The following is a 144,179-nucleotide window of genomic DNA, read 5'->3' as shown; positions in this document are numbered from 1 at the left end:
TACAGTCGATTGTATGGGGCATCCAATAAACAGATTACAATAGGATTTGGTCTACAGAAATCTGGAGCGGATCAGAAATTTGAAACTGAGCTGAAACAAACCTGATTTAAGCTCCATGCAACTTTTTTAAAAAATGATACCTCTTTCCCCCCCTTCCCCCCCTCTTCGCCATCAGATCAGAAGATAGACTCAAATCCATTGTGGATTTTGTATGAGCAGGAAGAACTTTATTTTAATATGGCATGAATGATATGCAATGAAACCAAATAAACGAAAAACCAAGTGATGTAGTGGAATCAGCAAGACACAATCAGACAATTCTCTTCTCCCAAGGACTATACTATTTGGTTAATCAACAGAATGAGCTGAGTGTCATCAGCATATTGATGACAGGTCAGCCCAAAGCTCCGTACCAACATGATGAAGAGCTTTGTTAAAACAAGGAGAGAAAAATCAGGAATATCATGCCCCTATTCTGGAGGAGATTTGGGGAAATTCCCAATAATTTATTCCTGTTCCCCATTGCAACTTACATCTAATACTATTTGGTTAACTTGGGGTGGTTTTTTTTTTTTAGTGTTTAAAAGACTATTTGGTAGTTCTGTGCTGCCCCATTTTACAAACTCAGGGCTAGAGCAACACACCTTTTTGTTTACAACAAGGAAAGAGAAGCAGCCCCGTTCCTGTGTTCTGTATTGCCTTTCAATTTTGTGATTATTCAGAGTAATTCTCTTGACATTTTTTTTTTGGCGGGAGGAGGGAAAGTTGTGTGCTGCTCCTCTTTTGCACTGCCGCGCAACAACACAAACGTTTAACAGCTGCCTTTCTGGATTGGCCCAACAGAATGTTGTATCCAGCAACAGCAGCTAGCCAAATGCCTGCAGATTCTCACAAGCTGGACAGGAACACGGCAGCTCCTGTTTCTTTCCTGCCAGTGCCCAGTTTTGCAAGGATACTTGCTCTAAACATAGATGTTCCATTTAATGATCAACAATCTACCCTCCATGAATCTATCAAATATTTTGCTTGAAGAAGAAGAAGAGTTTCGATTTATATCCCACCTTTCTGTCCTGTAAGCAGACTCCAGGTAGCTTGCAAGCTCCTTACCCTTCCTCTCCCCACAACAGACACCTTGTGAGGTAGGTGGGGCTGAGAGAGTTTCAAAGAACTGTGACTAGCCCAAGGTCACCCAGCAGGCTTCATGTGTAGGAGCGGAGAACACATCTTGTTCACCAGATAAATCTCTGCCACTCAGGTGGAGTGGGGAATCAAACCTGCTTCTCCAGATTAGAATCCACCGGCAGCAGCAGTGGCATAGTGGTTAAGAGCAGGTGGATTCTAATTTGGAGAACTGGTTTTGATTCCCCACTCCGCCACTTGAGCTGTGGAGGCTTATCTGGGGAACTAGATTAGCCTATGCACTCCAACACATGCCAGCTGGGTGACCTTGGGCGAGTTACAGCTCTTCAGAGCTCTCTCAGCCCCACCCACCTCACAGGGTGTTTGTTGTGAGGGGGGAAGGGAAAGGAGATTGTAAGCCCCTTTGAGTCTCCTTACAGGAGAGAAAGGTGGGATATAAATTCAGAACTCCTCCCCCTCCTCCTCTTCTTCTTCTTCGCCATTACACCACGTTGACTTCTACAATAGCCAGTATCTTAATTATACGCTTCTGTAAAGCTGTGTGTCTGTATGCTTTGCAGGGAAGTAGGCAGTGGTGGGATTCAACGAATTTAACAACTGGTTGTATACAAGCACAATTTTAACAACCAGTTCTGTCAAAGTGGTGCAAACCCGCTGAATCCCACTACTGCAGGGGTCTGCAACCTGCGGCTCTCCAGATGTTCATGGACTACAATTCCCATCAGCCAACTGGCCATGGTGGCAAGGGCTGGGGAATTGTAGTCCATGAACATCTGGAGAGCCACAGGTTGCAGACCCCTGCACTACTGGAAGCAGGGAGGCCAGCCTCCAGATGGCACCTGGGGATCTCCTGGAATTACAGTTCACCTGCAGACTACAAAGATCAGTTCCCTGGAGAAAATGAATGCTTTGGAAGGTGGAATCTGTGACATTATACTCTGCTAAGGTCCCTGCCCTTCCAGGATTCATCCCCTGGATCTGGCAACTCCACCCCCACTGTCCCCCGCCCAGAGGTGGGATCCAGCAGGTTCTTACAGGTTCCTGAGAGTAGGTTACTAATTATTTGTGGTTATTGTGCTGGGAGAGGGGGGTTACCACTGGCGATTTTGCCATGTGATTTTTTGCCTGAGTTATCGCCCTCTCAGCAGTAAAGCGTGCAGAACTCTGAAGCAGTCTAGCTTGGGAAGTGCACCGGGCATGTGGCGTGGGCAGCCTGCTCCCTTAGCGCGGCATCTCGATTTCCAACCCAAGCGACCGGGTGCAGCGGCCGCGTCCTGATACAGCCAGCCCCCCGCCTTCCCAGGAATGCCCCGCCCCCGGAATGCCCAGCCACACCCCAGGAATGCCCCGCCCAGCCCCATTGGCGCTACGCCACAGTTTGAATCCCACCACCATGGGAACCAGTTACTAAAATTTTTGGATCCCATCACTGCCCCCGCCAGTGACCAGTCCCTACAGGGAAGAGATGCACTGAATGTTCACAAACACACACAGTAGGTCTAGATTCCGCCAAAGACAGCTGATCAAATGCTCAAGCCCCATCACACAAGCACAGAATGTACCACCTGCATAGCTGGCAAATTTATTTTCAACACATAAATATCCTCTTTTAGTAGTTCCAGCAAAGCTCAAAGCCCAGCATGGCTTAGACGCACGGGGCACTTTATGTACAGCCAAAGTTTACAAGTCAAATATTTTACAATGTGCTTTTAGTATACTTTAAAAAAAAATTACCCACAGGCAGTGTTGCGTAATGCCAGCCCGGAGTCAGCACAAAACAGCCCCCGTTGGGCTTTGGATCGTTCGCAGAGAGGTGCACTTTCCTGACTTCATCGGACGAATTCATGAAAGTAGAAAGTTACAAATTATCTCGCGGGTGATTCTAAGGACTTCCCTATTCAGCTAAAATAACTCACTTGCTTAACCTGCTGCTCGCTGGACCCTTCAAAGTCGGTGCTGGCCGAATGTGCATATGCTGAACCGGCTTTTTAATGCTAAAATGGCCAAATTCTATATTTAGGTTGGAAGGCAAGGAACAACCAGTTTCAATTGCGGATGTGGGGTGGGGCATTCTGGATACACCGGCCAAACGCCAGTGCTGCCTGTTGAATTCGCTTTTGACTGCATTTCTCCTACCAAGTAGCCTGACATAGAAGCCAACCTCCTCCCACCAAAAAGGGACTGTCAGCAAGGAGATACTTAACCCTTCCCCTAACTTTCTCCTGACTTAGCATTCCCTGGAATTACACTTCATTTCCAGACTCGAAGTCAGTCCCCCTGGAGGAAAGAAGAAGAAGAAGAAGAAGAAGAAGAAGAAGAAGAAGAAGAAGAAGAAGAAGAAGAAGAAGAAGTAGTAGCTCGGGATGTAGTCAGCTGCCAGTGCCCTGCAGCTGTCGGAAGGACCTAGGGGATGAACCACCTCCATGACTGGCATACAGAGACAGTCGCATTCCTAGCTGGGCATCTGCCCTTATGAGCTCATGCAAAACCCCACCATAATCCCCCCCCCCCCCCCCCTGAGCTCGTGCTCTGCTTCAAACGCAGCTCTCGCGAGTGGCAGCTCTATAAATGGCTGCCCTGCCAGCGTTCCCTGGGCAGGGCTGGAACAGGTGCAGCTTCTGACTCAGGACTCTTGCATAATCAGAGAAACTGAGCAGGAAAGCTGGGAGGAGGCCCCGGAGGGCCATGGGCCCGGGCAGGAAGGAGCCAAACACAGCCTGCCCTCGGAAACACTCAGCGGGCAGAGGCAGGCAAGGTGGAGGAACCCCTGCCTCTGCTAACGAAAACAGAGGGGCCCCCTGCGCGATCGCTGCCCTCCCCCAGCTGGTCCTGACACTGCATGGCTTACCCGGCCTAGCTGTCTGCTGGCTGTTTGATCTGCTTCTTCCAGGCTGGGCAGGATTCCCAGAACAGGCTCCCTGTCCTTGGGTCAAGGGGTCACAAGTAGGTGCTCAGGGCCTCACAATGGGGCAGTTCTGCTCCAGGGCTGGTCCTCAAAGTTCTTCGTCTGCTCCTCCTCTGAACAGCCCTGACAGGCATTCTGAATGACGTCAGGACCAGTTTGAACAACAGGCCAGCTAATGAGCTATTGTCGTGGGCTAATTCTAGCTTGAATGGCAGATTTTACAGGGGTGCCAACCAAATGGGGGAAAAACATTTTGCCCATGAGTCACCCATTTCTGTGGCCCAAACACCCCTTTGGAGAGCAGCTGCACAAGCCTAGTGCCAGCACGCCTCCCCATGGCTCTCTGACTGCAAGCCAGGGCAGAGGTCAGCCTTGGATTTGCATCATGTTTATAAAGGCAGTCACAATGACAAAAAACAACACCCATGACAAAACACAAGACACTTTGTTGTGGATCCTGGGGCTTGGAGAAGGAGCTGCCAGCTTCATTGAAGGGAACCTCGCATAGATTCACTGGTTCCTGCTGATGTGAAACAAGTCAGCAGGTTAAAATCCTCACCAAAAACTTGGGTGAACTCCACCCACTTGGCTCCCACACCAGTTCCTGCCTGTTTCTAAGTGATGATGATGAAAAGAGCATTTTACTTATTTTCCAATCTAAATAGATAAAAAAACAGCAACATACATCAATAAAGCCGGGCAGCAGCTGAATTTGTCCCTTCAAAACACTGGAGCCTCATGTGGAAACTATGTAAATCTTTACAGAGGCCATCTCATCATTATCTCCTGCTCAGTAAAAGGCAGAGAACTGGCCTGGAGGTCTTATGCTGCCACACCCAACAGAAAACAAAGAAAGGGAATAAGGGGTGAATTCTCAGGTATGGTGTAATTTGCCCTCCAAGAAGGAATCTGGTAGCTCAGGGTTATGGACATGCCCGACTGCTGCTAACATGGATCTCCCCCCCCCCCCATCAAGCCCAGGGTTGGAGAAGGTGCGGCTCTCCCTCTTGGAAAAAAAGAACAAGGGCAAGATTGGGGGAGGGGGGCTGGACGGACCTCGATGCTGTGGCCAGAGCCTCGAACCAGGCCAGTAGGGGGAGCATGATGGGAGCCCCCCTTGCTGCTTCCCCTGCCGTCTAAGTGGGTCTGGTTCTTCAGAGCCTACTTTAGCCAGACAGCCCGAAGGGAAGCCAGGGAAGTTCTTCAGGGTGAAGTTTAGCTGCACAGTTGCAGAGGCACTCTGCATATGCTCACAGGCCTCTCCAGTCTTGTCCTCAAGGAGCACCCACCCCATTTTTTTGGAAAAGGCTTGTGTGGCTGAGTTGCAGTCTCTACAAACGGCTCTTCTTCCTGGGTCTCATTTGCACCTTGACTTTTAAATATCACTGGTTAGAGATGGAAGAAAACAGTTGGCTTTTACACACTGTTCTTCTCATCTTATGGAGCTTCAAAGTGGTTTATCATCATCCTTTCCTTCTCTCTCAAAACCTTGTGAGATAAGTGAGGCTGAGAGAGTTCTTGAGAGAACCAACTGGTCCAAGGTCACCCAGCCAGCTTCATGTGGAGGAGTGGGAAATGAACCCAGTTCCCAGATTAGAGTCTCCTGCTTTTAATCATTATACCACACCTCGGGAAACAGACTAATTATGCTTTTAATAAGGGACTGAGCTAAAAAAACTCCATATAATTATGCACCATGATGCAGAGGGAGGGTGCAGCCTCGCTTCACCCAGTTCAGAAGAGGACGCTATGTCCCAGCTCACCCCTGCAAGCAGTACAGAATTGTTTTTTAACCCAGAATACGGGGAGGGGGGATGTTCCCACCTAAAAGACCACGGTGCAAATGGAAGCTCCACCTCAAACATGCCAGGGTCTCTAGGAACCCCTCTCCCTCCTCCTGGCCCTTCTTACCAAAATAAGCAAGGCTCCAAAGATGTATCCAAAGGGAATGGTGTCTGCATGCATGTGTGTGCTTAATTCATACCAGCACCTCCCACCTTGAACTAACACTAATTTATAATTCACTGAAATAATACAAAATATAGTACAGTGTGGGAGAGAGCCAGAGGGCGTAGTAGTTGAGAGCAGATGGATCTCTAATGTGGGATAACCAGGTTTGATTTCCCACTCCTTCACCTGAGTAGCAGAGGCTTCATTCAGAACTAGATGTGTTTCCCGTGACTCCTACATTCTGCTGGTGACCAAGGTCACAGTTCTGGCTGAACTCTCCCAGGGCCCACCTACTGGCCAAGGTGTCTGTTGTAGGAAGGAAAGGGAATTTATAAGTTACACCTGAGTCTCCTTACAGGAGAGAAAAAAGTGGGTATAAATCCAAACACTTCTCTTCTACATCTGCATAACTGACAGCAATCTGTGGCCCATATTTTCAAATATCTAAATTAATGGATTAGGGTCACACTATCATGCTAAACAGATTTTTTCTGCAAAATTGGGGATCCCTAGGTTGTCAGAAAATTTGAAATGTTAAAAAAAAAACCTTTTCCCTCCAAATGTAAAACACAGTTGACCATATAAGTGAAGAACCGCAGTGGCTGCACAGAAGACCACTCTGGGTCTGGCCGATCACAGCAGATGCCAGGAGAGGCTCCAGATCTGGCAGGTGACAGCAAAGGTGCCAGGAGCCACTACAGGTTTGACGGGCTCATGTGTATGGTGGGTCTGAGCCACGCCAGGCTCAGCGTGGATAAGAAATGATCCTCCACAACCTTGTTAGCCGTGACTTGTAAAAAAATAATCAAAGCAAAATTACAAATATAACAGTTTAGGGGTGCTGGAGTTTATCAAAAGCAGTCCTAAATGGAACCACTCAACAGCCTCCCAAAGGCTGACCGTGATGCAGCCAGAGACTCCTCTTGGGGAAAGGACTCCATAACCGTGAGGTCACCACTCAAAAAGTCATTTCTTCACAAACCAATTGGAAGAAGAAGAAGAAGAAGAAGAAGAAGAAGAAGAAGAAGAAGAAGAAGAAGAAGAAGAAGAAGAAGAAGAAGAAGAAGAAGAAGAAGAAGAAGAAGAAGAAGAAGAAGAAGAAGAAGAAGAAGAAGAAGAAGAAGAAGAAGAAGAAGAAGGAGAAGGAGAAGAAGAAGAAGAAGAAGAAGAAGAAGAAGAAGAAGAAGAAGAAGAAGAAGAAGAAGAAGAAGAAGAAGAAGAAGAAGAAGAAGAAGAAGAAGAAGAAGAAGAAGAAGAAGAAGAAGCAGCAGCAGCAGGAGGAGGAGCAGCAGCAGCAGCAGCAGGAGGAGGAGGAGGAGAAGGAGGAGGAGGAGGAGGAGGAGAAGGAGAAGGAGGAGGTTAATTTATATCCCCCCCCTCTCCTGCAGGAGACTCCAAAGGCTTACAATCTCCTTTGTCCTTCCCCCCCCCCCTCACAACAAACACCCCAGAGGTAGGTGGGGCTGAGAGAGCTCCGAGAAGCTGTGACTAGCCTAAGGTCACTGGAGGCAGAGTGTACAGGCTAATCTGAATTCCCAGATAAGCTCCTTCCACAGCTAAAGTGGCAGAGCAGGGAATCAAACCCAGTTCCTCCAGATTAGATACATAAGCTCTAAACTCCTACCACTGCTGTCCAATTAAAATGAGCACTTTGGTGGATAGGACCAACAAAAGGACCTTGATCTTAATTCCCAAGCAGGAATTCTATAATTTACAAGATTTGGGTAAAATACTGCGAACCGACACCACAAGGCATTCAAACAACAACAACAATGAGGACAACCAGTGGCATACCTATAAACAGCCCCAAGGTCAATTCTCCCCCACCGCGGACCAAACAATGATTTTTTCCACCAGGTCATTTCAAAGTCACCAATACATTATAGAACATGCCCCAACCTCACAAATCTGAACATCATTGTGCAATGGACCATACACACAGCAGAAATATTGTTTTGGAAACATTTTCAAGTCGCTTTCAAAGTTCTGTTTTACAGAAAACATTTTATGGTGTTGTATCCAGTCCCATCAATTGGGGGAAACAGCATCACTTTCAATGTTATTTAAACTGGGGACCCCAGATTCTCCCTTTAAGGTGGATTTAAAAGGATAATCTGAGCTCCCTAGTTTAAACAAGTGATGCTGGAATCCACCCCCAAGCATCATTTTCAATGGTATTTAAATTAGGGAGCCCAGATTCTCCTTTTAAATCCACCTTAAAGGGAGAATCTGGGGTCCCCAGTTTAAACAACATTGAATGTGATGCTATTTTAGGGTGGATTCTCCCCCACCCTGAAACAGCATCACTTTCAGTGTTTAAACTGGGGACCTAAGATTCTCCCTTTAAACCCATGTCGAAGGGGGTGAATTTAATAACAACAACAACAACAACAACAACAACAGCCTTTATTAAGCATGGAGGGAATAAAAGAAAGAAAGAAAACAAGCACTGGCAGGAAGGGGGTGGATTTAAAAGGAGAATCTGGGGAATAGGTGTTTCCGCTGTCAGGGTGCAATTATTAAGATAGCAGCACTAAAATTTCAGAGTATCTTCATGAGACTTATTGATGATAATATCTAGGGAGTTTGGTGAAGTTTGGTTCAGGAGGTCCAAAGGTATGGACCCGCAAATGTGTAGTCCCTATCTCCTATTAGCTCCCACTAAAACAATGGGGATGGGGCACTTCTTAGGAGTCCGATAACTTTGGACTCCTGAACCAAACCTCACCAAACCTAAGTGATATCATCAGAGAGTCTCCCAAAAAATCCCAAATCTTGGTGCTGCTAGCCTAAAAACTGCACCCCCTGCAGACCAAAAACAGGAAAAACACTGAAAAAACAAAAAAATTCCACAAACGAACCTGCATTTTTTGCGCCTGCCACAAGGGGGTGCCCTGAGCAACTGCCCCCTTTGCCCAATGAGAGGAACGCCTCAACAGAATCAAAGAGCAACGTGAGCCAGAAATTACTAAGGCAGGGTATACAATGCAGAAAATAAAGTTGCAAAAAGTAGAAGACTATGCAGTAAGTGTAAGGTGGCACCAAATGGAACAGTGATACACAACACACAGATACTGTGCCAATGAAGATGTACAAAAGACTTGCTCCTGCTACACACCTTCTACATTTGGGAGAAGAGCCTCCTAGGCAACCTGGGAAACAAACCACCCGCTTCCACCTTTTCTCCTCCCACCCACCCCCCCCATTCTCAAGCCCACCAACAGTCTGGGAGCCTCTGATGCCCCCCCCCTCCAAAGCATACCTGATAGCGGAGCCAGGAGAGAACTTGCCCTGACCTCATGCGTGTCTTGAACCAAAACGATTGGTAATTTATTTCTGGTCTTGTATTTGTTTAGGTAGGAACTCGATTTGTTGTAGGTAGAAATAGGATTTGGAAGTTTCCCTGTATTTGTGCTTAGCGTATGGAACCTCCTTGGCTCCAGGGCAGAGAGCCATCTCTGCCCCACCCGGATCTTATATCCCATTCACGTGTAAAGTCCTCCTGATGCACACGGACAAAGGGAAACCTCAGCCGAAGCGCCTTGCCCCTGCTTAATCTCGTCCAGCAGGCAGATAAGGGGACTCACGTCATCGCCTCTTGGCTTCCCTGACCCCGGACACCTGGAGAAAACCTTTGTGTGTCCCCCGTCAGTGGACACGCTTTCATCGCTTCGCCTCTGCTCTTGGCGCTTGAAACTTGAGAAGAGGATGCCTATCGGACACTGATTGGTTCCTGCATGTTGCAAATGAATGATTGGTTGTTTTGAATGGTGGTGGGCTGTCTTTGGTTCTCCCGGGCTCCCGACGGGAGAAAGTGTACTTAAGGGATTGTAAGGCTGCTAGGCAGCACAGTGTTTGTGCGGAAGGGAGGTGCTGACACTTAGGTCAGCATCTCAATAAATCTCTTTTATTTATCCGAGCCTTGTCGGGTCTTGCTTGGGTTCCTGGGCGCTGCCGAGAGCGGGATACCTCTGGGACGGAAAGTGTTATCCTGAGCAGCGCGGTAACAATGTTACCAGTGTGCCAGAAACCAGAGACCAATGACAACGGACATGAGTTCTATTCTGCAGCTACCCACATGGAACTCCCCTTAAAGTGAATTCCATCACAACTGAGCAGTTGGGTGTTTCTAACCACAGTCTTCTGTATGAGAAGTTGATTGGACAGTCTGCTTTTTCTTTTCCTGCAGGGCGGAGGAAGAATGCTGACACAATATCTTTATTGCAGGACTTCTCATAAGCAGGGGAATGACCAGGAATGCTGACATGAAACTGACTGAACAAATTCACCCCCTTGGGCCATTTCATTTCCTGGAGTGAGAAAAAAAAACACCCTGGCTTACGTACCTGTAACTTGGCCCTGCTAGAGTCCAGTAAAGGAGGAGCCAAGCAGATCTGTGGGTCTAGCAGTGCAAGGATGGGTAATTGAAGTTTAATAGAGGACACCCAACCCAGGACAGGGTACATGACCCCAAGGCTAAGCATGTGTGATATTAGTCACCATATAGAGGCATACAACAGAAATCTAGAGCAGGGAAGAAGCCCATGGTATTCCTCACCATGTAGAGGAATACAACAGAAATCTAGAGCAGGGAAGAAGCCCATGGTATTCCTCACCATGTAGAGGAATACAACAGAAATTTAGAGCAGGGAAGAAGCCCATGGTATTCCTCACCATGTAGAGGAATACAACAGAAATCTAGAGCAGGGAGAAGCCCCATCTCTTGAATTAGCTAAACGTTTTGCAGCACACTAGATAGGGTTTAACAAAATAATGAAGCTGATAAAGGTGTCAGGAATATACATCCAGTGGTGGGATTCAGCAGGTTCGCACCACTTCAGCAGAACCGGTTGTTAAAATGGTGCTTCTAAACAACCAGTTGATAAATTATTTGAATCCCACCACCGGAACCGGTTGTTAAATTAATTGAACCCCAACACCGTTTACAGGCATCATTTATACAGAACGGGAAGCCCAGAAAGTTATTTCAAGGTATTAACCAGGAAGTTGGCTACCATTCCCAGTATCTTAGGATCCTGATTGTTCAGAAGATAATTCAGTTTAGAGTTTGGAGAGAACGGGGGTGCCAGAGTTGGGGCCTTCAGGAAGGAGCTAGGTCTTACTTCTGTGAATCTAGAGCAAGCGAATAAAATACCCTGTTTCCCCGAAAATAAGACATCCCCTGAAAATAAGACGTAGTAGAGGTTTTGCTGAAGTGCTAAATATAAAGCATCCCCCGAAAGTAAGACGTAGCAAAGTTTCTGTTTGGAAGCATGCCCATCGAACAGAACACCAGAGCATGCAGCTGTGGAGCGGAAAAATAAGACATCCCCTGAAAATAAGACATAGCGCATCTTGGGGAGCAAAAATTAATATAAGACACTGTCTTATTTTCGGGGAAACACGGTATGCTCTAAGGACTCTTCAGAGGTTGGGCAGTGTGCACAAACATGCGTCTGGTGTAGAGATACCCTAAATCTCTCTGACGATAGAGCAAGAAGAAATGTGTTGGTTCTTGCTCTAGTGATCACCCATCTCAACTTAGGGTCAAAAATACATTTAAATAACAGGCTATCCTCATTTCCCGGGTATGATGTTGAAGTCATAAAGCAACGTAAAGTAACGTAGTGATGAAGGTTTTCCTGACCGGACTCAACTGGTTGTTGTGGGCTTTCCGGGCTGTGTGGCCATGGTCTAGTAGATCTTGTTCCTAACATTTCGCTTGCATCTGTGGCTGGCATCGTCAGAGGTGTATCACACTTCTCTCTGTGATACTTCTCTGAAGATGCCAGCCACAGATGCAGGCAAAACGTTAGGAACAAGATCTTCCAGACCACAGCCACACAGCCCGGAAAACCCACCACAACCAATTTCATAAAGCATTCAACAGCCCTATACTTATCAATCATTTGAACACCGGTCTCAATCAATCATTCCCCACCCCCTTCACAATCTTCAGGTGCACAAAAAGAGCTGTCAGATCACACCAAAGATGGAGAAGCGGAACGGAGACAGACGGGTTTGGGATATCAAACCTCCCATCCCATTGTTTTCCCCACCTGAAAATGCCTCCCCGAATACTCCCACTCCACCTTCCCAAACCTGCTACTGATCACTCCAGTGAGAAAAGTAAGGTTTATCAGACAAGGAAGGATATGAACATGACCAATTTCAGCTTAATTCAGAACTCTCTATACCAGTGATGGCGAACCTTTTCGAGACCGAGTGCCCAAATTGCAACTCAAAACCCACTTATTTATTGCAAAATACCAACACAGCAATTTAATCTGAATACTGAGGTTTTCGTTTAGAAGAAACAGTTGGCTCTGAGGCGTGCGTTACTCGGGAGTAAGCTTGGTGGTAGTTGGTGGCTTTGCTTTGAAGCAACCGTGCAACGCTTCCAACGGGTGAATCACAACCCTAGGAGGGTTTACTCAGAAGCAAGCCCCATTGCCAGCAACCGAGCTTACTTCTTCGCATGAAAATCAGTGGGGTTTAACAGCACTTTACAGGTTTACCTACACTGCTTCCCCAAAACTAGGTCTTAGGTTTAATGGTAATAATCGAGCCCAGCGGCCCAGGCCAGCCTAGATGTGTGTGTGGGGGGGGGGACTCTGTTTGCACGTGCCCACAGAGAAGGCTCTGAGTGCCACCTCTGGCACCTGTGCCATAGGTTTGCCACCACTGCTCTATACCCCCCAGCTCAAGAACTCATCTTTCAAAATGTAAAATAAACACAAATCTAGGGGGCTTTTAGCTGCATGTAGAATTTAAAAGACATTTCCTCATCACTGGGTAATTTAAACTACAAGCTTACTCTCCCGAATAGGGTTACCCAGCTCTATTTCTGCTGTTGCAATTGATTCCTGGATGCCAAGAACAGTTTCCCTGGGGAAAAATAGCTTTTTTGGAAGGGTAGACTTTATGAAGAAGAGTTGGATTTATATCCCCCCTTTCTCTCCTGTAGGAGACTCAAAGGGGCTTACAATCTCCTTGCCCTTCCCCCCTCACAACAAACACCCGGTGAGGTAGATGGGGCCGAGAGAGCTCCGAAGAACTGTGAGTAGCCCAAGGTCACCCAGCTGGCGTGTGTTGGGGTGCACAGGATAATCTGAATTCCCCAGATAAGCCTCTGCAGCTCAGAGCGGGGAATCCAACCCGGTTCCTCCAGATTAGAGCGCACCTGCTCTGAACCACTATGCCACTGCTGCATTATGCCCTGTTAGGGTCCCTCCCCTCCCCAGGATTCACCCGAAATCTTCAGGTATTTCACAACCCATAATTGGTTGTGGGGGAGCTTGGAGGGACTTCCTGCATCTTTACTTTCAGAACAGGATTGCCTGTTTCTCCCTGGCCATCATCAGCAGAGGATGGGCGAAGGGCTGTCAGATCCATATTAGATATTTGGGGGTGGGGCTTGAGGAGGAGCATCCTAAAGCATCCATTTTCTCCAGGGAAACTAATCTCTTTAGTTTGGAAATAAGCCGTAGTTCCAGGAGATGCCCCGGTCCCGTCTGGAGGCTGGCATCCCTATTTCAGGAATTCACATTTTTTCAGATGCTCCAGGCACAAAGTGAGAACATATATACAGTGCCTGTAAGTTACTACTAATAGTGAGATACTACACATAAGGAAGTCATAAGAACATAAGAACAAGCCAGCTGGATCAGACCAGAGTCCATCTAGTCCAGCTCTCTGCTACTCACAGTGGCCCACCAGCAGTGGCGTATCTGCCTAGGGACAAGGGGTACCCCTTGTCCCCGGGCACCACTCTTCTGGTCACATGGGGGGCGCAAAATCAGCCCACCATGTGACCAGGAAGTCCTACTGTCTCCTCATTTTCGCGTGCCTCAACCCCATCTGAGGCATGCAAAAACGACGAGACAGCAGGACTTCCTGCTGCCTCCAAGCGCCCTCAACCGTGCTCTGGACTACCCCCTCCCTTCCTTCCCCCTTGCCGGCTGGGCTCCCACCCCTTCCTTCTCCCCAAGCCCCACCCCTCAGCCTCAGTGCTTATAAAAGAATGTCTCCGAGGCCGGGACTGCAGTCTCTTCTGGCCTGCCCGGAGGGCTGGAAGCCTAGCCGGCAGGGGGAGTCTGGGAGGGAGGTGGGCACCCTAGACCTTGCCCATGTCCATGGTGACATGGATGAGGTCGAGGGCAGTGGGGGGCGGAGCCGGGGTGGGGTGGGGCAGAGCCTGGGGGGCATCCTGGAGACAATTTGTCTCTGGGCGCCATTTACCCCAGGTACCCCTCTGCCCACCAGGTGCCTTTGGGAGCTCACATGCAGGAGGTGAAAGCAATGGCCTTCTGCTGCTGTTGCTCCTGAGCACCTGGTCTGCTAAGGCATTTGCAATCAGAGATCAAGGAGGATCAAGATTGGTAGCCATAGATCGACGTCTCCTCCATAAATCTGTCCAAGCCCCTTTTAAAGCTATCCAGGTTAGTGGCCATCACCTCCTGTGGCAGCATATTCCAAACACCAATCACACGTTGCGTGAAGGTTTCCTTTTATTAGTCCTAATTCTTCCCCCCAGCATTTTCAATGGATGCCCCTGGTTCTAGTATTGTGAGAAAGAGAGAAAAATTTCTCTCTGTCAACATTTTCTACCCCATGCATAATTGTCAATTCCAGGTTGGGAAATTTCTGGAGATTTGGGGGTGGAACTTGAGGAGGGTGGGATTTTGGAGAGAAGGGATCTCAATAGGGTCATAAGAACCCACCCTCCAAATCAGTCATTTTATCCAGAGCAGGGGTCTGCAACCCGCGGCTCTCCAGATGCTCATGGACTACAATTCCCATCAGCCCCTGCCAGCATGGCCAATTGAACAACTGGAGAGCCACAGGTTGCAGACCCCTCATTCAGAGGAACTGATCAACAATAGTCTGAAAAACAGTTGTAATCCCTGAAAATGTCCAGGCCCTGCCTGGAAGCTGGCAACCCTACTGACATTTAATCTAAACAAATCCAGCTGTGATCAATCAGATTGATTCTGAAAGAAGCAGACCCCGGACTGAAGACAGCTTGATTTCATTTGGACAAGGAAATGTATAGTAGGGTTACAAGAGATATAGCCCGGGGGGAGGGGGGTGTTTGGGGAGGGGAGAGACCTCAGTGAGGTATAATGCCATAGAGTCCACCTCCTACAGTAGCCATTTTCTCCAGAGAAACTGATCTCTTTCACTGGTTGTGGTGGGTTTTCCGGGCTGTGTGGCCGTGGTCTGGTGGATCTTGTTCCTAACGTTTCGCCTGCATCTGTGGCTGGCATCTTCAGAGGTGTATCACAGAGTCTGCTACACACTGTATCCTGTGAGTGGACTGTTACACACTGGACACAGTGTGTAACAGACTTCCCTCTGTGATACACCTCTGTGGTGTATCACAGCCACAGATGCAGGCGAAACGTTAGGAACAATATCCACCAGACCACGGCCACACAGCCCAGAAAACCCACCACAACCAGTTGAATCCGGTCGTGAAAGCCTTCGACAGTACACTGATCTTTTTTACTTTGAATCCAACAGGAATTCTGGGAGATCTTCAGCTACCGCCTGGCGACGGGCAAACCTGGCCCATTATGCACCATTTTTGCTGAGTCAGTTCATACCCGAGAAGTCCTGCCAGCGAATGTGCTGCAGTTTAAACACAGATTTGGAAAGTCTCCCTCCGTTTTCCCTCAGGCTCTAAGAAACCTCATTCACCCGGCCACTGCCAGCAGCTGATCGGCTGGAGAAACAACTTGTTGTTGCTGATCTGTGGGGAGTGGGAAGGATCCAGCAGGAGGCGGCTGAGGGAAAGAAACAAGCTGTCCCCTGAAACTTGATCAACCGTCTCCGTGCACTGCACACCCTTATATAGCTTAAGACTCTGGTGGTCAGTTGTGATGGCTGCATCTCGATTGGCTCCCAGGATAGTTGACCAGGGATTCTTTCCCCCCCTCAGTTTTGCTGTTCCTGAGCAGATTTGGAAGAAGATGATGAAAGAGTAGCTGGTTGAGACGTGATTCTTGGGTAATGGCTGCTGGAACATACACAGAACTTGTTTTGAGTCTGCATGCTCTGGGACATCGGCCACTTGTTTCCAGAATCTGGGACACAGAGTACTATGCTGGATACAACGGGAGCAGCTCCACACATTTCACTGTTCGCGTGTGTAACTGTGGCAGAACAGACACAATCCACAAAACGCACAAAACGGAAATCATCAAGAGAACATCCACAACAAGAGATAGTGCCCCCTCCCATTTTGCTATCAGGGGTCCCTTAACATCAATGGGACCACTGTTCTTCCCTCTCTGGGAGGGTTTTAAATTTCAATTCAGATATTTGCTGGATGCTGTTTTATTGTACTAACTGTTGTCTTAATGCAGTGATGGCGAACCAAGTGCCCAAACTGCAACCCCAAACCTGCTTATTTATTGCAAAGTGCCAACGTGGCAATTTAACCTGAATACTGAGGTTTTAGTATAGAAAAAACGGTTGGCTCCAAGGCGCGCATTACTCGAGAGTAAGCTTGGTAATAGTCAGTGGCTTTGCTTTGAAGCAACTGTGCAACGCTTCAAACAGGTGAATCATGACCCTAGGAGGGTTTACTCAGAAGCAAACCCCAGCAACCAAGCTTACTTCCAGGTAAAGGATCACGCTTTCGTTCTTCCCATGAAAATCCGTGGAGTTTAACAGCGCTTAACAGGGTTACCTACACTGCTTCCTCAAAACTAGGTCTTAGGTTTAATGCTAATAATCTCCCTGAAATAATTACACTATTAGCACATGACGAACTCTGTGCACGCGTGCCCACAGAGAGGGCTCTGAGTGCCACTTCTGGCACCCGTGCCATAGGTTCGCCACCACTGTCTTAATGGATTTTTAGCTTATAGCAAATGGAGCTGTGTATTATTATCTGTAAGTTATTTATTTGAATTAGCCATTTGCTTCACCTGTTTTGGGTTGGGTTTGATTATTTTTGTGGGGAAGTTTGTGTTGTACACTGCCCTGAGCCCTTTTGGGATAGGGCAGTATCTAAACCTAATAAACAAACAAACAAACAAACAAACAAACAAACAAACAATAGTTCTAAAGACTATGAGTGGAAGGATGCATTGTATTGTATGACTGCTCTATTGCCTTGTTCGTTTTGTGTATCATTTAGTTGTTTGTTTCATTTATAACTAGACTTTCTCCTCAACAGGGACCCAAAGCAGGTTTCATCAATCTCTGTTTTTATCCTCACAACCTTGCGAGGGGGGTCAGGCTGAGAATGAATGGCTCCCCCAGGTCATCCAGTGAGTGGGGAGTCAAACCTGGGTTTTCCACCTAGTCCGACACCCGAATCAATAATGCCGGGTCCTATATAATGTTTCAACGCACTGTTTTTAATCTTGTAATCCCCCTTAGCCTTTCAGCGAAAAGCACACAATAAATGAAGAAGAAGAAGAAGAAGAAGAAGAAGAAGAAGAAGAAGAAGAAGAAGAAGAAGAAGAAGAAGAAGAAGAAGAAGAAGAAGAAGAAGAAGAAGAAGAAGAAGAAGAAGAAGAAGAAGAAGAAGAAGAAGAGTTCCTCAATTGTAAGGAGTCTCAGAGCAGCTTACAAACTCCTTCCCTTCTTCGCCCCACAGCAGACACCTTGTGAAGCAGGTGGGACTGAGAGTTCTGAGAGAACTGTGACTGGCCCAAGGTCACCTGGCAGGCTTCAGGTGGAGAAGCGGGAAAACAAACCTGGTTCACTAAACTGAACCAGGTGGAGGTGTGGGGAATCAGACCTGATTCTCTGGATAAGAGTCCACTGCTCTTAGCCCCTACACTACAACCTCCCCGTTCCCAAACTGGAAATGACCTCAGTGTTTAAAGATCTGGGTAAAGGAGAGAAGCATCAGGGAGGGGTCACTGTTTCCCCACTCACCCATTCCTTCTTGGTGCTGCAGTTAGACTTCTCCTCTACTACTTTCCCCTCTTTCTTGGTGACTGAATGCATTTTCATGCCTCCCTCCTTCCCAAAAGATCAGGGTAGCATACACAGGTCTCTCTCTCTCTCTTTCCCATGTTACCCTCACAATGAAATGGTTTCAGTGCCAAACCAGATCTTGTGTCTGCTGATAGTCGGGTCAGGGTTCCTCACCTTTGTGGCTAGATGTGATGCTGCGGAGCTAATGCTCCCAAACTCTCCAGGGCTGGATTTGGCTTGGGAGCATGGCACAGAAGAAAGAGGAGCTTCACACCTCCCCCTGACCCCAGTGGTGGGATCCAAAAATTTTAATAACAGGTTCCGATGGTGGTGGGATTCAAACAGTGGCGCCGCCGCACACACGCACCTCCAGTCCCTATTGGGCAGGGAGGTTGCCTTAGTAACCCCTTCTCGGCACTCAGAAAAAAATTAGTAACCACTTCTAGAGAAGTGGTGAGAACTGATTGGATCCCACCTCTGCCTGACCCCAAAAACAGTCGTTTTGGCCCAGGAAAGTAATGTGGGGAAGAAAAGCGAAATTTCCTCCCCGCCACGAGCTGAATCAGAGTTTGGCCACATTAGCTCCCCAGCTTTGTGTCTGTCCGTAAAATGGGCCAGGGAATGCCAACCCATGACAAATGTAACATCTAGTATGGTCCTCAGATAGGCCCCTTCCGCACATGCAGAATAATGCACTTTCAATGCACTTTGAAGCTGGATTTTGCTGTGCAGAATTTCAAAATCCACTTTCAAACAGTTGTGAAACAGGATTGAATGTGAATTATTCTGCATGTGCCGAAGGGGCCATAGTGTAGGGGGAAAGAGGGAGACTTCATAGGTCGTTTCCCCACTGACCATGACCTCCCTTTGCTGCGCGCTCCTCTCAGCGCGCGTCATTTCTGGCGCGCTCCCAGGCTTCCCCACGACCTTGCGCTCTGTGCGGGATCATCAAAAGGCACCGTTTTGAGGAGCGCCGAGAATGACGCGCGCTGAGGGGGTGCGAGGGCAGCAGCGTCGGGGCGGCTGCATTGTCGCCGCCCCTGTAGTGGGGAGTGCCGGGGGACCCCGCGCTACTTGGCGATAGTAGCACGCAGCAGATGGTAAGTGGGAAAACGACCCTAGTCAACTTCATAGCCGAGTGTGGATTTGAACCCAATCTGACAGTTTGACCCCACTGGCCTACCTAAGCATGGAACCCCTGCTGTCAGATTTAAGCCCCTTCCGCACCTGCAGAATAATACACTTTCAATCCACTTTCGCAATTGTTTGCAAGTGGATTTTGCTATTCTGCACAGTAAAATCCAGCTGCAAAGTGCATTGAAAGCGGATTGAAAGTGCATTATTCTGCATGTGTGGAAGGGGCCTGAGTCTGACTCTGAAATGGCAGGGAGGGTAGAAGAAGGTAACTGGGAGGAAAAACTTCCTTGGGGGAGACAGAAGGGCGAGAACCTTGTTTGCTCCTTATTGTTCGCCTTGAATGTGGCCATTGTACTGAGGAAGGTAGGAGTGGAAGACAAACTATCAAATTGCAGTCTGGCTTTTTGCCTGCCTTTGTTTTTGGGCAGGCAGTTGCCAAATATGAGCATTGCGCAAGCAGAAAAACAAACATTTCCAAAATAATAAATCTTGTTCCTCTGCCCCTCGTTCCCTTCGCCCATTTGTTATTTCTTTTAGACATCCCACTAAACTTTAGGGCTGTGTCTGCGTACCTCTAATGAAACCTAAAAAGCAGACCTGGAGGCGTAGACCTTAAGACAGTCAACAATGCAAGTTCATCCCAGGACAGCCCTAATTTAAAACATTTGTGGCCTTAACACAAAGGTCGAGGAATTAGATACTGGGAATAAGGGCCATCTTTCTGGTTCCAGTTGGTGGAGTAGTACATGCAGATACCCACAATGGACTGGGATTTGACAGTGTCAATCATTATTTAGGAGTGGGGGGGGGAATCTTTTCAAAGAAGAAAAGTAGGGAATGGGGAATGCACTCTTGCATCTCTCCCTGCAGCATGGCAAATCCCCTTTAAGTGGCTTGATGGTATCTTCTGGGACAGCCACTGCCAATAATGATTTTGAAAGATTGCTTCTTTGATTCGGTAAGAAGAGGCTTCATGTGAGTTCCACTGTAGCTTAGAACTGAAACAAACACAGCTCTTCCAAAAAGAAAATGAAATCTTAAGGTGCACTGGAGGAAGAGATGGGATGCTCGAGCAACCAGTATGGGAAGAAAATAGGAGAATATTTCAAAATTGTGCTTCTTAAAGATGCTTCATAGAAATGGAAATGACAGAGGTGAACTGCTGCCAGCAATCCAAGGGCAAACCATGCACAGATTTGTTACTGCAACAACACAATTGCGTCCCCGTGTATATTTATTATTACTGTGAGATCTCACAAGTGCCACTTCCTAATAATAATAATAATAAGTTTGGATTTATATCCCCCCTTTCCTGCAGGAGACTCAAAGGGGCTTACAATCCCCTTGCCCTTCCCCCCTCACAACAAACACCCTGTGAGGTGGGTGGGGCTGAGAGAGCTCCGAGAAGCTGTGACTAGCCCAAGGTCACCCAGCTGGCGTGTGTAGGAGTGTACAGGCTAATCTGAATTCCCCAGATAAGCCTCCACAGCTCAGGCGGCAGAGCTGGGAATCAAACCCGGTTCCTCCAGATTAGATACATGAGCTCTTAACCTCCTACGCCACTGCTGCTCCTAATGGACTAGCAACAGCTGGGTACGCACAGCAGAAACTTTATGGATTATTAATGTACACATTACTGATTGGGGTGTTTTATACCTTCAGTTATGCCATGTTACACTGTCTCTTTAGCCCTTTTTACATGCTGTGCTTACCCGGAAGCTGTTAGCTCCGCAGTGGGGTTTCCCTGCATTTCTCAGTGGACATGCGAGGAAATGCCTGCTGATTCCTCTGAGCCAAGCCACCATTTTGCCTGCTTCCGGGCTTTGAGAGGTAGTTTGCCACATTTTTAAATAGTTGTTTTAACCATCTCTTGTTCCCACGATAGGCCTAAGTGTCAAAATGAAAAATAAAGAAGCCCTATCAATCCTCTGTAAATGCTGGTCAAGGAGCGGGTGGAATTGCTCCCGTGTGGGCAGGGGAAAGCAGGGAGGAGCAGAAAACCGGAAGGAAGCCAAACACACCCTGGTCTGCTTGGCTTTTCCCTGCGCAGCAGGGAAAAAAGTCACACGTCACCACTTTTCCAAACTGTGGGGATTGTCTACAGCGTGGTGAGTTCAGAAGGGGGAAAACATGTGCGCAACCAAAAATCTGACCTGAAGGAAATTTAGATTCACTGCGGTGAAGACAACAAGGGCAGAAATTGTCTTTGTTGATCCTTTGCTCTGAATGTTGACCCAGAGGGGTTCATGATTCTATCTGCCAGAGAGATGACATATTTTTGTAATGTTTATTCAAGATTTTGATCAGAAAATTCACATTTTTTTCTTTATTGGATACTCCACGGCGCTAGCATAATTGCTGATAAATGTGTAGAACCTTCTGATGACAGGCATCTGTATCAGAAACAGCAACAACTGTATGGTCAGCACAGAAAAGAGTTTTCTATCCCTCTTGCAAGAAACCTTCTTTTCCTTCCAACTGCAATAGCAATTGGATCTACACCAAACTGGAAAAGAAGTGATGGACAGCTACGTTTTGAGGAGTTGTCCCAGTCACAGAACCCCTTGATTGACATGGAGTTCAAAATGAATTGTAAGGATGGCAGATAGAAAACTGATAACTGGGAATGAACAGTAGAAGGAAAGCTGTCAACGGACAGTGCTGGAGATAGAAAAGTGAGCTGCAAGCTATCTGTAGAAAATTCTCCTCTGGAATGAGAGGAACACCCTCTGGTTTAGGTTCAGGAATGACCCATAACCAGCTATAAAGGGAAATAGCTCTAGTGCTGAAAGGGTGATCCCCAAGCATTTAACACAGTGGTTCTCAACCTTCCTAATGCCGCGATCCTTTAATACAGTTCCTCATGTTGTGGTGACCCCCAACCCTAACATGTATCCATTTTGCAGATGGAGAACACTGATGCAGAGTCTTAGGCGACCCCTGCGAAAGGGTCATTCGACCCCCAGAGGGGTCCCAACCTCCAGGTTGAGAACCACTGATTTAACAGGAAATAGATCTAGTGAAAAGAGTGATCGTAAGACAGTTTAAAGAAGAAAACTGGTAAGTCTGTGGATAACCTTGATCAACAACTCATTAGAACCTAGCTGTGCTCCCCATGACTCTTCATTAGGACATTAACAATTCCTGACTCTCTCCCAATTTTTTTGGCTGGCAAAAAAGCAAAGGCTCTCATTGTCAGTTTGTAACTGTCAGCTTCGCTGAGGAAACTGGCTGAACTTTCTATTATTTATTTAATTTCTAGTCACGTCCCACTGGGCACGATCCAAACAGACTTAAGCACATTTTGGCTCCGTTCAGTCTCAACAGGAGAGATTTCACACAGGCTTAACACTCTCCAGTTTGACCCAACATAGAGTCTTAAAAATCCTCAACCGTGGTGAGATCATGCCTAGCATCATGAAGGCAACTTCATGTCATTTTGGACCCATACGCAAGTGGGATTATCTGGGGAGAATTCCTTCCGTCAGTCCCTTCAGGCCGCGTGAGAGAATAATTATCTTTTTATGTCCCCTTCGCACTCTCCCTTGCTCTCCTTCTGGTCTTGTACCTTGTCTTGTTCATTCTGTCATCCCACCAGAACCAAAAGGATCTTTAATCAAAACTCCCATTGTAGCCCAAAAGGGCATTTTTGCGTTAATTGCACAACGAACAGACAGCCGCTCAAACAAACTGTTCTACTGTTGGCTTGTGTGCTCCTTCCCAAAACAAAATCATGGGAAAAACAGCAACAGGCAAAATAACTTCATGTCATTGTGAGGAGGAGAAGAAAACCTACAACAGCTATAAAAACAAACATTGTATGTTGAGTTTCCTCTTCATTGTGCTTGCCACAAGCATGGGGTTCAAAGCCAGTAACTGCTGAGGTAAACAATTCTAATAGCCTCCATGGGAGCTTCATAAGGTTTCTAAAAGGGGCATTGTTTCACCTTCCAAATACAAGAGCTTGGCCATATGACCTTCTGAAAAAAAAGAAGAAGAAGAAGAAGAAGAAGAAGAAGAAGAAGAAGAAGAAGAAGAAGAAGAAGAAGAAGAAGAAGAAGAAGAAGAAGAAGAAGAAGAAGAAGAAGAAGAAGAAGAAGAAGAAGAAGAAGAAGAAGAAGAAGAAGAAGAAGAAGAAGAAGAAGGGCTGAAGTAGTTGTCTAGTTCTTCTCTTTCCGCTTCTGGATAGATTTAGATCTTGAATCTCCAGTTCAGAGTCCCAGCTGTCAATGCCCATGTCAGAGAGCCTATCCAGAGGTGGGATCCAACCAGTTCTCACCACTTCTCTAGAAATGGTTACTAATTTTTTCTGAGTGCCGAGAAGGGGTTACTAAAGCAACCTCCCTGCCCAATAGGGACTGGAGGTGCGTGTGTGCGGCGGCGCCACTGTTTGAATCCCACCACCATCGGAACCTGTTATGAAAATTTTTGGATCCCACCACTGAGCCTATGTGTACTAAGAGAGTTGGTGTGGTATAGTGGAATAAGAACAGGGAGATCTAGACTTCAGTCTCCATTGAGCCATGAAGTAAACTGGGAGATTATAAGGCATTCCTCTTAGCCCAAGCTACCTCATGAAGTTGTTGTGAGGGTCACAATAGATAACCCCCTCACCCCAGGGCATCTTGGAGTCAGAGAAACACTATCTGATAGTTACATCACATTTTGAGTGAACCTTTCTCCGGGTACCTGACCAGATGATACAATGCTGGGAAAATGTTACAAGTGCTCCCAGCATTTCAACAAAGTCTCTTCCAAGGTATAAAGGGAGCCGATGTATAGGAAAATGGATTTAAACCTTTCCACTTTCCTCAGGATAAAGAACCCCTGGGAGTCTCCAATTTCCCCTATTGGGAAAATGCATGGGTGCTGATATCACATCTACTTACATATCTGCAACAGGGCAAAGAGGGACTCGCTGGAGTTGTTTTAGATAAGGAAAACAGTGTAGGATTTGGAAGGCTTCCTTCCCATCATAGTCCCAGTGTAAATTGGGACCTTGGATGTCTTCTTTTTTAAAAAAAAATTATCACAGAAAGCTCCTGACATGGAACTTAAGGTCAAAATCCAACACTCTTCATTTTGCCTCAGGGACAGAATCCTTTGACATCGGAAATATCCATTTGTAAGACAAATGAAATCTTACATCTGTTCTCCTTGGAGAAGTGGGGGTGGGGGGAGAGAAAATGTGCAGTTCATTAAGCAAAACTCCTGCAGCAGTGGCGTAGGAGGTTAAGAGCTCGTGTATCTAATCTGGAGGAACCGGGTTTGATTCCCAGCTCTGCCGCCTGAGCTGTGGAGGCTTATCTGGGGAATTCAGATTAGCCCGTGCACTCCCACACACACCAGCTGGGTGACCTTGGGCTAGTCACAGCTTCTCGGAGCTCTCTCAGCCCCACCTACCTCACAGGGTGTTTGTTGTGAGGGGGGAAGGGCAAGGAGATTGTAAGCCCCTTTGAGTCTCCTGCAGGAGAGAAAAGGGGATATAAACCTAACCACTTCTTCTTCCTTCTCTTTCTCTTCTCTTCTCTTCTCTTCCTCTTCTTTCTTTCTTCTTAGACTGGCTGTTGTGGGTTTTCTGGCCAGCGTGGTCGAGTTCTGGTAGTTCTTGCTCCTAATGTTTTGCCTGCAACTATGGCTGGCATCTATGGCAGGTGAAACCCGAGGAGAAAAACTACCAGAACTTAGCTACACAGCTCTGAAAAACCCAGAACAGCCAATCGATTCCAGCCAATCGATTCCATGAAAGCCTTTGACAATACAGTACTGGAAAAACGCAGAGCGTTTTGTTGCCGCTGTTCTTTTGGCTGATCAATCCTAAGATGCGTTGTCATGTTTGAAATAGGCCTTGTTTTCTGTTCCTTGCCTCCTGCTGTGGGGAGGGGGGGGTGGGCAGAAGAGTTCAGTGTGTGTAGGAATCCGTCCTCCTCCGAGCACATGAATACTGCTGAACAAACACAGAAATCAGAGATGATTACACCCCGCTGGAAAACTGGTGCGCTTCTGTCTGGCTTACATAAGCAGCTGGCCCTGTTCAAGATCTCTAGCCAAACCTCTCGGCCGCGTGACAAGATGGAATAATTGCACCCTGTACACGGAGAGTGCCTCCTTCCCTGGTTTTGCCCTCCAGACAATGCAGTCAATACCTCTTCAGAAGTACAGGTTCTCGCTTGTCTTTCTCTTCCCGTCTATTTGCACTATCCACATCTATTTTATTTCTACTGCAAATTTCCATCGTCAGTGCATCAGCCAATTATGCAGGGACTTCAGGGAGGTACCTGCTAAAATCCAGAACATTCCAGCCATGTGTCACACTGAATCAACGTTATGTTTTCAGGCAACTGTCTCAGGCCTGTATTGGGTCGTGCCTGTGATGTCACCGACAAGGCACAATTGTGCACAACCACTTCAGGTGAGCCCTTGCCTGCTTTTCTATGAATACAAAACACCGTTCTTTAAAAAGAAGAAATGCTCTAAAGTTGCCTTTTCCCAACAGGAGAAAAAGAACCTCCCATGACGAGAGGCATTTACCAGGAAAGTCGGGCTGATGCCCCAGAGGGTAGGGTTGCAATCTGAGCGCTGGTACCCAATGAGAGCTTTTAGAGGGTGGGGATATGGTAATTGTTGTTGCTCCAACTCTGTGACATCACTTCCAGCACAAACCCTTAGAAACTCCATGGAGTTTTGGAGGAATCATGCAGCATCACCCAACCCGATGACATCATTTTCGGGTGCACACTAGGGGCCACTCCCCACTTACCTCTTCTGATTGCAACCCCGCAGCGACCCCACGTAGAAAAGCCTCCGTGGCTTTTGACCACGGAGACATTTGTTTCCCACACTGTTCAGGCTCCCTGGCTTAGGCAAGAGGGGCGCCGAGGGAGAAGCACTCCCCCAGACCTGCTCTTGCAGCCACGCGCACACGCCCCCAGCCCGGCCCTCGCCCGCCCGCCCGCTTGCCCTCTTGCTCGCGCGCCCACCACGGCCCCCACCGACCTGCCAAGCTGTTGTAGCAGTCGGCCTCTGCTCATCGTTGAGTCCGGCGTCGCTGTCAACGTCGCAGCGCTCCTCCTGGGCCAGCAGCAGCAGCAGCCCCTTCAGCTCCAGCAGCGCCCAGTGGTACTTGCGGGGGTTTTGAAAATGCTGCTCTTTCTTGAGGACCTAATTTGCCGCACGGCAAGGAGGTGGGAGAGCGGCAAATTCCGGGCAGCTGTGCAGTGGGCGCTGGTGGCGTGGGGAACGTCCAGGATCCCCGTGTCTTTTAAAGAGGTGACCCCGCGGCTTATGGTGAGTGGAGAGTGGCCCTAGAAGTGACATCAAGGCATTGGAGCAACACTGATTTCCCCTTGCCCTCCCTCCCAATCCTACCAAGTGGCATTGCCAGGGAGGGGATCTTCCACTGGAGCAGGAGACCTGGCAAACTGAACTGGGACACATAAACAAGCAAACCCCCCACCCCATCCGAATAGCTTCATCAGGAGTCACTTGCCTCAGGCATTTCAGCTGTGATTGTGGTCAATCGTTAGGTCTCAGACCTTTAGCCAATAAACAGACTCTGGATTCTTGATCCGTAGTGTTCATTGAAAGGCAACGAAGTACCAACAAAGTTCTGCCAGACCTTTATCCCCAGAGAGCCCCCCCCCTCCTGTTTTCCCAAAGAATGTGTGGAGAGTTTTCCCTTGGGAGTAACCTGCCAGGGTCAGCCTACTTATCTACAAATGTGTGAAGCCATAAAGATCAAAAGAAAGGAGAAAGGAAAGTTCCATGGCATATATCAGGCTGGCTACATATATCTCGTAACAATTACACTGAAATGAAAGTGCATCTCCATCACCCAGGTGCCATCTCTGTCAATATAAATTGTTACAAAACCATTCAGCTAGGAATGCCCCTCAATCACCAGCCACAGTTCCTGACATCAATGCGCCAGCTATCTCCATCATTGCTGAGCAGTTTTGAAAATGCTGCTCTTTCTTGGGTTTGCTGTGGCCCCTGGCTTGCAGCACTATGCAGCCTATTCAGCTTGGTTTGCTCCCAGGCTGTTTGAATGTCCCGGTCTGCACCGGCGGAGGAAGATGACGGTGACGGCACGGCTGAGAGGCAAATGTCCATTTTCCTGCCTTCCAGCTCCAGAGTATAACACACGGTTTCACCTTCCCTCCAACACAGAAGCCCTATTCTCTCCTCCTTGGCAAGGCAGCTGCTATCTAATACGGCAAGCAAAGACCGTGACTATCTTCGCCTCTTCTTTCCAGTCCCCGTTTCACTGTGGGAAAGGCAGTTAAAGTATAAACTTTCCCCCTTTTGTCCAACGCAAGCTCCTCTGAGCCAAATTCTGAACAGAGCAACCTCTCATAATGCCCGTCTCTCGTGGCAGATTGACGCAACCTCCCGCGCGCAGGTACTGCCTGCTATAATGGCTGTTTATGTAACAGCCGCAGAAGAGTTGCTGAAACAGAGAAACGGGCTCACAGAAAAATCGTAGAAAAAAAATAAGAGGTAATAATGAGGGCACTGTGGTGACAAATTAGACTACAAAAAACAGGGACTTGAGCAGCTAGTACATAGTTGCTGGTGTGATAGGTCAGCAGTGGCGTAGTGGTTAAGAGCAGGTGCACTCTAATCTGGAGGTACCGGGTTTGATTCTCCACTCTGTCGCTTGAGCTGTGGAGGGAATTCAGCTTAGCCTGGGCACTCCCACACATACCAGCTGGGTGATCTTGGGTTAGTCACAGTTCTTCAGAGCTCTCTCAGCCCCTCCCACCTCACATGGTATTTTGCGGGGGGGGAGGGGGGGGAAAGAGATTGTTAGCCCCTTTGAATCTCCTTACAGGAGAGAAAGGGGGGATATAAATCCAAACTACTACTACTACTACTACTACTACTACTACTACTACTACTACTACTCTTCTTCTGCCGATGCCTAACAAGTCCACCAATCTCAATCACTCCATCACACTGGCACTTCAATACGGAGCACAGACTGCCATGTTTCATCTGATGCGGCACCACAGCATCAATTCCCAGGATGAAATAACTCTCTAGATCTTTTCCAAGGATGGTAAATATTTTGCTAACACTTGCAATGAAAAGAAGCTGTGATGTTCCATGTATACTTCGTAGATTATACTGCTATCTCATGTACATTCTGAAAACTCAGGGGACTGCTGCCAGTCTGCCTCTCAAACAAATCTGTCAAGAAGCCCATAATATCCTCAGCACATAATTTTCCTCAGATTATTTCATGCAAAACGTGTGATCCAGCCAATGAAAGAAAGACTTACTGTTAGGTGATGCCAACCATATTATAAAGTTCAACTATCCATAAAATAATGGTCGGCTTGCTCATTGTCTGGGGAATATTTTGGCCACCTCTGCCTTAGAATTATGGTTTTCCTTATTGGAGACTAGGCAACAACCATCTCTCTCTCTCTCCCTCTCTATCTCTCTATCTCTCCATCCATCCATCTCTCCATCATCTCTCCATTCATCTCTCCATCATCTCTCCATTCATCTCTCCATTCATCTCTCCCTCCATCTCTCCCTCCATCTCTCCATCTCTCCCTCCCTCCCTCCCTCCCTCCCTCCATCTATCCATCTATCCATCTATCCATCTATCCATCTATCTAGCTAGCTAGCTAGCTAGCTATTGGGGATTTATTGGGGACTAGGCAACAACCATATATATATATATCCTTGCCCCTCGCCTGTTTTGGAGCATTTTGAAGCATTTGAGCAGTTTGTTCAGTTTTGGCAGGGCTAATTTTCAAAGGAGGGAGTGTAGAAGCTGTAGAGAATTACAATACCCTGCTATGAAGCACTGAAGCAGCGATTCCACGACCAACTCAAAATAAAAGGCAAAAATCACAAAATGGCAGTCAGGAATTGGGTTTTTTGTGGTGGTGGGAGGTGAGTGTGGACATAAATCGTTGTAAAAGGGGGGACTGAAACATTTTAGAAACATTTTCGGGGATTTGTGCAGAAAGCCACGGAATCAGAAATGATTGCATATTGCAAATTATTATTCTTTGTGTTTTTTTATTATGCTAGTCGTTGACTGGGACGATAAATACTGATACTAATACTGACCTGCTAACCGTATCCCTGAAACCTATTCTCTTCACAATGAAACCTTCCATGCATTTCCTATATATGCAAACCCCATGGCAAAACTCACATTCCACATTCAGTTCATCTCCCCAAGTTCATCAGCTTGGAATTTACAGCGCAAGAACTTCATGCACTGTAACAATATATATATATGGTTTTGCATAAAATTGGAATGGCTTAATGCTATGAACACCCAGTGAATTAGCTTGTACTTCTTCTGAATGTTAATCGCTGAGTTCGATTCTCACAAACAGGCAGCTGGTATGTTACTTTTCATCTGATGAATATGCCGCAGGGATTCTTGTGCCTTACAAAATAATTGATTCCCATAATCTGTACCTCCTCCAGATGAAATGAATCCAGTGTCTCCTAAATAACAAGAAGAGACACTTCGATTCTGCGACAATCTACCCATAAGAGTTTAGGAATAGAAAGACCAAATTTAAAGAAAGCAAGGGAAGAGAAATTACCAGCGCTTTGTGTATGTTACAAACCCAAAAAGGCAGAGAAAAAGCACAAAATATGGTTCCAGACACAGTTCAACTCTGTGAGATATGTAGTTTTCATTAGGAGGGAAAAAATAATGCAGGAAGTAGCTGACAAGAAACACTGAAATATGAAGATTTGCTTCTTAATATATATGAGCAATGCCTGCAGAAATCTTAGAACAGTCTGTCTTGGGCAAACTAGTGGTAAGACAAGAAGCCCACATCCCCTTCTGTACCAAAACTACATTGGGTAGAAGGCAGGGGATCACAAAGTGTTTTTTGTTCCTTTGCACATGCTCGGGAGCTCCACTGCCCACCCTCATTTTGCACGCGAGTGCTGGTCACATGTTAAACATGACCTGGGTTGGGTTTCCCGCAACCCATCATACATTTAATGACTTGTCTGATGACAGCTGTGTAAGATTTCCGAGTATGATTTCCAATGGATGATAAAAGTTCACAATTGTTGCAGGTGAGGCTTCGGTTCTCAGCATACCTTCTTGGCCTTCCCAGTGACTAGCAAGAATGCCCAGCCTGGTGTAATGGTTATAGCAGGGGTCTCTAGACACCTTTTGAATGTTTACAGTGTTGTGGGTGCTGCCACAAAATGCCTGCTGCAGGAGGCAGACCCTGCCACAAAATAGCTACTGCAGCACACTCAGTCAGTGAAGATCCTTGTACATTATTGTGGCGGCAGCTTCTGCCAAAGCAACTTTTTAAAAAAATCTGGACAGCCAATCAAATCTCCAATGGCCAATCAAAACCTTCCTGGCAAAAGCTCCACCTGGTCCCGCCTACTTTCTGAAAGCATTTTGCAGGCACTAGGAAAAGTATTATCAAAGGCTTTCACGGCCGGATTCAACTGGTTCCGGGCTGTGTGGCCGTGGTCTGGTGGATTTTGTTCCTAACGTTTTGCCTGCACCTGTGGCTGGCATCTTCAGAGGTGTATCACAGAGAAAAGTCTGTTTCTCACTGTGTCCAAGTGAGAAGGGAAAGTTTAGTGTGGTATATTGTCCATGTCCCAGGGTGGGGAACCAATCATTGACTGTTTGGGTGGAACTTGCTATGCAAAGATGTGGTTGAGTGCACTGTATTGTGGGTGGGGTTATCAGTCCATTTTTTAAGTACTGGGAGCCAGGCCCTGCTAATCTTCAAAGTCTCTTCTTTCTTATTGAAGTTGTCCTGGTGTTTGTGAATTTCAATGGCCTCCCTGTGCAGTCTGATACACCTGTGATACACAGGTGATACTGTGATACACCTCTGAAGATGCCAGTCACAGATGCAGGTGAAACGTTAGGAACAGAATCCACCAGACCACAGCCACACAGCCTGGAAAACCCTCCAGAATCACTAGGAAAAGTGTCTGCAGAAACCAGCAGTGGGGACTCATGGGATAGTTGGATCTGAGAAACCCAGATTCACATCTCCCCTATACCATAAAGCTCCCTAGGTCAGCATCCTAGTCTTGTGATCAGTCTTGTGAACCCAGTCTTGTGATCAGTGAAGCTGGCTCTAAGGTTTTTGCAAACTGAAAATTTGGCTTAGTAAATTATCATAGGCTCATTCCGCACATGCAAAATAATGCACTTTCAAACTGCTTTTAGTGCTCTTTGAAGCTGTGCAGAATGGCAAAATCCACTTGCAAACAGTTGTGAAAGTGGTTTTAAAACGCATTATTTTGCGTGTGCGGAAGGGGCCATAGGGAGTAGGCTGGGAACCTCAGCTATAGTAACCTTGGGACAGTCATTCTCACTTAGCCTAACCCACCTGACAGAGCTGTAAGGATAGCACGCAGAAGAGAAAACCACATACCCTCTCCCCAAGTTCCTTAAGGAATAGCACGATAAAGGCCTGATGGATAAATAGAACAAATCCTGACAAACAGGAGAAACTGCAGAATAAACTAGGAGAAATAAGAAACCAAATAAACTTCAAAGCAGCGACTCATGCAGAGACATAACAGAGAGCTTTCTCTGCGAGTGGGTCACTATGTCCTTGAACCAGAAACAGATGAACGAGTTGATTATACACAATGATAAAAACGCAGCAGCAGAAGGCAGATTGGAAAGAGACAACTTCAGAGCAGTATATCATACTTGCGGTGACAGAGTTTACGGTTCTAAACCATTCCCTCACATTTTATCATTCTAAAGAACTTGCTCAAAGATCATTCGCCCTCAATTTGTTTTAGAGCAAAGTTTAAAGACTGCGGTACAAGATGTTTTAGCTGCCGTTCATGCTAAAATTTACTTAAGCTGTTCCTTGTTCTGCTTATCTGTGGATTCAGAAACCTCTCAATACAGAGATGCGCCAGACAGTCTCCTCTTCTGCTAAACACACGAATTAAATTAATTTCCTCAAGGCATGTTAGCAGCAACTCTCTCACAGCAGAAAGTGACCGGCAAATTAGAGATTCGTAAGCATTTCTGATCCTTCCCCTCCCCCTTTGCAGTTTATCATCTTGTTGGTATACTGGATAGGAGCTGGTAGAAGACAGATTCTGCCTCATAGCAGAGTTTACATAAGCAAAGACTTTAGTGTTCTGCAATTTTCTAAATAGTCCTGACTCACACAAACTAGCCAGAACTATAAAGCTAAGCAGAGTCTGACACAGTTAATACTTAGACGGGCGATTTCCAAAGAAGACTAAGGCTGTTTTGCAGAAGAAGGCAAGGGGAAACTTCCTCTGCTCATCTTTTGCCTTGAAAACTTCATAGCCGTGGGGTCAACATGAGCCACTTGCGACTTAATAACACGCAACTTAATAACCTGATGGATAAATAGAACAAATCATGGCAAACAGGAAAAATTGCGGAATAAATTAGGAGAAATAAGAAACCAAATAAACTTCAAGGGAGTGATTCATGCAGAGACATAAGAACTAGCCTGCTGGATCAGACCAGAGTCCATCTAGTCCAGCACTCTGCTACTCGCAGTGGCCCACCAGGTGCCTTTGGGAGCTCACGTGCAGGATGTGAAAGCAATGGCCTTCTGCTGCTGCTGCTTCTGAGCACCTGGTCTGCTAAGGCATTTGCAATCTCAGATCAAGGAGGATCAAGATTGGTAGCCGTAGATCGACTTCTCCTCCATAAATCTGCCCAAGCCCTTTTTAAAGCTATCCAGGCTAGTGGCCATCACCACCTCCTGTGGCAGCATATTCCAAACACCAAGCACACGTTGCGTGAAGAAGTGTTTCCTTTTATTAGTCCTCATTCTTCCCCCCAGCATTTTCAATGAATGCCCCCTGGTTCTACTATTGTGAGAAAGAGATAAAAATTTCTCTCTGTCAACATTTTCTACCCCATGCATAATTTTGTAGACTTCAATCATAGACATAACAGAGAGCTTTCTCAGAGGGCGGGTCACTATGCCCTTGAATCAGAAACAGCTGTACTGTACAATTCTAGAAACTCTGACAGAAAATGCTTTCGAACCAATTAGTAAGGCTATATGGTTTGCGTGCGTCAGCCGGAAATGGTATTTTGTGACCGGAAATGGTATTTTGCGATGAAAATCCCTGCCTGTGGGGAAACAGTATTTACATTGGGTGGTGGAAGAAAGTGGATATGTAACCCCCATGCCCAGAATGGGTTGAACCAGTAAGGGGGTGGAGACTCAGAGCAGCAGAAAGGCTGCAGAGCTTTTTGGAGAAGACAAGGCTACCAGACTCGGACCTTGATTTCTATAAGCCCTTAACACCTTGTTAAGGGTTTCTTTTTGTGGTTGTAATGGGTGAGAGTTCTCCTGGAAACCTTCATCATGTTGCATCCTGTTCACCAAGCCCTTGGAGTCTTCAGGAGCCAACCCACTTGCAAAGAAGAATTGGACTTGGCAGTATCAGTAGACTGTAACTAGAAGGACTTGAAATTGCAACCTGAACAGGACCTTGAATTGTAAATGTTAAATGTTGATGTTTAATGTTAATTGTAAAGAGAAGTAAACTGTTTTGTTTAAATTTGGTTCTTTGCAACTCCTTCCAAGTACTGCCCCACAGAACCCACAAGCTGAGGTTACAGATACATGTCCACTAAAGCACTTTCTCTCTCTCTCTCCTTAAATCAAAGGTCCCATCAGATCCTAACTCCGGCTCAAACCGGTTGCTGGCGAGAGGAGCGTGGCATGCTTACCGCACGGGCCTCCTTCCAAAACAGCGATAGCGAGATCAAAGCTGACTTGCTGTAATCGTGACCTCTGCCCTGTGCAGATTAAGCGGCCAACCTTACTGCCGGTTTCTCTGAAATGCTGACATCGCAGAATACCATGCCAGGTTGCAAGAAAACCACCTGCTGGTTCAGGGCCCGGCCGGCTGCTCCGTATTAAAGGCCAAAGGGCCAGTTTTCATCATCTTTTGCAGCTCATTAGACCTGGAGAAGGAACAAGAAGAGTCATGGGGTAGCCCTCGGCCCAGTTGGAGCCGTGGACTTCGCTGGACTCGGAGCAGTGTGATTTTGCTTAGTGTTGCACTGTCAAATGTATTACTTAGCACAGAAGACTTGTGCTATGGTAAAGTAAAGGTAAAGTTTCCCCTTCAGTCATGTTCGACCCTGAGGTACCACTGCAAGCAGTAATTTTACAGGCAAGCCTCTTTGTGGGGTAGTTTGCCATTGCTTTTCCCGGCTATTCTTTACCCCCTAGCTATGAGCTAGGTACTCATTTGCTGACCAAGAAATGGAGGGATGGCTGAGTTGACCATGAGCCAGCTGCCAGGATATCTGACCCACAGGGGGCTCGAACTCCTGCCCGTGTGAGTGGCAGTGCAAGCACTTAACCACTACGTCACGCAGCTCCCATGGACCATTCCTTAAACAATCTGTGTACCATCTCCCAACTTTTATGATAATTATGAGGGGTGGGGGCAGTGGTAGGATTCGAATAATTTAACAACCGGTTCCGGTGGTGGGAATTCAAATAATTTAACAACTGATTGTTTACAAGCACCATTTTAACAACCGGTTCTGCCGAAGTGGTGCGAACCTGCTGAATCCCACCACTGGGTGGGGGGATGACACACAGCACACTTCAATGGGATTCAAAACTAGTTCTCCCTCACTTTAGTCTGGCCCTCTAAGCTCCACACCACCTAGGGCAATTCCGCACACGAGTAAAATGGGTTCCACCCAGTTCCCTGAGAAGGGTACTGACCTAGGTCGAAACCATTGTTGTTCCCCACTGCAACCAGCTTGATCCCAGCTTGGAGGGCGGAATCATCCTGTGCCTCTTCGCCGCTCCGTTCCGATTGGCTACTGTTCTACGGCCATGTTCCGTCTATCCCTCACACATTATTAAAAAAAACTGCCACAGGAATGGAGGGACGAAGGTGGCGTTTTTTGATTGGCCAGATGTGCATGCCTGAAACACTCAGCTGCGATTGGCTGAATGGGGGACTCCTGGCACCAGAGATTCTGCACTTTACTGGAATCGAGCTGAGTTCGAGCGTGGTTCCCTGAAAAAGTACTAGTTCCCAACTGGAGTCGGAAATTTGACCGTTACATGGGGCGAAGCTGGTACAAAATCACGTCGATCCCAGTGGTTGTGTGGAGCACTTAGGTCGAACGCAGCTTGAACTTAGGTCGATAACCCAAGTGCGGAATCGACCCTAGTGTGGCATAGTGGTTAAGAGCAGGTGGACTCTGATCTGGAGAACGAGGTTTGATTCCCCTCTCCTCCACATGAGCAGTGGACTCTTATCTGATGAACTGGATTTGTCTCCCCACTCCTGCACATGAAGTCCACTGGATGACCTTGGGCTAGTCACAGTTCTCTCAGAACTCTCTCAGCTCCACCTACCTCACAAGATGTCTGTTGAGGGGAGAGGAAGGGAAGGAGTTTGTAAGCTGCTTTGAGATATAAATCCAAACTCCTCTTCCTCTTCCTCTCTTAGGTGCACAAAAGCAACTGCTTTATAATGACAGGCATTTCTTAATGCTGAAACACTACTGTTAATAGTAGCCAGGTCTGTAGACAGTGGCAGAGGTCTGGTGGGGAGTCATGCGCCCAATATTTCTGTATAATTACTTCCAGCACTTTAAAGGCTGCCTGTCTTGCGAGAGAGATCATAACAAAGTTCCTCAGTCTTGTTGAGCCTGTGGAAACTTCCGGAATTTTGAGGAAGAGTATTAGGGAGGGGACCACACAAAATGGCTGCCCAGATTGCTGGGGGCGAGAATCACAAAATGGTTGCCACAGGGGCAGAGCAAATCACAAAACATTGGGAGGTTCCAAACCTAGTATCTTCTCACAGCAAAAACAGCTGCTTCTGAATGGGGTGCTCCTCAAAGACAAAACAGCGGGCCCTTCAGAAACACTTCTTGAACTGAAGAGGACATTTGGGAACCAGTTTTTTGCTTTGGGGAAGAGCCACTGTTTAGTTTCTGTTCCCAAAGAAAGGCCTTGCCTCAGGCAGAAGTTACAAATCCCATATGGAAGTCTGTGTCTATTTACAAGCCAAGGCCCTACACCTCTGAAGTTCCAGCACTAGGCTGCAGTAAGCATTTTACTAGCCTGACAGCTGGTACCGTGTTTCTCTGAAAATAAGACAGTGTCTTATATTAGTTTTTGCTCCCAAAGATGTGCTATGTCTTGTTTTCAGGGGATGTCTTATTTTTCCACTCCGCAACTGCATGCTCTGGTGTTCTGGTCAACGGGCATGCTTCCAAACAGAAACTTTGCTATGTCTTACTTTCGGGGGATGTTTTATATTTAGCACTTCAGCAAAACCTCGACTACGTCTCATTCTCAGGGGATGTCTTATTTTCAGAGAAACAGGGTAGGAAACGGATTTGAAGCTGTTCCCCCACCCTTCCATTTATGGTCCTTTAGATTTTATCCCCAAGGCTTCAGAAACAAGTGAGTGGATTTTATCCCCAGGACTTCAGAAGCAAGTGTGAAACACAACAACAGGCGCCACGCTCAGAATCACCGGATTACAGTTCCTTTGGTCTCTGTTTCTTGCATTCTGGAAGAAGCTGCTCCCTGCAACCTAGACTTAGTCCCACAAACTGAGATTATCATGTATTGCTGTTGTCAGCTGCTGTAAAAAGATTGAACGTCACCGAGCGCTGCATGCAAGTGATTTGCCTAGGAGAAGGTGTGCCTTGCTGGGTGGAGCAGGAGTCGGAAGATAAGAACCAACCACCACCCGCACTGCTTCCACGGAAACCTTTGTGTTCTCTCATCAACAGCTGTCAGCGAAGAATCGCTGAGTCGACCTAGGCTGACACTTTCCCCTGATTTTATTAGCTCAGCAGTGTAGCCTGATAAGTGACACAACAGAACTATTAAAGAGGCAGGCATTTGAGAATGGAAGCGTCGGCCCACTTGCCATCAGATAAGGATTCCAGGTACAAAGAGTCCTTACGGAGTTGCCCTCCGGGGCAACACAGCCAGGCAGGCCGTTTGCCAAGCCAAACCTTTCAGTCGCTGCATTGGAAGTTGCCAGCGCTTATGCTCGTTGGCCAAATCTAATTGGTTTAATTGGTTCTATTGATTTAGGCTGGATTGTTGTGTTTTAAAGCTTTGGATTGTTTTAAATTTTATGCTGTAACCCACCCTGAGCCCTGCTTTAGGGAGAGGGCGGGATATAAAATAAATAAATAAATCTCTTTCTTACCAGCTGTCAGGCTAGTAATCACGTGATTTCAGGAACTAAATACTGCTTGTTCCCCATGTTTTGCACAGGCAGCTGTTTTTGCATCATTTTGTTCCCCGGTGTGCCGAGAATGGGTGCAGAGCTACAAAAGTTTTTATTTCGAACTAGAAATAAAGCGTTTTGGGGTAAAAACAATGCAGAACTCCATGGAGGAACCGTTTTATTTCCTGCCTCAAAATGTTTTAGATCACAGGTGTCAAACTCGTGGCCCTCCAGATGTAGTCCATAACATCTGGAGGGCCATGAGTTTGACACCTATGTTTTAGATGAATTGTACGGAAAAGCACAGTATAGTGTGGTTAGAGTGCTAGACTAGGGGGCAGCAGACGTAGGTTTGAATCCATGCTCAGCCAGAAAAATATTTGGATGATTCTGCCTCAGTTATGCTCAGAGCTAAACCTACTACATATGACCATTGTGAAGATAAAATAAAGGATGGCAGAATCACATGCAGGATAACACTGGAGAAAGATTAATTCAGCTTCCAGAAACAGCTCCCCTTTGGCTATATGTATTTGGAAAACAACTTTCTAGCCCAGGGGTAGGGAACCTTTAACACTCAAAGAGCCATTTGGACCCATTTTCCACGGGAAAAGAAACACTTGGAGCCGCAAATAATTTTTGACATTTAAAATAAAGATAACACTGTATATATTGGGTTTTTTTAACCTTTTACTCCACTCATTCTGAGAAGCGTATGGATGCGTCCACCCTGCTGCCTGCAGGGCGGGCAAGGATGGGGCCAGCAGCTCTGCCTTGCCGGCCACCGGGAAAGTGCCCGCCCCGCTCAAATGGGGCGGGTGAGAGGGGAAGCCCGCGAGTCGCGGCTGACCCAGCTGGCTTTCGCCAGCGGGCAGTTGAAGTTGATCGCTCCTGCCCTGCTGCCTGCAGGGTGGAGGCAAGAATGAGGCCGCTACGGCTCGGCTCGTGGGAGCCACAGTGCAAGAGGCAGAAGCAGCCGGCATGACAGCACTCGAGCCTGCAGTTCCTACCCCCCTGAATCTAGCCCTTAGCAAATCTAAGTTTGAAAGTTCACAGATAACACCTGGTAAAATCTCAAGCATGTAATTTCAAATTATTCAAGGAAGAGTTGTAACCCATGCATACCTTCTTCTCTAGGAATGGAAACATGCAATAACAACAGCCAGAACACATTATGTAAAACAAATTTTAAAGATTTTACACTGAGATCTGCTTTTGGGGGCAGATTGTTTCCTGGGCAGATTCTTGCAATAGGGAAAAGCCCTTGCCTTTTTAGGCACGTGGAACCCAAGGAATGGCATTTGGGGCCTCTGGATTTGTTCTGGCACAGGAAAACAGCACTCCTCCAAAATACAATACTGCAGATCACGCATGCTGCTGTGGATTTTATTCTGCCACTTTTCAGATAAAACACCCTGAGAAAGGATCAGAGAGAGAGAGAGAGAGAGAGCTGAGATCCAGGAAGACTAAATTGCTCCTGACGGTAAGCAGAATAAACAGCACCCAAGTGGGACTGACTATCAGAGCAAATTGCAGAACAGTCCCCAAAGGAAAAGGATGTAATATATGGGGGAGATCTGGTGCAGAAGCCCCAAAGATATTAACATTTATTTCAATGACACTTGGGGGTCCTGTTTGTTTTTAGTGGTGGCAGGAGAGATAACCCGGTGATTGTATCATCGTATCTATTACACGCTCTGGAAAAGATTAACTGGTAGCATTTCCATCTATGTTCAAGATTTCTGTGCAGTTTGATTGCATAAGTGAGGAGCACTGGAAAGGAAACAGCAGGCAAAATGGGACTGCTTAAGCTGTGCTGTATGCCCCCAAATAACAGGGGAAAAGGACCACACACACACACCAGAATTTCCAGTCATCCTGCACAAAATTATTTTTGAAACCTGAAATTATGAAGCAATGCGAAAGATAACTCCCGACTCCCTCTGCATCTCAAACATGACATTCACTCATACATACGTGCAAAAGCCATGCTCGTTCATGCCATGGACTCGCCATGACATTTCCTTTCTATTTTTCCTTCTCACCAGAGCTACAACAGCGCCATCTGCTGTTCACGAGCTGACAGAGGAGAAAGGATCTTTTCCTGTTTTGACAGCAGTTCCAAGCTTTCTTGACAAGTATATCAAGGTGTCAACAATACAACAAAAAATGCTCGGGAGAAAGCTTAGTTGACCTTTCACATTGCCCAAATCAGTGGAATATCGAGGATGGGTTTTGCGGGGTCATCTTCTTTTGGATGCAATAAAGGACAAGTCCATGTAGGTGGGGGAAACAGATAGCATTTTACATAAATCACTGCAGACATGATTTTTCTACCTCCAAGCTCAGGTGGGATCCAGCAGGTTCTCACAGGTTCCCGAGAGTAGGTTACTAATTATTTGTGTGTGCCGAGAGGGGGTTACTAATTGGTGATTTTGCCACGTGATTTTTGCCTTAGTTACGCCCCTCCTCTCAGCAGTAGCGTGCAGAACTTGAAGCAGTCTAGCAGGAGGTGCACCAGCGTGTGTGGCAGCCTGCGCCTGTGTGCATTCATTTCCCGCCCAAGGACCGGTGCAGTGGCTGTGTCCTTGCTACAGCCCCGCCCAGGAATGCCCCACCCAGGAATGCCCGGCCACGCCCCCCATCATGCCCCGCCCAGCCCCATTGGCGCTACGCCACAGTTTGAATCCCACCACCGTGGGAACCTGTTACTAAAATTTTTGGATCCCCCCCACTGCCTCCAAGGCTCCAAAACAGACGGGTTGCTTCTTTCATGTTCAATCCAGAGCATCTGTGGCTTTTAGCAATTGCATAGAAGCAGAAGGTGAGATTAATCCAGTTTATCAAAGCAACCTTTTAAACAGTGGCCAAAGGGTCACCTTCCCACCCTCCCTGCCTTTGTGCATTGAAGATGCATCTCCCATTGAATCTAACAACCTTAGTTAAACGTCTGTATTATCCAGTTTTTATCTTTGGCAGGCGGTAGTCAGGGTTGAGATCTAGGCTCTGGTTTCCCAGCCACGCTATCTGCATTGTTTCCAGGATACAAGATGTAATACAGGGCAAGCTTTTTGTGATGCTTCCTTTGATGTTAAAGAGACTACTTACATGGTTGGGTGTGTTTTTTCCACATGGCCACAGCCTTGTATAGTTCTTCTGTTGCTGCTAACGTAGCACAGCAGCAAATGGAAATTCCATAGATAACATTTCCCCAGTCCCTTGGCAGTAACCATATGCCACCTTTTGCCACCCCCAGGGATTTTCCAGTCGTTTTTTTAAAAACAATATCAGTTGTAACAATCTGTGTATCAGATTCTTTGGACCCCCTGCTTTAATTTGTAAAAAAAAAAAGTCATCCTTTCATTGCAGAGATGCATCTTTCCCCTTACGTCTCGACAAGGAAAATTGCTGGAACCTTTTTTTTTTTTCAAAAATGAAAGACGGAATGCAGAGAATCTGATAGATTCTTATGATATTTAACTGCCAACTTTAAAACAGTGCCCCCTGATGTTGGGGGATGGAAATGACTACCGTAAGGACAGGAGAAATGGCAGCTTTATGGGCAAGACTGGGAAAATCCCAATATTCCCATCCACATGGCAAGCATCCAGGCATCATATTGTAACCTTTCGTGGACTAGTGGTCCTCCAGGTATGCCAGATCTTTGAAGTACCTCATGAAGATATGCAGAAGGGAAATCCTCAAAGCCAGGGCATTTAAACAGCCAGCTCACATGATCCTGGGCTGCCCCATGTCCGAGCGTGCAGAAGGCTCACCAAAGCAGAGTGGGCTTCTCCAGACTATACTGCCTCATCAGACATTCCCTTGGAAAGACTTATATTCTGACAATGGAGGCTGGAAAAAATTATTAGCTCAGTTGGTGGACATATGATCCAGGGCCCACGGAAGCACATGAGCCTGACGTTGTGACCATAAAATCTTCTGCAGTCCTACAACAGTGGTGTGGACAGGTGATCTGTTACAATTCAGGGGTGTCAAACTCACAGCCTTCCAGATGTTCATGAACTACAATTCCCATCATTGTAGGAATTGATGGGGTAGGGCGGTTTATCAAATCGAATAAATAATAATAATAATAAAGTAATAATAATAATAATAATAATAACAACAACAACAAGAAGAAGAAGAAGAACAACAACAACAACAACAACAACAACAGACGGACTACAAGCAGAGGCATAATACTGTTGCTCAGATGATTCACTGGAACTTGTGCCACAACTACCATCTGCCTGTGACAAAGAACTGGTGGAATCACAAACCTGAAAAGGTCACTGAAAATGAACCCGTAAAACTACTCTGGGACTTCCGAATTCAGACTGACAAAGTTTTGGAACACAATACTCCTGACCTCACGATTGTGGAAAAAAAGAAAGTGTGGATAGTTGATGTTGCAATTCCTGGTGACAGAAGGATTGATGAGAAGCAACTGGAAAAACTTACACGATACGAGGATTTAAGGATTGAACTACAAAGACTCTGGTACAAACCAGTAAAGGTGGTCCCAGTGGTGATCGGCACACTGGGTGCAGTGCCTCAAGACCTTGGACGGCACTTAAAAACAATCGGCGCTGACAAAATCACCATATGTCAGCTGCAAAAGGCCACCCTACTCGGCTCTGCACGCATTATTCGTCGATACATCACACAGTCCTAGATGCTTGGGAAGTGTCCGACGTGTGATGTAATACAAAATCCAGCATATTGATCTTGTTTGCTGTGTATAACTGTTTTGTATCAATATAATAATAATCATCATCATCATCATCATCATCATCATCATCATCATCATCATCAGTCCCTCCCATCATGAGCATTGGCTATACTGGCAAGGGCTGATGGGAATTGTAGTTCATGAACATCTGGAGGGCCGTGAGTTTGACACCTGGGTGTTACATGAACCCAAGGTGGATTCTAGGAGAGAGGCTGTGGCTCAGTGTAAAAACCTCTGCATTACCTGCAGGTCACAGGTACAATCCCCAGTAGGGCTGCCAGCCTCCATCTCCCACTATTACTATAACTACACTTTGGAGATCTTTTCTGTAGATCCAGAGAACTACGCATTTGGTGGCGGGCACATCCCTGAACGATATGTGAACATCCTAGCCTGCTACAACCTAAAAAAACCCACCAAACCCAAGAAGGTAGATACCTTGACTGGTGCACGGCAGGACCGGAAATGCATCGGGGCAAGAAATCTTGTTCCGGTGAGCTTCCTCTTTGCGGCTTGCCGAGAGAGGAGGAGCATCGGGGCAAGATTTCTTGTCCCAATGCACTTCCTCTTGCCCTGCGTGTGCTTCTCGCTTTCTGCAGGGAAAACAAGAGCACTTCTGGCACGATTTTTTGTGCCAGATTGGGGCAACAGTGGGGAACAGCCTGCAGTGGGTAATCGGTTCTTGACAAAGGGTAATTTAGCAGCACAAGTGTCCAAAGGGACACAGCTTGGGACAAGGCCCTCAAGGAAATAAGGGGAGAGAAGGTAGTTCCATCCTCAGTCGCCACGGTGACCAGGGCAAGAATCTTCTTTTCGTTTTCTTTTGCTCCTTCTCAGCCAGAGACCAGAGGAGACATAGGTCGATTCCGCACTTGCGTTATCGACCTAAGTTCGAGCTGCGTTCGACCTCAGTGCTCCGCACAACCACTCGGATCGACGTAGTTTTGTACTAGCTTTGCCCCGTGTAATGGTCAAATTTCCAACTCCAGTTGGGAACTACTACTTTTTCAGGGAACCACGCTCGAACTCAGCTCGATTCCAGAAAAGTGCAGAATCTCTGGTGCCAGGAGTCCCCCATTCAGCCAATCATAGCTGAGTGTTTCGGGCATGCGTACAGCTGGCCAATCAAAAAACGCCACCTTTGTCCCTCCATTCCTGTGGCAGTTTTTTTAATAATGTGTGTGGGGATAGACGGAACATGGCTGTAGAACAGTAGCCAATAGGAACAGAGTGGCGAAGAGGCACAGGATGATTCCGCCCTCCGAGCTGGGATCAAGCTGGTTGCAGTGGGGAACAACAATGGCTTCGACCTAGGTCAGTACCCTTCTCAGGGAACTGGGTCGAACCTATTTTACTCATGTGCGGAATCGCCCAGTCTCTTGAATCTGAATTACACCCTCAATCCCACATTCTGCATTTGTGTGGTCAAATCCAGTCAGGACAGCACTTGACAAGTTTAATGAAGAAAGAGTATATAACCCATAAATACCCACCACACAAATGAAAATCACACATTTATTAATATCCATGGGAAAAAATTGAAAAATAAAATCACATTCAGATCATGGAACTGATAATGCTCAAATTAATATATTTAACAGAGTCCAAAAATGATATTACTGTGTGTGCGTATCATACTTTTCATTCATTCAAACGGTGGAATTCTACTTTTCGGGTTTTACAGTTAGCCACTTTGTGATTTGCACGGAAAACTATTTCAATAATTTTAAAAAATATCACGGGTCCTCTGGAGATCCTGTGAAAAATTACAGTTGATAAAACCTCAAGCGCTAATTTCTATATCCAAGTTGTACTTTCTCCAATAATCAAACATCCTATTTAGTTCTGTCTCTTTCTCCTATGTCTCTTTCTGGAACCCAACAGTCCTACAAAACACTCCTGTGAAGCTGTGGTTGCACACTTTGTGGTCTTACTGAGGAATAACAGCAGCCTCTTCTCATCTCTCTCCCCCCCCCCCCCACTAATTCTCAATGTGGTAAGCAAGGTGGAGGGGAAATTATCCACACTTAAGTCTGTACCTAATTTTCTTCCCCACCAAACTAAATATTAACTGACAGACTTCAGGCTTCTTGCAAGATCTAGGCCAGTGGTGGCGAACCTATAGCACACGTGCCAGAGGTGGCACTCAGAGCCCTCTTTGTGCGCACGTGTGCCGTTGCCCCAGTTTGGGCACCCGGCATTGGCACGGTGCCAAGGGGATGAGGGGTGTATGACGCACCGGGCGCACGGCCCTGTAGGGGCGTGACAAGGGCATTCTTGGGGCATGGGGGAGATGTTTTGGGGCATTCTGGGGGCGTTCCAGGGCAGGGTGGGAGTAGATGGGGGCGTGGCAGGGGCATAGGGCGCACGTGTGCCCTGAGCACAGTTTACTCTCGCTCCGCCCCAGCACGCGCTCTCTAAAAGGTTCGCCATCACTGATCTAGGCTTTGTACTTTCATTTCCATGAAAAAAGGAACTAAACCAAATGCCTTTGGCTCTTCATCCTTTGTACAGCATTGTGTTATCTTCTTTTGGATGCACATGCAACCCCAATGCAATTAGGTTGGCACCTCCAACCCGGTATTTCCATAGCTGGAAATCAAAAGGTTTCCTTGCTCAGATAATGCCTGACTTAAGTATCCAGAGCGTGGTAAAAGACAGCAGAAAACGTCTCCGTGGGCTAGCAATAGCTTCTGCCAACACCAATACGTACCCTTTAAGCTGACTGATGATGAGTATACCTCTAAGCCTACTGCTGTACCTAAGATAAGCTGTAAACGAGGGAACCTCCCATTCAAATCTTGCCAGGCCAACAACTGCCAAGATGGCTGCGGGCATACCATCTCAGCAGAAAAACCTAGTCCCCTACAGGGTCGTTGTGAAGATTACTGTGACATAAAAGCGATGCGGCCAATTGTCTCTCACTCTTCAATCTATCCTTCCCGGACAATGCAACAGAGAGATCCATGGCAGACCAACTTGATTTTCTTGGATCATTCATCTGCTCTGGATCTTTTCCACCTTGATTTCAGGCTGGTCTATGGGATGGAGATAGTCCTGGTGCCTTTAGCTGATGATCTTTGAACGCAAAGATTGTGCCTCTGTTCTATTCCTACTGGATCTGTCTGCAGTCTTTCAAATCATGCCATGCCATGCCACCTCGTGGAGATGTTTGGCATCAGATAATAATGATTGGGGATGTGCTTTGCACGGATTTAAATAATTCCTCACAGACTGAACTAAAAAAGGTTGCCACTGGAGATGTATCCTCATTGTGGGATTCTTTGCCTTTCTTGGGTTCAGTTCAAGGTATCGGCTGCCACATGGGCTTGGAACTGCAGAATTGTCTCTCTTCCTAATATCTGTCATACGAGCTTGGTTTGTCTGAGCAAAGCCTTCTGAAACTACCTCCTGTAAATGGGCAAGATAGCTGTCTACACGGGTGCATTCTCTGTGGTGACCCCAACTAGTGGGATGGCCTGCCAGAGGTCATTCTGCAAACCACGTACAACAGAATTGTTCAGGGGGGATATTTCTATTTCTAGAAAGGTAATGCGGCTAGATTATAACCAAACGATTCAGGTGGGGGCTTTAATGAAGGGAACATGGCTGTAGACCAGGGGTCTTCAAACTATGGCCCTCCAGATGTTCATGGTCTACAATTCCCATCAACCCCTGCCAGCATGGCCAAGTGGTAGGGCTCATGGGAATTGTAGTCTATGAACATCTGGAGGGCCATAGTTTGAAGACCCCTGCTGTAGACTATTCTACTACATACAGCATGTGCTGCTCTGGCATGGATGGCTGAGGCCACGCTAATCTTGAAAACTAAGCAAGATCAGCCCTAGTTATTTGGATTGGAGACCACCAAGGAAGGCCAGGGTCACTATGCAGAGGCAGCCAATGGCAAACCACACCTGAACATCTCTGGCCTTGAAAACCCTATAGGGGGAGGGGGGCAAAAGTCAGCTGCGACTTGATGTCACTTTTCACCACCTGCCCTGACCTGGACAGCCCAGGCTATGCTCTGTCTCAGATGAAGATGTTAGTAAAGTCAGTGGAGCCGCAGCAGTTGCCATTGTCAAATCCATTATTTTGTGCATTATTGAACATGGTGCTTTGATACGAGAGCATTTAAAGTTCATGGAATGACTTTCAGATGGATGGGGAGAGGCAGGATGAGGCAGGCACTAGGACCCAAGTGGAGGATTCTACAGCAAAAGAAGGTCCGGCATGCTCGGTTCTGTGACAGGAGTATAAACTCCACTTAGCATCTTTTTAGGAGACAGAGTACAACTTGATCTCATCTGTTCCTGGAAGTTAAGCAGGGTTGACTCAGATTAGCGTTTGGATGGGAGACTACCAAGAAAGTCCTGGGTTGCTGCGCAGAAGCAGGCAATGAAAAACTACCTCCAAATGTCTCTTGCCTTGAAAAATCTCATAAAGGGCTGCAATAAATCATTTGCGACGGCACTTTCCACTGTCTTAGTATGTGTCCCATATTCACTGTATTACCTTGCTCTCATGGCTGTTTTTTCTTACGAAACATTTTTATTTGTTTCAGATTTCTGTAGTCTTGTTTTTTGCCATCAAGTCACAGCGGACTTGTGGTAACCCCCACGAGGTCTTCATGGCCGAGAGATGTTCAGAGGTGGCTTGCCATTGCCTGCCTCTGCACACTGACCCTGGTATTCCTTGGTGATCTCCCATGCAGGTACCAGCCAGGGCCGACCTTTCTTAACTTCTGAGATCTGGGCTAGCCTGGGCTCTGTAGCAGCAGTGGTGTAGTGGTTAAGAGCAGGTGCATTCTAATCTGGAGAAACTGGGTTTGCTTCCCCGCTCTGCTACTTGAGCTGTGGAGGCTTATCTGGGGAATTCAGATTAGCCTGTGCACGCCTGGGCTAGTTACAGCTTTTCGGAGCTCTCTCAGCCCCACCCACCTCACAGGGTGTTTGTTGTGAGGGGGGAAGGGCAAGGAGATTGTAAGTCGCTTTGAGTCTCCTACAAGAGAGAAAAGGGGGATATAAATCCAAACTCTTCTCTTCTTCTTCTACCCAGCATATTGCTTAATATAGGTCTCATTCTATTGACTGCCCTGACTTCCACCATGTAATCTGCCTCGTCTCAGTGAGAAAAGCGGACTAGTAAGTAAACAAATGAACTCAAAACTATTTGAGCAAACTTAAGTGTTATTAATCAAGTAACATTTCTGCCAACAGATGTCATTCTGCTCAGTTGCAATTTTTTAAAACTTAGTCGAAAATCTGCTTTCTGCACCAATTCGGGAGGGGGGGGGACCTGCTCTGAAAGATAACCGAGGACCCCGTCCACCCGGGTGCCACCCTTCCGTTGAACAGTAACACCTGATAAAATGCACTGAACATGCAATCCCGATCTCAAGCTCTTGCAAAGACTTCAGAAATCGCAACCAGTCAATTGTAAACCGTTCTCATTTTATTTATAGAAAATGGAATGCCTCATAAAAGAAATGCATTTTCTTTTAAATGGGGTGGGGGGAGGGCGAGTTGCAAGGACAGCACGTACAGGAACACGTTACAAAAAAATCCTGAATGGGTTCACATTCTGCGCTACAAAGTAGAACAATGAAGGTTAACTTAAGAGTCACAGTCAGTGAGACACTGAGCAGTAGTGTTGTAGTCTCTGTTGCCGTTGTACAGTTAATAAACAAAAACAAAAGCAGATAAAACATTCAATAGCGGCGACTGAACCGGGGATTGGGCCGGCTGCCTCTGTCCTGCCCCGAGAAACCTTCATCTTCCGCCTCTCCGCCATGCGATGCTTGGCCCTGCGTGCCGCTCGGCACAAAGCTTCCCCGCCTAAGAAAAGGGGACAAAGTTAAGGCTTTGGGACCAACCTTTCGGTTTGCGATGACACAAACTTGCAGCGGTTTCTGAATCTCGTGGGGGAGGGTCATTGGTGTAAGTTCTGATAGCCCCAAAAGCAACCCACCAGAAATACTGTATGCGAACTAAAGGCTTCTAGAACGGGGTTGGTGACTGGTCTGAGCAACTAAGAGGATGTATTGTCGAAGGCTTTCATGGTCGGATTCAACTGGTTCTGGTGGGTTTTCCGGGCTGTGTGGCAGTGGTCTGGCTATGTGGCCGTGGTCTGGTGGATCTTGTTCCTAATGTTTCGCCTGCATCTGTGGCTGGCATCTTCAGAGGTATATCACAGAGGGAACTGTATAACAGTGTGTTACAGACTTCCCTCTGTGATACACCTCTGAAGATGCAAGCCTCAGATGCAGGCGAAAACGTTACAAACAAGATCCACCAGACCACACAGGCCGGAAAACCCACCAGAACCAACTAAGAGGATGTTTTTCATTCACTTGCTTAACTGGAGTCAGGTCTGACAGAGTTCTGAATGTCTAGGGCTGCCTCTGACAGCTAAGCCTCTGTCACTGCAAAAGGGCCAGCAAGCTGTGAAGTTGCACCAGCCTCCTCCAGATACATTTTATTTTTATTTTACTGGAGTTGCATCCCGTTTTTCCCTGTCCAAAGATGGGTACACCTGGCAAAAAAATATCAAGAGAACCACGGCTGCTTGGCCTTGTTGGAGTATCAAATTACTTGGTTTCCCTTCCCACAGCAAAGCCCAATAAGGAAAATAGTTCTAGCAGGCAAACTAGCACTGAAGCCTTACAGCAGGTTGGCATAACAAGTGTACCCTTCATATTAACAAGAAGAGGCTCAGAAAGCGTAGAAGGCTTTTACAAAGTGTAGAAGGCTTTTACAAAGAGAGAGGCTTTTACAAAGAGAGAGGAGCTACTAATCTATCCAGGGGAAGAAGGGGAAAGGCCAACAGGGTTCCGAATTCTGGGGCCACGTGCAAAGCTCCTTACCCAGACATGCCACCTCGCCACACCGAATGGCCACGTCTCCCTCTGCTTCCACCTGGAAGGAACACAAGCACACTAAGGAAACATCCACACTAAAAATGTCAAGATCTTGGAAACTCATTCAATGGCCCAATTTCCCTGTCCCATGGCAGCCAGTGTGGTACAGTGGTTAAGAGCAGGTGGATTCTAATCTGGAGAACCGGGTTTGATTCCCCACTCCTCCACCTAAGTGGCGGAGGCTTATCTGGTGAACCAGATGTGTTTCCGCACTCCTGGGTGATCTTGGGCTAGTCACAGTTCTTCGGAACTCTCTCAGCCCCATCAACCTCACAAGGTGTCTGTTGTGGAGAGAGGAAGGGAAAGGAGCTTGTAAACCTCCTTGAGTCTCCTTATAGGAGAGAAAGGTGGGGTATAAATCCAAACTCTTCTTCTTCTATGTCTGCAACAACTCTTTGTCAAAGATCTACAGGTCCTTTGAGCAACTGGATACCTCATGGTCAAATAGACTGCTGAATTCGAACTAAAGCGTGATATTCAATTGTTCTCACAGTCACTCAGCACTCCTTCTTTGGTGCTGCTGGCCTGCTGGCCCTTTGGTTTCCCTGCTTATTATTTCTTTGGAAATTTTCTAAGAACATAAGAACTAGCCTGCTGGATCAGACCAGAGTCCATCTAGTCCAGCACTCTGCTACTCGCAGTGGCCCACCAGATGCCTTTGGGAGCTCACCTGCAGGAAGTGAAAGCAATGGCCTTCTGCTGCTGCTGCTCCCGAGCACCTGGTCTGCTAAGGCATTTGCAATCTCAGATCAAGGCGGATCAAGATTGGTGGCCATAAATCGACTTCTCTTCCATAAATCTGTCCAAGCCCTTTTTAAAGCTATCCAGGTTACAAAGACAACCTCTCCTCTGCCCTAAAAAGCCCACCACATAAAATGTCATAAAAGTGATTTAAACCCACTAATCCAACACAGCAGAGTGCAGAATTACAAAAGACGCTTGAAATGGGTGTTAAAACATTTCTCAGGCTAAAAACAGACAATGAAATGATGGTACAAGATCAGCCCCTTAGCTAAAAGCTGGGATAAAAAGAAATATATTGGGCTGGTGGCTATTAAAAAAGGGGCAAAGCTTATGAAGAAGATCCTAGCCAGTAAGCTAGACTATATTAAAGGATCTGGTACTTCAGATAGGACATCTTAGCTTGCTCCTCTTCCTAGGCCCTATGTGAAGGTCTGCTCCCTGCTAAACTGGCAGCTTTCCCTTCTCAAATAGAAGATGGACTGAAACAATCTTCCTTATTCTGTATTGGAATGTTTGTGAATGTTCTTTGCTGCTGTAATCGGCTTAGCCAGTCAGTGTCAGAAGTTCCACAATTGTAAGCGCAATGCAGTTACAAAATTGTCCTCAACTAACAGCATTTAACTGCTCACCCCCCTGGTACAATTTCTGCTCCTGGTATGGTGAGTGAATTTATTGATGTGAACTACTTGGGAGAGCCCTTCTGTCTCCAAAGCAGGATAAAAGCTAATCAAGATTGTTTAAGTTTTCTTAGGCCAGGGGTCCCCAACATTCTGCCTATGGGCACCATGACACCTACTGTTTTCTTTTCTAGTGCCTGCCGCGTTTTTAGGAAATGGGTGGGGCCAAGTGGGGCTTTTTGCACAGCACGACTTCTGACTGGCTGTGCAGATTTTTTAAAAATGTTGCTTTGGTAGCAGTTGCAGCACAAGGATCTGCAGTGTGTGACTGAAGTTAAGCTGTGGCAATGATTTTGCGGCTGGCTCCACTTCCTGCCGCAGCTATTTTGTGGCAGCCATTTTGTTGCTGCGGCCACCACGGCGTGTCAGAATTCCAAACGTGCCCACGAGTTCACAAAGTTTGGGGCGTCTTAGGCACTTTTAAGTGCTGAATGGGGGAAAAAGTCACCTTGCCACCGCTCGTTATCCCGGCCCATTGCTCCACCATGGGTGTTGCTCTGCCAGGAGCGATCTTGGTGGCCATCAAATTTTCGGCTGTGATTTCCCCAGCTGCGGCTGTCTCTGAAAAGAAGAGCAAGTTTGATTGGCAAGTCCTTGATTTACCTGCAGAGAGAAAACCTAGCCCCCACTCCCCTGAACTCACAGAGGAACTGGCTGAGGTGAAGTTTTTGTTACATGCCTCGCCCTGGTCTATCTTTTGCAAGCTCAACATACGCACCATGGCTTTCTCACAGTGTCAACTCAAGCAGCTACCTAATGATGCTTGCTGCTCTACCAAGCTGACTGTCTCCACTGGCCTCTTGGACTAGGGAGATCTGGGCTCCAGTCCCCACTTCCGCCATGAACCAAAATGGGAGACTAGGTGAATTGCTGTTTCTCTGCAGAACCCACCTAAAAGGACTGTTTTGAGAGCAAAATGGGAACAGAAAAACTACAAATACTGCCCCGGACTTCCTAGAAGGGAGGCAGGATAAAACTATCAGAGAAAGATAAATACACCTACTAAGGAAGGAGTACTTTAATCTTCTGCCTCCTAATTTATAACCAAAATAGTTGAATTTGGCAGAATACATATTCAACCCCCAGGGAACAAGTGGTATTTATTCAAAAAAAGAGAGATAACTTGGTTTTGATATTTAAAGCTACGCTATGGACATAGCTAAGCTTCAAAAACATTGTTTAGAGACATCTAAATGTGCAGTATTGTGTGGGTAAAGAAGCTCAGGTAACACTGGTTAGCTGCTGCGAAAGAGCAACCATACAGATCAGTTATATTCATACAGCAATTTACAATACCTCCCATTCTCCCACTGATCATTAGGATTCTTCCCAATAAAACTGCAAATTTACAATGCAGAACTCCCACCTGAGATTAGACAAATGTCACAGGGAGTTTCCAACTTATTAGTAAATACAATTGAATCACAAGTGCAGGCAGATGTCAGGTGGTTAGAACTAAAACAGTTACATAAGATATTAACTTTCCCAGACTAAAGCAGCATCTGTTTATTGGTCATATGGGTCAAAGATTGTATGTGCTTAACCTCCCTTTGTTTCCAAACATTCTGCAATCTACTGATTGCAGAGTCAAATATCGGGATTTGTTATAAAGTGCCACAGAAAATGGTCACTTGCTTAGACGGCTGCTTTATATTTTTTAATTTTTTCCGGGTTTGCCAGACCAGTCTCTCCTAAAAGATTTTTGAGTCTGATCCTGGGGTCAAAAGCCAGACAAAAACATAGGGAACAAACCCCACATTCCTTATGAACTCCATAGAGACATCTAGATGGATGCTGCTGGAAAATACTCTGAGGGGTGGATTCAACCCAGAAGGACTAATACAGATCCCTGGCCTGATCCCAGAAGACAATTTTTCACGTCTTTATGCAATATCTTAATGACTGTTCTGCAGTTTTGGTTGCTGCAGCCCTCTGGAGAGGGGAACGTCCCTGGAAAGGAAAAGACCAACAGTGTTCCAGCATTGGCACTGGCCTCTATTGCTGTCAGTGCTCTGCTGAGGGTGCTGCTAACCCCCAATAGTATAAACAGCCTGGGACCCTCAGACCACAAGAGAGGAGGGCTCGAAACTCCTCTCTGAAGCCAAATGATAGACAGCTGCTAATGACCAATAGTGAGAGTCTTCCTGAAATGGCGAAAAAACATTTATTTGGCTTTCAGCAGACCAGAACAATGCAATGAGAGGAACAGCTTTTAAGACTGGCCGAGATTTGTGTTTGTGAAATCTTACTGCCTGCCCATATCTTTTGGGGCAGGGATCTGCAACCTGTGGCTCTCCAGATGTTCATGGACTACAATTCCCATCAGCCCCTGCCAACATGGCCAATTGGCCATGCTGGCAGGGGCTGATGGGAATTGTTGTCCATGAACATCTGGAGAGCCGCAGGTTGCAGACCTCTGTTTTGGGGCAAAGCAAGTTACAGATCACAGAGGGAATCAAAATCAAGCATTGCTTCAGGCTGTGTGCCACCACTCACCGAGACTGTGGGGGTATGCCCCGCCCGTCACTCATACGCCGGTCGGAGCCATAGCTCCATCCATCCCGTGAGTGTCGATCTGGTCCCCCATGGCGGTCATCTGTGTAGTGCTGGAGGAGTGAAGAGGACAGAGGATCAGCATCATCTCAGTTCCAGCTTTCCCTGTGATGAGGGAGCTGCCATAGAAAACTGTACCCTTCTTGGGATCCCACAACTGCAGGGAGACGCCAGGGGAGACAGCGAGGAACTGGGATTGTGCTAAAAGACCCTGGGGCCCTTCTTCCACTTATCAGTTACTTATTTTATTCAGCAGGCAGGGCCTGAAGTACACATGCCAGAGCTGAATAGTTTTAAAGCAGAAACCATGCTATAGCTCAGTGGTGTCCAACCCTGGCCCTCAAGATATTCATGGACTACAATTCCCATCAGTCCCTACCAGAATGGTCTGGAACATGCATAATTTTGGTCTGGAACATGTATACATTCTCTACAAGCTGCAGACATTCAAGATATATGGTGAAAATCCACGTTCTTTTTATGGACTTTGGTGATTTAACAGGACTTAAATGTTCTTAAAAAAGATTTTTGGGGAAATGAAATTTGTACCTGTTTAGAAAATTGGCAGTACAGTACCGGAATTCGTATATATGTTAATGTTTGTATGTCTAAGACACCTTATTGCACGTTAACAGAGCAACTGGACCCTTCTTCTCTGTGTATATCAGAGGTGTCCAACTCTGGTTCTTCAGATGTTCATGGACTACAATTCACATCAGTCCCTGCTGGCATGGCTAATTGGTGTATATGTTTGTGTTTTAAGTCAGTCGGCATGGTGTGAACAGTAGATCTCGCGATACAATAATCACATTGGCCAAGGTACACTGTAAGTGGTGGTGTAAGTCAAACAAAAAACTAAAGTCCTTATTTTTGTGTTTCCTCTACCCAAGGTGGAAGGTATTACTGTACTCCTCAATACAATACAGAATTGCCAAGGAATGCCACGGGGAGTGAAAGCAAACCTGAGGCACCCCAATGACTTTGACTGGTAGGGGGGTGGGGGAGATCTGAGTTCAGTTCTGTTGTAACAAAAGCATGGAGAGACACATCCAGGTGCATCATGCACAGTTCTTTTGGAGAACTAAATTTGCATCAACAGTTATCAGTGCCTATGATTTCCTCCTCCTTAAATCAAAACACTGCAAGGGAAGTTCATGCTAATTGCCTTTAAATTATGAAACAAACTAACAAAACAGTTGAATTTGTCTGACCAGGCCAGATTGTGAGTGGGGGCGGGGGGGGGGGGGGGGTGCCTCAGTGGGCTCACTGAGGGCTCACTAAGCCCTCTCAAGGGACTGGATTTGGCCACCAAGCCGCAAGTTTGACACCCCTGGTCTAAAACAAACACTGCTTACCTGCCCATCTCGCTCTCCCATTATTCCTCGTGACCCTTCTCTTCTGGAGGGGGAAAAAAAGTAGAGTCAGTCACTAACACAAAGTTGAATTTTCAACTCTGTTTTTGTTTTGTTTCCTTGGACAGATTGGGTCAGAAAGAGATTCAGAGGGCACAAACATTTGCTATTGCAGCCTTTGCTGGAGAATGAAATACAGAACCCTGCCCCATCTCTGTCTCCTGTCTAGTCTGCGGAATTCACTGCTACAAGGTGCTCCACATCGATCAATCCAGAGCCCAAAGATAGCTGCTAGCAATCAGAGATAGATTTTTCCCTTCCCCAACACAGCTAGCAATGCATGACATTAAGCAGATTTTCATGTGCAGTCCAGCCTAGAAATTCATTTATTTTTAGATCCATCCCAAAAATCATTGCAAGACATTTTCCTGGTTAACAAGATAATTCACTTCAGAATAAAATCTATATATAATTTTTTTCTAACGTAAGCAGAATAAAATCTATACCCTTCCAACTAGAATGCTCCCAAACAGAATGGACATTACGCTCCCCACCCGTTTCTTCTGCAAGGGGCAAGGCTGACAAGGGGCCTCTCTCTTAACAAGACATACAACCATTCGCTCACTGGCTAACCTCTCTAGGGAATGGTCTTGGTACCGTCCACGATCCCTATGGTCAAAATCATGGAACCGGTCCTGGCGGTTAAAATCCGATCGGTGGCGGTCATCCATTGCCATCCTCTTTGACTCTGGCCAGTACGGGTCGTCACGCCTGTAAGAAAACAGAAGTTAATAAAACTGACAGAAGATTTCTCCCTTTTTTTGCTCTCGCCATATAATCCAAGAGGACTCAGAAAGCGAAACTGGCAAGAAAGGGAAAAAACAAACATACTGCAAACTAACAAAACAAAGGGTAGACAGCACAGCTGCATATAATGGCCCCCATCAGTCTATTGCAGTTTGTTGAATGTTCTGTATCTCAGCACCAAGCATCCACTTGTTCTTAATTCCTTTGCTCCATGATTTAATCAATGGAACAACTTGATTATTTACTATTTTTTTTGGGGGGGGGGAACTGGTAATCTGAGTTTTCCGCCCCCCCTTTCTCCTATATATGCCTCTGACCCCAGCGACCCCACCCCTGCCTGGGCCGACTCATGGCTGCCTGTCAGGCATGGGGGCCATTCTCAGGCCTACTGGGGACGCTCACTGCCGAGTCGTTTGCCGCAGTCGCAGGCCTCCTGCCCTCCCTGTCAGGCCTGAGGACGGCCCCCATGCCTGACAAGGAGGCCAGGGCAACTGGGCTCTTGCGGCTTGGGGAGGGAAGGAGGCCTCTGCTTGCCTGGTGAGTGGTTGCCCTGGCCTCCTTGTCAGAACCAAGGACAGCCCCCACACCTGACAGGGAGGCCAGGAGGCCTTCGGCCGCAGCAGGCACCCTGACACAAAGGGAGCCGCTGCGCGCCGCACTGCAAGAGAGGCCGGGCACAAGAACCCAAACGGCACCCTCCCATGTGACTAGATGGTGTGCGTCTGGGAACATGTGACACCACATGTCCCCATGCGCGGTATGCCCCTGCCTGGGTCAGAGGACTAAAGCCTGAATAATATACTAAGATAAGCTACTTAGCTTTATTATTTTCTTTCCTGCTTTGGACTGTTTATTTATTGGTATACTTTGGCACATTTCTTTTAACTAATCTTATTAATCATATACTCCCGTAGCGTTAACTGGGTTTTGGGGCTTTAGCCGAAACTCAGTATTGGCCTATTCTGTCTATTGTTCATGGCACTTAACTTGCAAGTGCAGGGCTGATTTTGATTGACACCAGCAAGGGCTGGAGCCCTGGTCCCCCAGCGGTTAGCTTAGAGGGGCTGCTGGGGCTTGCTACTCTGGGCAGTGAGGATTCACTTCCTAGTCTTGTGTTTTTGCTCTCAATCTTCCCCCCAAAGCCTTTCTGTGGGACAAGGGGGCTTTGACATGAAAAGCCAAAATACTACCAGATTTTTGTTCCAAGTGCGATGGCCAACACGTAGCTCAAGTCCACAGCCTTGATGCTATCAGTTCATTCTCACACTACTTTCCCATCCCGCTTAGCACACAGTGGCCCCAAGCAGAAGAGCTTCTTCCATTGGCAGAGGCTCCACGGTTACCTGAGCAAAGTGGTAAGATACAACCACCTATGCACTAAGCACATGTGAACAGCATAGAAAGTGCATGCACATACACACACGCAAGTCCTACAAGCTGGGGAATTTCCAAGCACGTGAGGCCAGCATACCTCCCGTCCATGTCATATGGCCTCCTCAGTGCCACACGCCTCTCTTGCTCATAGCGCAGCTGGTCATGCTGCCGCCGCAGCTCCTCCCTCTCCCGCTGGATGCGCTCCTGTTCCCGCCGCCGCTCATGTTCGATGTGCATGCGCTCCCGCTCTAGGCGCTCCCGCTCTAGGCGCTCCCGCTCCAGGCGGGTCCTTTCGATTTCCAGCCTCTCCCGGGCGATCTCGAGCCTCTCCCGCTCTTCTTGTTCCCAGATGGCCTGCATGCGCTGCTTGTCTCGACGTTCCCGGGTACTGCTCCGGTTACTGCTTAAGAAGGCAGACAGAACGCATCAGCTCTCTTGTACACGAGAGGAGCAGCTCTTTCACAGACCTTTATTTGCTCCATATTCCACTTACAAAAGACCAAGCAGTTTAGTTCAAAATCCTTGTCAGAAAACTAGACACAAAACTTCCATTCATTTATTGAACTATTCATACCTTGGCTTTCCCCAGTGACTAGGGTGGCTTTACCTTAAATATTCATGTTGTGTCCCAAATTGTTTGAAAAAGATACCAAATGAGATTCCGCACCAGGGGTTCCAGAAGAAAGCAGAAACCAGGTTATGCAAAAGAAAACCTTGTTTGTATTGGCTCACAGAATTCATTTCTATTCCACCCTTCCTCCAAGAAGCTCTACCCTTGTTTTATCCTTCCGTTCTTTCTTCAGCAATGATTACAGGGAAAGCATACACGGACATCATTTTAATTAGCCCAGGCACGGCTTCCAGCTTTCAAAAAACAGAACTTACCACAAAATTCCATTCCATGCAGCAAGTAGAACAAGCAGCAAAGGATTAATTCCTCCCCTGGCTGACAGATGGCCAACAAATGTGTTGTTTCATCTGAAGGCTATAGACTTCTTAGTTTCAGGATGTGGATTCAAGTTGAGAAAATCAACAAAAAAGATTCTATATTAAAAAAGTAACATTTGGCCTCTTACGTGGACGAACAAAAAGCCAAACACAGAGTGGATTCTTCAACCATCCTTGACCAAAGGAAGGGGGGGGGGGGGGGAGAAGGGAACTGATCCAGCCAAATGATACATTCCCCAAAGTTTCAACCCAGCACCTGCCCGCTCTCCTGCCTACTAAACAGAAGGGAATCTCGAGAGTCCCGACTTCCTTTTCTCGTTCAGCCAGCAGGAGAGCCAGCCACCAAGGGATGTCCAGGAGCAGCAGACATATTCCCAGGTGAGTCACAACACTGTGGCAGGATCGTCCTATAAAAAGGAAGAACAGATGCAAGAGAATCAAATGCTGGTTAAAAAGGAAGGTATGGCCCAAGCAGCAACCCTAAACGTCTCCCAGCAGTCATCAACAAGGCTAAGGGGTATGTGTGTTTAATTTAAACAGGATACTGGCGTAGGTTAGCCAGCTCTCGTTGGATTTTGGAAGGTAAGCAGGGTTGGCCCTGGTTAGTTCGCAGATGGGAGACCACCAAGGAAGTTCAGAGTCATTATGGAAAGGCAGGCAATTTAAAAACCCCTCTCTCTGAGGGGTCGCCATAAGTCAGCTGCGACTTGATGTACCTTTCCACCATCTCCACACCTCTGGCAGGTAAGGCACAGCTCTCGGCCACTTTGTGTGCAATGCTAGCAAAATGCTTTCTTGGGTGGGTCATGATCTCTGACATTACACATTACCACCACCACCACCTCTGGCAGGTAAGACACGGCTCTCAGCCACTGTGTGTGAAATGCATTCTTGTGGGGGGGGTCATGATCTCTGACATTACACAGAGTGGCAAAAAGCTCATCTGGGATTGCAGATCGAAAGGTTTTTTTGGCCAGTCAGCAAGAACTTAGGCTTAATAACCTGCAACAAAGTAGGCCACGATCTTTGCCCATAGTGATGGCCCTTTGGTGTAATTTACCAGTTATCTATCTGCTGGGAACTGACCTGGGCACTCTCCCGCCCCGCCATCCTAGACCGTGAAACACAAACTATCAAAGCAACTCAGTTCCAGAGATCTCCTCAGACCTATGCTGAGGCACAGTATATTTCTTAGCATTTGTAACCTGTTTAGCTGGTAAAGACTCCTGGCTCTGACAGAAGATTAAAATTCACTTTGAAGACAAATAATGGATCCGCTGCACAGAAGCGTCTCGCCACGAAGCGCGCACTCCTCTTAACAACTGCCCCCTCTCCTGCCTGACAAGTTGGAATCACCAAAACCACCACCATCTAGATAAGCTCTCTAATCAGGGTGATGAGAGCCAGTATGGTGTAGTGGTTAAGAGCAGGCAGACTCTGATCTGGAGAACCGGGTTTGATTCCACACCCCTCCACATGATCAGTGAACTCTTATCTGGCGAACTGGATTTGTTTCCCTGCTCCTCCACATGAAGCCTGCTAGGTGACCTTGGGCCAGTCCCAGTTCTTTCAGAACTCTCTCAGCCTCACCTACCTCACGAGGGGTCTGCTGTGAGACAGAAAGGGAAAAGGAATTTGTAAGACACGTTGAGACTCCTTGTAGTTGAGAAAAATGGGGCATGAATCCAAACTCTTCTTGGTTCTCAGAGGCTTGAAGAGGAATGCTGTAAATGTCCTTGATGCCAAGGATAGGCCCCAGCTTGAGAATATACAACTAGAGGATGGACTAAGGAGGCAGGCTCCCCTCAGGAACAGTGTAATGCATGAGTGGACAGATAAGGAACACCTCCTGACTCCACCTCAGGACATTCTAGGGGTGAGGTTTGCCTCTTCTGGATGACCAGTCCAGGTTCTCCTGGAGATAATCCAAAGTATCTGCTCCAGAAGCTGATGTGGGGAAGATCTTCTTGCACTGAAACATTTTTGAAACCTTCCTCTGTATCTTGCACATCTTCTTGGTGGAAGACAAAAAAAACCCCAAGAAACCCTGGATCACATGTTAACATGGCAAAGCTACTCAATTTCCATGTGAGCAACTGATACCACACAGAATATGGGTGACCACTTCCCCTAAAAGGTGCTGTAGGCTGAGGATCTTGAAGCCCATCTGGCCTGAGAACAAAGGCTTCCATGAGCAGAATGGAATCGTTATCATTACTTCTGTTCAGTGGTGGGATTCAGATAATTTAACAATTGGTTCCAGTGGTGGAATTTAAATAATTTAACAAGCGGTTGTTTACAAGAGGCATTTTAACAACCCGGTTCTGCAGACGTGGTGCGAACCTGCTGAATCCCACCACTGCTTCTGTGGTCAAGATGTTCACTTTCCACACCTCCCTTGCTAGAGGTGAAAAAAGACTTCAAGAAAACCCTGCATGGCATACTGTCCTCCAACAACTAATGAAGATAGCTACAAACGGGTTAATGATTTGGGTGTTCTGGAAGTAAGCAAATATCTGGAAAGCTGCTGGAGGAAGAATCCATTTCTGCTGGTTGGGCATCTTTCAATTAACTGGTGCAAACTCTGGGTGCATTCTACTGAGACACAACTTTCCTCTTCAAAGCTGCCACAATCAGTGGTACTATGTTTCAAATGAAATGGCCTTTGATGGAGATATCTGTCTGGCCACTCAACCAACAACTATTGCCCATACATAGTCAATCTGGGCAATAGGTGAGGAGAGATCAGTTCTTAAGGGGGACAAATGACCTTCTTACTCCTATATAATACACAAGTGGTGTTTCCCTAGCCAAGTGACCAAAGCCCAGCCACAAATGGAGGAATGGCAGCTCAGGCCTGGACGATGCATCAGAGTTATATGTTGCTTGCCGTGATTCCTAGACAAGACTCCTGCAGTTGCATTTTAGACCAATCCTCTTTTGTAGTTCTTGTAATACAGAGAACTTTGTTCGTTACTTGATAATGGAGCCCTTGAACAAAGTAGAAAGAAATCTTGCTTTAACTAACCACGAACTCTGGATGCTCTAAAATAACAGTGGCATCTCAGGGACTTCAGACTTGCAGGGGTGACCAGATCAGTGGTAGCTATGTAGTCAGTGGCATGAAATGCACTGCCAGAGCCACCCTCGTTGCTGCAGATTCTGAGAGAAGAAGAGAGGCAGAATGGGTGATCCTTACACAGACACCGTCTTACGTTGCACGTGAGTTTCAGAGATCGGCGAAACTGGGACAAGCAGGTTGTACAAAAGCACACTTTGGTTAGATCAGATCCTGCAAAGTCTCTTAACTGAAATGACTTTGCCCTCTTTTCCAGATTAAAAAACCCCTGGAATTTCTTCCTCTGGATATCAGGTTCCTCAACTGCTTTCCACTCTAGTCTTGCTTGGAACTGTAAAACATGCTGGGAACATGTTGGAGAATCCTTCTAGCGCTGGAACTTGTACCATGACTCCTGTGCCTAGCGCACCATTGATGATGCCTGCTGAAGCTAGGTCAGATGTGAGACATGCAACAAGCTGTAGTTTCAGAGCGTGGCCTCAGTAAATCGCTGCCAGCCACCAAGGCGAAGGAAGCTCAGTACGTGGGGAACAGTAGAAGACTCCCTTGGACCAGGGATGAGCAGATGGCTGGATCATGGTGGGTGCAGATTTTCCTGCCATTGACCTTCTCCCCTGGATTTGTCCAATGAGGATTTGACTTCATAGTGAAGGCCAGACCACGAAGGGATCAAGAGGCATGAAAAAGAGATAGGAAACGCTCTTTCTTTGGTCTTCGGTATGACCAGGGGAAGAGATTCACCAAAGAATTTGCCCCTGCAGAAGGAGTTGACGAACAGGCCTTGAGCTAACAGTGGTGCTGTAGATATCAATTCATTCAGGCTGCAACATCAGAGGTCAAGCCCCGATGAGAGCTTCAAGCAGCCTATGGAGGTGCTTGCCACAAAGCCTGCCACTTTAGTCAACATGCTGAGCCCTTTCCCAAGATACCTGACAAGTAGGGGAACTTTGGTCGCCCCCAACTTAGATGAACGTGTAGCTGCCAAGATATCGTCAGAAGGAATCCTGTGAATTTTCTCACGGGACTGCTGAGTGCTCTGGGCCTAACTTGGATCCCATCTGTCTTGTGGAAAAGACACACGGTTCTGTTTGAGACGCCCTGAAGATGTGTCGGAAGCCCCTAGGGAAAGTATTTCGACAGGATAGTTACGGGAGCGTCTTCTTGAAATAATTCTCCCTCTCTGGCTGCACATCTTCGGGCATGTTTCAAGCGCTTCTCAATCTTGGCTTCTTTCTCCGACAGGCCTGGAGGGGAGAGGGAGAGCAAGACTAGGGATGCAGAAGGGATTCACAAGGGATTGTTAATCCTGTTCCAGTGGAGGTGGCGTGCTGTAATGCTGTGTGGGAAAACCATGGGGTGAAATGTGAGAAACGAACGGAAGCATTCCCCCGTCGAAATTCAGCTATGGGTTGCTGCACTCCAGTACCCACACGCCCAGACATGCACAAGCTGGAATTTCACAGAAGAACACCCAGGAGAGAAGAGTAGAAGAGTAGCAGACCCAGCAGCAGGAACTTCCACACACACTGGTGCTCTTCCTTGCTGCAGTAGCGTTGCTGCCACTCCTTTTCCAGGTCTAGGGTTGATCAGATGTCGGGAAGCAGCTTCAGTAGGGAGCTGCAAGGGACGAGGGCAGTTTCAGTTCCTTTCCTGCTGCCCAGTGGGAGGTGGAAGCAACAGCCAAGATCAGCAAACCGCTGGCAGGGATGTCTCTGCTTCCTGCAGCGGGAAAATCCCTTTCCTTGGTCTGCAGAGGTGATGAAGAGGCCATGGAAGGAAATGTTAGTTGTGCTCCCAGTCTCAGCATGGAAGAAGAGACTCTGCTTTTCCTCCCTGCAGTGGGATATAAAGTTTGTTAGTCCTGCCTCCTGCTGGGAGGAGGTAAGCCTTTGCTGCCACCTTCCTGGGAAAACCAGAAGAGCACTTACTGGCTCCAGCAGGTGGGGGAGAACATCTGGCACAGAGTACAACTGTGGGCAGAAGTGCACTCTAAAGAATGCCACGGCCACCAGCAGCAGCCCAGACATTTTTAAAACACAACGTGAACTCCTGCAGATAAAAACGAGGCGACATGCATTCATATCCCATCTCACAGGTTTAAACTCTACCAACTGGGCTTCTCGCTGACAAAATGCCATCTGAAGCTACTGGGGAAAAAAACAAACAAACAAAATCTTCACATAGATCAGCGGTTTTCAACCTGTGGGTCGGTACCCCTTTGGGGGTCGAATGACCCTTTCGCAGGGGTCGCCTAAAATGGATAAATGTTAGGGTTGGGGGGCACCACAACATGAGGAGCTGTATTAAAGGGTCGTGGCATTAGGAAGGTTGAGAACCACTGCCTAAGACTCTCTGCATCAGTGTTCTCCATCTGTAAAATGGATAAATGTTAGGGTTGGGGGTCACCACAACATGAGGAACCGTATTAAAGGGTAGCGGCATTAGGAAGGTTGAGAACCACTGCCTAAGACTCTCTGCATCAGTGTTCTCCATCTGTAAAATGGATAAATGTTAGGGTTGGGGGTCACCACAACATGAAGAACTGTATTAAAGGGTCGCGCCATTAGGAAGGTTGAGAACCACTGCCACAGATGTACACCTCCCACCCCTCATTTGTGTATGTCTTCTTGCACAAAAATGTATACCCAATCTATGTGTGTACACACACCAAGAGAAAATACAAGGGATTTTCTCCTGAGGGGAAAAATTGAGACAGATGTTATCAGGACGCAGCTGCCTCTGCCTTTTCCCTGTCCAAGGGGCCCTGGAGGACAACTGAGTGAGAGCAGGCAAGGCCTTCAAGAAAGCAGGATGGGCAAAGCTGAAGGAAGAAAGCAGCACCTGAGCACAGAGAGTGGACAAAAAAAATTGATGGAAACAACCAGCTACTATTGCAAACTATTTTGGGGTAGGCAGCTTACCGGTGGTCTGTTTCTTTCTGCCGTCTTGGCTCCTTGGTCTTGTCAAAGGGTGCGGCCCCTTGCCTCTCTCTGCTCTTTTCCCTGCTCTCTGATTTACGATCCTGGCTCTTGATGCTCTAATATTCAAAGTCATAAAAACTCATTACAGAAGCCTGTTTTCAAGGGACTCTTATACATGCAAATCCAGCCAAACACAACTACCCCACAAACTGAACTGCTGCAGGAGGCCTGCCCGCCGACCCATTTCAGAAAAGAAACAACTTATTGTGTTGAATAGGAAAAGCTTATTCTATAGAGTAGGAAAAGCTCAGCTTAAATTCATGAGCTCTGGTGAAGCTGTTTATGAAAGGAAGGATGGACTTTCATTTGGAGATGTGAACTTTACAAACCTCTTGGGAAATACTGTTTAACATTAAGAAAGCCCTGCCCAACATTAAGAAAACCTACCTGGTCTAGCTTAAGGTAATAGGCCCTAAGCAGCACGCATGCATGCACAACCTAGGGTCACTTGGAAATCCTCTCAATTGTGTACTGTGCCATTCTTTTTGACTACAGGTATAACAGGCCTGGTGAGAGCCGGCACAGGCCTCCAAACAAAGACTCCCACACAACAAACAGAATATGTTTGACTTGAACAAACAGTCTGTTACTTTGCTCTGGCACCCTGAATACCACCCTGGGTCCCCCAGAATGTTGAATCCCAATCCTTCTCTCAGTAGTCCCATTGCCTTCTCACAATGACAAACTGATGCTGGCGCTCAGATCTGTACTGCATTGTCCAGAGCAGTTTCCACAAGGCACCCTAAAGCATCCTTTGTGGTTAATCTGCTTCTCGTTTACAGGAAAGCACTTAAACCAAGACCAGCCAAGTAAACCGCAACCATGATCACCCCATGAAGTATCTTTTTTGTGATTTAAAAAGTTAAGGCAACAATGCATTACAACCTCACTATATGTTTGGTATATTTTTATTCCAGTTTTCAACCAAAAACAGACTTACGAAACAGCTCAGAGAAATAAAAATTCCACATGAATATGAACATTAGACAAATTCCTGGAATGGTGGAGGGGGTGTTTGTTGTGAGGGGGAAGGGCAAGGAGATTGTAAGCCCCTGAATCAGGCTTTCTGTGCTGTGAAAGTTGGCTCGCAACAACTGCAGTTTTAAAGGAACACACAGGAAGTGAACAGAAAAAAAGTCTGAGTCCAGTGGCACATTTAAGAACAACGTTTTATTCTTGGTATTAATGAAAGCTTATATCAAGAACAAAACTTTATTGGTCTTAAAGTCGCTACTGGACTTCTGCTGCTTCGGACCAATGTGATATCCACCTAGATCTAGGAAATGAAAAAAACAGCACAAGAAAACATTATTTAACTTACCCTGTCTTTTGACGTAGTTGTCGTCTTTACGCTAATAACTGGTTCACCCTTGGACTTATCCATTATCACAGTCCTTTCTGTTGCTTTGCTTCCTACACAAAAGCAAGGGAGTTGAAAAAGCAAACATTTAACACATAACTTGTCTCAACGCAGCCTCTTGTCTCTCCACAAGCATGAACTCAATATTCTTTGGAATAGGCATTAAATGTTCAGTGCCTGGAATTTAATAGCCTTGATTGCAAAGAAAGAAGGATGAATTGCTCAGTGAAGCATTATGCCCGTTATGTTATAGTATTTCCGACATTGGGGCAAGTCTGAATTATCTTTTTCCCACTTCCCTTCTAGGTTCCACCTACTTTCTATTTGCACAGTACAGGACAACAGTTTGCAAGAGGCTGGGCACACCTCCCAGAGCCTGCACAGCCAGACTGTGAAGCTTCCAGCCTCTCTCAATCACGCTCGTTTGTGACAATAAAGAAGGGTGAGCTGCCGGCTACTGAACTGAAAGGCAGATGAGAAACAGCATCCTATCCGAAAAGGTTCCTGAAAAGGAGAACCAGAAAGGAAAACCCAAACCCCCTACCATTTCCACAGGGATGCATCTTCTTTTCCACAATACAAAGGAACACAAGACAGCAACTGCTTTAGTTACCATGCAGACCCTTCGGCCTTACCTGCTTTCACTCCCTCTGCCTTAATTTCTCCCTTCCCCAGCGTTCCAAGAAAGCATCCACCTCAGAAATGGCCAAGCCTTATACCCGGAGATATTTACAAGCAGCCACCCAAACACAATGGCTGCTTGTAAACACCAAAAAGCAGCCATGCAGGCCATAAACAGCTTACCAACAAGAAAGTGTAAAGTACATTATAGGATCTATCCGAGCCAAAGGCCACCTTGGAACCACTCTAAACTGGTTGCATGTAATGCCCAACTTACATGGGCTTGATTGACACATTGCTGCAAGATAAGCACAGCTCTGAAAATCTAAAGCACTAAGCCTGCAAAGCAGACCAGCGTTATAAAGAGTGGGGGGAGGAGAAACAGCTGAACAGTAGAACACGTATATTTAGACTCAGACACTGCAACTTAAAAGGATGCCACATAGCTGGCTGGGAATGATTTCTCCCCCCTTAAGACCTCGGAGAGCTGCTGCTTGTTAGAATGGTTTGTACTGGGCAATGTCTAGCAGAAAGACGTTCTCTCCATAATGAAAATGCAGAAGCGGCAAGCAGCTTCCAACACTAAGGGAGCTTGTTTGGCAGAGCCAAGAGATGCCCAGACTACATCCTTGGCCTGCAGAATAATTCCACAGAGAGCTGCCAGAGCCCCCTCCCCACCCTGCTCTGCAGCTGCCATCCACTTGCGCTTCTCCTCAGTGGCACAGTCAAACAGATTACCTGATTTGGCGGTCTTAGATTGGTCCGCAGACCCAGATCTCGCTTCCTCTTTCCCCTTCTCATCCTTTTCTTCAGCTTTTTTGGCATCTTCTTTCTGGTCTGCTTTCTCACTCTTTTTGGCGCTGGGAGACCTGCAACGTTAATGAGTTCAGAACGGAGGGAGGGAAAGCAGGGCAAAGCTTTATCTGTACTGTTGACCTGCTCCTGTTTTTTAAAAGCAGTGCAAGACCTCCTCAATTTGGATTTGTTTCGATATCAGGGTAAAGGAAGAAACAGCATGTTTTTTAATTTTATGCCAAACAGTTTTCCACTGGTCCAAAATGCTGCATAAACTACTTCCAGAAGTTCAGGAAAGATGTGGCACGTGTCTGAAATACTGCTGGGCCTCTTTTCCTCTAGGCAGATACAGAATTTAGGGGGAGAAAAGAAAAGGCAGCTTCAAGATGGTTACCTGTCACTGCCTGATGCGTCACTCTTCACCTCACTTTCCTTTTTCTCCAAAGGCTTCTTGGCGGCGGGTTCATTTTTTGCCTGAAATGCATTACTATTGTTAGAAACCCCTGAAGCAAAATGTTAGGAATGCCTGCATTTGGGGGTGTGGAGGGGAGAGAGGGGGAATAGCTGGTTTAAAGAAAATGGCAGGCAAAAAAAGAACCACCACTTACTCTTTCAACAGATATTATTTTCCCATGTAATTCTGTTTTGTGGCAATGGGCAATGCATTTTGTGGCTTCTTCGGCCGTGGACATGGTCACAAAACCATAACACCGAGCGCCTGGACTGCGAGCGTTGGTGACCACTTTGGCGCCCACCACCTAGAGAAAAGGAATCATGTGCATTAAATATAGAACGGAAGAAAGAATGCTCTACTAGGGCAGACCACCAAACGCTTCCTAAGGGCCAAATTCCTCTGGGCACTTAACAAGTGGGCATAATGGAGACGGCTATCTCACAGCCTGCCCCCTCAAATGCTTGGTAGTGCCTCTGCATATAAGGGCCTATACAGCAGCCGCAGTTACAACAGTTACAAATCCTGCTTATTTGACTTTCTTTCTTTGAAGGTACTGAAGCCAGCGGCCACCAATACAATCCTGTTGCAGCAATGAATTCCGCAAGTTTCAGTTTTACCGCAAAAATCACCCATACTACTAACCGTTTGCTTGTGCAGCATGCAGCATGACCATAGGAAGGACCCTCAAGTCCCTACTTTGAATTAGGGGAAGCAGGAACTGTTATATCTGGATCTAACCTTCATCTGAATCTAATCCTAACAGTTTGTATAATATTGACAAGCAAAAAAAGTAATTTCGTAGCCAAGAAAGGGGAGAAAGAGGAACATGCAATGCCCATCTTTATTTAAGTAATATAGACCTGTGAGGCCTCTTGTGCCTTTTCTGTTGATATTTTCCTGATTTTGCAGCAACTGGAAAGCATTCTCAGAGAAGCATCCTGGATTCTTACATAGTGAAAGGGAAAAGGTAATTACAAAGCATATAGCCTGAATACAGGTCGATATGCCTATTCTGTGGCGTGGTAACACAACTTGTGACTACTGCTGAAACAGCTCAGTTCTCAGTAGCAATTTTAAAAAAGGTTTCTGTACCATTTTTCCAAGACGTCAATTTCTACACCATTAATTTATACCACCTGTGGTTTACAATGGCAACCCGTAAGCATCATGCAAAGTTAAACTACTTCATGAACACATCTAAAATCCTTTATAATGTTTATTTATTTATTTATTTGCTTGTTTGTTTGTTCCACTTATATACCGCCCTCCCCCGAGGGGCTCAGGGCGGTTTACAACATTAATACAAACAAGTGGAAAGATAAAACAATACTAAAAATTAAACTATTAAAATGCAGCGCTCAAATTTCTTAACCATTTAAAAACAGATGGCGTATGACCATGAAAAACTCCACTGAGAGGGGAACAGCGGGCTTTAGCTGTTAACAGGCAGATGAATCTGACTACGTTGTGACAAGGTCACGCTCAGTGCTGAAGAAGCTAGCTCTGTTCACACACACAAACACCAACATCAGTTTCCAATAAACCAGAGGACCTCCAGACATCCATCAAAACCTAATCTGAAAGGGAGGAGTTTTCCACCACCTCCAATTCTTCCACAGCACGTTAGCCCTCTTCACAATATCTGGAAACAAAGTCCAGAGTCCAGAGGATGAATGCAGCTGCAAAGAAAGTCTTATTTCTGGCTCTTGCTGACTTCACCAGTCTGGGATTGAACGAAGCGAAATACACTGCCAGTTGTCACAACCTTAATTGACACCACGGCACGTAGAAAGAGCAGCAGTCCAAGGCCAACTGAAGCAAGCTGGTAGCTAGAACAGTTGACTGAACATACTCAGTCGATTTTCAAAGTGGGCAGATGAGGCTAAACCAACCAGTACTGCAGTGCCACCTGGAGCTTCAAGAGCAGCCCCACGTAAAATGTGTCACCGGGCCAAAGGCATGGGCTTGTAAGGATTCAGCCATAAGGCCAACAAGGCTTACTTTTCCATATTTGCTGAAGAGATTCTTTAAGTCAGTTGCTCGGGTGGTGGATGAAAGGCCGCTCACCCAGAAGTTCCGGCCAGAAGTGGCAGCACTGCGACCTAGTGGGAAACAAAAAGCAGATGAATCTGACTACGTTGTGACAAGGTCACGCTCAGTGCTGAAGAAGCTAGCTGGAAGGGAAAGTGCCCTAGACAGTTCACCCTAGCTATTTATGTTTCAGCTAATGTTTGATATCTGATTACTGGAGAGGTCATAGCTGAGAACCTGCTCTGCCTGCAGAAGCTCTGCAGCAAGACTGGAAAAGACTGCTCCTGTAGTAAGACTGGAAAATATTCTCCTATTGCAGAGACCCCACAGAGCTAGACGTTGCAAGGCTACATGGACATGTGCTCTAAGGCACACGTTCACATCGATTATTGGGTCTTATCCAGAGCTATGCAGTTCCAAAGCTCTACAAATCCCAGCCAGATTGCATTCAGAGACTTGCTGGATATGCTCCTTCTTGTGATACTGCCAACTGAGCCAATTGACTCCTGGATTGACTCTCCAGTCCATTGCTTAGTTCTGTTTACTTCATTTATACCCAACATTTCTCCTAAATGGGGACCCAAAAGTACGCAGCTTACGTCTTTCTCCTCTTGCAACAATTCTGTAAGATAGTTTAGGCTGGTCCAAGTTTCCACAGCCGAGTGGGAATTTAAGCCAGAGTCTCCAGGTCGTAATCCAACACTCTAACCACACTACCGCCCAGCGGACAGTACAGCAATGCGAGTATTATGCACCACACAACAGCAGCTATGACATACCCCAGTGTTTGTGATGACAGTTTCCTTTGAAAACTGGCCATAGGTTACATTCTGGATACAGGATGGTCTTTCAGAGTGAGAAGACGCATCCGTTGACTGATTAAAATATACAGCCTCGAAAGAGAGTTGACACAAGGATAAATCCTGGTCACGGGGGGAGGTTGTTTGGCCTCTGAACTACAAGCACAACTAAGCATTCCAGGACTGCAGATCATGCCTATAATCCACAAAAACACAAGGGGCCATAGCCTATCATTCTGCTCAGCTAACAACTTCACCTTCCTCCAGTCCAACAGTCTGAAAAAAAGGTGGTTTTGCCCCCTTCCGCACACACAAAATAATGCGTTTTCAAACCACTTTCACAACTGTTTGCAAGTGGATTTTGCCATTCCGCACAGCTTCAAAGAGCACTGAAAACAGTTTGAAAGTGCATTATTCTGCATGTGCGGAATGAACCATTGTTAGCTGACTGGAGTGGTAGAATAAATTCCAAGGATTCTGGCTGGGGCAAAGAAGTTGGTTCAACGATTTTTATCCCACAGCTCTCAGTCAAAATGAAACAAACCAGAAAAACGCTCAAGGCAGCTTTCAGTCCGTAAAAAGAAAACACACGACGAAACAGCCACTAAAAACAGTCACAAACGTGAACATCTTTTAAAAATATACATGCCTTTCTCTTCCTTTGAAGCCAGTTTTGCATCTTTGCTCTCCTCCGAACTAAGAACAGAAAAAAGGGAACGCCAATAAGGAAAGGGAAGAAGGCAGCTGATAAGTATATAAAATTGCAAGAATTCAATACCTACCCGAATTTAAATGTTGAAAAAGCAAAAAAAAACAAAAAACACCCCAACAACAATAAAATCATCTTTTGGAGATATCCAACAAGCAAAGAAAGGCAACGTTACAGGAAACTTGCAGACAATTAAAGATAAGGATCTACGAAAAAACAACCTCTGATGGTTGCAGAAAAGAAATCAAACTGTTTGGTTTAAAATATGCACAAGGGGAAAAATTGTTTTTTTTTTCATTTTTAGAATAAGGCTACAATTTCAACAGCCTTGCAGGCCAATTGGAAGTAAACATTGGCCTCACTCTCGGAGACCAAAGAGTTTTTTTTTTTTAAGGGGGAGAAAAAAAGACAGCATCTGGTCTAAAACGGAGAAAAAACAAACCTCGTGTTCTGATCACCACCCTCTGGGGCAGAGGCCTCTCTAGTGGCAGAGGAGGAGTCTTCCTCACACTGAGATTTCTCTTCCGTCTTCGCGGCCTCTTGGCCGGCCGCACTTGCCTCACTACTGGCTTCCAGACTTTGGGCTGCTGTTTTGCTACTCTCATCTCCTCCTCCTCCTCCTCCTCCACCACCACCACTCCTGCTCTCTACCGCTACACAGTCCGAGTCCGGATGGGCTTCCTCTCCTGTCTGCTCGCTCGTCTCCCCTGCTGCTACCACTAAGTGCTTTGCCTCCGCCTCCTCCTGCTTCCTGCCCGCAGACTGGGCTGAGGGGCTCTCCGTATCTAAAAGGTCCTCTTCCGACAGAGTGGCGCCGGCGGCAAGCGCGTCTTCCTCTTCCTCGGCTGCCTTTTTGCCCGCCAACAGGTTTTCCGCTTCTTGTGCCTGCTCCGCTTCGGAAGTGTCTTCTTTAAGGGGCTCAGATTTACAAGTGTCACCCAAAATGTCGAGCATTTTCTCATTTTCTATGGATTTAACAGGAATAGAATGGCACAAGGTTTAATCACCAGGGAAATACAGCAAAGACAAGTGCGGAACAGGCATGGCAGCCAGTCTAATGCTACACAGAGATCGGAATACCTTTGCGTACATCACATTCAAAAGCCTATGCTAACTTAACGTGGCTTATCAAAGACCAAAAGAAATGGAGAACATGACCCTACAAGTTTAATGAAAAACTTTCACGCTCATTCTTGACAAGTCTTCCAGAGGTTCGTCTTTTCTAGTTCTTCCCAAATTTAGCTTCCCAAGTTCCAGGAGGCTTAAACGGAAGGATTCAATGAACTCAAAATTCCATTTCAAACTCTGAATTTCTTTCTCTCTTTTAAAAGCAGCGCACTCCGACATGATAACTCAAACATCTTCTGCCGATGGGTGAACATGTGAAAGTCGAAGAAAGTAAATAGTATCTTTATGGAATTTCCATTTGAAACCTCTTGTCTTCCTTCTTCTGTTATATCCCGTTACTGACTTAAAACTTGCCATCGCCCTAAGATAACTTTTAAACACTATTCTACTGGTTCACAAATCAAGGAATCGTATACCACAGTCTGGTCTACAAGTATAAATCTGTTGCTTTCAAGCTCTGACATTACATTTCTAGTGCATCTGTGAAGCTAAGCTCAGGTGTTGCTATAAATGCTTCAAGTCTAAAAAAATAATTCTTAAATGATAGGAATTATTTGACAGGGATGGGATTGGGTTCCAAACCTTTTATGGACCTCTGCAATGATCTGGATAGTCTACTGTACAGTAAAACAAAAGGTTTAAAGTCTGTACCTTTGCCACACATTTTTAAAACCAGAAGAACTACTGGAAAGGCAACATATGTAACAGTACCTGGCTCTGTATGTTGATGATCCAAATCCTGCAGTAAAAATGGAAAGGAAAAAAAACCTTAAATAGCGCAAGAGGAAGTGTCACATTTACTGACCTCAAACGTTGACTTTTAATGAAACAAGCAAATTCAGTCCCCCCGCCAGCTATGAGAACTATAAAATTGCTTTTGAACCTTAGATGCCAAAATCATAAACATACAATGTTTCTTTATGCCAATCAGACTGCAGTCCAACCTTGCTCAAAAATTTCCACTCTCACTGGCAAGAGCTTTCTAGACTCCCAGATCTTTCTAGCACATTTCATTTATTACATTTGCAATCCTGTCCTTTCCCAGAATTAAATGCTTTTTACTAGGGATGCCAAGGACTGAAGCAGGGATCTTCCAAGTGCCAAGAATGCGCTCTACCACCACTGGGCTAAGGACCTTTCCAATCAAACATTTCAAAGCAAGTTTAGGATTTCTCCAGTCCTCTGCAGTTTACTGGAAGGGTTATCATCACCTATAGGAAAATGCAATTAACCCTTATGAAGATGAAAACATGCCTGAAAGCATGCATGCACTACCTGGTAGAATCTCTGCATAGGGCAACCAAAATGGTAAAGGGTCTGGAGTCCATGCCCTATAAAGAGAGGCTTAGGGAGCTGGGGATGTTTAGTCTGGAGAAGCATAGGCTAAGGGGTGACATGACAACCATGTTTAAATATTTGAAGGGATGTCATGTCGAAGAGGGAGCAAGCTTGTTTTCTGCTGCCTCAGAGACTAGGACACGGAGTAATGGATTCAAGGTGAAGGAAAAGAGATTCCACCTAAACATTAGGAAGAACTTCCTGACCGTCAGGGCTGTTTGACAGTGGAATTCACTGCCTCGGAGAGTGGTGGAGTCTCCTTCTTTGGAGGTTTTTAAACAAAGGCTGGATCAGCATACGTCGGGAGTGATCTGATTGTGTGTTCCTGCATTGCAGGGGGTTGGACTTGATGGCCCTTGTGGTCTCTTCCAACTCCATGATTCTAGGATTCTAGTTGTTTGGCAGCAGGGTTTCAGTATCCTTTGCACCTTTTTTGCCCCTCACCCTATAGCTTGCCTATGAAGACTAAATTATGACAGAGACGGAAAATGCTAACTGCATGAGGAAGCTTTACTTTGTACAAAACTGAGAGAGGATTGCTTTATGATATAGTGAAAATGTTCTTGGTTGTGACCAATCTGATTACAGATACATAGGCTGCGATCACTGGACAGGGTATTTCACAACAGTCAATAAGGCAGGCTGCTTTACAAAATTATACAACTGCTGTTCATCCCTTTATAACCAAATCTCCACACACACAAATACACACAGAGCAAATGACGTTTCCAGAGCGGCCACAATTTTTGGATGAGATGGATAATTTTAGTGGTGTGCAGATAATTAAGAGCTTTCAGGATGCCATGACTTGCACCGAACACTGGAGGTCTGGTAGCTTCAGGCCAAATTCAGACTCCTAGGGTTCTGCTGTCCCCAAAACAGCCCCTCGCTCCAAACAAGCACAACCAGTTTCAGATGCTTTCCTCAAAGCTGAGACACAATATTTAAGCTACTCTTCTCCTGCAGCGCGAACAAGGAAAACTTTGGCCCAGCACTCCCTTTCGAATTATGCTGCCTGTGGGTAAATGGGAGTGAGCAACTGATATGACCACAGGAAGACAAACTTTACCCTGGGGAAGAAGAAGAAGAAGAAGAGTTTGGATTTATATCCCCCCTTTCTCTCCTGCAGGAGACTCAAAAGGGCTTACAATCTCCTTGCCCTTCCCCCCTCACAACAAACACCCTGTGAGGTAGGTGGGGCTGAGAGAGCTCCGAGAAGCTGTGACTAGCCCAAGGTCACCCAGCTGGCGTGTGTGGGAGTGTACAGGCTAATCTGAATTTCCCAGATAAGCCTCTACAGCTCAGGCGGCAGAGCGGAGAATCAAACCCGGTTCCTCCAGATTAGATACACGAGCTCTTAACCTCCTACGCCACTGCTGGAGAAGGGGGAATTAAGTTCTTGGACTGTGTGGGACCATGTTAAAATAGGGCTTCTGTTGAAAATAAAGTGATGAATGGGAGGTATGAGAAGATGCCTGGGATCCATGGGGGTGCACCTGGCTATTACCTTCACTGCAGCTAAATCAGAGGAAGAGGTATCCAGCATGTTATCAAGTTCCTCGCCATTCTCCTGAATGAACACATACAAAACACACATTCCTTAATTTTACTCAGGAGAAGACAAAGAGGAAATCTCCATGCATAAATTTACACACGTTAACTACACAACAAGATTTGGTGCAAATAATATTCAAATATTATTTGAATATACATTGTTATTATTTGAATATACATTGTTTGAATATACATTGTTATTATTTGAATATACATTGTTTACTGTAATTTATCAGCCTGAGGTGTGCAATGCGTTTTTGATACTTCCCTAAATTTACACACATGCCAGCACAGGACTATAAATGCAAAAAAGTGATACAAGCCAGTTGGCTCTTGCATCAATCACCTGTCTTTACACACAGAAAATGGAGTGTTGCTAGCCAGCTATCCCAAAATCATGGCACAGAATGCTTATGAATATTTCAACTGCTTAAATTTAAAGGGTCAGCAACAGCATGTTGATACTCATGGACTGGAGAGCGTGTGCACTGTATTGTCAAGTTTTCAGTCAGAACCAACTGGCTGTTTTGAGTTTTCCGGGTTGTGTGGCTATGCTCTGGTCGTTTTAGCTCCTAACCCAAGCAGCTAAACAACCAGACCATGGCCACACAGCCCAGAAAACTAACAACAGTCAATGTGGGCACTGCTGACAGCTGGGAAAGAGGAGAGTAAAGATACAGACAGCATCCATTGGGTTGGGAAACTTTGAAGAGCACAGCAATCGAGGTGTAGTGTGCCAAAGGATAGGAGGATCCAAATTTCTCATAATGATCTCAACCAATTAACCAGCTGGGTGGGTTCTGGCACATCATTTAAAAATGTATAGAAGGACACCATCAGTTACAGACCTCATTATCCACCAGCTGATTAGGAAGTTCCTTCAGTTCTGCATCAGTATTGTCTTTCTCATCAGAGTCAAGAACGTTCTCAGAAATGTAATCATCCTTGCAGTCAACAGCACTGGAATTATCTGTTTCAGCTTCATCTAACACACTGATGTCCATCATGTCAATATCCTGAAAGTTATCTGAACTTGCTTCAGTATCCTCCTGTGAAGGTAAAAGGTGGGCACAGAACGGGAAACTATTAGCAGCATGTCCCAAACACGCCTGCTAAGTAACACAATTCCCCTACCATTCATACCTGCCCATCTCTTGAGTTCTCCTCCATTCCGTTATCTTCACCATCTTCTTCTTCTGGTTTACGACCTAAAAAGCAACACAGAGGCTCAAGACTAAGGGGATCGCTACACTGCTGGCTTCAAATTTTAGATACCAGTTAAAAAATACACAACAGCAATGCTGGTCTGAAGAACTACTCTGACCTTCTGAAGCCACCACCAAACAAGCCATCACCCAGTAAGGAGTGCGCCTTCCATCTTTACTTTTATGGAAAATAAAGAAAAAAATGCTTTTAAAAAGTGGTGATAAATATTCCACTCAAAATTACAGGGTTTTTTCTGGGGGGGACTGTGTGCACTAATACACACACAGGTGGTCACAGCCAACTTATGGCAACCCCTCAGGCGTTTTCAAGGCAAGAGAGGTTCAAAGGTGGTTTGCCATTGCCTGGATTTGCATAACAACCTGGGACTTCTTTGGTGGTCTCCCATCCATGTACTAACCAGAGCTGACCCTGCTCATCTTCCACAATCTGATGAGATCAGGCTAGCCTGGGCCATCCAGGTCAGGGCTATGGACGTGACTGCTTCATCTAAAGACAATTCACCCAACCGTCTTCTCAGAGTCTAGGCCTATGGTTGCTCTAGACACCATCTGGGAACTCTACCTATGCTTTCTTGTATTCCAATGCAGAAAAGCGGAATGCAAATGAAGAAAACCAAAAACAAACCTATAAGTGCAGATATGTAAGGTTATACATTTGGGATGCATAACAATGAAGCCCTTACTTACTTATCATCAGTTGGCAACCAGAGTGGTTTAGTGGTTAGTATGTCAAATCAAGATCTGGGAGACAAGAAACTTGCTCAGTGACCTTGGGGCATCTGGGTGACAAGAAACTTGCTCAGTGATCTTGGGGCATCTGGGTGACAAGAAACTTGCTCAGTGACCTTGGGGCATCTGGGTGACTAGAAACTTGCTCAGTGACCTTGGGGCAGGCACACACCCACACAGTCGAAGCTTCCACACAAGATTATTGTGAGGTTTAAATGGGGAAGGTGGAGCCATTCCACATTCTTTGAAAGAACAGCAAGAAAAGGTGTCCTTATTGGAAAGAAAATATTGCCACACTGTTCATGACAGGGTCAGTTCATGTGGCCAAATCAGTGCCTGGAGAACCTAGTGGCACAGGAGAATATAAAAGCTGTTCAACCCTAATATAAAGTGTAAAATCTGAGCTAAAAACCCTTCAGTCATGAAACAGATATGGCTACACCATTAGAGAGGTTCGCAAATTATTGTATTCAGTTATTTATTCTTAACTTTATTATATCTCCATCCAGCCCATCCCTGGCTGTAGCCAGGCTCAGGATGGCTTTCAACTACATAAAACCCTATCAGAAATAAATATTAAAACCTATTATAATCTATAAATTACAACTCATGATGGCAAAATATCTCCTCAAATCAGTTTGTAAAATCCAATTTAAAAGATAGGCTGGGGTGGGGGTGGGGAGAAGTATGGACAAAAAGAGGACACCATTTAAACAACCAAAAGACATCTAACGATATGCGAATCATAGAATCATAGAGTTGGAAGAGATTACAAGGGCCATCAAGTCCAACCCCCTGCAATGCAGGAACACACGATCAAAGCAGTGTGGAAGTGATCGAGAGGCCAGCAGAAAGATGTTACAGGATAAGTAATGTTGTAAACCAACTTGGAAGGTTTTACACTTAAGCCCCTTCTGCACATGAAGAATAATGCACTTTCAATCCACTTTCATGAATGTTTGCAAGAGGATTTTGCTATTCTGCACAGTAAAATCCAGCTGCAAAGTGCATTGACAGTGCATCATTTTGCATGTGTAGAGACGAACACAGCACATTGATATTTTCTTGACCAAAAACCTCAACCCTGACTGCACTTCAAAACTATTGCATAATCTGTAAACAGCCTGAAATACGCCTCTAGACCTATATTATGGGACTGCTCTTGAAAGAACTGTTGCACACAACAATAACAAACTCCATTAGATGGCAAAACAGATGTGCTCTTTCTCTGTACCTTTTACAGTTCTTTTGGGAGTTCTCTTGCTAGTAATCTCTGCAGCGACTGGAAGTTCATCAGGATTTCCCCCTTCTTCTTCAATGGCCTGTTAGGAAAAAAACTTGTGAGTATTTCTGCAAAAATATCAGCATGTACATTATATAAAATCCCTATAAAGAGTGAAATCAAGGTCTTCTCTGTTCAGATATATCAGAGGATGAAAGACATATAAAAGTGTGGTATGATGCCTACCCTTAAAATATTCCAATAAACAAACAGCTAAAAAATATTGTTGGATTTTTTTAAAAGGAAAAGCAGCTGAACTAAAGCCAAGGCAATCTAAAATGAAATCACGGACGCATGGAGAAAAGTTTAGTGAAACACACAGGAGTAGCTGTTTAACAGGATCTGCAGTTGTTGCCTTGAGAGATTCACACTGAGGAACTTTAAGGAGTACAGCTGTAATAAAAATCCCAACCCTCTCCTCTGCTTCTTCACAAAGAATGTTTTTAAAAGTAAAAACTGGTCATCCCCCACCCCCACAACTATGCTTCAATATTAAGATTAATCCTTGTATTCTACGACACGAATGAAGTACCTTTACCCTGCCTATGCAAACATTAAAAAGGCAGATACACCTCTTGCAAACAAAGTCTGCTTCTGAATAGTCAGTGCTGAAGACTGAAGGTCATAAGATGCTAACAGGAAGACTAGATAGCTCAGAGTTGGGGTCACTGGCCGGCAGACAAGGGAAAAATGAAGTGTCTGAGGAGGAAGGTTATGAAATGTCAAGGAAAACTGGTTAAAACTCTGTAAAGCTATTTGGGGGTTAGTTGGCTTTGCCTACAAACATATTAAGATCATATCACAGTCAGTCACACGATTGCTCTATTCAGCCCAGTGCTAGGTATGACCACTTGTTGCTCTCAAAGATAGGCAACAAGACCTTCCCTGGCTTTGCTATCAGAACTTCAATCAGTTAAGAGAATATGCCATAACCCAGCGTGATACCTGTTCAACTCTCACCTCAGCTATGAATTATTGGGTAGCCTTACATATGCCTCTAACTGAATCCCACAATTGCTCAGGCAATACAAGATATTTCCAGCTGCCATAGAAATTTACTGTAAGAATAAGTAAGATGACATCCAAACCCTGCTTTACACAATATATTTAATATATATAATAGCAACGGGTAGCCCCAATGTGCAAACCTAAAAATATGTTTTCTGAAAACCTAAATTTGCAGAAAAATGTGAAAAAAAATTAAAAGGAGAAGGCAATTAAAAATAAAGTAAAAACATGTACAGAAGCAGCAGGAAAAAAATAACATTTTGGCGGCACTGGGGATCACTGTAGCAACCTACAATGATACAACATGTTGCATCATGACTTGGCTGGGATAGCTAACACATAAAATGTTTTTTTAAGGGTTTGGCATTTGATAAGGGTGAACATATTGATGTGAGGGAAGGAAGCAACAGCAAATTTTGGGGGAACGGGAACAGGATTTCCTTTCTCACTGATCAGTCACTTTGGGGAAAGACAAAACGCACCAGCCAAAGATAACAATCTTGCTGAGAGAGAAGATTGGTAATGGCAGATGACCTTCCTCGAAATACAGCTTGATCTATGCACACAATTCCTGATCTACTTCTGTGTTACATAGCAGTCCCACAGAGAAGTGATTGGGGATTTTTAACCAAGTCATGCTGTACAGAAACAAGGAAACCTAACAGTGACCAACCAAGATGTGTCCTAGAATTATCTGCAACACACAGGGTATTTTAATACACCTGATAAGGTTTCCAAGGCAGACACAATAAGATTCAGGATGCAAGTCTAAAAGGCACTACTTCGACTGGGTATAAACAAGTGATGCTCATAAACAGTATCACGTAAAACCTTACCCTGATTTCAAAACTGCTGTGAAATCTTTCTATCCTTCTGTAGTAAAGGCAAAACTCCCTTTTCAAAGAGATATGCCTGGCCAGTCTTCCAAAACTTTTTAACCATAAGAACAGAACCAAGAGTTTTATTTCTGCATATCATGGCCCACCCCCAAGCATAATACAGGATTAAGAACGTGGTTCAATTTCTTTCAAATACTGAGATACTTATCAGCTCAGCTAACAGAGAGCCCAACATTTCTGCACCTTTAAAATGTCCCTTTGTATTGTGTTTATTTTGGTGATCTTTATCAGACCTCAAGAAACTTACCTGTGAAGGGTCCTTCTCCTCTGAGCATAAGGAGGACATTTTGTGGGTGGTTCCCATCATCCCATTGGGGAGGCAAGAAATGAACTTTTTTCCCCTTCCTGTGGGGCAGGACCGCCCCCTTTGCTCCAGTTTGGAGACTCCGAGAAGCAGTAGCATAAAACAATGAAGACTTACCCAAAACATAACTTAAACTTGAGGTTAACGTGATCCCATAACAACTAGGGACCAAGAAGAGGAACAAGGAATAACATTAACAAATATGGATAACCTCCAAGGGTATGAGCTGTTAGTCATGGATTGAAGAACAACAGCAAGGGAGAGAAGATAAAATGGGAGGCCAAGATGTCCTCATTACGCTCAAAGGAGAAGGACCCTTCATGGGTAAGTATCAATGGTTGTTCTCCCCTGAGATAGAGGACATCTTGTGGGGCCTCCCAGAGCAGTGTTCCATTAGTTGGGTGGGTCATTGTCATAGGAAGATAGAACATGCAACAGAATTTTGTGCCCAAAGGTTGGGTCAGAGGAACTAAAGAGGTTGATTTTATAGTGTTTGATAAAGGTTGAAACAGAGGACTATGTAGCAGTCTTACCGATCTCCTCTACAGATACGTTTTTGGAAAGGGCAGCGTTAGCTGCTGCTCCTCAGATGGAGTGGCCCATGATGCCCATCAAGGGTTTCAGCTTCATGGCCCTGTACGCCTCTATGATGCAATACTTGAGGCAGCGGCTGATTAGCGCTGCTAGAGACTGCTTTCCCCATTGGAGGGTGATTCTGAGATGAATAGGGACTCAGACTTTTGGAATGGCTGAGTCCTGATGAGGTACGCCTTCAAGAACCTTCTGATATCCAGGTTGTGCAATAGCACTTCTTTGGGATGCTTTGGGTCGAGTAGAAATGTTGGGAGGTACAGCTCCTGTTCCCAGCAGAGTCTGGTGTTCACCTTGGGTCTAAAGGTGGGATAGGGCCTGAGGACCACCTTGTCTTTGTGGAAAATGCAGAAGTCCAGATGTACTGAAAGGGCTGCGAGTTCCAAGACGCAGTGTGCCGAACTGATGGTCACTAGGAACACTGTCTTTATAGTCAGAGCATGCTGATGGGGATGTGAACAATGGGCTCAAAAGATGGCTTCATTAGTGGGTTGAGGACCATGTTGAAGCTCCAGGTTGAGAAGTCATGAACCTGAGACTTGTCAATGGCTCTGGCCTCTTTGAGGAACCTAATGATGTATGGGTGCCTGTTGGTTTGCCAGTGACCCAGCTGCGGTAGGACGGTTGATAGGCTGCGACCTAACACTTTAAGGTGTAGAAGTGGAGGCCAGAGTCCAGGTTGTCCTGAAGAAAGTTTAGACGGGGGGCCATCCCCAGGTTTAGGGAGTTGACCTTTTCTCGTTTGGTCCAGCGGAAGAAAGCCTTCCACATGGTGTCATAAACACGGTTAGCTGACTGTCTCCTAGAGGAGAGCATGGTGTGGGTGGCACTGACGGAGAGACCAGCTGATGGGAGAGATAGCCTCTCAATCTCCAGACAGTTAGCTTCCATTTGGTGGGGTCTGGATGGATCCTGGGGGCTCCAGAGTTGGCAGAATAGATAGCAGTAGAAGTATTGAGAACCAGGGTCTTTGTGGCCAGTTGGGAGCACCATTATGACCTCCACCCATGAAAGGAAACCTTCCTCAGGAACTTGGGAAGGATCGGGAATGGCAGAAATGCATACAGAAGCACCTCTGGCCATGCAGCGGTCAAGGCGTCCATGGCCTCCGCTTCCTTGTGGAGAAGAATCTTGGGATCTTGGTTTTGTTTTGGGTAGTGAAGAGGTCCACCTCTAGGATGCCCCGGGGCTGGGTGATCCAGGCAAACAGCTCTGACTTCAAGCTCCATTCTCTCTCCGAGATCTATTGGCAGCTGAGCCAATCTGCAAGGAGGTTGACTGTCTCCTGGATGTGTTCTGCGAGGAGAGTCTGCTCCACCAGCCTTAGGATATTTGATGCTTCCTGGGGGAGGGCCAAGGAGCATGACCCTCCTTGGTGGTTGAGGTATGCTGTGTCGGCAATATTGTCCGCCCAGATCAGGACGTGCTTTCCCTTCAGGGGCGGTTGGAAGGTGGAGATGGCAAGGAAGGCTGCTCTCAGTTTCAGGTGGTTGTTTGGTAGAGAGGACTGCTTGAGAAACCATAGGCCCTGGCCTGGATAGTTTTCCAGTAAGGTTCTCCAGCCCCGTAAGGCTGGCGTCCATGAAGACGTGCTCCTGGGGGTCCAGTAGGCCTTCCCTGTCGTAGGTTTGAGAGTTTGGTCCACTATAACAGGCTATACTTGACCTGTCTGGAAAGACTGATGGTGAGGTGGCGCTTTTGGCAGATGTCGTCCTGAAATGGTGCCAACAGCTTCTGTAAGGTTCTGGTGTGAAACCTCCCCCACTGCAGGGTGTCCAAAGTGGCGTTCAGAAGGCCCATGAGGAGGGGTAGGGAACCTGCGGCTCTCCAGATGTTCAGGAACTACAATTCCCATCAGCCTCTGTCAGCATGGCCAATTGGCCATGCTGGGAGGGGCTGATGGGAATTGTAGTTCCTGAACATCTGGAGAGCCGCAGGTTCCCTACCCCTGCCCATGAGGAAGGAAATGGCCACGAGGGAGGTTGATCTGCCACAGATGGTCTGGAGGACTAACTCTCTAAACTTGACGGTCTTCTTGGGAGGGACAAAGAACCTGCTGGCTGAGGTGTCAATGATGAAACTCAGGTACTCCAGTCCCTGAGTGGGAACGAGAGAGCTCTTGTCTGGCCCTGCAGGCAAGTAGAACCTTGAATGTGTTGCTCTCACCTGGGATGCAGAGGGGGGATCAAATGAGAATGTTGTCCAAATAAAGATGAAGTGCCACGCCGGACCAGCGAAGGAGGGCCACCCCGTTCACTAGTAACTTGAAAACACGAGGAGCCAAGGAGAGGTTGAACAGTAGTGAACTGATATCGATACAGAACTGTAAGAACCTTCTGTGTCCCTGGAAGACAGGGATGTGGAAGTATGCCTCTGTGAGGTTTATAGAGGTCAGGAACTCCCGTGGCTGGAGAGATTCTGCTATGGAGTGAAGGGTTTCCAATGGGAGGTCTAGGATGCCCCTCCAATCCCCGTTGCATTTGGGCAGTGAAAAATATTGAATAGACACCTTCTCAGAACTTAACTGCCTGAATCCTGAGGAGGTGGCATGAGGGAGGAACCATCATGCCACCATGGTAGTGTACCTAGTGTTGGGGTCCACGGCTTAGAAGTCCCCCCCGACATGGTCCTGAATATGTAAAGCTGCCATGCATTTGGATAGGAGGTAGGAATAATCTCCCATTTTGAAGAACCGGGTCTCCTCCTCTTTGGGGGGCTTGTCCTCATTGCCAGACCCCACCCCCTCTCCTCTGAGAAGAGTTCTCCCTCTTCCCTGATGTCATATTCGCCCTTGGAATCTGAGGAGGGCACTCTCTGAGGGCTGGTGCAACTGCACTTTGGGGTAGCCTTGGTGGGCCAGATGGCATTCCATCCCTCCCCCCCAAGGAGTTGTGTGTGGCTGGATCCTCAGGCACTAATGGGCTCATGGTCCTGAAGGGAAGCTAAAAGGTGGGGCTCAGCTTCTAACCCTGGCAAGCTCTGAGCAAAAACAGAATTCACCTGTCTTTGAGGGCCTCCTTAACAAAGGCATAGACGTCTAGGGGCAAGGAGAGGAAACCAGAAGCGGGTACATTACCCAATTGCGTCAGGATTAATTGATTCCTCCGTGGAAGCACTGGAACCCTCTGGTGCATTGCCGGAGCCCTTGAGAGTGGCTGGGAGCACCAGCAGAAGCCCCCTTCTGGCACAGCTTTATTTTCATGCGCTTTTGAGCCTTTACGGTACACCACATTACCTTTAAGTTTATTGCTGGGACAGCCTTCATTGACGTGTCTGCAACCTTCTGAGAAGCTCCCCTTGTTCTCAGAGAGGTCAGAGTCTTGCCACATTTTAAGAGGCAAGGGGGGGAGGGCGAGGGGGGAAACTGAGGAGAGGCTCTGAGGAGAGGAAGCGGCAAAGGTCAAAGAAGAGGGGCCAGAAATCCTGGGAAGGGCCAGACTGGAGCAACTTAAGAGCGAGGAGAAAAGGAGGCAGAAGATAAATGCGCAAAAGAGAGAGAGGATAGGCAGGGTGGAACAGATAATTCAAAGTGTGCTACTCCACTTGGAGGCAAGAATCAAACTGGAGCAAAGGGGGCAGTTCTGCCCTACAGAAAGCGGGTAAATTCATTTCCTGCCCCCCCCCCCCGGAACCACCCACAAGATGCTCAGGGGAGAACCTACTGAATTCCAGTGGGTGGCTATAATGCTTCATGAGGACAAAGGATGAATGCAGCCTGGTCCAACAAATATTAAATGGTGCTGATTTTTCCTTTCTACCTAAATGTCAAGATCCATAAAAGGATCAAGATCCACATGTCAAGATCCACATTCTCTCCTGAAGATTTCTGAGAAGAGGTGGACAAAAAAGAAACCGGAAGAGTTTCTACCTTCATTCATATTGTTTGCACCACCCTTATCCCCTGCCCCCCGTTCCTCTACAATGCTTTCTCCTTTCCCTTCTACCCCATAATCCCCTTTCCTTTACGGAAGCCCCTTTACCATAATTCATTTCCTCATAATTCCTCCACCATTCCCAGTTTCATTTACTTTATCCAGTGTGTTTAGACTGCTGGACTAGCACCAGAGACAATCAGGGTCAAATCTCTACTCAGCCATGTAACTCACTAAGTGAGTAACCTTGGATAAGTTACAATCTCTCAACAGGGTTGTTATGGAAATCAAATGGGAAAAGTCAAATACACCACTGTAGGTTCACAGAAGCTGCATGGGATAATTAAAAAAATAGAATAAATGGGTGTACAAAGTGCTGTCAAGTCACCCTCAATTTATGGCAACCTAGTAGGTTTTCAAGGCAAGTCACTTCCTGCCTCTGCATAGCGACCGCAGTATTCCATGGCCTTCCAAGGACTAGCCTGGACCAACCCTGCTTAGATTCTGAGATCTAATGAGACTGGGCTAGCCTGGGTCATCCAGGTGAAGGCAAGAGAAGTTCAAAGATGGTCTGCTATTCTCCTCCTCTGCATGTCATCCCTGAATTTCCTTTGTGGTCTCCCATCCAGGTACTAACCAGGAACCACCCTTCTTACCTTCTGAAATCTGAGATCAGCTCAGCATGGTCCATGGATCAATAAATATAACTCTTGTTTTCCCCCACCACAGAATCCCTCCCATTTGCCAGGATTACTTCCAGTTGCAGTTAGTTTTATTTAGGGCTGCAATTATTTTCTAAATTATTATTATTGGCAGCCTTTAATGGAGCTTTTAAATAGTTGACTTTTTGCTCCATTTTCCTGATTACTGATTTTATTGTGCTTTAAAAATTTATTTGAATAACATTGCATTTAAATCGCAAAGCAGCCTCAAGTTCCACATGAGAGAAAGCTGGCTTTAAAATGTTTTAAATGAATACATTAAAAATAAATTCATTCTTCACCCCTGTGTCACCCTCTCTCTGCCAGCATATTCACTCACAGAAATTTACACTCATTTTCTTTTGTTGAATGGTGGCCTTCCTAGTCTCTAATCTGGTTAATTACCTGTTCGGATACTGACATTCACACTTTCCCCCAGGGCTCAAGGCAAGCTGCAGAAACTGTTTACTTGGCACACCTTCTCTCCAAGAGGCACAGATGGCTCTCAGCTTCTCCCCATTTCATCCTCACAACCATCAACAGTGCATAACTGGCCCAAGGTCACCCACCGGAAGACTCGAACCCAGATCTCCCCAGTCCTCATGTCTGCAAACTGGTACCCAGAAACCCTTAATGAGAGCGATCTCCAGAAAAGGGCCTTTAAGGCAGCCTCCCGTTTGACAGTCAAAGGGGTTTCAGATCGTTCCCCCCATTCTGGTGCAATTAAAAAACGGATATCTCTTTCTCTAAACGCACGAAATAGTGGCTAACGAGTTGGTCAAGGATCTGGGAGCTGCGAGTTCGAATCCCCACTGGTGCCATGGAGGGTGACCTTGGGACAGTCGCGCACTCTCGGTCCGGCCAACCTCACGGGGTTGTTGTGAGGACCGAAGGGAGCAAAGGATAACGTCAGTCGCTTCGAGTCCCCCATCGGGGAGAAAGGTGGGACAAAAACGAATAAAAGCCGCCCCTGACAGAAGAGGGGCCTGAAGCCCTTCAGGGACGTTGAACAACTAACAGCTTTGTCTGCAGCATAGACCAGCCCTCACCACCTATTTCGCTGTAGGGGTCTCGCAGGGAGGGAGGCCCCTCCCCCCCATCATGGCGCCGCGGCCCCCTCCTCCCTGCCGGCCTCACTGACTCTGCGGAGGCGCTCGAGGAGGACGCTCTTGTTGCCGCCGGTGTCCAGGTTGCGGCGCTTCAGCTCGGCCCTCAGGTCGATCACCCGCAGCTCGCTCAGGCGCCGGCCCGGCGTGGAAGAAGGTGGAGGCAGAAGCGGCGACGCGGCGGCGGTCGCCGCCTCTTCCCCGCCCGATCCTGCCGACGCCGCCTGGCTCTCAGACTCGGCCGCCGCCATCGCTTTCTCCGCCCTTCACGATCCTTTTCCCTCAACAACACGCTGCTCACTCAGGGCCAAATGGCAGGAAGGCTTTTAAATAATTGAGAAACTTGGTACTGGCACGGCTGCTGAGAGCGCAACAGGGGGGCAGCTCACTGCCTGCCAGTGCATGAACAGAAGGAAAGAAAGGCGCATGCGCAGACGGTTGTGGGTTCTATGGAAATGCTAGAGATAGGGCAGGAGCAAGGGGGCTCCTGTTGGAAATATGTAAACGTCACCGCTGGGGCTGAACTAGAAGGTTCCGTGCATCTTTTTTTTAAAAAATTTTTTTTTATTATTTTCAGAGTATATTTGACAGAAAAGAATTGGAAAAAATGTTAGAGAACAGAGACCACATCTACCCCAAACTATATTGATTACCCATTACGTAATGGATCCCAACATGACATCCTGGTATTAATAGAGAAACTGTTCTGGGATTCCCCCCCCCCCTTTCTCGCCGCAGCACACTGAAGATGCAAGCACGTAAATGAAAATTTAAAAGCACCAGTTCCATGATGTATTTCCCCACTCTGTTGCAGAGTTACTGCAGGTCCACGTAGGAATATTCTTAACCGCCCAGAGCCATGGTGACAGGCGGGATACTGTTTTAATAAACATTATTATTAGGACGCTTCTTTAGGAAAGGAACAGGCTGGTAGTCTATCCAATACTCGTCGTATACATTGTCCTCCTCTTACAAGACAATTATAAGTTAACGTTATACAACAGAGCGATAAAATTGGGAGCATACATGAAACACGTTGATTTGCTTTCAGTAAATAACACAAGGTAGACATCTGACTAATTTTCAAACAAGTCTATGGGTTTTATAAAGAGCCCTTTTGCACCATTCCGGTTTACTGAAACTTCCCTATTACCCACTCCTTATTTCCTCTATAAAGTATTCCCTCATAAACACCTTTGTTCTCCACATTTAGATCAGGCCCTGCAATATCTTCACAGAATACCATCCCAGGATGATAACGAATTCTAGATGGTCTTGGTTAAACGTGTGAGTTCTTACCACTTAAGGATTTTTTTAAAAAGATGTCTGGTAGTGTTGTGTGTGTGTAAGTACCATCGTAGCTCTTTAAGGATTAATTAAGTTTATCTAGACCAAATTCCATGTTGTTCTGATGACAGTTCTGTCAACCGCTGCAGAGTGATAGAGCGGCTATATCTACTGTCTTCCATTAGGTATTGACCCCGAGACCGGAAGTCAAAGCTTTCGCTATGGCCTTCATGTAATTGTAAACGAACAAAAGAGCGCTTGCGCACTATCATGCAGTTGTAAGGCGAGCGGAAAGCCAAAGGGGTGTCCAAAAAACATGAATGGGACAGATTATGTTCTCGCAGCCGAACGACACGAGCCTGTCTCTTTATGAACCCTTTAAAATGGTATTCTTATCCGTTGAGGATAAATAATTTTCAAAACTAGAATTTCTCTGAGTAGACTTCTTTTTCTCCCTTTCTATACCCTTGGCCGCATCCAGGTACTGGTAGAAGGAATATTTCCCCGCGCATGCGCATCTCTCCCCTATTAGCGTGCCACCACTTCGATTGCGAACGTCACTCTCGAACGGCCAACAGACTCTTGAGTCTGCGCATGCGTACAGGGTACATTCGAGCGCCGGTAAGCTTCCCGCATGCGCACAGAAGCGGTGACCGCCATTTTGCGCGCAGCTTCAATCCGTCTTTCTGACTTAAAAAAAAAAACCAAGCCAAAAGAGAACGGCGTTCGCTTCCGATGGCGTCAGAGAACGAAGCCGGACTCGTCGGAGAGGCGACTATGCCCCTCAGCGGTGGCGGCACATCGGAGAGCCCCGGTGGTGGCGGCCTCGGGGGGATGACGACGGTGCGGCGCCTCACCGACCTGCGAGTGATCGACTTGAGAGCAGAACTGAAGCGCCGCAGCCTAGATACCGGCGGGAATAAAAGCGTCCTCCTCGAGCGGCTTCGAACGGTAAAATTTCTCCTGAGGGGAGCAAGAAAAAACTAGAATAAGGGCCGCAGGGTGATATCTGTTCTGCGCATGTGCGGGGCTCGAAATCCTCTATTCCGCGGTCAGTAAATGGAGCCTCTTGGTTCTATTGGGCGCGTGACGTAAAACGTTTTTTGCGCGAGCCTGGGTGTGGGTACGTGTAGGGTTTATGGGAGGCACGTGGGCAGATGACCAGCCGTTCCCACTTCTGCGTTAACTTAGCCATTTCTTTCCTGTTTTTGAAATATAGTTTCCTTCGAATAAAGATAAGCTTGAGGCTGGTTGGTTAGTTGTGCCAGCTAAATGTAACCTTTGTGTTCAGAGGATTAAATGGTAGTTTTCCAGATTTGTAGGTGGGTTTGGCAATTGCCAGGTGGAGATCTCACAATTATAATCGATCCCTGTAGACTGCAGTTTCCCCGAGAAAAATAGCTGCTTTGGAGGTATTATGCCATGCTGAGTTCCCCTCACACCCGACTATCCCCAGGCCCCATTCCCCACATGTTTTCAAGTGCTTACCAACCAAGAGCCAGTAACCCTATTTTATAGGCCTGTTGTTTATTCCATTCTCTAGAGGTTTTCTCCCTGCTGTTAATGGTGTTGCAACAGCCTTGTGAAGGGTGCAGGGCAGGAAGTGGTTGAGGCAAGGTTACTAACTAAATTTCATGGAAGAGTGGGGATTTGAACCTGGGTGTCTCACATCTTTCTCTTATCGTCACAGTGTATTGACTGATCACCGCATTTGTTGATATTAGCTATTAGTTGTGGTGGCCATCTGGAGCCTCTGCTTTCAGTGGCAGTCCACTTTTGGATGCTAGGAAGGTACAAGGAACATTCCCAAACTGTTGTTCTTATGTTCTGCTTGTGGGCTTCCTGAACACATCTTTCTGGTCCCTGTATGGTCAGAGCTTAAGGGCAGAATACAGCATCACATTACTGATGAAGAAAAACAATTGAAAACGGCCAAGGAGCATGCATTCCGTTTTGATGTATGGGATGTGTAGGAGGACGTCGTGGTCCTTGCAGAAGTAGATTGCCTAGGTTCATGGACTATATCAGACATGTGTGGATTTGTTCTGAAAAGTAAAGAACGAAATTGTTATGAATTTGTGATGCAGCAAATGTTATACTATAATCACATTATGAGATAAGAATAAGATGTATGTATTGGAAGGCTAATATGCCAAAATTATTTAAATTAATACACATTATAATTGGAATCAGATTGCGGTTGGGTGTAACACGTTGTTTGTAAGGTTATCATCAATTGAACGTTACAACCCCTTTCATTAATTTTGTTCCTATTGGCATCAGCTGTTTGGCCAGGAGCAAGTTTTAATGGTGGGATTTAGTTTGGAAGTATATGGTCCTATTTGTTTTACAAACGTCAAAGTGCTAATTGAGGGTTAATTTTTCTTTAGGCTCTTCTGCATTAAACATAGTGATCCTCTGTTAAGAAATGGTTGTTTTTGGTCTGTCTCATAGGCTATTGAGGAGGAAGGGGGAGATCCTGATGAGATTCCAGTGGTGTCTGAAACAACCAACAGGAAGACTTCCAAAAGAAATAGTAAAGGTATGCAAAGGAATATAGAAGGTTCTGTCTGTGTTCAATCAGTTTTGTATTTTGCTTATTTTCTTAAGCTGAACAGATAAACTAAGATATTCCAGATAGAACGTGTGTGCACACTGGCCCTCCTGAAGTGGAAACAGTTCACACATTCTCAGAGTCTTCATAGGCGAAACCACAACTTTGCTGTGTGTGTTTTAATCAACAGCAGCTTCTCAGTCCCTATGTATGCCCTGTTGTGTCAGTGAAAGTAACTTGAACAGCAGATTCACTTAAGGTTATGGCGCTGCCCATCTAGCCAAATAAAATTGCCTGCTCCTCCATACAGAAAAATGCCCTATATGTGTAACGCTATAGGTGAGTAAGCTTTTCTTTGGCATGTAAGTTACGGATCACGAGAACGACCCTTGTAATTTAAGTCAGAACAATTTCCATTTCTAACATTTTGAGCCATCGGTGACTCAGAATCCTGCAGACTTCTCATGCCGGCATTTGTGCCCATTCTGAGGATCTAATGTGGGGGGCTAGGCAGGGGGTGGGGGAATACTCGTGACGGGTAGGGAAATAGCAACAGTTATTTCATGTGGCTGCATCAGGCAGAGAGATGAGGCAGTGAAGTTGCCTCTGTTGACCAGTTTGGAACAAGCTGTCTCCCCACCCCCCCAGTTATCTCCTGCTGTGACCATTCCATTCGGTAATTATGGAATTATTCTGTATGTTAGCTACGTACCTGAATTTGTCCCCCCATCCCTTCTTTCTGGCCCTTTTTCTTCTTGCATTGCATGTAGTTTAATTATTGTTCAAATTGTAAACGGCTTCAAATATAACGATGAAAAGAAGGTACATAAGCGTGCCAAATAAATAAGGTGGCACGCTGTAGTGTTTTTAAAAAACTGTTGAATCCTGTTTGTAGGAACTGTTAAACTCTGCTCCTTTCTGTATTTTTTTAACTTGCACAGAGGATCAAACTGTGAAGAGTAATTTTGCGTATGCACGCTTCACCCTTCTCAGCTTCTAACCTTTGTGATCTTTTTAGGACGCAGGCCAGAGGAAGAGGGTGTTGAAGACAATGGCCTTGAGGAAGATTTTGGAGATGGACAGGTATGGCTGGTCTAGTCTCAAAGCTGCAAAGTAACTGCTCTGCGCCTCAAGTCCCGACTGCTGTCATATGTGTTCTTTTTTCTTTTTGCAGGAGGATGTTGAAGCAAATTTGGATAACTTGCAGGATATTGACATGACGGATGTTAGTGTGTTAGACAAAGCTGAAATAGATAACAGCAGCGCGGTAGACTGCCGAGCGGCCGACAGTGCCGCTAGTGGGCTTGACTCCCTCTCTGGCAGTCAAGGAAATGCTGGGGCAGGAAGGAGAGAACTTCCACCGCAACTTGCGGGATGTCCTGCAGGTGACATGGAGGTACTTCCGCAGTTGCCGGGCATTAAAGAAGACCCGAGAGAAATACCAGTAGCCATGGTATGCATCTCTGCTCTCGTGTGCGGAATCAGAATCAACGATGAAAGTGATCGCTTTAATTTTTATCAAAATGGCAAAAATAATAGGGCAATTACAGAAATAAACATCAAGCTGATCCCTAGCTTTCAAAAGTAATCCACATAATCATGCACCATTTTTTACCCTACTAAAACCTATAAAGGTCAGTCACCTGAATCATAAACATTACAATGGCAGAAGTTCAGAATTGTTTCATGGTTGAATGCTCTGTTTTTTGCCACATGCATTTCTACTGGTCATCATTTTATTTTATTTTTAAATGCGTGTGCATGTGCATGTTTCAGAGGACGGCAGCTACATTTTTGACTTGGGTGAGGTGGGGTGTTACGGTGCAGGCAGACGTTAGTCTTGTTCCCTTTTGGAATGGTCCTTGGAATCAGGATGCCCCAAACTACTGGGCATTATGTGGGAGTCACCTTAAGTGTTGTATATTATGGAGTTCTAATTATGTGTATTTACATGGCAATCCTAAGGATAGTTACTCCAGTCTAAGCCCATGTGTTTCAGTGGGGAAGCAGATGCCAGTAACAACGTAGGATTACATATAGTTTGTCTTTATGGGTGGCAGCTCAGGAGAAGGTGAACTACACTGTGTAAGCCAATACAATCAATAGTTTAGAGTGGATTTCAAAGTCGGATTTCTAAGTGAAGTATTTAAGGCTGTCTCACTCTTTTCTCCTCCCCCTCCCCCTTTTCAGTATTTTAATTCCTATTTGTAAACTGTCGACCTGCCTGAGATCTTAGGAGTGAAGGCAGTTCAATGAATACAAAAGCTATTGTTTGTAGAACTGGGTCTGAGAAACCATATTTGCAAATTTGAATATGCCTTAAAACAGCAGTTCCCAGCCTGGGGTGCGTGCCAGGGTGTTTGGAGGTACACGAAAAAAAAACCATAATGAGTTTGATAATCTGGGGTTACAATTTTAGGGAAGTAGGTTGCCAGGGGGTATGCAAGTGAAAAAAGGTTGGGAGCTAGTGCCCTAAAACATCACTTTCTGGAGATTTTCTGCATTAATCCTCCATGGTGCAGAGCTGCAACACTGCAATTAAAGTTCTGCTCCTGACCTGAATTCAATCCCAAAAAAGTTGGTTTCAGGCTCACAGTTATCTTTCCGAGGTCAATGGAATGAAGTACCCATTTTAAGCATGAGGCTGCATTATAGATAATTGGGACAGCATTTGTGTGAGGGCATCCTATGAACCTAGTCTCTCTAGTGAATGTCACGATGTGATGTCTTGACATGGTTCAGTGATGACCTACACTTGCACAAGGATGTATGCCTTACCCTTGAAGCTGGAACAACCATGCACTGTTGGCTTCACTGCAATTATATACAACAAGGTTTGGCTGCTTTGTGTAAAGAGTGCATTTCTGTGAAGGCCATTAGAGAATCTCTGGTTTTCATGCTATCTTGGGCAGAAGGCTTCAATTCCTTGGAAGCTTATTGGAGGCTTTTTGGTGAAAAGTAGGCTCTGTAGTACATACACTAGAGCAGGGGTCTGCAACCTGCCAATTGGCCATGCTGGCAGGGGCTGATGGGATTTGTAGTCCATGAACATCTGGAGAGCCGCAGGTTGCAGACCCCTGCACTAGAGTTCTCTGCAGCATGCTACTTTCCGGGGGTAGGCATGCAAGAGGTTCTCTGATATAGAATGGAGCATTGAACTTGCTGTGGCAAGTAACTAACAAACCTAAGAATTATATGAAGGCAAGTCCTTTTAATGCATCAGAAGTAGGACTTCGATCTGGAGAGGGGTGGTTCTTGTTTTGGAGGTTCTGCGGCTAAGGGAAGAACATTCAAGCTAAAAAGAATTGCCACGCTGGAGTAATCTGTATGGGGAGGTGGAGGACGCACTGATTACATTAATGATGGGGAAATAGCCCTATCCTAGAACTGGATGTCCTGCCACGTATGAAAATAACCAGCCTGCATGATGTAAGCTTCATGTTTTGTTTCGTACTGGATAGCCACAAATGTTCCATGGCTGAGTGCTCAATAGTAACGTTCCGGCGCACACAAATGGGACTTGCACGGCCTCTATTATACAATTTGTTTTACACACACACACACACACGCCAAAGGAAGCCTTGGCTTTCTGAAATAGGCTGGGGGGGGGTGGGGGGTGGGGGATGAATTTCTCCTGAGGAAGCCTGTTGGTGCTGTTGTATATGAGGTCTGGCTGCTCCTTGATTATTGTCTGTCTGAGAGTGTCCTTTGGAGAGGGGAAGTTTTTATAACTTGGAGAACAGAAGGACCCCTGAGAATGGAAGAATTGGGTTGGTGAATAAATGTCAGCCATGTACCTCTGTTCCTGTCTCACCCTGCTTGTAAATTTCCCCAGCAGCCTGGATCAAGCTTTGTTTCATTCTCCCCCACCCCCAACTCCAGTGCAGTAAAATGTGAACATCATTAGGGTTCTTGAAGATAAAAGTTTTGGTGGGTAGGGGCTCTAAAATGCACTATGCTGTTATGGATTGAATAATAGCACTGGATTAACAGTACTGTTTGTGGTATTGTTGTGGCAGTTAGCGGAGTTCCAGTGGATAAATCACAGTTTGCTTTCCAGGTGTGGTTTGTGTTAATTGAATTGGCGTGCTGAGGTTGAAGCCACTGTTCCACCACGACAAAGGTCCCTTCATGAAAGCTGTGAACAAAAGGAAGTGCATGCATGTAGACAGTTTTTAGCTGTGGTTTGCTTGTATTAATCCTCTGCTGGGCACAAACCATGGGTTGGTGTTAGTTCCAGAGGGATCTTATGGCTTGCTGTGATTAGTGCGTTGATTTAGTGAGAGTGGCATTCGGTGCTCGTAGGGAGACGGCGATTGACATCCAGAGTAGCAGTCCCATGCGTGATTGTCTGTGAGTATGCTGCTTAACAAAATAGGATTTGTTTCCGAGTAAATAGGCGCGAGATCTCACCATACATCAGTCTGGATAAAATGTGTCCTGTTCCAACTTAATTAGGGGCATGTTGTATTGAGACTGAGCTTCCCTAAGGTAGCAGTGTGCTGGAAACAAGCAATACAGCATCTTTCTCTCCCGATCTGGGTTACAACAATCTTTTTTTTGTGTGCTAGTATGTCAAGGGCTTAGATAAACATTGCTTAAGTTCGTTGTCATTCTTCTCCATCTTCCCTATCGCCCTTTTCTTCATTTTTAAAAATTTTCTGTGTTAAGCAAAGATGCTGGTTTATTGTAAGGTTCTTTCAAGATAAGGGAGTTATAATAAGGTACATGGAATCTGCTTGTTTTCTTACCCCTTTTGCTGGCTTGGCTTTTGTTGATAGCCATCAGTTACAGTTTGTCAGGGGGATGTGTATCATAGTAAACAAAATTCATTCTTGAAACTCTGTGATCATCAGATATAACCAATCAATGCCTCTTTGACATATGTAACCAGCCTGCTATATGTTACCACTGCCATCTGTGCATTCTTTCCTTTACCTATGCTTTATGGCTTTGCATGCTTTGTAGTAAACACAGCATCTCCTGCCCAGCAAGAAAAGAGTTACAACTATTATCTTGTTGTGAACAGAAGACCAGGTGGCTTCTTTGCTATCTGTTGCTGACCTTGGGGAGGTCTCGGTTCCAGAGACTGCCTCTGGGAAATTGGGAGGGGGATTCTGGGACTACAAATGCCAGTTTCTTTAGAACTGACTTTGGCAAGTATGGTGCTTGAATACCTCATCAATAAATGCTGCTGATTGATACTTCAGAGTCTGTTTATTGGCTTAAGGGTACAAGACCTAACACAGTTGCTTGTACATCTTTTAGGTTGAAGGTGAAGACACTGGAAGTGCCATGGAGCTGACGGCCTCTGATTTAATCATTAAAAAGGTAAAACGATTTTAAAATTATTTACTGATTTTACAGTAATTTTGAAAAGTTGCCAAATTGCTGGAACGTTCATGATACAGGAAGACTCTGACTTTCCAGATATTTATTTATTTTATTTATTTTTCGGATTTTTATACCGCCCCATCCCCGAGGGGCTCTGGGCGGTGTACAACATAAAAATATAAACATAAGCATTAAAACCTTTAAAACAGCGATAACAATAACAATGACAATAATAGATAATAATAGAGGCGTCCGAAGCTCAACTTTTAAAATTCTCCCTGGGACAGAGGGGGGAGGACGGCGAGTCATAGTGGATGGTAGGCCCAGATGGAAGGGCCAGCAGGGGGCACCATTTCAGCGGCTGGTTTCTCCGAAGGCCCGGCGGAACAACTCCGTTTTACAGGCCCTGCGGAACTCACCAAGGTCCCGCAGGGCCCGAACAGCTGGTGGGAGAGTGTTCCACCAGGCCGGGGCCAGAGCCGTAAAGGCCCTGGCCCGCGTGGAGGCCAGCCGCATCATTGAGGGGCCAGGGACCACTAATAAGTTAGCCTCCACTGAACGTAGAGGCCGTGCAGGGACATATGGGGTGATGCGGTCCCGAAGATACGAGGGTCCCAGGCCGCGTAAGGCCTTGAAGGTCAACACCAGTACCTTGAAGATGATCCGGAACTCTACTGGGAGCCAATGCAGCTGGCGCAAAACAGGCTGAATGTGATCATAGGTGGCGCTGCCTGTAAGTAGGCGCGCCGCTGCATGCTGGACCAGCTTTAATCTCCGGATCAAACGCAAGGGGAGGCCTTTAACCACTACACCACGCTTGCTCATTCCTTAGCTTTGTCCAAGAATAATCGTTTGTTATTTGTTCATTTGCTATTTCTCTCCAAGAACTTTTTCAAAACTTTTATGCAAAGAATCTGTATTACTCATTTACTTTGCCTAGCTAAAGAAAAAAATTGCATTATATCACTGCTTCTGGTAAAGGCACAAGCTTCATTTAGGAAAATTGGTTTGCTACAATAGCATCTTTGGATAAATTTCAGATTAATTCATTAATCTCTTGCAGAAAAATAAGACAGAGGTCCAGTGGCAGGTAAAGTTTTCAAAAACAGACAGAAATCCTATGCGCTAGGTGCCCTGCTGTTGCTTCACAAACACTGGCTGCTGCCTCAAAGGGGGGGGGGGGGCAGCCATATGCCAGCGAGGTCACCCCTCCGCTGGGATAAGTGCCCCGGGGAGGGCAAATTCACTTGAGTGGCTGCATGCCACTCCACAAGCAGTTTTGGTCCCTCTTTCTGGATGGGACTCCAAGTTGGTTATGGCCTTTTGTGGCATAATCTGGAGCTAAGCTATGTGTGCCTATTATTCTCTCCCTAAGCTACCCATCCCCCCACAAATCTCTAGGAATTTCCCTAGGAATTTCGATTATTTGAATTTCCCTAGGAATTTCGATTATTCTTCTTCAGATACGATTCTCATATTTATCCATCAGCCATTCCAGGGGTAAAAATTCCAAGTGAGCTCTTGTCATCACTGCAGGGAGCGATCCTTTGGTATATCACTCAGATGTTAGTGGATCATAATTCCTTATCAGCCCCTGCCAGCACAACCAATTGGCCATGCTGGCAGAGGCTGATGGGAATTGTAGTCCATAACTTCTGGAGTGCCAAAGGTTTGCCACCTCTGGCCTATCACATCTCTACAGATCCCCATTCAGGCCTAGATTAAACAATTGTTTAATATACTGCCGCAGCTAGGTCAATGTCTTCTTTTGGTTTTCAGAGTTATAAAAAGTCTTATGTTTCATCAATCTATCATCCTGAAAAAACGAGTCTGAAGACTTGTTAGCTGGGCTTACTTTTGCTTGGTTTCCTTTTAAGAGTCTGCATTTATCCAGATCTCAGCATCACAGCCTTGCTCACAGGAGATTCAGTCCCCCATTCTGGATGGGGCTCCAAATTGGTTATGGCCTTTTGCTGTGTCCTTTTGTGCCATAGTCTGGAGTGAATCTGTTCATCCCTAGTATGGGTCATTTCTGGCACAAGGAGGAAATGGGGACTGGCAGTGTGGAAAGACTGCCAGAACCAGACACAGATGTCAGGAACTCAGCTGCCTCAGTTCCATCATGGAATGGCAAAACTGGCAGCATCTCACAAGCACAGAAAACAGCTGATGCTCTGCATGGCACTCTTGTGTTCTGAACATGTCACTCGCTAGACCGTAACCTTTGAGAGCATTAGTTTTTCTCCACAAAGGCACAGGTATTCAGTACAGTTTGACCACGAGAGCCAGCGTAGTGTAGTGGTCAAGAGCAGGTGCACTCTAATCTGGAGAACCAGGTTTGATTCCCCGCTCTGCCACTTGAGGTGTGGAGGCTTGTCTGGTGAACTTGATTAGCTTGTGCACTCTAACACATGCCAGCTGGGTGATCTTGGGCTAGTCACAGTTCTTTAGAGCTCTCTCGTCCTCACCTATCTCACAGGGTGTTTGTTGTGAGCGGGGATGGGAAAGGAGTTTGTAAGCCCCTTTGAGTCTCCTTACAGGAGAGAAAGGGGGCATATAAATCCAAACTCCTCCTATTTTGCTGTTCCGAGGAGGCATAGCAGACACCTTTAAAAAGTGCATGGGTGTTGAAGGTTTGAATCAATTGAGAGCAAATGACAGGAAGTCTGGGATTGCTTCACAAGACTCGGTTAAACCTGATTGTCCTTCAAAGCAGAAAACAGAAAATGTACTTCAGATTGTGAAGTGTGTGGGTGGTTAAAGTTGGCTTCTAAGTAACACTGTCTCTGTAATTGCAGCCCTGAAAAGATGGGAATTACTGTCCCGTAATGATGGAGAGTGTAAGCCCCACTACCTTGGCTGCAGTCTCATCGGGTGGTATTTGCCAAGCAGTTATTCGCTTGTTCTCCCCCATCCCTGGTATGGGGTCACTAATCCTGATCTGTCTTCCTATTGGGCCACTAGAAGTGTGTGAAGGGCTGTTGAAACATAAGATACACTTTTCACAAGCCAAGTGTTAGCGTTATTGTTAAACACTTCACTGGGGCGTGCAATCAGATACTGCTGCCCTGATAAAATGTTCGGCATTCGTGGATTGCCAGTATCCAATTTCTGTGATAGGCCCTCCGGCTGATTCTTGGTTGTACTATTTCCACTTCTGATGATATCGAACTTGGGAATCATGCTGGAGAGACTACAAAGCAGCAAAGAAAGAGGCCATATTCCCCAGGTGGCCCGTGGCACACTGACCCTTTATAATTTAAAAGACCATTGTTGTTTGTGAGTGAAGGAGACCCAGTCTGCTAACCATAGGAAATAATGGCACTTTGTATTGTCGAAGGCTTTCAAGGCCGGAACCACTGAGGTGGTGTGTGGTTTCCGGGCTGTATGGCTGTGTTCTAGCAGCATTCTCTCCTGATGCTCCTCTGAAGATGCCAGCCACAGATGCAGGCAAAACGTCAGGTGAGAATGCTGCTAGAACACGGCCATTCAGCCCGGAAACCACACAGCACCTTAATGGCACTTTGACGTTTAAAGGGACAAGGGATTGCTTCTTCCCCTGCTTTGCTGAGCCTGGGTGGATGCGTGGGACTTCCAAAATTACTTTTAAAATTTCTTTTAGTGGGTTCAGAAAGGGCCACGCATTACTACTTGCTTTTCTACACTAGAATTCAGAGGTATTGTCTCCAACATTTTATTAAAAAACAGAAAAAAATTTTCCCTACGCGCATTGGCTTCTCTCCAGGAATGATAACAGCACTTCCAATTTTTAATGAAAGCAGTAGTCCTGCCCTTCCCAATTTTCCAAAATGGACGTAAAGCGATCATTTTTGAATTTCACATCATCTGGGGTCATTTTTAGCTCCTTCAGCCTTCATTTCCTCCTGGCCTCTCATCACGAGGCGGGGTAACATTTCTTCTTCTTTTCTTCTTCTTTTTTTAACAAATAGGAACTGGAAGAGTTTCCTCTGGAATCAGGTACTGTTCCTTAGAAACATGCTGGGGGTCCCCTTTTACTTCCCTGTGTGTTTTTCACACATTCCCTTTAGTAGTTCAAAATATTTGGTCTTGTTCCATAATTACTATGCTGTACTCTAAATGGTCCAGCTCTCTCGCAAGCCCACCCCAAAAAAGCCACAGAGATTGGAAATTTGGTCGTATTACCAGATCTGCCGCAGCGCCCTCTTTCTTGCACGAGACAAACCTTTGGCAAGTAACAAGCAGTTTGCCTGATTTCTCAAATTGGCAGATGAGCTGCCCTTAACAGGAGCAGTTCTGCGAGCAGAGTGGGTCTTGTGATACGACCGAGCACCTTGATTCTGTAAACTTTGACTAGAGAAGGACAGTTCAGTCTACAGCAGAGAGTAGGGAACGGAAAGAGGACATCGAAAACAGAAGACAGGTTCAACGAACATTTTGTAATTTGTGGACTGCAAAAATATTCTCATCTCATCTGAAGCTGGTCTGGTTTTCACGTTTGAACTGATTCATCTTAAAGGAGTTCAGTAAAGTCTGGAAGCCGTGTTGTCGAGAGGACTGTGTAAACATCCTGGACTTGGAAGCTAGATTGCAGAAGAAGGAAAAAGTTGAATTCACCACACGAAGACAGCGAAAGAAAAACAAGCCGGGAACATCATGCATAAAGGTGTTTAGGCCGTTTTCTTCCTTCTTTCTTTCAGACAGTGCTCTGCTAGGCCTGTTAGACTGCAGTTGAGCTTAGGCGTTTGAATGTGATGTACGCAAGGGTTTTCCAATCTCTGTGTGGCATTAGACTGGCAGCCATGCCCGTTCCGCACTTGTCTTTGCTATGTTTCCCTGGTGATTAAACCTTGTGCCCATTCCCATTCCTTAAGTTAAATCCATAGAAAATGAGAAAAATGCTCGACTATTTTGGGTGACACTTGTAAATCTGGAGCCCCCTTAAAGAAGCTACACTTCCTCGGCCGAGCAGGCACAAGAAGCGGAAAACCTGTTGGCGGGCAAAAGGCAGCCGAGGAAGAGGAAGACGCGCCAGCCGCCGTGGCGCCACTCTGTCGGAAGAAGGACTCTTAGGATACGGAGAGCTTCCTCAGCCCAGCTCCGCATGGCAGGAAGCAGGAGGAGGCGGAGGCAAAGCACTTAGTGGTAGCGGCAGGGGAGACGAGCGAGCAGACAGGAGAGGAAGCCCATCTGGACTCGGACTGTGTAGCGGTAGAGAGCAGGAGTGGTGGTGGAGGAGGAGGAGGAGGAGATGAGAGTAGCAAAACAGCAGCCCAAAGTCTGGAAGCCAGTAGTGAGGCAAGTGCGGCCGGCCAAGAGGCCGCGAAGACGGAAGAGAAATCTCAGTGTGAGGAAGACTCCTCCTCTGCCACTAGAGAGGCCTCTGCCCCAGAGGGTGGTGATCAGAACACGAGGTTTGTTTTTTCTCCGTTTTAGACCAGATGCTGTCTTTTTTTCTCCCCCTTTCCCCCATTGGTCGTTTTATGAATGCAAATGCCTCAAGCAACCCCAGCCCAGGGGTGTAACAAATTCTATCATTTTATTCTAAATAGAAGCTCTCTTTAGTTGTCTCTGCACACTTTTTTTGTTTGTTTGTTTGTTTGTTTGGGGTTCCCCCCCCTTTGGGTAGAAGATGGCTCGTTTTCTTAAGTGCTTGTTTTAATTCTCTGTCCTCCAAGGTTGCATCGTTTAATGTGAGCAGTTAGCTCTGTTTGGTCAACTTTGACCTCCTCATTGAGTTTTTTTAAATTATAAGGATGCTCCCTCCCCCCCCCCCCACCTTGAAAGATTTAATTCTGATTTTTCAGCTTTTTTTCTGGTAGGTATCTGATCAAAACCCACGCAGTCTTACTTGCCCTTTGTAATGTGACCTCTTTTCTTACTTGAATAACATTCCGGTTTTTTGTCTTTAGTTTGAACGAGGATCCAGAGGCTAAAGGTACTTCGAAGGATGAGAAGGGTAAGCCCCGAGAAAGCCTTTCGTCCTGGCCTGCCAGCTTTCCTTAACCTCTCTGAGGCTGTTTCCGCACAGGCGGAATACAGCGTACTCCAGGGATGCGCGCAAAACAGCTGCATCGCGATATAGCAGCGCCCGCGAAATCCTTCTGAGCGGCGCTGGGTTTCACTGTTTTCCAAACCTCACTCCCTGGGCGAGGTATTTCGGAAACAGTGGCTTTCAACCACTGCCGTGCGAACGGCAGCAGCTGGAAGGTGCCGGCTCCTCTTAACGACTTTACCGGTCCCTCCGATCTTTAGCCAGGGACCCTTCATAAAGCGTTGCTCAGGCCAGGGGACATTTCGCCTCCGCGCCCTGGGCTTACTCCAGAGCTGTCGCGAGACAGGGCAGGTATGCGTGTCCTGGCTCTGGGCAACGCTAGCCGGAAGGTTGGAGAGGACAGTATAGGCTGGAGCCGCTTCGGGTGACGTGTGCAGCCTCCTCGCAGGCTGGCGCGCTGTCTTCCCCGGGCCTCTACTGCTTCACGAACGTCCCGGGGTGCGCCGGCGTCTCTATAATGCCGTGATGCACCCCCCACCCACCTCCGCAAGGCGTACCGTGCAGAAACGGCCTATTCTTCAGGAATGATACTGACTTTCTGTTTCAATCAAACTCAGCCATTGTGATCAGGAAGGCCTTGTGGTTTTCCCACAGGTCGGCGCATTGGTCTCTGTAGCTGTGTTTTGTCTATCCTGATTTGTTGTAGCTCTCTCAAATATCTTAGCTGCGCTTCCTTAGATTCTGTGATTCAGATGCCAGAATTTGGACTTGGGACCTTTGGGGAGCAAAGCTTGTTCTCTGCCCCTGAACTCTGACCTCTCAGTGGAGGTCAGGCTTGTTGTGTTCCAGAACATTTGTGCAGAATGTTCCTTGTAATAAACTTGCAAGTTGTTTCAAATTCTTTTAAGCATGCATGTTCATGCACATTGTAGAGCTGAAAATGATCATAATGGCACGTACATCCCCAAATGCCAACCCCTGGTTATAGTGTTAAATGTTTTCACCTTTTGGTGGCCGCCTTCATTCCAAGACCAGCATAAAGGCCCCTTCTTGGCTAAAACTGAGTGTGGTCCTAACCAAGGAGAACTTCCAAGGCTGCTGTCTTTTCTGATACAGAACCTCTTTCTCTTCCCCAGCCCGGTCGAGCAGTAGTTCTGGAAGAAATCTGTGGGTTAGTGGGCTTTCCTCTGCGACCAGAGCTACAGATCTGAAGAACCTGTTCAGCAAATATGGAAAGGTATGGACTTCGAGGACAGAAAACAGAGCTAGGTAATTGAGAAGTCTAAGTTGCAGCAGTGTTTTGGTCTACATTTTAAATGGCCACTCCCTAACTCCCAGGCCAACTGTCTCTCCTTTTAGTCCTGAAGCATGTTCTAGAATCTAGTGACCCTATCTTGCACAGCAATTGGATATAGCCTATATCTTATGTCTGTTATTTCTGTAGACTTCAACTTAGCAAAAAGTTATGTTTGAGATATATTGGATACTGCAGAGCCTTTTTAGCAAAAGACCATGTTAAATGTCTAATTGCTGGTGTTGTGAGTCACAAGATACATCTCTTAAGCATATGCTTTGGGCCTGTCCTGTTATTCATTCTTTTGAGGGAGGGAGTAATTACTCCTTCGTTGGACAACCCCAGTAGTGACACAAATGACGCAGTTGCCAAATTCTTGCATTCGTATATGAAACAGCGCTCTAGGAGCAAAATCTGAATTTTAACCTCTTTTTCCTGTAATTTATTTTGGTTTCCCTCTACCTAGTTAAGTGGACTCGTGTATATAATACGTGATATTGTTATGCCAATAAAGGTTCTTTGACTTTTTATATATTTATACATACTCATTTGTATTAGAATGATATCTCTGAGGATGCTTTTGTACTTTTAAACTGTTTGTTAGTTTTCTGGAGACTGATGGTCAACAAAAACAGACTTTCTGTGCCCTTAAAGTTGCGAAAGGTCTTATAGTACAACAATGGATAGATAAATGTCCACCTCCAATAATCCACTGGATTGCGGAGATCACAACCTCACTACTATTTGAATATATCACATTAGACAACAACTATGCATGGACACATTTTTAGAGATTTAAAAACCTTTTGCAGAGGCTTATCTGCGGACTTGCCAGCATTGTTACGTTTTGTTGTGTTCTTTTTTAATTTCTTTCTGCTTGGTTTGATTTGTAATAATCTTTAAAAAAAATAAATGGAGCAAGTGGAGAAATGCAGGGGTGGTTTCTTTGGAGAGTGGCTGATTCTCACTCCTGAAAACTTTTTAAAGTGTGAAGCTTTTTTGAAATGAATCTTACCTCCCATTTTGCTTCCAAAAATGCTGGAGTCTCTGCTGTCTGCCACACTGGTAGCTGGAGGAAGCTGGACTTGGTTGATTCTCATTGGCAGCTGTGATTCTCATTGCTCTTCCTCTCCCGTTGCTGCACAACATCTTCTCTGTCTTTGCCCCGTGACAGGTGGTGGGTGCAAAAGTGGTGACCAACGCCCGCAGCCCTGGGGCTCGCTAAGTTACTGGCAACTTTGTCACCATGTCCTCATCTGAGGAAGCGACCAAGTGCATCAGCCACCTCCACAGAACAGAGCTGCATGGGAAAATGATCTCTGTGGAAAAAGTAAGTCTCTCTCCCCACCCCATGTTGCTGATGATGTGACAGAGACCAATGAAGGCTCAACTAAGACAGAGACCAATGAAGGCTCAATCATAGGCCGTTTCCGCACGGAGGCGAAACGCTAGGCTTCGTGACGACATTGCACGCTCCAACTCCGACGACGCTTTGGGACCGGGTCTGCCAGAGCCGACGGGTCCTGGACAATAGCCGGTGCTGATCGCAGCGCCGGGCGCCCGCCGTAACCCGATACAGGCATGTCTCGGGCCTCAGCGTCGGTGCCTGGGGACACCTTCTGGATGGCCTTCTGCACGCCTCGCTCCAGCGGGCGCAGGGTAGAGGGTAATGTCCCCAGGCCTCGGGCGACGGCTGGAGGCCCAGGCCTGACAAGGTAAGATGCCGGATGGGGGGGAGGGCGCCGCGAAGCCGCTGCACGCTTGCTTTCCGGCAGTGGCTTCACGGGCGGCGGCATTCCCCTCAAAAAGAGCGCTTCCCAGCTCTCTGGGGAAAACGCCGACTTCGAGGTCGTCCCGGGCGCGTTGGGCGCATGCAGCTGCGCTTCTCAGCGCCTATCGGCGCTTGGCGGCCTGGAGATCAGCGGCGTTTTGCCATCTCCTGTGTCAGCCATTGCTCTACGATGCCCGCAAGGAAACGGCCATAGTTTAAGGAATCATGACTTTTTATGCACGCAGAGGGACTCAGGCTGAATTTTGGGCATCACCAATGAAAGGATCTTGTCTAGAAAGTGCTGGGACTTGCCTTGCTCTCCTTGGGGCCTGGAAACTACGGTCAGAGCAGATAAGGGCTACATGGGCCAGTTGCCCAATCCAGTAAGGCAGGGGTCTGCAACCTGTGGCTCTCCAGATGTTCATGGACTACAATTCCCATCAGCCTCTGCCAGCATGGCCAATTGGCCATGAACATTTGGAGAGCCGCAGGTTGCAGACCCCTGGTCTGGGTGAAGTGCTTCTGCCTGCTTTCCTCTCCCTTTAGACTCTTCTTCTCTGGGAATTTGTGTGTTTGGGAGGGGGGTGGGCGGCAGGATCAGACATATTTCTGCTGGGATCGTACCATCTGTTGCTTGTAAGGGTCTGACCAATTCAGACAATGAAGTTATTAACTTTCCTGTGCTTGCCATCCATACAACAAGAATTCTACTTTTAAAGTACTGATTCCTGTCCTTGAGCAAGGCTGGAAGCTGTGACAGATACTGAGCTAGACGGACCAGTTGTTTGCTTCAGTAGAAGGCCTCTTCATGAAATATGTGAGGTAGTGAGGAATGTGTGTAAATAAGTGGTAAAACGTTTTCCGGATAGTGCAGCTCTGCAGTGTAAACTTGGATGCAGCCCTCCATAGATGTAACTCCTGTCCCTACAAAGCTAGGCTTTCAAGAGGGGAATTGATCTGGTCTCCCTTCTGTGGCATGCAGTGTTTTGTTTTTTTTGTGCTAGCAATTTCTTTATCTGGGTAGGAGTGGGGGCACATTAAAAGCAACAGCTTCCTGCTCATACTGGGGTACAGTCCAGAGACAGCTGTTCCCCCTCCCCCCCCCCCATATGACTTATTGTATGAATTGTCTCTGAACATCCCCTCCGATGTAATTTCCAGGCCAAAAATGAACCTGCTGGGAAAAAGACTTCCTTGGACAAGAAAGAAAGCGAAACAAAGAAAGAAAAGGAGAGGCACCATTCTACGGACGCCAGATCAGAAAAGTAAAGTGGTGACTTAGTCATCTTGTGTGTATTGTGTGTTTTAAGGCAACTAGGGAATGTGAAGAGCCAGTGGGGGCCAGTCACACACCCTCAACCTAACCTACCTCGCAGGGACAGGTGTGAGGATAAAGCGTAGGAGAGGAGAATTATGTAAATCACTTTGGAGCTCTGCTGGGGAGAAAAGCAGGATTTACATGAAATAAATGGCTCAAGGCAGAGAGCAAACAGCTGAGTCAGATTGCATCTAGACATAGTTCTAGTCTTTCCAACAGCCAGGACTGCTGAGGGTTTGGATGCAGGAAGGGAAAGCCCATGGGTGCTGTGTGGTTTCCGGGCTGTATGGCCGTGTTCTAGCAGCATTCTCTCCTGACGTTTCGCCTGCATCTGTGGCTGGCATCTTCAGAGGATCTGAAGATGCTCTGAAGATGCCAGAGCAGAAGATGCCAGCCACAGATGCAGGCGAAACGTCAGGAGAGAATGCTGCTAGAACACGGCCATACAGCCCGGAAACCACACAGCACCCAAGTGATTCCGGCCGTGAAAGCCTTCAACAATACATGGAAAGCCCATGGCTCAGAATGCAGAAGTTCCCAGTTTCAGTCCCAGGTATCTCCAGTTTAAAGAAGGCCAAGTGGCAGGTGACATGGAAGACCTCCACCTGAGGCCATGGAGAGCCTCAGTCCACTTAGGCAGAACTGACCGCGACAGACCAATGGTCCAACTTAGCACAATGCAGCTTTATTGGTTACAGGAGGAAACACAGCTCAGTGGTAGTGCATCTCCTTGGCATGCAGAAGGTCCCAGGCATCTCCAGTCGAAAGGAGCCGGCAGTAGGTGATGTGAAAAACTTCCCTCTAGGACCTTGGAGAACCACTGCCAGGCTGAGTGATTTTAGTGGACTGATGGTCTGATCAGTATAATGCAGCCTCATCTGAACGGGGAACGCTTGTTTGCCTCAGTTCCTCCTTACTCTTAGGCCCTTTCTGCACAGCAAATTCTGAGCAGGTTGCAGCTGAGATAAACAAACCCGGCATAGCCCCGGCTGTTCACATGGCTGGCTGCCCCCTGGACAGCCAGCACATCGGCCAGAGCACGCGCCTTTGCATGGAGGCACGTTTTTTTTTCATATTTACCTTCCACCAGTCCATGGCTTTGCAGGCAGGCATGAATGAACCCCCGCAGCTATAATACGCCCCTTTGTGCCTCCGTGACTCCACAGATGGGAGCCATCAGGAGGGGACCAAAAAAACCCCGCAGCCACATAACGTTCCTCGCAGCTGTGGCTGTTTGCTTGGCCGGGGCTGCGAGGCGCATTAAAACAAAAGAATTGCAAAAATCGCAATTCTTGAACAACCTGGACTGGGAGGGAAAATGCAGAGCGAGATCCATGCGAAGTTCCCCTCCAGTCCAGGCTTCTTACTGGTGTTTTCCCAGTTTAATTGGCCCGTGCAGAAAGGGTCTTTGTGGAGACAAAATGATGCTGAGGCACCTTTCTGGCCTGTGACCTGACCTTCAGGTCTGCCCAGCGTAAAGGATTCCTGTATGGGCCATTCAAGTGAGCTTTGCCCACGGAGGTGCCTTCCTTGCCCCCATCCCTTGATCACATCAAAGCTGGAAACAAACACTCAACACAGGCTTTTCTGCATAGAACATTTGTCTTGGTTGATGATTCCTGAACACATTCTGATCTGCGCAGGCCTCTTTGTGTCCTACGTGTCAGCAGCACAGACTTGAGTCTGTGTGCACCCGTTCTGTGATGTGCTAAGCTCATTTTGCTTCCAGGCCTCCTGGGGTTAAAAAAGAAGAGAAAGCAGACAAAAAGGACGATGCGAGTAAGTTGGAAGACAAAGATGGTGGAGAAGAAAAAGAAACCGCGGAGAACCAGGCGGACTCTGCAGACCCTGCAACCTCTGTTACATCAGGTGATTAAACTGCTGTACTGGTGTTAAAAAGCTTCAGGCTTGTGTATCTGCTGGAGACGACTCCTAAATAATCTTACACCGTGCTTGGAAAGGTGGGTGGAATTTTCCCCTCAATTTTGGAGAGTTCTCCATATCCAGTTTGGAATTTGCATAAAGCCAGGGTTTCAGCCCAGGCATGTGGACCTGACTTCTGAGAACTATCAGTCTACCATTAAATGAACACCTTGGTAAGCCCACCCATACAGCAGGCTGCTAGCTGCTTCTCTGCATGATGCACTGTTCTGGCTTTCCTGTTTTCTAATCCGCCATCTTCAGGGAAGAATAGGCCTGCCACAGATATGACTGGATTGCTCATTTGCTCCCGATAACAGGGATGGAGAACAGTGTTCTTACCTGGGAAGAGAGTGCCTTTTGTCTCTGTGTGAGTTACTGTGTTGAACTTGCCACTATCCTGTGAAGGAAGATGCTCATCACCATGATTCCCAGAGCAAGACGCAAGGGCGGCATTTCGATTTTTAACTGGCGGGGAGAAGTGCGCTTGTTGCACCGTCTAGACTTCTGGGAAATGCTCATTAACATTGATGGCTACAGATTCGGCAGCAGGCAGAAATCAACCAGTATAAAATATTTAAAGGATTTGTGTTTCAGAACTTAATTGGGCTTGAATATTTCAAGATACATCTGCCTCTCACTCCTGGAGACGTTTTGGGATACTGAAGCACCTAATACGTTTATTGTTCGGGGGTTTTTTTTCTGCATGTGTGATAACAGCCACTCAGGGAACCGAGCGGACGGTGGTTATGGACCAGTCTAAAGGAGAGCCAGTTATCAGCGTGAAAACCACAACCACGTCAAAAGAGCGAGTAAGTTTTTTGGCATCTTTTGAAGATTTGAGTTTCCCCTCAAAACAGGCTGTGGAAAGTTGTGCCCATCAGTCCGACAGTTCTTCCTCCCAAGTCACATGATGTCCCCATGACCTATAGTGATGGTAAAACAGGAAGTACATCTAGGCTGGTTTCAGGTGGCTGAGAAACTCCCTGGCGTTTGTATGGCGTAGAGAAGGGAAGAGAGGTTTGGAGATAAACTGCATTTTTAACTGTCAGGCTTTGTGAGTCCTGCTGTTTGCAGACACAGTGCGAGATGGATAGTCAGTGTGGCCATTTTTATCTCAGACGGGCCACCTGTCAGAACATTCCCTTGATGTGCTTCTAAATAGTCCTAATTTTTTAATTCACCCAAACAGTTGCAGGGGTGGGTGGTGGACATACTTCTACTTGTTGTCACAGCCAGAAGAGAAGTTTGTGGATCAACTTCATTTCTGAAAAATATACTTTCATTCCACTCCCCCTAACCAACATCAGAAGAGCCCTGCTGGATCAGACCAGTGGTCCGTCTAGTCCAATTTTCTCTCATACAATGGCCAACCAGTTCCTCTGGAAGGGCACAGCAGGCATAGAGGCTGTTTCCCCAGTGCTGCCTCCTGGCACCTGAGATTCAGAGGTTGACTGCCTCTGAGTGCGGAGATTCCCTTTAGTCACCATGGCTCGTTGCCACACACAGATCTATCCTCCATGCATTTGTCTAATCCCCTTTTAAATCTGTCTGTGCCTGCAGCCATCATTGCATCCTCTGGCAGCAAATTTCACATTTTAATCACTTGTTGTGTAAAGATATATTTTCTTTTGTCCTTCCTGACTACTGCCTGCGGTGGTTCTTTTCCTTGCTAATTTCAGAGCACGAAAAGCCAAGACCGCAAGTCAGAGAGCAAAGAGAAGCAAGATATCCTGTCTTTCGATAAAATCAAAGAGCAGAGAGAAAGGGAGCGACAGAGGCAGCGGGAGCGAGAGATCAGAGAGACGGAACGCCGTAGGTGGGTCATTTGTTCCTCACCCCCACCCCCTGTGAAATTCATTTCCTTCAGAATGGCACACGGTTGAGTTGGTAAAATTCTTCCCTGGACATTGGTAGGTTTTCTTTTTACGGGCTTCATCTTTAAAGAATGGCTGTTTCCTGGTCCTCAGTTGTTAGCTATATACTGCTGGGTCCTAAAGCGTGGTGCCAGTGGTCCAAATGGGTGTGTCCCCTTTTAGAAAGAGATGGGTTGCAAAAGCAGAACACCACCCAATACAGTTCCCCCGCGGGGATAGGGCGGGATACAAATCCAATAAATTAAGTAAAGACAGAGAAGAATGCAGCTGGTTGTGAATCCAACCTGTCCAGACGCAAGGCAAGCCCACAGACGAAGTATGTTCTTCAGTTCAGGACCTACGTTGTTTTCCATCCTTGCACCAGGCAAGATCTGTTGTAGGGAAAAACAGGACATTTATAGTGGTCTCTCCCCCCCCCCTTCCCCCCCAAATGCATGGCTACACCTCCTCTTTTGGTTTTCAGGAAGAGATATCAGACTCATCCTTCTCACGACTGTTTTGTGTTGTTGGATGTGTGCTGTGTTTGTTGCTGTGATGCTGTGTTTTTCCTTCTTGTTTGCTTCCTTTAGGTATTATCCTTTAGAAAGGTGACATGCTTATTCAAGGACAGGTACCACTAGCAGCATACCTTTTCAGACCACAAGAAGATTGGGCAGTGTATCAGCTACCCCTTAGTTGGACGGCTGCCCAGGGATAACACTCCCTCCACAGGGGTCGCTCATTTCCCCAGCTGGCACCTGCTATTTCCAGAGGGAAGGAGTTGAGGGCGTTGGGCCGAGACCTCACCTCCCACGGGGACCCGCTGACAAACCTATTATTGCTGTTGTTGACTGATAGGACTTCTGGGCTGACAAGTCCTCAGAAGGCGGCTCTCATTCCTCAAAGGACGTGTTTGAGCCAGTGGCATCCCTGCCTACCTTGTTAACTGATGGTTCAGAAAACTGAGTCAATACCAGAGCTGGGTCATGTGTTTGTGTGTGTCTGCCACTATTCTTTCCCCTTGTCTGGAGCACTGTTCTGCATCCCATGGAACTGTGCCCCTAGCGAAGGTGTTTTCCTTCAGTGTAAAGAACCTTCTTTAATGCAGGACTGTTCCAAGTATCACGTGTCAAGGGGAGGTCCCTTGGAAGGACCTCAGGTGGCAGAATGAGTCTGCAGGATTCACAGCCCTGCCTGCTTCCCTTCTGATGCTGCTAGTTTTTATACGCTTCTCGCTTGGGGAAAGGAGAGCTGCTGACTTTGCAGCCAGTGCTTACAAAAGACGCCTTTCTTTGTTCCTTCATGCCTTCCTGGGTTATTGTTGAGGGGACAGCTCACCCTCCTGGCGTTCCTGGTTCATTTGTTTCTGTGTTATTTTAATGCCATTTGTAATTGCACGTATCACAGGTCTCCAGTGACACCTTTCCTGATGACCACCGGGCGTTTTTGGAAAGTGTGTGAAGTGTGGGTGGGGCTTTTGCCCACCAAGGCTTCTGATTGGGCACTCGCAATTAGATCACCTGCTTAGATTCTGGCACAAAGTGTTGCTGTTAGCTGAGCCGGGTTGTATGAAATGACCTGGAATCTTGGGAGCCTGTGGTGTCTGTTGCCCAGTAACTTTGCTAACACTCGGCTCCAAGTTCGTGCCCTGTAATTGCCAGGCATCACACAACACTGGAGCTCAGGCGTTCCTGGGCACGTGAATGTCTGCATTTGGAATTTGGGTATACCTTGTTTAGGATTTGGAAGCTTCTGAGAACTGTGATCAAGTCTCACACTTCCAGGGCTGGGTATTTATTTTACTTATTCCATTTATTCCTTGCCACAGTTCGCTCCTCCAGTTTATCCTGGCAGTAACCATGTGAGGTCGGTTAAGACGGAGAGTGTGGACTGACTTCGTATTATCCATGGCATTGTGGGGGATTTGAATCCAAGTATTCAAAGTCCTGGTGGGACGCTCTGATTGGAGATGCCTGCAGGTCTTGGTGGTCCAGAGGGAGAGTTCTGTCCCAGCCTTCCCTTGTTCTGCTCAAGGATTTTTAAGAGGGCCCGGATTCCTTGTTTTGTACCCTGGACAAATGGGTTTTTAATTAAGGAAGCTGCCCTCTTTGTAGTGGTATTCTTGATTTCAAGGAATATTTGAGCGTGACCAAGTAAGAAGTGATCAACATTTGACCAGCCAGTTTCCCACTGCGCCAAGTCTAGGCCTTTGGGCCACCTCTCCTAGAAAGATGGGCACCTTCCCAGGTGACATCTCAAGAGCACCAGTGGATGGCCTGGTGATGTATTTATGGTTGCAGCCATGCAGCTTTGACTAACCGTGTTTTAAAATGGTGGCTCTGGGGCGGTCCTTAAAAGCTGCCTCTTCCTTAATTCCGCCCTTGCTATCTGAACTGCAGACTCCAAGAGGAGGTAGAGTTTGCCCCTCCACCTTCCCCCCCCTTCTCCTCCCAATTCAAAACCTCTGCTTTTGCACAGCAGCCGGAGATCATTATCCAGCGATGACTTTGTGCTCAGCTGACGTTATCTATTCTTCGGCTGTCGCTCGTTTCAGCACCCGTGCTATCTGCTTGCTGTTAATGGGGATCGTTCGGCTTCAGAGCAAAGTCTACTGTGCCGCGCTCCCCCCCATCCCCATTGTTCCAAGTGGGTATTTTAAAGTGCTCTTTTATTTGAGAGCGTGACACATTTTCCTCTTAGTCGTCGCATGGCATGAAGCTCGCGCTTTCCTATCTTCCTGATTAAACGTTGTCAGGCTACCTTTTTTGTCTTCTGTGGAGACATGCAATTATTATGTTCTCCGTTCCCCTCCCCCCTCGCCCACCGTAGAGTCTCTTCCATGTCGGTCTGTGCCTCAGCCTCTCTCCACTTATTTCTCTGTTAGTCTTGCAAACGTTTATAGAGAGCCAGTTGATGTAGGTTAAGAGACTTGGACTGGGAATCTGTGTTAGGATCCTCACGCAGTCCTGGAGCATGCTGTTCTAGACCAGTTTTGTTCTCTGTCTAAAGTCACTGGGCTGTTGTGAGGGAGAGAGAGCCACCCTGGGGTCCTTGGAGGAAGGGCAGGGGGAAAAAACACGCTAGGTCAGTGGTGGCGAACTTATGGCATGGGTGCCAGAGGTGGCACTCAGAGCTCTCTCTGTGGGCACGCGTGCACAGAGTTCATCATGGGGTTTTGGGGGGAGGGGGAATCGCCCCCCACACATCTAGGCTGACCCGGGCCACTGAGCATGACTTGTAGGTAACCCTGTTATGTGCTGTTAAGCCCCACTGATTTTCATGGGAAGAACTGAAGCGCAATCCTTTACCTGGGAGTAAGCTCGGTTGCTGGCAATGGGACTTGCCTCTAAACCCTCCTAGGGCGGTGATTCACACATTCAAAGCGTTGCAGGGTTCCTTCAAAGCAAAGGCACCGACTACCACCAAGCTTACTCCCGAGTAATGTGCACCTTGGAGCCAACCGTTTTTTCTAAACTAAAACCTCAGTGTTCAGGTTAAATTACAGTGTCGGCACTGTGCGATAAATAAGTGGGGTTTGGGTTGCGGTTTGGGCACCCGGTCTTGAAAAGGTTCACCATCACTGCGCTAGGTGAAGAGTGTCAAGAATCTGAGGGCTGCAGCTGACCTAAGTATAACTTGGTTGGGCCGTGTGCACCATAAATAATAAAAGTGCTAGCTAGGATTGATAACCTAATTAGCATTTCATGAAATTAGCATTCATCATTCTGTCAGGGAGGACGGTGGCTCAGTGGAAGAGCCTTTTCTTGCAGTAACGAAGGTGCCAGGTTCACTCCCCAGCAGCTCCAGCTAAAGAGGGCCATGCAGCAGGTGATGGGGAAGACCTCTGTCAGAGCCCCTGGAGAGTTGCTGCCAGTTTGAGTAGACCAGGGGTAGGGAACCTGCGGCTCTCCAGATGTTCAGGAACTACAATTCCCATCAGCCCCTACCAGCATGGCCAATTGGCCATGCTGACAGAGGCTGATGGGAATTGTAGTTCCTGAACATCTGGAGAGCCGCAGGTTCCCTACCCCTGGAGTAGACGGTGCTGACGTTGACGGTCCAGAGCCCTGATTCTGAGGAAGGCGGCACCAGGCGTGTTCAACGCTACAAAATACGAATAACATCCACAGTATTTTGATTAACCGCAGTTCCCCACTCTACAGCTGTGTCCTTATACCTTTCAGCGTCCCAGTGCTTTGGTTTCCGCCTTTTAATTCCATCCAGCCCCAAAATTGCTGATTTGATGAACCAGGCGGTGAGGGTGAATCTGAAAACGAGCACGCCCGCGTGAGGCAAAACGTTGCTCTATAGAAACAAGCAAAGGGCAGGTGAACCTTTGTGGGAACAACCATGTCTCTTGCTGTTTCTAGTGTTGCGCCCCAATCACAGTTGCTGGTTTTTATTGCGGGAGATCAGAGTTTGTATAAAGGACCAGTCCCGACCGCCGGCTGCAGCTGTTTGAGGAAGTGGCAGATGGTGGGTAGGCCGGGTGGGTGAGGAGCGCCTGTCAGGAGGAATCCTGCAGAAGCGAGAGGCGTAGTATGCACCTGGGCCCACGTGAAAACATGTGGAAGATTCCCCATTGTGATGCCGAGTCCTGACCATATGCCTTGGGTGGCACCATGCCCGTCCCCAGCCAACGTTGCTCTCTCATCCCAACCAAGCATGCCTTGGAAGGAGATTAGGCCCTCATAGGTACTGTGAGAGAGCGAGCATTGTGCACCTTCCCGAACAAGTGACTAGTGCTGTAGTGGAAGGCAAAACTGGCAGGTTGAGTGAAGTTCTGACAGCTGCTGGATGTGGTTTGTCTCAGGCCATACAAGTTATGTTACCTTACAACCAAGGTCCTCAGTGTGGTGCCCGCAAGCACCTTTCCTGGAGCCTGTCAAGTGAGCAGGGCTAGGTGGGGCTTTTGCCCAGCAGGTCTTCTGGTTGGCTGTGCAAATTGAAAGGCATCTTGTTAGGCAGAGCATATTCCTGAATCAGCGAAAATGTACTGTAGTTTATACATAATCTCCCTCCCTGTAATTAAATCTGTAATGCACTGCTAGAGATTCCTGGCTTTGCAAGCCCACCGTGAGTTGTGGCTGGTGGTGAGAAAAGTAGAACACGATAATACCTTGATAGTTACTGGATGTGATTTGCAAGCTGCCCCAAGTCCCTTTGTAAGGGGTGAGATGAGGGTTATCAGCATAAGGACAAACAAACATGACCCATTTTGTGCAGAAGTGTGAGGTGAGCTCAGGCAAAGTTTTTCTCATCTTCCTGTCTTGCCGCATCCTTGCTGTGGCCTTCCCAATCTCACAGATGGTTCTAATAAAGGGTGGGGGGTGTTCCTGTTTGTGTGGATTAAGCAGGGAGCGTGAACGGCGGGACCGAGAGCAAAGGGTCCAGACTGTCCGGGAGCGGGATGAGAGGCAGCGGCTCCAGCGAGAACGGGAGCGCCTGGAGTTCCAGAGGCAGCGCTTAGATCGGGAGCGGATGGAAAGAGAGCGCCTGGAACGGGAGCGCATGCACATTGAGCAGGAGAGGCGGCGGGAGCAGGAGCGCATCCAGCGCGAGAGGGAGGAGCTGCGGCGGCAGCAGGAGCAGCTGCGCTACGAGCAGGAGAGGCGCTCGGCCCTGCGGCGGCCCTACAATCCCGATGGGAGGTGAGCATCTCTCCGCGGTCTCGTGTGTGCGCAGTCGGCCTGGGGATCTGCTGGGAGTCCCCTCTCATTTTAGGAATTGATAGCATCATGTGGCTCTCCCTGGGTTGAAATCTTAGCCATGGACTGTGCCACATTCTCATCTCCCTCTTTCACACACCCGCCGTTGGCTATGCACATTTTCTGCAGCTGAGCATGTTATGCCAGTTGTTGGAAGAGCTTTTTCCGGTTGCTGCATCTGGCCTAAGTGCCTTCTAAGAGCTGCCTCCACACATACAGCCCTGGCTGGACACTCCTGTTGTGCATTGTTCTGATGGGGGCAGGCTGCTTGGCTGGAACTGCCTCTGTTAAATGTTATGTATGAAATGAAAGCGTTTTATTCATCCGGGCTTCTCTCATTCAGCGGGTGATGTTGGCTGGATTTTGCTCCTCTCTGTGGCTCATTTGTCTGTCTCCTGTTGTATGGTATTTTTATATATAGCCCATGTTTCAGAGGGTAGACGTATTGGTCTGCAGTACAAAGATAGATCCAAGTCTAGTAGCACCTGAGAGACCGACAAGGGTTTTGGGTGTGAGCTTTTGCTAGTCAGAGCTCCGTTGTCAGATACCTGACAAATGTAATATTTGATCTGAGCTTATATCGAAAGCTCATATCCTGAAAATCATCTTGGCCTCCAAGGTGCAACTGGACTCTAATCTAGCTCCTAATCTAGCTCCTAGGCCAACAGTGGCATAGGAGGTTAAGAGCTCGTGTATCTAATCTGGAGGAACCGGGTTTGATTCTCTGCTCTGATGCCTGAGCTGTGGAGGCTTCTCTGGGGAATTCAGATTAGCCTGTACACTCCCACACACGCCAGCTGGGTGACCTTGGGCTAGTCACAGCTTCTTGGAGCTCTCTCAGCCCCACCTACCTCCCAGGGTGTTTGTTGCGAGGGGGGAAGGACAAGGAGATCGTAAGCCCCTTTGAGTCTCCTACAGGAGAAAAAGGGGGATATAAATCCAAACTCTTCTTCTTCTTCTCCTGCTTCATCATCTCCTGCTGACACTCATAATTTTTTCCCCCACTACCATTCTGCTCTCACTGGCTTCAGTGCTGCGGTTCCTTCTGAATTTATTGATTTTTTTTCCACTCTGTTGTCCTGATCTTTGTTTCCTGTTTATTTTTCTTGCCACCTGAGTGCCTCTTGACCATGGAGAGGTTTAAACCAAAGGGAAATAAACATCCACTTTGAATGCGGGTGGAGCAAGTAGCTGCCTGCCCCTTATGAGGGTGGGGCCAGAAGGGGAAAGCGCTATTGAGGATTGAATAAGTCCCTCTTCACAGGCGTGACGATTCGTACTGGCCTGAGACGAAGCGGATGGCTATGGAGGACCGATACCACTCCGACTTTAGAAGGCAAGATCGTTTCCACGGGTTTGACCACAGAGACCGTGGCCGATACCAAGACCATGCTGTGGACAGGTTAGCTTGTGCTGTCCCTTCCTGTATGCCTAATAAAGGTTTACTGTTACTGTTGTCTGTTCCCACGTTGGCCTTTCTCGGGATTAAGGAAACTCGATGGATACTTCAAACCACTTTCAGATGGTTTTGGTAGCAGTTGAGCACAGTGCAACCTCTGAGGTTTTGGCAGTGTGCTATGTGACATTGGCCCCACATTACCTGGAGTAACTGAAGGATCGTCTCCCATACAATTCTGCTTTGGAGCTAAGATTTCAAAGAGTGGTCCTTCCTATTCCCTTCTGTCACACAAGCTCATTTTGGTGGGTACTTAAGACAGGACGTTTTCAGTGGTAGCTCTGCAGTTCAGTGATCACCTCCCCAGGGAAGTGTGCCTGGCCCCCTGACTCTCGATCTTTAGAAGGCTGCTGAAGACAGTGTTATTCATGATGGCATTTGATTGGTTCTTCTGCCTAGTGGCAATTTTAAATCATTTATTTTAATTAGTGGCTTTCATGTATTTTGGGGTTTTTTTATTATTATTTACACTGTAAAATACCTTGAGTTCCTGTAAGGTAGAATGGTGATGAATAAATACTTTAAGTAGTGGTGGCCTTGAGCTAATGCATTGATGGTAGACTGAAGCTGCCGAAGCAGTTGAGGGTTTGGATCCTAGTAAAAATCGCCAAGTCTCGACGGCAGCCAAATCCCAGTGATCCTCTCAAGGAAATGTTCTCATTGCATGTAGCTACCTCTGCATTTTTAGCTCCCGCTGCAGAGGTCCCTCTGTGTATTGCAAGATTCTGTGTATGCCATGTTGAATTCCTTTTTCTTACCCTTCTCCCAGGAGAGAAGGTTCAAGAGGACCTCCCGATCGATTTGGACAGGTATGAACTTCTTAAGCAGCCTTGGTTTGTGTGCATGTGTCACAGAGAAGTGTGTTGTTTTTGTTGTCTGAACTATACATTGATTTGATTTGTCAAAAGTGTTTTGGCTCTGCCCGGAAGGCTTCTGCAGTGGCTTAGGATCTAGGTTAGGAGGAGTCCCAGGCTGTTTATACCATGCTCAGCAACATGTTGAGAAGAAAAAAAAAGATATTGGAAAGCTCCAGGAAGCTCAAAGCTTCCACCAATTGAGGAGGGGGCGCACTGCTTCTCTCTATGAGTCTGTGCTGTTGGCCTTGTCCTGTTTCCCATAGCCTCAGCCACATCTTTTGTACAGAGCTCAACCAGATCCTCTCATCCAAAGATTCCTGGCTGCTGCTTCCTCCCATTTATCAGGACTGCTCCTTGCACCCCAAAGACACGTCTTCATGCTTGCAGTTGGTGGCAGTACCCCTGCACGCTTCTGTTCACAGGGCTGCTGAGAGCTGAGGCAACTCTTTTAGAGGCCGCTGCTTCACCTCAAGTGCCATCCCACCTGTCTCTGGTCTTTTTTAGCACTATCCCAATGACCGGCACGGAGGGCCTGACCACCACTCGCGAGACTCACGGGAGAGCTGGGGAGGCTACGGGACTGAACGAAGGTTGAGCGAAGGGCGACCTCCACCATCCAGGTGAGCAGTCCAAGGCCCTCTGCTGGCCAGTTGAGCATCTGAAATGGCCAGTGGCTGTGCCCTGGTGCAACAGTGCCTTCCAGAAAGAAAAAGGGTGTTCCATCTGGGGTCTTCAGCATTGCAGAGTTCCGAGCAAGGCTTGGCTTTGTTACCCACAGGAAGCCAAAAATATCACGAATCTGATGAGAGGGGGGACTTTATTTTTATATGAAACTGAATCAATCGTGTAAAATTAAAAACAACTGGAAGATTGGTTGTGGTGGGTTTTCCAGGCCTTGCATTTCTTTCCAGGCTGTGTGGCCATGGTCTGGTAGATCTTGTTCCTAACGTTTCGCCCGCATCTGTGGTTGGCATCTTCAGAGGTGTATCACAGAGAGAAATCTGTTACACACTGTGTCTAAACAGCCCGGAAAACCCACAACAACCAGTTGAATCCGGCCATGAAAACCTTTGACAGTAAACTGGAAGATTATTAATTTGATAATGATTAAGATATAAGAAACTGACTGGTAAAGACAGTGTGGAGTTGGTGGACAGAAGATAGCGATTTAAAGATTTTGTAATGGTTTCTCTGGTAAAATTACCATGTCATATGGGGGTCCACTATGTTATGATTACATTAATGCAGTTTGGGGTAGATGTACTGTGTTCCTTTTTGCTCTGTTTATCCATTTCAAATTATTTTTGTTTCATATCCTTTATGTTTCACTGTTTTTCTTTTGCAGCGTGCCATGCAAGCCCTTGTGTCTTTATGGAAGCACCGGGGTTCTGCTTGCCCTGGCACGAGGAGCTTTCCGCGGATACCAAATGTTCTGCGAGCCCCTTGGTTCAGTGGAAGGCTCCTCAGCATTTTTAACTAGCATTTCTTTACGTCATTCGATTCGATTTATAAGTCGCCTTTCTCCATATGGATACAGGGCATCATACATTAGCAGCATAAAATACACTGAAATATAATAAAAATGTAGACATTTCCAATAATACTGGCACCATAAAAATCCATTCAAGGGTCAAGTAATTCAAAGAGTGTATCTCCAAGCCCCATTCATACTGGTCTAAAAGGGGGGAGAGAGAGAACAAAGGAAGAGGGAACAAGTAAGGGAGGGGAGGCCCTACAGATGGAATAGCATTGCTGTCTTCAACCATAAACCTGGCAGAGTAGCTCTGTCTTTCAGGCCTTGCGGAACTGTACCAGATCCTGCAGGGCCCTGATGTCGTTCAACAGAGCGTTCCACCAGGCTGGGGCCGGGGCTGTTAGTCTTCTGGCTGCGCACCGGAGTCCCCATTCGACCTTTTCTTCTGGGTTTTTCCTCCCCAGTGATGGACGCGACTGGGGAGATCACGGGCGCAAGCTTGAGGGCCATCAGGACCGATCCTGGCAGGATGGAGAGATGATGGAACATGACCACAAGAGGTGGCAAGGTACCAGGCTGGTTTGGGTCCCAAGAGGAAAGAGACTCTGGAACCCCCTCCCCAATTGCCTTTTGCTTTATAAGCTTGGTCAGGGTGATGTGTTTCCAAGTCACACTGCAGGAGAGTAGCCGATGATGGTTTCTCAGTTTAAGAGGCACACCTACCCTTCATTTACTCTAGATCCTGCCAAGACTGATTTCCAGTTTTGCAGGCAGTAGAATCCAAGTTGTAATGCATGCTGTACTGCTGTCTGGCTAACTGACCCACGCAGTGTTCTTCTTTACACTTTCTCAAGCTGAGCCTGGTCCAAGGGTGGGGGGTGGGATAAAGCTGGAGGGGGTTTGGCCCACCAGTTGGAGATGGGGCCAAACCCACATGTATAGCTATCCTATTAGCTTTGCACTCTTTTTAACTAATTTCTTTTAATTTACAGGGGGGAAAGCCTGGAAAGCTTGAACAATATCTCTTGCTTTTTCTTTGCTAGGTGGGGAGCGGGGCATCCCTGATCCAGCAGGGCCTGATCACGTGATGAGCAGGGGAGGAATGTCTGGGTAAGAGCACGGAAATTGTTCTTGCTTTGTTTCTGCTCCTCTCTTTTTCTCCTTCTCCTGAGAAGTCTGTTTGCAAAGACCTTGGGTTGCCAAAGACGTGTCAAACCATTGAGAGGGAAATGGGCCAATTTTGTGGCAACGTCTATGCATATTGCACAAGACAGTTGGGTATTTTTGGAGCCAGTAATTTCACCAACAGGCATTTCCTTGGGATTTTCTGTGGGTTGCCCACTCATTCTTCCTGGTATATTGTTATTACTTACAACCAGATGAAGGTTTCATTTTTTGAACAGTAACTTTTCAGATTAGTTTTGCAGTTACATAAAAAAAATGCTGATTTGCTTACACTGTTAGAAATACATAGTTCACCTCCCAATAATTTCATTATTATCTATTTCCAGTTTCATTCATACCACCAGGCCTTGCATTTCTTTGTTGCAGTGCGTGCATTTTGCATGCCTTTCAGCCTTACTCATAGGTCAAGGAACTTTATTAAAATATTCCCAAACTGGGTCTCTGTTACAGCCTGCTGTCATAGATTTTCTTCTCCAGGGAAAGAACGATATGATAAACCTCAGGCCAAACACACAATTTTCCTAAGACTTGTGGAACATTCTACTCAAAAGGTTTCACTTTCATTTTTACCACTTGCTTCACCCTCCTCACACTTAGCTCTTGTGCAGATCTGTTGCTCTCCAAACAATCGTATATTCACTGAATGTCTTGAAACTTAGCACTTAAGAGGTAAGGGGTTGATTCTGTTTGCATACATTTGCAAAGGAACAATGGGATCTTTTTCTCAGCTCTGCTTATTATGTAACTATTTTTAACTGTGAAGAAGAGGCATGTTATCTCTGCAGACACAAATTCACAGCTTTGGCAATAATAAATATAATAATAAGTATAAATAATATATAATAAATTAAACTAATAATAATAATGATAACTGCAAAATCAAGCATCTGTGACCATATCTTCTAGATCAGGGCTGTCAAACATGCAGTTCAGGAACAAGATCCAGCCTCTTGAGAGGGTTTATTAGGCCCATGAGCAGGCTGAGGAAACCCCCCCCCCCCCCCCCCAGCATCCAGCCCATCCCACTGTGGGCTCACTAGTCTAAGTACTCAGCTCACTTCCTACCTGGTCTGGGGAGCCACCTGCCCCTCGGTGCAGATCTGGACTGGTGACCCTGCTGTGGGCAGCCCCCCCCCCCCCCCCACAGTGCTGACCCCCACTGTCGTTCTGGGCCAACATAGCCACTCCCTCCTCCAGTGCTAATCTGGGCTGATAAGCTTGCTGGGGGATCACCAGCCAAGACAGCCCCTGCCCAGGACCCGGCTCGAGCAAATCACATTTATGTCATATCTGGCCCTTGTAAGAAATCAGTGGAAACCCCTGCTTAGATAGAAAAATTGCCTAAAGTGATCTTACAGAAACCATTAGAAGAGCGTGACATCGTGAATGGGTGAATGGAATTCATTTACCAAAAAAGTTTAAACATTGCACGAATACGTACCCTTGTGTGACATAACTAAAAACCAATCCTGGTTTTAGCAGGAGTTTTAAGGTACAAGTTTTCAAGAGTCAAAGCGCATACCATGAAATTCTTTTTTGGTCTAAGATGCTAATGGACTCAAATTTGACTGTTCTACCGCACGCAAACATGGCTACCGCTCTAAAACTGTTTTCAAAAGAAAACTCTTGAACAACACATTGGGTTCGATTCTACAGTTCCTTTCTATTGGCAATGGGCCTTTCCTCTGGCCCGAAGAGACTTTCCCCTTGTAGTTGGACTAGAGACGAGGATTGCTGCTCACAGAAAAGATCTGGCAGGATTCTCCTTTCTGCCGATGCTCGTAGTTAGTCAAAAAGGAGTATAGTTGTATCTGGTTTCCATAACTTTTCTCTTCTGGGGTAATCTTGGTACTGAATACTAAAGGGGTGAACTTCCACCCTGAAATGAAACTACACTGAATGATTTTCTTTGCACCTTCCCCGCCCCCCCCCCCCCCCCCCCCTGCTGTGAGGCTACCTCCCTCTCCCTGTCAATTTAACCTGCACGCTTCATGGGGCTTTTCTTTGCTTTTGCCACAATCGTAAAGCTGGGAAATAAATCTCTTTTCCTGGGGACTACCCAAGGCTACATATTCGCAAGCAAGTAAAACTCAAGTTCTAATCAACATCCAGTTTTGGGTACACTCTGATAAAAAAGGTGCTAGTTTGTTTGAATCAATATATATTTGTTGTCATTATGACACTTTTATCCTACCTGTTTCACACAAGGTAGGTTGCAGTGAATTTACAGTCAATCTGTAAAAAAATCACAACGCAGTATACCCGGAACTACTGCAATGATTCTGATACTAAACCTCCTCTCCCTTCCCTCCGATACTAAACCCCCTCTCCCTTCCCCCTCGACATTTCCAAGCAGGCTCTGCTTTATATAATTTCCTGGAAGTCTGCAGTGAAGATGCCTTCCTGATGTGTTCAGGGAGGGTATTTCCTGAGCAAGAAATGTGGGATAATATTGTTTTAATATAGCTTATAAGTTATTTATTTATCATTTATTGTTATTTATTTATTCACCACTGGACATGTCGGCTGGGAAATCCACCAGAGCCCTCAGAAATCCATTGGATTCCGTCTTGCTTCAAAGGTGGACCATTAGAATGGGTCCTTGATCCCTGCAGAGGAGGGGCAGCCTCAGTCCGAATTTCGCCAGATAATAATCTATTCATGACAATGCACAGCACATCCCTCCGCTAATGGATCGCTCCGTGCCAATTTGGTGACAAATGCCAGGTCGAGGATATGTCCTGCCTGCCGCACGCGTAGGGCCCAAGATCTACTGAGACACCATGGTTGTCATGGTGGCCATGAGTCCCCCAGACGATGAACATGAGGCATCCTCAAAGTGGAGATTGAAGTCCTGCAAGACAGTAATTCTGGGAGCCTCAACACCATCTCCCAAGAGTGCCCCTGTCAACTCGAACAGGGACTCTGTTGGGCAGCTGAGTGAACCATAAATCAACAGCAACACTGTTCTGTCTCTATGACCCAATGTCAGGTACAATCCTTCTATCCCCTTAGTACTGAGCTCCTGCCTCCCCACCCCCAGTTCCCCCCCCCCCGGGCACATGATTGCACCTCAGCCACTGAACTGCCCCTACACCCCCTCTAATACCTCCAGCCCTTCTACGGCAGTGCATTCTCCACCTCTCACCTAGGGAACAACCTGGGGCTCCAAGATCCCAATCAGAAACAGGACACCCATGCTGGTTGGTGCCCATGCCTACCTCACACCTCAGCCATTGCCTTCTTGATTTCTGGGCCCAGCCTCCCAATATTGGGGTGCTAGTCCACTCCTTCCTACACCCACCTAATCCTGTCAGAAAAACCCAATCATCCTACTAGGCCACAACTAATCCTACTAAAACCCCGCCTCCTACCCTTTTCTCTCACTTTCCACTCTTCACCCTATCCTGCAGGCAGAAACAACCGAGAGACATTAAGAACCTCCGAAGAGCCCTGATGGTTCAGACCAGAGGTTCCTCAAGTCCAGCTTTCTGGTTTTCACAGTGTCTTAACTAGCTGCCTTAGATGGCCAACAAACAGCACCGAGAAGCAGGTCTTTGCCTGATGGATTAGATCAGGGCTCCCCAACCTTTTTGTGCTGGCAGGCACCTTTGGATCTCTAGCACAGTTTGGTGGATTCAGCTGCGAAATGACTGCCGTAGCTTACCTTCAGTCAAGCAGTGAAGGTCCTTGTGCCACCGTGGCAGGTTAAGAACATAAGAACATAAGAACAAGCCAGCTGGATCAGACCAGAGTCCATCTAGTCCAGCTCTCTGCTACTCGCAGTGGCCCACCAGGTGCCTTTGGGAGCTCACCTACAGGATGTGAAAGCAAGGGCCTTCTGCGGCTGTTGCTCCCGAGCACCTGGTCTGGTTCAATCAGTCGGAAACCTGGTTGGGCAAAACCTGCAGCTAGCCCTTCGTCCTCTTCTAAAAAACATGTTGTGGATGCCAAGAAAGGCATGAATGGGTTCCATGGGTCCCACAGACACCCTGTTGGGGATCTTTGGATTAGATTATTGGGAGTTGCTAATATCTATACTGATGTCCTATAAGTAACTTCTATCCACGTTGCAACTTTCCCTATCAACGGTTTTGATATATCGTGGGTCAGCATGAGAAATTAAATGAGAATTTCTGGGGAGTTTTGCGGAAGCCGCAGATGACACATGAAGGCCGACAGATGACAGAACAGTTTAGAAACCCAGAAAGGCATAAAATGTGTGTATAGTACTGTATAATATCAACGTATTCACTTCTTAATGCTCTAAATAGACACAATTTTGTCTTTAAAGTTAAAAAAAAAATTTCAGACTTCTTTGGTATTAAGGGAAGGCCAAAAAATCTTTACTAGGATTTTCAGATCGCAGGGGATGCCATGCCCCTAACCTTAGCAATATGGAAAGGATAACTGTGTAAAATGACCCTTTTCAGCAATTTTTTTACAGTAGAATCTTTGAATGCCTCCACCCCCAAACATGGCTAACTGATGTTGGTGAAGAGTGAGTGGGGCCCTTAATTAGCCTGTAAACATTCTTATTATATTGTGAATTCCCTTCCCTGTTGTCACTGAGGTGTTATCCTTTGTCTTGCGGTGTTGTGATTTCTGGACAAGAGGCTCAACACCTGTTGCGTCCTTTTGGAGTAGCTCGGCTCTAAACTGAAGCTTGATATTTTTTTTTTTTGACATTCAGGCGTAGTGGGTTTGTGCAAGGCGGAGACCAGAATGCATCGGTACCAGGCGCCGGCATACAAGGAACCTTTATGGACCAGGACAGGCCAAACCGACCCAACGATACTCATTTCGCCCGGCGATATTGAAGATCCTTCTCCCGTTTAATGCAAGAACTTCATAACCAGGGTCACCTCCTTGGACTCTTTGTCACGGAAAGAGTTGAACCACAGCACCCTTATTGTAACTTGCAGATGACGTGAACTCAGATCTTCCCCACCATATGTTCTTATTTGGATACCATTTGTTTGTTTCAGAGGAAGCATTCCTTTTTCCATAAATAATAAATCTATATTGTACTGCTCCCACCGCTGTGAAGGTTGTCCCTCCTTGGCTTGAGCTGGGGGAATGGCACAGAATATTTGGTCTCTGTGTAGCGGTCTGCAGCCCAGCTTCTGAGAGCGAAGGGGCAATGGTCAGTCTGGCTGGGATTAAAGGTCTCCTGGGAATTCTATACAAGCTGTGTTGAGCCTCATGATGGAAAATTGATGGGATATATGTGCAACTTGCCAAAAAAAGCTGTTTTGGGAGGCCTTGTAGATCAGGAATCAAGATAAGAATTTACCAGAGGAAGATAGATCTCTGGCAAAATGATAAACTCACAGTGAAGAAACTGTGCATCATTGTTGGGAAAGAAGGGAAGGAGCAACTGGTATGTAGGCCCTGCTGGACAAAGAGGGGGGGCGTTCCTGCCAATTGCCCGCCACAATGCCATGGCAACCCCTCCCTCCATCTGAATCAGACTCCCCAGAAAGTTCCTTGACTGTAGTCTGGTTCGGGCATATCAGCCTCTCACTTTTTATCACTGAGCTTGCTCTAAGGGAGTGGGTGAAGGAACAATATTTCAGGGTGCAGTGTCTTTGTGGGATTTATGTACCTTAGGGGTAGGGGAGTGGTCTGGTGAATTGCATTTCAAAGCAGTGATTGGAACCCGCATCCAGACAGCGGGCAAAGCCGCATGTAATCAACTTCACATCAAAAATAAGCTACAAAAGGTTTAATTCAGGTGTAATTTATCTTACTGCAAACTTAAATTCACACTTTTCCCCCCAAAATTGCCCGTTATTCTGTAACTTTTGCTTGACTAATCTGATTTTTACCTGGCCCTGCAGAATTTTGATCTCTAGTGTGATGAAAAGAATGGGCTACAATTCCATTTTGAAGGAAATTCATGACTCTGCACTGTCTTCATTTTAGTGGGGTGTTCATGTTGAATGCTGAATGCCCCCTGCTTTGCCTGGGAGTGTAGGATCCAGATCTGAAGCCCTAGGTATAGAACGGGGCCATTGTTAGGGAACACAAGTTAATTTTGCATGATGTAAAACTGGTCTCTCCCCCTCTGACCTGATTCTGCTGACTGCCAACTTCATTGGGTGCCTCTCAGGGTTTAAGGGGTTCTGCCAGGAGAAAAAGTGTTATTTCTGCTTCCCACATAATTTACCACTGTCGTCACCACCTAGGTTTTTATTTCTTTATTTGTAAACTGAAAAGCTCTAAGCTCCTTAACCTTTTCCAGCCTTTACTAGCTCTTTACATCAATCAATCAAAATTGGCATAAGTTAAATACGTACGTAGAGAACAACATATAAAAGATTGCATCAAATATATTAAACTTGGAATTGATGTCGATCATTTTAAAAGCTCACAACACAGTTGGGAGTGGGACATATAATTATCCTTCACTTTACGACTGATGCTAAAAACTTAGGCCCTTTCCACATGGGCCAAATGCAGCGTCCCAGGGGCGGCAAAAACGCCATCCCTGGGAGAGCGTTCGTACAGGATGTGTTGCTGCTGTGCAGCAGCGCCGTCCTGGCTTTCCCCGGGCGGCATGAAGCCGCCCCTGAAACCTCACTCAATGAGCAAGGTTATTGAGAAACAGCGTCTTCCCCGCAGCATGGAGCCGCCTCTCCGGCTGCAGGGGAAGTCAGGGCTGCGCGCACGCTAGCGTGCGAACAGTCCCTGAGCCTCTGCCGGCATACTTCATGCCAGGGGAGGTGCATTTCCGCATGTGTGTGGAAAGGGCCTTAGCTACAGTTAAAGTCCCAGTCAGACATCCAAAACTGGAAGAGTTTGACTCTGCTTAAGTTTTCCTTGGTAATGATTATTCTGTTCATAAAGGTGGCAGGTCCAGAGCAATGTGCCTCGCTGAATCAGGAGATTTGTGTCTGCATGCGCAATATCTCTGCATAAGAAGTTTGTTGGAATCTGGCCGACAGGACAGGTGGGAGGAGTTCATTCTATCTTACATGAAAGACAAGGTCTGTTGGATACTTGAGTTGGATACTTGAGTTAAGTCTATAACTTGATGAAAGACCCAGGAATTGGAAGAGAGCAGATTTTTGGTTCGACTGGATGCGATATTTGTTTCTCATGATCTTTTGGTCTGATTAACTATCCTTTTGGTCTGCTTAACTGTAATATTTGTTTCTGATGATCTTTTGGTCTGCTTTACTGCTATCCTTATGATGTAGTTCATTTCTGAAAACACCAAGGAATCGAGGTCTATTCCAATATGTTTGATCGTATATTTTCTTGGACCAACTATAAAATGGGATATCTTCTAATGTGTTTTATTAAGCTGGTGGCAACATGTGACCGGAGCTATCCCAACTTTTATTTCCACTAATCATTGTCCGGTTTCATCACATATTGTCATATAGCTAACGCAATTTGGTAAGCCAACTAATAGCCGTAGAAATCAAGCTCGTGTTTGCTCCACTTCATCCGAAAAGGCATGGATCCATATTGGAATTGCACAAAGTAGTTGTGGAAGTACTTTAGCACTGAAAATACAAATTGCCACTGGGGTCATTTGATTCCCTTGATGAAAGTAGAAATGCAAAATAGCCAAAGATGTACAAAGATGTTCGAGCATGTTCTATGGGTCATCTGTTTTATGTTGTAATGGAAATTTAGACCTGGATTCTTGGAAGTGTTTCACCTGCAAGATTTCCATATTATCAATTTTCCATGGATGGTGCCATCTTCTTGAAAATATAGCTATTTTGGATTTGTCAAAACTGATGGTGAGTGAATTTTGTTGGCAGTAGTGGCAGGAAGCCCGAAGATAACGTTTTAAACCGATTTGAGCTCAAGATAGAATTACAGTATTGTCGGGGGGAGGGGGGGCTTCAGATGGTTTCCTAGCTTAAATAGATGGCAGTCAATCCCTCTTAGATAAAACGCCAAGTTGTTAATGAAAAGATAAGGTACCAGCACACACCCTTGCTTTATTATTATTATTATTATTATTATTATTATTATTATTATTATTATTATTATTATTATTATTATTATTATTATTTATTGTATTTATAAACCGCCCTCCCCCAAAGGGCTCAGAGCGATGAACAAAACAAATAAATAAATAAAGTCAGTAAATAATCATTAAATATGGCTCTCTATATTAAAATCAACCCCATTAAAATGCAGCATCCTAATCAAATATACTGATGGCGTCCTACTAGAAATCCCCTAACAAAAAGGGGGGGAGGGGAAGGGGAGAGAGGGAACAGCAGGGTCCACAGATGTTATGAAAAGGAGGGGGGGCATCAGCGGCTGGACTCCCCAAAAGCCCGGTGGAACAGCTCCGTCTTGCAGGCCCTGCGAAATTCATTAAGATCCCGCAGGGTCCGCGTAGCTGGAGGTAGAGTGTTCCACCAGGCAGGGGCCAGAGCTGTAAAAGCTCTGGCCCGGGTGGAGGCCAGCCGCATCATTGAGGGGCCAGGGATCACCAGCAAATTTGCCTCTGCTGAGCGCAGAGGCCAATTTGGGACATGTGGGACAAGACGGTCCCGTAGGTTAATAATTGGATTTGGGCATGATGGGAACTGTAGTCCATAACATCTGGAGGGCCGCGGATTTGACACCTATGGCATGTGAGTGTTTTCATGGGAAAGCAGTCCACTGCCGGGTACTCTTGTGATGGTCTGTCTTAGAACTGTTTAGTAACAAGCCTTTACTGGCATAAAATAAACATACAAAATAAGCATACAAAATTTGGCCATTATTGCTCACAGTTATAGACAATGGTACTAAAATATATACATGGTCCTTCTATAACTATAGAATCTTCCTTCAACTAAGTTGACTCACTTGAACGTCATCGGATACTTACAGAAGCTAGAAAAATTACTGCTGGCTATATGCGGTCATAATACATATACATTGATTAGTATCCATCTAGACTTACGTCTTATTATCTTTAGCAGAAATTTTGCTACATTCTCGCACACTGTGGGATCCATGTTGTTCAAAAGCATAGGTATCTTAAGAGCATCAGTTAGATTGTTATACAGAAATGGGATAAGTGCAGATTGCAACATTCTGGTTTTTGCAAACCTTACACAATGAAAAAGAGTATGATCGAGTGTCTCCACCTGACCCATACTGCATGGACATAGCCTCCTCTGTTTATCAATTTGTTGATATCTGCCATAAAGCAGCATAGAAGGCATTAGATTGAATCTGGCTAGTGTTAAGGCTCTTCTTAGAACTGTTGCAGCGAGCGTTTTCTGAAATCTTCAGGGGAGGGGGGGGGGGCTAATGGAACAGCCTCTCTGAACTAGCAACCCAAAGTATTTTCCTTCTGCAGCTGCATGCGTTTCTTTAGATGGCTAGTCTGCCACTAAACCCCCTCCTCTTTAATCCCCGCAAAGCCTCTAATTCTCTCCCTTCCTCCCCTCTGTGTAGAATTCCCTGTGCTGTCAGATTATTTCTTAACTTGATTACTGCTTACCTGTTTCAGAGAAAACGAAATCCTCAGTCTCTTGTGCCCGGATTCTCATCTTTTTGCAGAAGGGAAGGGGCGGGGCTGAAACGAGCGAGGGTCCAAATAGCGCAGGGATTCCTGATTTTTGCAAAATACAATCGGCCGCCTTCTGTCAGCTAAGATGGAGCAGGTGACTGGAGCTTTGCAAAATGCAGTGGTATTATTTTGTTCAAACTGGTGGGAAATATCTTAGGGAGAAGTTAGGCTTTGTATTAAAAAGTCAGGCACGTAGTCAGAGCACATGTGGGCAGGGGAGCATGCCTAAACCTCTTTCTGTGTGCGAAGCGCAAAAACAGAATCTTGAGAAGTTACATTCTCAAAAGTTTCTAGTCCTTGTGGCATTGAAACACAGAGTGGTGTCCTGGCAGCCTCTGAGATGCTGCAATCCAGCAGGGTGTGAATACCCTGCTTAGTTTTTTTTTTCTTGCTCCTTTCTGTGATTTACAGAATCAGAATGACTTGCAATGCATGGAGCAGTAAGCTAAAAACCGGGATAAATGATTTCAAACAGGCAAATTTACAGAATTTATACCATCTGCCAAATCTAGGTTTTCGTAGTGCAAACTTGGGTAACTGTGCTCCAGTGCACCTAAGGAATGTAACATATTAAAACTCAAATCCGTATAATGCTACTTCAAACCAAGGATCATGCGGGGGCAGGAAAATACCAAACTCTGAAGGGCTAATTCCTCGCACAGCTTGTGTGGGTGAGTGACATGCTGGGAGTAGGTTGAGTTTAGAACTCAGAGCTGCTGACAGTTTTTTTGGAGGGAATTCTTAGAACTGGAGGGTTCAGACATATTTAGTGTCTCTGTATAGACCAGTGGTGTTGGTAGGGAAAGAGTTTTGGGGAAAAGGACCCTACTCTAACCAAATAGGAGAATAAACTTCTAGGGAAAGAAGAATTCCTAGCTCAGGTTCTTAAAACAGAGCCACTTTGTCTACTGAACTGTGTGTGTAGGACAGAGGGAGCTGTCTGAGTGAGAGAAATGGTGTCAGAGAGGGACCAATCTCTAGCCAGGAGAGGAATTTAAACTATGGGTGGGAGAAAAATTCCCATCCCTAATTCTGAGATGGTTTTACTTCAAAAACCCCAAACTGATTCTACAGCTGGGGAGGTCTGAAGAAGAAAAGGGAGTTGGGTGAATACTCAATTCCTTCTTGATTTTGAGTATCAGCGTTTACACACAAACCTCTGAGTGCAAGTCTGAGTCAAAGCTGTATAACAGCAAGGAGGTCTTATTTTATTTCAAAGGATTTTGAAATCTGTAACCAACTGAAACCTTATCAAACAGCCAAATGCCTTCCGAGTTGTATTAAGAACATCTTAATATTGGTGTGCTTCTTCTCAAATTTCTCCCCGCCCTTATCATATTCCTCTGAGGCGTTTAATAAAATTCTAATGTTTTATGGTTGAACTTTGAAAAGTCTCTAGTGTGGTAATCTCTGAGATCAAACAGAGAGAAAAGGGGAAGGCCGGATTGCCTCAGTTCCTTAAATTGGTTCAGTTATACATTTACTTCAGTGAGGTATGGGGTGGGACAATTGAATAACCAATCCCCAGAAAGGTGACACCGTGTTTCCCTGAAAATAAGACGTGGTCTTATATTAATTTTTGCTCCAAAAGATGCGTTAGGGCTTATTTTCAGGGGATGTCTCATTTTTTTTCCCCATGATTTTGCGCCCCCTACGTGACCCAATCAGCTGCGCCGGGGAATCTGTAACTAGGGCTTATTTTTGGAGCAGGGCTTATACTTCAAGCATCCTCCAAAAATCCCGAAAAATCATACTAGGGCTTATTTTCGGGAAAACAGGGTACATATAGTAAAACTGATCAGAGAAATGATCAGAAGTGAATTACAGAAAAATTAGCAAACGTTCTGCTTATAAGTATAGGGGAGGTTGGAGATACTCCAACATGACATGTGCCACAGAATTACTTTATGTCTTTCCCATCCTGGCAGGCTCCTGAGATTCTGCTCTTGAATGGGGGAATGGATTCTTCTGGAAATGAAGGAAGGAAGGGTTTCCATTAATTAAAAATTCCATCTTTCCCCCCCTGTTTTATTACAAGAATGACTGCAAACATCAACAAATGAACAAGTACTCATTTGTTGCATTAGTTTTAGTCTTCTGGCAATTTAGAGTGTGTACATGAGAGTGATGTGTATGTGTAGAGGCAGGTAGAAAGTTGCCTTTGTTTTTTTCCTGAATTTTCATTTTAAAATCGTCCTATGTTATGGTTTTACCAGCAGCACCACTGCTTCTCTCTGGCCCCCATAAACCCAGTGTCTGAAAGGAGAGTTCTGTGGAACTCAAAAATTGGCTTGTTGCTGAGATATTTTTGAATTTGGGTCTAAAGAAAGATACCCTGATCTGGGCAGCCTAGTCTACTCCAATCTCCTCAGATCTTGGAAGATACACAGGATTGGCCTTGGTCAGTATTTGGATGGGAGATCAAGTAGAAGAAGAAGAGTTTGGATTTATACCCTGCTTTTCTCAACCATAAGGCATCTCAAAGCAGCTTACAATCACTTTCCCCTCCCCACACAGACACCTTGTGAGGTAGGTGGGGCTGAGAGAGTTCTGAGAGAACTGTGTCTGGTCCGAGGCCATCCATCAGTCTTCAAGCAGAGGACTGGGGAAAACAAACTTGACTCTCCAGGTTAGAATCGACCTGCTCTTGACCACCACACTGGCTCTTCGCCAGAGTGAAGACTCAGGCAGTGGTGGGATCCAAAAATTTTAGTAACAGGTTCCCATGGTGGTGGGATTCAAACTGTGGCGTAGCGCCAATGGGGCTGGGCAGGGCACGATGGGGGTGTGGTCGGGCATTCCGGGGCGGGGCTGTGGCAAGGACGCAGCCACTGCACCAGTCCTTGGGCGGGAACCGAATGCAGGTGCAGGCTGCCACGCACGCCGGTGCACCTCCTGCTAGACTGCTGCAAGTTGTGCGCACTACTGCTGAGAGGAGGGGCGTAACTAAGGCAAAAATCACGTGGCAAAATCACCAATTAGTAACCCCCTCTCGGCACACACAAATAATTAGTAACCTACTCTCGGGAACCTGTGAGAACCTGCTGGATCCCACCTCTGGACTCAGGGCACTTTTGCAAATGCAGAATAATGCACTTCCAATCCACTTTCAATGCACTTTGCAGCTGGGTTTTACTGTGCAAAATAGCAAAATCCACTTGCAAACAATTGCGAATGTGGATTGAAAGTGCATTTTTCTGCATGTGCAAAAGTGCCCTCGGAGACAGGCAATGGCAAAACCACCTTTGCATATCGCCATGAAAACCCAATGTGATTGCCTTAAGACAGCTGCAACTTGATGGCAATTTCCACCTCCACCTGGAGAAAGGTAGTTTGATCCGATTCGGACTGATGTTGTCCAGGCCAGTTCAAGTCACCCAAGCTATTGTTGACATACCACACACACTTGTCTTGCTGCTGGACCTGGGCAGCCTACGATAGAAGTCGATCTCTGGCTACCAATCTTGATCCTCCTTGATCTCAGATTGCAAATGCCTTAGCAGACCAGGTGCTCGGGAACAGCAGCAGCAGCAGGCCATTGCTTTCACCTCCTGCAGGTGAGCTCCCAAAGGCACCTGGTGGGCCACTGCGAGTAGCAGAGTGCTGGACTAGGTGGACTCTGGTCTGATCCAGCAGGCAAGTTCTTATGTTCTTATGCTGAGCATGGCCTTCTGGACCTGGAGAACTGCTAGCTGAGCCACTGCAGGTCAGATGTGGCCCCTCTCTCTCTCCCACCTATAGACAGCACAGGAGGCAGAGGCACGCATGGGCTATGCTTGTAGTTGTTCCTGGTCCACTGCTAGTGCCTCTGGGGCTTGGCTTATGCCTGGAAGGAGGCAGCAGCTGTGCCTCGCTCAGGGTGGCCCAATGAAGAAGATGAAAAGTTTGGATTTGTATCCCGTTCTTCTGTATCTTTAAGGAGTGTCAAGGCAGCTTACCATCACCTTCCCTTCCCTTCCCCTCCCACAATAGGCACCTTGAGAGGTATGTGGGGCTGAGAGATTTCTGAGAGAACTGTGACTAGCCCAAGGTCACCCAGCAGGCTTCATGTGCAGGAGTGGAGAAGCAAATCCAGTTCACCAGAGTTCGCTGCTCATGTGGAGGAGTGGGGAATCAAACCCAGTGATATGGACATATAGTTTAGGATGTTTTAAGCCACTGTATTTAATCATACAAGTTATGTGAGAGTAATTCACTGGGCACCAAGCACTTCAGAAGCTTACTTTAGTTGGAAGAAAACGAAACTCATAGAGCAGCCTGACACTGAGCTTTGATTTGGGAAAACAGGGCCCCACCAAGGAGATAAGGAATTAGCAGAAGCTCACAAATACAGATAAAGGTAAAATAGAAACCAGTAGTTGTTATAGAAACCTTTTACGCAAGGTGTTTTTGACTTAAGTTTCACCAAATATGGGAAGGGGCAAGGGGTGGTAAAAGGCGGGATGAGATGACCAGGTCTGTATGTCTTCTTGACTCAAACCAATTGGTCAGAAGACAAGGAGGGATGTTTGTAAGAGGGTATAAATTATGTTACGCAAGCAACAGCCCCTGGAACCTCCTCCCTGCTGCTAACAGAGGAGAGTTCCCTCTTCTGCGCAGAATTGAATGAAAACAATAAACCTCTGAACACTGAAGACGCTTTTGGATGGTTATTTTTGTAACCAGTCAGAGCTTTTGCTCTGTGGACAGGGCTTTGCCCTGTGCCTATCACCAGTTTTTGAGATTAGAGTCTGCTGCTCAACTACTATGTCACACTGGCTCTCCTTTGGGCCTTTTTGGGGACTGTTCCCAAATGTGTTGGACCAGATGTGAAAGGGTGGCAGGATGACAGTAGTCACTCAGTGGTTAGAGCACAGGTGTCAAACTCGTGGCCCTCCAGATGTTATGAACTACAGTTCCCATCATCCCCTGCCAGCACCATGCTGACAGGGGATGATGGGAACTGTAGTCCATAACATCTGGAGGCCAAATAGTTTGACACATATAGAGTAGAGAACCTTGCAGCCTAGATGTCTTTCAGGAACTGTTATTCCCATCAGTTTCTACCAGCATGGCCAATTGGCCATGCTGACAGAGGCTGATGGGAATTGTAGTTCCTGAACATCTGGAGAGCCGCAGGTTCCCTACCCCTGGGTTAGAGGAATGTCCCTGGCACATGCCTAGATACGTCCTTATTATTTTGGATTGTCCAGCGCTGAAACTTAGCACATTGGAGATCAGTCCTGGTATATTCAGAACTTGGGTATCAGGAATGATTTCCTCAAGTTCTGGTTTGGTCTTCCATGTATAGAACTGCACAGCCACCTGATGGCAGTATGTATTAACAAATTGGATTCTCTTTTTTTTTAAAAGCCACCCTATTTCTTATGCTCTGCATCTCTCACCCCCCCACTCCAAATGCAAAATAAGCTACATTCGGCTGCAAAAATAGTCATTCAAGAATGTTTCCAGAACGGTCGCCTGAGATGCTTGGTAAGAAATATGAAAAGTTCTTTATTCTTTTCCAGTCGGAGCCGAAGAGGAGGTGACTCATCTCGATACGTAGCAAATTACTGAGTGTGCATAACTTTGCAATACTCACAATTGCCCTGTAAGGTAGACTAGTATTATTGCTGACTGGGAGGCGGGGGGATGAGGCTGAGAGCATTGCCCAAGGGCACTCGATAGGTCTGTGGCAAAGGTAACAATCAAACCAGAGTCTCTGATTCATTGCTCAGTTTCTTGACTATGAAGAAGAAAGAAGGGGGGAGGGGAAAAGGGAAGAAAGAGAAGAAGAGTTGGATTTATATCCCTCCCTTTCTCTCCTGTAAGGAGACTCAAAGGGGCTTACAAACTCCTTGCCCTTCCCCCCTCACAACAAACACCCTGTGAGATAGGTGGGGCTGAAAGAACTCAGAAGAACTGTGACTAGCCCAAGGTCACCCAGCTGGCATGTGTTGGGAGTGCACCAGCTAATCTAGTTCACCAGATAAGCCTCCCCAGCACAAGTGGCAGAGCAGGGGATCAAACCCGGTTCTCCAGATTAGAGTGCGCCTGCTCTTAACCACTACACCATTCTGGCTCTCAAAAGCTCCTGTCCTCCCCCAATCTTTTCGGTTTCTAAGTTGCTACGCGACTCAAATCTAGCTGTTCTCCTGCAAACCCATGCAGCTGTCTTCTGAAACTATCTGAGTTGCTAAAATTCACCCACAAAACCACACATCATATGGTACTGGCTTCAGAATCCATCTTCCCAAGAATTTTTCAGCTTTCACTTTTAAGAAACAAAACAAAATCAAGATGCTAGCCCTTCTGATATTCAAGCATCACTCTGGGATGTATATAAATCTCAGGGGCGGGGCTGGACAATGTTTCCAGGGCTTTCATGTGAACTGTCAGTCCTCTGTGCAGATCCTTACTCTTTTCCAGTAAAGTAGCGAAACTGGAACCGTTAAAGCTGAAAATTATTACTGTTTGTTTACTGTTTAAATGGCTAGATATGCAATCTGGTTCACAGAATTGAACTTTTCTTCTCCAGATATATATTTTAAGGTGCAGCTCTTTGGGCCCTTTCGCACATGCAGAATAATCCACTTTGAATCCACTTTCATAATTGTTTGCAAGTGGATTTCGCTATTCCGCATAGTAAAATCCAGCTGCAAAGTGGACTGAAAGTGGACTGAAAGTGCATTATTCTGCATGTGCAGAAGGGGCCTATCTATGGTCGATTTCCCACTGGAAAAATGAAAGTGGATACAAACCGGTTTGGTTTGATTTGGGACCTTTTCAGCGCGGTTTCATGGTCCCCACTGCAGCCGAACGACCCCTGCTCCAGGTGACGCAGCAGCCGGGCTGAATTCCCCGCTGTTCGTGGATCTGCCGTGCGATCCATTCAGGGGCTTCCTGATTGGCTGCTGCGTTGTGCTGGGGCTGGAATTTTTTTATTTTTTGCACTTCGGAACCACGTCTGTGCAAGCATGTGCAGAAGAACTCCACGCAATGCCCCGTTTCTGTGCTGCTTTGTCTCCTCATATCTGCATGGATACGAGGTGTAGCGTTCCTTTGTGTTGCAGAAAATAATTCTAAACAGCCCCACATCACCATGGCCCCTTCGGACACACGAGGCGACTCAGGTTCGACTCATGTCGGCGGAGTCGTACCTCAACTCGAGTCCTCCCATTCCTCCACACAGCAGCCGACTCGTGACTCCGGAGCCGAGCTCAGAGGGCGGGACCACCTCCCTGCGCTGCGTTCCGATTGGTTGCTGAGTCCCCCGTTCTGCTCATGCCCAAAGCTTTTCACACCGCCACGAGTCTCCCCTTCTGCGCATGGGCGAAATACTTAGCTGTGATTGGCTACATGGCAGAGTCGAGTGACGGAGATTCCGCACTCTGTCGGCTTTGGCTCGAGCGCAACCCGAGTCCGCCAGTCGACTCAACTCCCCAGTAAAGTCGAGAAATTCAATGGCGAGAGGGAGGTGAGTCGAGTCAGACACGAGTCCGACGCTACGTCTGTGCGGAGGACTCGGGTCGGACTCAAGTCGATCTAAGGTCGACTCTGACAATGCGGAAGGGCCCCATGTATCCACATGGATTCTAGCTACGTGAAATTAAAAAAAAAATAAAGGGCTGTGCACACATTGCGCACAGCCCCCTGCGCCCTGATTGGATGGGAGGCTCCATGTCACTCGCAAGGGCAGGTAGTTCGAATCCAGATTCACCATTCGAACTTCCCCACTGCTCCAGATTGACCACACGTTTTTCGAAAAAGTCTACTTCCTTCCAAGTTCTAAAATAACATGTGCTGAGGGGGGCGCGCGACAGAAACGGGGTGAATGCGCGTTCAGCGCTGGTGTAGTGGGGAGTTCTGCAGAAAACCTGGACCTTTGGAGTGACGAGCACGCATCTAATCGTGAGTGGGGAATCGACCTATGTAAGGGATGGAAAGTGAATGAAAAGTAGCTGAATCTCTCTGTGTGTGAATGAGAGATTTACCAAAGGTCAGCCAAAGAGTTAGTGGTGGAGGTGAGAACCAACCCAGGGACGTTGTGGTTTTAGGCCAGTAATATGTATGTTTTGCTGAACGTGGCGCATTGTGGATGTCCCCGTCCTTCTGGGCAGGCAGACTAATGACGATGATAGCAACATCATTAACTTTCCTCTTTTGTAACTTTGAAGCAAAGAGATGTGGCTTTTATCTTGCATTCGTAGTACTCAGACCCTTTGAACTGTGTTTATTAGTATCTTGGATGGTTTGATACAGTTTTGAAGGGCACTTTGGTAGGTCTCTTGGAAGCATATTGATTCCCCCGCCCATTGGCAAGGTCATAATAACGAGCTTTCTTGAAAATAGTTCTCCCCCTGTCTTTTTTACTGTCAAGTCAAAGCTGATTTGTGGCAACTCTGCAGAGTTTTCAAGGCAAGAGACGTGCAGAGATAGTTTGCCGCGGCCTGCCTTTGCATAGCACCCCTGAACTTCTTTGGTAGTCCCCCATCCAAATACTAACCCGCGCTAACCCTGCTTAGCTTCTGAGATCAGACTAGCTTGAGCCATCCAGAGACATTCACAGGTGGTTTGCCAATTCCCATTGCTTGGTTCTGCAAAGTGACCTGGGACTTTCTTGGTACTTTTGGAGCAGCAGTGGTGTAATGGTTAAGAGCAGTTGCACTCTAATCTGGAGAACCGGGTTTGATTCCCCGCTCTGCTGCTCGAGCTGTGGAGGCTTATCTGGGGAATTCAGATTAGCCTGTGCCCTCCAGCTGGGTGACCATGGGCTAGTCACAGTTCTTTGGAGCTCTCTCAGCCCCACCCACCTCACAGGGTGTTTGTTGTGAGGGGGAAAGGAAAATGAGTTTGTAAGCTCCTTTGAGTCTCCTTACAGGAGAGAAAGTGGGAATATAAATCCAACTCTTCTCCTCCTCCTCCTCCTCCTTCTTCCTCCTCCTCCTCCAAATATTAACCAGGGCTGATCCTGTTCAGTTTCTGAGATCTGAACGACATCCAACTAGCCTGGGCCATCCAGGTTAGCCTGAGTTTGCCATACTGATGTTCTCTCTGGGACTTAGTGATCATTGAAGGATGTACTTGGTCAGTTGGGAAGAAATTGATTAAGCTAGTCGCTCTCATCAAAATAGAATGTCTTACTGGGGTGCTGTGTGGTTTCCGGGCTGTATGGCCATGTTCTAGCAGCATTCTCTCCTGATGTTTCACCTGCATCTGTGGCTGGCATCTTCAGAGGATCTGATGTTGGGAAAGCAAGTGGAGTCTATATACCTGTTGGAGTGTCCAGGGTGGGGTAAAAGAACCATTGTCTGTTAAAAAGTAAAGGGTGCAATTAGCAAGCTAGATTTACATATGTTGAGTGGGATCCACCTATTAGCATGTGAGTAACAATGAAGATAGCAAGGTCAATAGGTGGGGGCAACTGAATAGAAGTAGCCTGGCCTTTGTTCCCTTTGATTGTTTACTGGCTATAGTCATCCTGTGTTTGTGTGGAGCTGATTAGTCACTGTCTTGACTCTAGCGTTTTTCAACACTGGTAGCCAAGTTTTGTTCATTTTCATGGTTTCTTCCTTTCTGTTGAAATTGTCCATGTGCCTGTGGATTTCAATGGTTTCTCTGTATAGTCTGATGTAGTGGTTGTCAGAGTGGTCCAGAATTTCTGTGTTTTCAAATAATATTCTGTGTCCAGGTTGGTTTATCATGTGTTCTGCTATTGCTGACTTTTCTGGCTGAATTAGTCTGCAGTGCCTTTCGTGTTCTTTGATTTGTGTCTGAGCGCTGCGTTTGGTGGTCCCTATGTAGACTTGTCCACAGCTACATGGTATGCGGTAGACACCTGCAGTAGTTAGAGGATCCCTCTTATCCTTTGCTGAACGTAGCATTTGTTGAATTTTCTTAGTGGGTCTGTAGATTGTTTGTAGGTTATGCTTCTTCATCAGTTTTCCTATGTGGTCAGTGGTTCCCTTGATGTATGATGTATGTTCTTACGCAGAATTGAAACCAGTCCTCTCTAGGAATCACCAGAAAATCTATGGGAAAATCATGGCAAACCCTAGAGATGTGGCATCACTTCTGGGGAAAACTGGTGATTCCAAGACTGAATCTGGGGTTTTCCCTGAAGTGCTGTCATGCCATCACTAATGGGGTCCTCCCATATCCGCACTCCTGGACTTCTGACTGTTGCCAAGCACTGCCTGGCAACCATACCTCGAATAAACTTCCCATAATCCTCTGCAGTGCCCTGGGCTTCCAGGGCAGACTATTCAGCCTCAGAATTCTTTGGAAACCATTGAGAATAATCACGGAAGGTTGCCGGACAACCAGCAGGAGGGTTTGGTGGGAGCACAGCGTCAAGAGAGATTAAAAAATATATATATACAGTCTTATGAACTTACTAAAAGTTCATATAGGAAGTGACAAAGGATAGCTCTAGGAATTGCTGGAAACTCATTGGTATAACCTAACCACTGTTGATGATTTCTAGAGCTACCTTTGGAAAAGTTATTAGGCACCTAGGGAATCACTCAGAAATGCCATGGTATAACCATAGAGTTTATAGTGGTTTGATCTAGATTGCAGTGGGTGATTGGTGGCAGCGGTGGGGAGCGGGGGAGCAGAAGCAATAGGCAAGCACAGGGGTGGCAGGTGGTGAGTGGGCAGCAGAAGCAGTGGGTGGCAGTTGGTGGGTGATGGCGCAGGACGATTATGGGGGAAGGGGGGAGACCAGCTGAATGTGCCCCATGTGACATTTCAAAGTGGCACCTGGGTCATCTGCCCCCTCTGTCCCCCTCTAAGTAAGCCATTGCTTGAGTGTGCATGCAACTTCTGTCCCTGACAGATTGATTGCATTTGTTTATGGCATTCATAAAATTGGTATGTGCTGGGAATCTGGATCAAACAACCGTTCCCAGAAAGTGGTTGGAGAACATGCAAATTATATGTGTATTGTCGGGTATTTCCACGGCGGAACATTTTTCACTTGGGTGTTGTGTGATTATTCGGGCTGTATGGCCAGTGGTTCTGCTAAGAACACTCTGCCATACCGAGCTCCGCTGAAACCACACAGCACCCAAATTATATGTGCTTTGGTTTAAAGTGTTTGATGGCAGTAGTCCTGAAATTATAGCGAGGACTGAGTGAATAGTTCAAGAATCCAACAGTGGGAGGGGGCAACCCAAAATAAGCTGCCGGGGCAATGAACTATGACCTTAGACGCCTCTACACTCATGCACAGAGCATGGGAAATAAGCAAGACGAACTTGAACTCTTAACACAGCAAAGCAAGTATGATATAATAGGCATCACTGAAACCTGGTGGGATGAGTCTCATGGTAGGAATGTAATAATTGAAGGGTATAACCTATTTCAGAGAGATAAACCAACTAGGAAAGAAGGAGGAGTAGCATTTTACATTAGGAATGATTACACTTGTGAGCAGGTCTGTGACTTGAATCCTGGAAGCCAGGTTGAAAGCATCTTGGTAGAAATTAAGGGGGAGAGAAACAATCGTGATCTGACTGCTCTGTAATAGACCCCTGAGCCAGACTGAAGAGTTGGATGATGCCTTCCTAAAACAGATGACCACATTTTCAGAAAGGGGGAGAAGTAGTAGTAATGGAAGATTTGATGGAAGTCTATCAGGTCCAAAACATTCCTCACTTGCCCTCCAGACAGTTTCGTGGACCAGAAGGTGGAAGAGGCAACAAGGACATTGGCTATTTTAGATTTGCTCCTAACCAACAATGATGACCTGATTAGTAGGGTGGGGGTGACCATGAGCATTTCCCCACTTACCTGCTGCTGCGCGCTACTCTCCCCAAGTAGCGTGGGGTCTCCTGGCACTCCCCATTACAGGGGCAGCGACAACGCAGCCGCCCCGACACTGCCGCTGTCACGCCCCCTCAGCTCGCGACATTCCTGGTGCCTTTTGATGACCCCACGCACAGCGCGGGGTCGTGGGGAAGCCTGGGCGCGCGTCAGAAATGATGCGCACTGGGAGTAGCGCACAGCAGCCATTCACCCAGGTAAGTGGGGAAACGACCCATGTTCTCTTGAAGTTTATTATACAGTGGAAAGGGGATGCCAAGTGTAGTCAGACATGCATTCTAGACTTTTAGAAAGCTGATTTCAGTAAACTTAGGGAACTATTGGGTGTGATCCTGTGGTTAAGAATACTAAAAGAGAAGGACGTGTGTGATGAGTGGGAGTTTCTTAAAAGTGAGATCTTGAAGGCACAATTTCAAACAGTTCCGAGGAGGAAAAACAGAAGGTATCTAGGGAAACGAGGATGGATGTCTACAGAACTTTCAACTGAGCTCAGATTTAAAAGGGGCATGTACAAAGAAATGGAAAGGAAGTTGAACAAAAAGCCAGGACATGTAGGAAGAAAGTCAGAAAAGCGAAAGCACAGAATGAGCTCAGACTTGCTAGAGAGGTTTAAAACAATTTTAAAGGATTTTTGGTTATATCTGTAGCAAAAGAAAGGAAAAAAAGGATAAGGAAAGGTCACTGTGTGGAAAAGATGGAAAAACGCTAACAAGGGATGGGGAAAATACAGAACTATTCAACACTTTCCTTGCCTCAGTTTTTTCCCAAAAGAAAAGGAGTGCTCAGCTGGGGGTAATGGAGCAGAAGATACAGTAGGGGAAATTCAGCACAGAATAAAGAAAGAGGTAGTACAGGAATACCTGGCTACCTTGAATGATTTCAAATTTCCAGGACCTGATGACATCAATACCAGGAAATATTCTGGAGCAGTTAATTAATTAGACATAAGCACTTAGAAGGGAATGCTGTGATCACTGTAAGCACTTAGAAGGGAATGCTGTGATCACTATAAGCACTTAGAAGGGAATGCCGTGATCATTAAAAGTCACCTGGGTTTCTCAAAGACAAGTTATGCCAGATTAATCTTATCTCTTTTTTTGATAGAGTGGCAAGCTTGATAGATGAAAGGAATGCTGTGAACGTAGCATACCTTGATTTCAGAAAGGCCTTTGACAAGGTCCCCCATGATGTTCTTGCAAGTAAGCTACTAAAAATGTGTGCTAGACCATGCTACTATTAGATAGATCTGTAATTGGTTGATTGACCAAACTCAAAGGGTAGTCACCAATGGCTCATCTTCAGCCTGGAGAGAAGTGACTTGTGAGGTGCCTCAGGGTTTTGTCCTGGTCCTAGTGCTAGTCAATATTTTTATCAATGACTTGGATGATGGAATAGAGGACATGCTAATCAGATTTGCTGATGATACCAAATCAGGGGGGTTCAGAATTAAAAATAACCTGGATAGATTAGAGAGCTGGGCCAAAATGAATTTCAACAGAGATAAATGCAAGATACTACACTTTGGCAGAAAAAATGAAATACACAGATATAGAATGAGTGACACCTAGCTTGACAACAGTGCACGTGAAAGGGATTTGAGAGTCTTAGTAGACCATAAACTGAACAGGAGTCAGCAATGTGATGCGGCAGCCGAGAAAGCCAATTCAATTCTGGACTGCATCAGTAGGAGTACAGTGTCTACTAGATAGAGGGACATAATAGTACCACTCTATTCTGTATTGGTCAGACCTCACCTGGAATACTGTGTCTAATTCTGGGCACCACAATTCAAGAAGGATATTGAAAAGCTGGAATGGATCCAGAGGAGGGTGACCCAAATGGCAAAAGGTCTGGAATCTATGCCCTATGAGGAGCAGCTTAGGGAAATGGGTAGGTTGAAGGGGGACATGATAGCCGTGTTTAAATATTTGAAGGGATGTCATGTTGAAGATGGAGCAAACTTATTTACTGCTGCTCCAGAGGCTATGTCAAGGAGCAATGGATTCAAGTGCAGGAGAAGAGATTCCACTTAAACATCAGGAACAACTTCGACAGTGGAATACACTGCCTCAGAGTAGGATGGAGTCTCCTTTTTTGGAGGTTTTTAAACAGAGGCTAGATGGCCATCTGCTTTGATTGTGAGTTCCTGCATAGCAGGGGGTTGGACTGAATAGAGCTCGTGGTCTCTTCCAACTCTATGATTCTATAAACACATCCAATGTGTGAGATCAGGCAAAATGGTGAGGTGGCAGACCTTTTCTCCAATGTCTCATGCAAAGGGCAAACTTAAGCATTTATGGCACTGCCTTGGCATTTGTCTGGAGAAGGTAGAGCTTGGAGATGATGTGATGTCAGTACTGGCATGACACCGGTCTAGGAATTCCCCATCATTTCAATTGTATAGAGATGGGGGGTCATTGTTTTGGAGGTGATTTTGTAGCCATTTTTTTCTCCCATTTCTCAGTTGGCATGGGGTTGGCATGGGGTTCTGGCTTTTTAAAAATTAGTTTTGGCTTTCCCCAAAATGTCTGGGTCTTTTAAAGCTGGACCCAAAAATGGTTTAAAAAATTATACACACTCCATGAGTACTCTGATTGATCTAGGTTTTGTCTGCTGCAATTGGGATGATAGACCAAATGAGTCTCATTGTGCAGCTTGAGCTGGCCCTATTTACCAGGGGTAGTTGGAACGTTTTTAAAATCAGGATTAGTTTTTAAATCAGGATTAGATCACATTCATGCCAACAAGTTTATCAGACATGAAAGTTAAATAGAACTTCCAAGTTCAGAGACAGTCTACCACCAAGTAACACACAGCAGGAGTAAGCTTTTGTGATTTGCTTGTGGACTTCTGCCTTTTGGAGAA

At 46.4% G+C, this 144,179-nt stretch overlaps 2 protein-coding genes across 3 annotated transcripts; one reads left to right on the top strand and one right to left on the bottom strand.

The window, feature by feature from the left end:
- Positions 1-47,467: 47,467 nt before the first annotated feature.
- Positions 47,468-86,295, bottom strand: LOC125432491 (scaffold attachment factor B1-like). Of its 2 annotated transcripts, none has more exons than XM_048496047.1 (21): positions 86,013-86,295; positions 77,449-77,536; positions 75,403-75,467; positions 75,108-75,308; positions 74,213-74,275; positions 72,079-72,106; positions 70,682-71,204; positions 70,180-70,226; positions 68,701-68,801; positions 66,854-67,003; positions 66,640-66,719; positions 66,189-66,319; positions 64,791-64,882; positions 63,410-63,525; positions 56,559-56,864; positions 54,914-55,051; positions 54,284-54,326; positions 52,872-52,981; positions 50,824-50,936; positions 48,901-48,952; positions 47,468-47,872 (listed from the first exon to the last, which is right to left on the bottom strand). In XM_048496047.1, exons 1-21 carry the CDS (start codon positions 86,226-86,228, stop codon positions 47,746-47,748), a joined length of 2,790 nt encoding a protein of 929 aa, XP_048352004.1. In that variant the 5' UTR covers positions 86,229-86,295; the 3' UTR covers positions 47,468-47,745. The 2 variants fall into 2 exon arrangements, with proteins under 2 accessions (XP_048352004.1, XP_048352005.1); XM_048496048.1 differs by having other exon boundaries at positions 56,559-56,861.
- A 1,593-nt stretch (positions 86,296-87,888) lies between these two features.
- LOC125432465 (scaffold attachment factor B1-like) lies at positions 87,889-125,000 on the top strand. The gene is given in 21 exon segments (XM_048495999.1): positions 87,889-88,215; positions 89,719-89,806; positions 90,837-90,901; positions 90,993-91,271; positions 95,087-95,149; positions 99,103-99,130; positions 100,026-100,545; positions 101,044-101,090; positions 102,263-102,363; positions 103,595-103,750; positions 105,353-105,456; positions 107,239-107,378; positions 108,150-108,241; positions 109,112-109,248; positions 114,640-114,936; positions 116,258-116,395; positions 117,219-117,258; positions 117,811-117,926; positions 119,245-119,348; positions 119,824-119,890; positions 124,659-125,000. Coding segments are annotated over 21 exon segments (2,925 nt in total). The 5' UTR covers positions 87,889-87,999; the 3' UTR covers positions 124,786-125,000.
- Positions 125,001-144,179: the final 19,179 nt, after the last annotated feature.

This window comes from Sphaerodactylus townsendi, linkage group LG05 (genome assembly GCF_021028975.2).
Source record: "Sphaerodactylus townsendi isolate TG3544 linkage group LG05, MPM_Stown_v2.3, whole genome shotgun sequence".
Classification (NCBI taxonomy): Eukaryota; Metazoa; Chordata; class Lepidosauria; order Squamata; family Sphaerodactylidae; genus Sphaerodactylus; species Sphaerodactylus townsendi.
Note: the sequence above shows the minus strand (reverse complement) of the source record. Positions and strands in the feature narration are given on the sequence as shown.

Bases quoted from the DNA above. Each gene is read 5' to 3' on its own strand.
- LOC125432491 (XM_048496047.1), bottom strand. From the start codon at position 86,228: ATGGCGGCGGCCGAGTCTGAGAGCCAGGCGGCGTCGGCAGGATCGGGC. The intron at 67,004-68,700 runs GTAAGCCTTGTT...CCTTTTCTCTAG, and splicing joins TCTTCAGCAAATATGGAAAA to GTGGTGGGCGCCAAAGTGGT. The intron at 56,865-63,409 runs GTAAGCTGCCTA...TGCCTTCTTAAG, and splicing joins CAGAAAGAAACAGACCACCG to CAGTAACCGGAGCAGTACCC.